General features: G+C 40.2%; 1 protein-coding gene and 1 long non-coding RNA gene across 2 annotated transcripts; one reads left to right on the forward strand and one right to left on the reverse strand.

The window, feature by feature from the left end:
* Positions 1-73,452: 73,452 nt before the first annotated feature.
* Positions 73,453-114,272, forward strand: Znf507 (zinc finger protein 507). The gene is given in 12 exon segments (XM_047527149.1): positions 73,453-73,595; positions 75,024-75,117; positions 80,540-81,222; positions 81,224-81,785; positions 81,788-82,674; positions 84,091-84,208; positions 87,855-87,969; positions 112,703-112,776; positions 112,779-112,836; positions 112,950-113,137; positions 113,140-113,220; positions 113,223-114,272. Coding segments are annotated over 10 exon segments (2,856 nt in total). The 5' UTR covers positions 73,453-73,595; positions 75,024-75,117; positions 80,540-80,541; the 3' UTR covers positions 113,315-114,272.
* On the reverse strand, positions 81,797-121,213 carry LOC124966040 (uncharacterized). The gene is made up of 3 exons (XR_007105315.1): positions 120,986-121,213; positions 101,985-102,123; positions 81,797-81,914 (listed from the first exon to the last, which is right to left on the reverse strand). It is a non-coding gene; the product is annotated as an uncharacterized LOC124966040 (long non-coding RNA).
* Between the last annotated feature and the right edge of the window lie 683 nt (positions 121,214-121,896).

A 121,896-nucleotide genomic window follows, 5' to 3' on the forward strand; every position in this document is an offset into this window, starting at 1 on the left:
TGGGAAATTCTGTCCCAGGCATCCTCCAGAGGAAGGGTCCTGCAGGAAGTCTGGGCCCTGAGCAACATCCAGCCTTCTTGTCCCCACCCAACTCTACCCCAGGCCCAGCATGGTCCTCTGCAGAGACCACCATGCATATTAGATCAAGGATCAGAGTCAGATGAGGCCTACCCTCCTCCCCATCTTCACAATAGAAGGCTCTCAGCAGGAGTCAAAACCCCTGCCCTCTGCCAGCTGCCCCAGCACTCAGATACCTGGGCCTGGAGGAACAGCCAAGATACAGGGCACCTGCCATCCTCCCGACTCATCTGCCACGCACCACACCTTCCAGTTGTCCAGCCTCACCTGGCTGATCAGGTTCACCCTATGTGTATCCTTGTGAATACATTTGCCCCCTCCCCCATAATCTTGTGAATACCACCATTTTATTATTAGAGCATGATAGTTATACATAGGAGTTGGGTTCATTTTTGGCAAAATCATACACACATGGAATTTGGTTTACTCCATTCCAGTCCCCATCCCCCCACTTTCCCTTCCCACCTACCTTCACCAATTCTCCTTCCTCTACTCATCTTATTTTTGCTCATTTATTTCTTTAATATTTTTAGTTGTCAATGGACTTTTTTATTTTATTTATCTATTTATACACAGTGCTGAGACTCAAACCCAGTTCTTCCCACATGCAAGGCAAGCACTCTACCACTGAGCTACAACCCCAGCCCTCATTTACTTATTTTGATTGGTACTTTCTACATATACATAAGGGTGGAATTTCCTGTGGTATATTTATATATGCACATGGAGTGTGTCTTCATTTTCTTCCCTTTCCTGACCTTCCTTCCCTCTCAATCTCCTTCTTCTACTCCTCTGATCTTCTCTATATCTTTATGCTAACCAATGCCCCTACTTTTTCCCCTTAATTTGCTCTAACTTTTGCATATGACAGAAAACATTCAACCCTTGATTTTCTGAGCCTGACTTTTTCCACTTAGCATGGTGTTCTCTATTTCCATCCATTTCCTAGCAAATGCCATTATCACATTTCCCTTTATAGTTGATTAAAACTCCACTTTCTTAACCCACTCATTTATTGAGATTGATGGGCATCTGGGCTGGTTCCATAATTTGACTATTGTGAATTGTGCTGCTATAAACGTTGATGAGGATCATAGCATGTAGATTTTGGTTCTTTGGGATAAATACCAAGGAATGGGATAACTGGGGCACATGGAAAATTGGTAGCCCAGAAGAATAAAGTCTCCACCCTGATGTCACCCAGGTTGTGAGTGGCACCACAGAATGAAAATCACATCCTCTGTCTTTGGTGCTGCTTTGTGGTCATGCCCTGCCATCATCTCCTTTGGTCACATTGGAGTTTCTCAAACTAAGACCCACAGCTATATTCTCAGGGATCCATAACACCTTTCAGTAATTTTTAATGTTTAGAGTGTTTTTTCACATCATGAAAATCCGCCTGAAAGAGCCAGGTGTGGTGGTGCAAGTCTGTAATCCCAGCTACTTAGGAGGCTGGTCAGGAGAACGGCTTGAGCCCAGGAGTTGGAAGCCAGCCCAGGCATCATGGCAAGACTCTGTCTGTCTCAAATAAAAAATTATTTAGAAAGATATAATGAACACAAAAAAATCTTGTACCACCTGGGTGATTTTCATCACATGATTTCCATACCAACTTTGTTTTTCCCATTATGGGGGAGTCAAAGAACACTCTTCTGACCACTGGGGACTAAGGTGGTCAGAATTGATGTACAACTTACTTACTGGGCCAGAGAGAAAGCCAAATGGACCTGAAAAATTCTGTTCATGAGTTGCTCCATCCTCAGCATGGAGAAAGGTAGGGAAGTACCCTAAAGACTGATCTAAGATCTATAACACATCCATGCTTTTCTCCAATTTTTTCCCCAACTGAACTTTCCATAAATGTAGAATCCACCCAGGAGGACAATTGGAACCTTCTCTCTCTGGTGTCTCTCCCTTATATAATCCCCTCCATTTCTTTTCATCTGCATGCTCTCCCTCCTGCTTCCATTCCTTCGGCTGAAGGATCAAGGTCACATCATTCAACACTATATTGAGATTTTTAGACACCTCAAACTCTTCAGACTATATAAACAATTTTTTTCTTGCTAATCTTGACAGCTCTTAGACTATAACTTCATGTGTTGGTATACCAATAAATTATCTTCTCTTTATTGGTTCTTTAGCAAGGAATGAGAGAGGTTAAAGGTCGGGGAGGAATGAAAGAAGACTATCCTGTCACCAATGACAGTTCCAAGAGAAGAAAAATGGTGGAAGAATTGACTCAGCCCTACCCTACCCGAACATATGTAATCTCACCAATCTGGAAAGGACCTGGGACATAATTGTCAGTTCCAGATTCATGTTGTGTATCGTAGCTTAGTTTCAGTAAAACAGCATCATCCTTTCCATTAAATGAATGTTGCTATTTTAAATTGTATTGGTTTTATAATTTTGTTTGTGTTTAATTTGCAAATGTGACTTGGTTTTATAGTTGTGTAAAAGCTATAAAAAGGAGTTTAAATCTACTTTTGTAAGATCTGCAGTCAGGAATATTACTATCTTCTCTATATAAAGATTAAATGAAATAATGCAGGAATATATGCTTAACACAGGACCAGGCACTTGGGAAGGACTCAGTAAACATTTTTGAATTTAGATGTCATTTTATACTAATATATGACAACAAAAATAATTCAAGTTATCATTGAAGGTCTGTAATTTTTTCTTAAGTTATCTTTTAAAATTTTTTAATCTTTATTTGTGGACAGACACAATACCTTTACTTTATTTATTTATATGTGGTGCTGAGGATTGAACCTAGTGCCTCAGATATGCTAGGCAAGCTCTCTACTACTGAGCAACAACCCCAGCCCCCAATACCTTTATTTTATCTATTTATCTTTTTATGTGGTGCTGAGGATCCAACCCAGGGTCTCACACATGCCAGGCAAGTGCTCTACCACTAAGCCACAAATCCCAGCCCCTTAATAAGTTATCTTAATCAAGCTTCTGGAATATTGGGCAGAGGCACTGGATCATGAGGGGTCCCAGTGAGGGAACAAGTCCATGACTATCTCCAACAGAGAAGCAACCATTAACTCATGCACACCCATTACACTTTGAAAGGAGGAGGAAACTCTAAGAAGGTAGAAAGAGAAGAAAAAGGAAGAAAGAGCAAGGGAAGAGCATTAAGATCAGAGAAGAAGATTCTCTACTTCTCCCCATTGCGCAGGCATGAATGAAACCCCATTTGTAAGAACCAGACAAAACTCCTCCCTCAAAAGTAGACCTACAGCTGAAATTCTCATCTTAGTGATATTATTAGAGCACATGGCATGGAGCATCGTGGGAGGATAGAGGGATTCTCATCTCCAAGCCAGAAACTCTACCTCTACTCCCCTCACCCACATGCCTGATCATCCTCCCAGACTCTCAACACAAGCAGAGAACAGGTGAGTAGACTTGGAGCTGATGTGAAAATCTCCCCAAGAGGACAACATTGGTGGATTAAAGTTACCACTTCTCTTCCTGGTTAATAAGACAAATGGCAGCTTGGAGGGCTATTACCCTGGAAGGTGGAATCTGCTGGGTAGAGCACCAATACCTCAGAGAGCAGGATCTTCAGGATGAAGGGCCAGTGACCTGGAGGGTAGACTCTGGCTCCATGAAGAGCTCAACATGTTCAGCCACGGACTTCCCCTGCATCTGCTTTGAAAGAAGGGAGGAAGGAAGGAGGAGTGGAAATATGGAGGAAGCATAAAGGAAAGAAAGGTGGCAGACTCCGAAGGGTGTCTAAGCTCTCTCCACTTTCCCCTGGCTCTCCCTCCTGCATCTCCTTCTGCCAGGGGAATCTTTGGATTCAGGGTGAAGGTTGAAAGTCTCTTCTCTTACTCTCTATTTTTTTCTAAATTTTTTGTTTACGTCCCCCAAAAATTCATATGTTGAAATCATAAACCCCCAACCCTCATAATGTGACTGGATACAGGGTCTTTAAAGACATTATTAAGTTAAAATGAGGTCATTGGGGTGAACCCTAATCCAATATGACTGGAGTCCTTAAAATAAGAGATTAGGTACACAGAGGTAAGACCACATGAAGAAACAGGGAGTAGATCATCATTTATACCCCGAGGAGGGAGACCTTAGAAGAGACCACCTTCATCTCAGTCTTCCAACCCCCAGAACTGTGAGAAAATTAATTTCTGTTGTTTAAGTTCCCTGACTATGGTATTTGGTTATGGTAACTCTAGTAAACCAACACATCCTTGAACTCCAAAAATCAAAAACTAATTTGCATTTCTCTGCGTTCACCTATGCCATCCCCTCTCTACCCAGGGAGTACTGGCCTGGTTGATGTGAGAAAGGTAATATTTTGGTTTGAATACAGGTGTCTCCCCAAAGATTCTGTGTTAATGCAGGAGGTAAAATGATTAGATTATGAGATTCATAACCTAGTGGTGAATCAATCCATCTGATGAATTAATCATTTGAATAAATTACTAGGTGGTAACTGTGGCAGGTGGGGTGTCTGGAGGAAGTGGGTCACTGGGGGCATATCTTGGGGCTTATATATTTTGTCCCTGCTCTTCATGCTCTCTCTACTTCCTTTCTGTCACGAGCTGAGCAGCTTTCCACCACCACGCCCTTCTGCCATGATGTTCTGCCTCACCTCAGGCCTACAGCAATGGATCCAGCCAACCATGGACTGAACCTCTGAAACCATGAACCCAAATAAACTTTCCCTCCTTGAAGTTTTTCTGGTCAAGTATTCTGGTCATAGTGATGGAAAACCCATTAATGCAGGTGGGGAAACTATGAACATGAGATCTGCAGCCTATCTTCCAGACACTGTTCCCTGCCGCAGGTTAAGCCACCAGACCCCTGTGCTGAGCCATGTCTTGCCCTCTTGGGCATCCCCTTCAGTGCCAGGGTCAGTAGTAGGCACGTGGGTCAATCCCCACACACCTGCACCAGGTTAGGTGCATGTGGCATCTTCTCACCGTGGTTGTGCCTCCTGGGCTGGGCCATGAGTGGGTGTGAACTTGGGCAGGGTGGTCAGCCCAGGCTCCAGAGCCCATAGAGCACCGTATCACATCCCTACTACTGCCCATTCATTTGGGGCACCTGCTTCCACATCTGCCACTCCACTGCTGTGCCCAGCCCTTTGCAGGGCTCAGCTCAGTTTTACAAGGGGACAAATGGACCATTTCATTTCCCAAAATAGCTTTCCAGGAGCACTCCCAATCCAGGGCCATAAAGGAAGGTTTAGAACCAAGAACTTTTAGAGGGGTTTTTTATCTCCGTGTGTGTCTATTGGGTTTTATACCTCTTCAGGGCATCCGTCGACTGTGGGCAGAGTGAAGAAAGGCCTTTCATTAAATGCAGGAAAAAAGGAACAGCCAGAAATGAGTTGGACTTTTCGCCTTCTGGTTTTAAGGCAATAGTTACGGAGTTTTAAAACTGTTCCTAGTGTAAAACAGATTAACGGACTGAAGGACAGCGCCCTCTGGTGGCTGATGGTGTTCTGAGTTCTAGCCGAGGTCCAGTCAGAGACCTGAAGCCTCAGGACCCTGTCCAAGGCCTTCTGAGGGACACAAGAGGCAGGGACGATGCCCTGCTGTGCAGGTCACGTCCAGGTACCTATATGCATGTGTGGGCATGCAAACCACACAGATGTATGTGTGCACATTGCGCACGCACGCACGCACACGTGCATGGGCGTGCCTGCAGTCAGCCTGAGGAGCAGGTCACCCACAGGAACCCAAGAAGCACAAAATCCTCCCTTTCCAAGCATGGTGGCCGATTCCACCAGTGGCCCCTTGCTTGCTCTTAAACTTCACTCTCATCCTTTCCTCCTAGTGACCAGGTGCCTCCTTCACAAAAGATGCTCCGTGGGGGACGGGGTCGCTCCTGGCACACTCAGGGCACAAATCCACTGAGCACATCCAAGGACAAAACCCTCCTGACCCACGGGATGCCAGCATTCCCTGAGGCGGGCCCTGATGCTACTGGGCACATGTGGCTTGCTGCATCTCAGAGAAAAGGGCTACCCAGAGCCAATTCACACCTCCTTCCCCACAGCACAGCCAGCCGTGCCCACAGCTCAGCATGGAGACAGGCACTGGACTCAGTGTGCCTCTGGACCTGCCTCAGAATGTCCCCCCCTGTTGCCACCTGCAAAGTGAAGCCAAACTGTGGGATCCAAGGCCCCAGATACAGAAGTAAGGCAGGACTTTAAAAGAGGCAGAGCCAGGCCCAGGGGTTCTGCCTCATTGGCATGTCACACAGCCACACCTGTGAGAACAAGGTAGAGCGCGTACTGGGAACCCAGGCTTGAGCCTCAGACTCCGGCTCCTGTGTTAACTGGCATACTGAATCCAGGCCTTGGTTTCCTCATCTGTACAATGGGAGACACACTCAGAGACCCAGGCGTCACGGGCCTGTCATAAGAGAAGACAGCACACTGTATAGAGCCTTCTGAGCACCATGCCTGGTTTCTGATAGGATTGTAAACCTAAAACATTGTCATTTATTTTATTTTATTTATTTTTATTTATTTGTTTATTTATTGGTACAAGGAATTGAACCCAGGGTTGCTTTACCACTAAGCTACATCCCCAGCTCTTTTTAGTTTTTATTTTGAGACAGGGTCTTGCTAAGATGCTTAGGGCCTCACTAAGTTGCTAAGGCTGGCTTTGAACTTGCGATCCTCCTGCCTCAACCTCCTGAGTCACTGGGATGTGCCACCAGACCCAGGAAACCAGTTGTCTTTTCTACCATCCTGTCCATTCCTTACTGACACTACATAATCTACTGAATGTAAACAATAGCTCAGTGGCCCAAACAGGGCCCAAACTTCTCAAAGAGCCAAATAATCTACATTTTCTCACCAACTTGTGGGAAGAGAGGACAAAAGCTCTGGCCTAAGATGGCCTCTACATCCCACAACCACAGGATTCAGGCAGCATCAGACCCTGGACCTGTTGGTCTTACCATGTTCTTTCTCTTATTCCAAGGACCCTGCTGTTGGGCTTCACTGCCAGCTAATGGTGAAGGTCAAGACAGCCAGCATTAAACTCAAGGAATAGTTCCACAGGGACCAGGAAGGACATTGGTGTCCCCAAGTCTATTTCCATCTCGAGATGCAAAAATTCTGTAGCAACACCCATGAAGACAGGTCCCTGCCAGAACAACACCCACATCCACTGTTCCCCAAACCCCACATCCAGAGCACCAGCAAACACAGGTTGTAACTTTAAAAGTATGAAAATCAGGAAACGGAACATTGCTAATTCCCACGGCAGCATTAACTCATTCACTTGCACATATGGGGTATTTGGATCCCAGTAGGTCTTCTATATATATAACTTATTATACAGTAGGTGCAACTTGGGAGAATTAATGTTGCTATAGGAACATTCAGATCAAGGCTGGCTTCCAGAGTGAAGAGAGAAAAAATAAGTTTTCCTCCTCAGTGTACTTCTCTGTTTTGAGTTTCAAAGAGGAAGAAGCAATGTAATCGAGTCAAATGAGGCAAGGAGGGGCTTTCCCTGGTGGCTTGAGGAAGGTGAGGATTCCTGGAAGCTGCTCCCTGGGAAGAGAAGAGCCTGAGCCAGATGCCCAAGATTGCCTGTACCTCCCCCACCCCCAGGACTCAAGTGGCATCAGACCTCGGGCCTGGCCAGGAGCAAGGCTCCAGGTGCCAAAGCCGGAGCCCTGCCTCAGGTCAATCCCACCCCCAGGACGAGCTGAAAGCACCCTGAACTCTGGAATATGACGTGACCACGTCCCCAACCCCACACTCCAGGTTTGATTCCTGCAACAGTCCATCCTTCTCAGAGATAAGAGAAAGGCCCAGGGAAACCAAGGGTGAGTTAGTGGTCTGCACTGGTTCATGGTTAGACACACTCCAGAGACCCACCTCTGGCTGAAGAACCAGTCCAGGAAACGGGTTGCAAGTTTGCTTCGACCCTGGTGTGCACAACAGGAGCAGCGGTCTTGTCAGGAGCAGTAACCTGTTCCATTTGTCAAGCCCCCACCTAAACCAAACTCTGCTAAGAATCTGAGCATTTGGCTCACCCATTCATTTTTCCCAAGAAATAAATCTGGGTGTGTATTGAATCCCCCAGATACTCTGAAATGCAAAAGCTAACTGACTTTGGAGAAGGCAGGGGCCCTATATCTCCCACCACCCTACTCCCTTCCTTGGCACATCTGGGGATCTTAACAGGCCACAGATGATGAGAGGGTCACAGCACAAACATTCTACCCATGGCAAAGGCATCCATCCCCACGGCACTCAAGACACACACCCCCGGTAGACCAAGTCCCCCAGGCAGCTGAGTCGGCTCCTCCTGGAGAGGTGGTCTTAAAATTTGGCATTGTACCAGGCATGCAGAGATGCCTCGGAACAGATCGGCTGAAGGATGTTGGATGTTAAGCCCAAAAAAACAGCAAAGCAAAGCATATAAGAGAAAAGAAGAAAGATGAGCATCTCTAAACACCATTTTCCAACTCAACATTCAACAGGCACCTAGTGTGTGCCAGGTGCTATATGAGGCCCAAGGGATGTGTAGATAAATTAGACCCCTACCCTCAAGATGTTCACAGTCCACCCAGAGGAGGAGGAGGGAGAGGCCACAGGAATAATTCACCAAGGACCGTGTCTTACTCTGGTCTCCCCAGGAACCAACCCTAGGTAGATCCAGAACGAATGTCTACAAATCCCATGGAAGGAACATCGGGAGGGCAGAGTGGCAGGGGTCTGCCCAAGGAGAAGCAGGAAGTATCAGCAGGATCACAGAGTGGGGGATATTAATTCTGCACAAGGAGACATCCTCCACACACCCACCCAGCTGATGAAACGAGGCTCTCCAAGACCAGCTGATGACTAAAGTCTCCCTGGCCATTAGGTATGTCAGACACGTTCCAAACACTGCCACAGAGAAAGGGGCCGCCACTACCCAGAGCTGCTGTTTTGCATTTCATTTGAAGCTATGTCTACTTTTAAAAACATATATAATAGTAAAGTGGAATATCTAAACGCTTCCCGGGCCACTCTGCCTGGTGCTGCGTGCCCAACATCCTAACCACTCGGAGGGCTGAGTCCTGGAGCCGGGAGGCCGGCAAGGAGGCCATTAGCATTCTTCCCCTTCCCGCCTCTCAGATCTCCCACACGGTTAAAATAAAGGTGGATTTACAGCATCCTTGAGCCAACAATTTGCCAAATTTCACATGACAGACCAGCAAGGGAGAAGACGAGTCTAATAAACTCACAGATATTGGTTATTCTCAGACGAGGGCAGGCAGGTGGTTAGGGGTTATCTGTTTGTTTAATCATCAAAAGCCCAATGGGCCTCCCGGGCATGGCCCAGGGAGACTCTCTTTTAGAGCTTCCAGGCCCCTCTGAGCAGCCGACACGTTATCTCTTTGCTCTGTGGCAGAAATTTTTCTCTTTGTTCCTTTCTCTCACTTTAACTCAAGTGTGGTGTTTTTAATTCTGTCTGTGGCATGATTTTGAAATTAAGCAGTTTGTGCACAGACAGCTGGTGTTACAACTGGCCTATTCCCTTCCGCCCCCACAAAGAGCCAACTCGGTGGTGCCCAGCCTGCGAGGCACTCACTCACGTTCCCAACACCCACTTTCCTCCACCCTGACATGCTTTGGAGAGGAGGGTGCTACCAAAGCATGTCTGGGTGCTGTGCAGCCGATATGGAAAGAGCCCCGGGAACACCCTGCGATGGGACAGGAAAGACCCACTAAACATGATCTTCCATTTTCCAATGCACTTTTCTGGAACCCAGGGCAGACACAGCTTCACATCACTCTAAGACGGGCCCCAGACTCCAGCTAAGTGCTGGCATCGCTGTGGTGCCTGTGTGTCCCATGATACTACAAATGAGAATTCTGAGCACCTGGTGTGCTTGGAAAGTCCTATTTCTCTTATTCTTTTCTCTTGTCCTTTTATGTCCCCACACCCCAAAGATTGCTACTAGCCTGACAATCCCAGAGTGGGATTTTCCAAAGAATGGGTATTTCCAGAATTTTGCTCAGTCCAAGGTGTGAAGAAATAGTTCCTAGACACAGAAGCAAGGTTGGAAAGGCAACCCCACAAAAATTTGCTTTATGCTACATGAAAAGAACCACGTGCACTTTTGGGTCACATCCACGCCCATTTGCCAGCTGCAACCAGTCACCCTCTCCCACTCCCCACACCCCCACCTCATGCTATCATCAAACTCCTGTATGCAGCTTTAGTGAGTAACAAAATTGCCCCCATCCCTGACACCTGTCCCCCTACACTTCTGGACCCTGGCAGTCCTTCATATTATCTAACTTATCATATCTGGTGGTTCCACATAGTTGCTTTTTTCCTTGAGGCATTGTGTCTCTCTACTTTAGACCATTTTTTAAACTAAGCACATTTTACATATTCTAGATGTAAAGTTTTGGAAACAATATTTTTTAAGGAAAGCATATTCTAGACCTCAATCTGCAAATAAATCAGCCACTAATCTAGGTATCTAACTTCTTTATTCACATGAATGAAGAGTTGAGATTTTTATATAACAAAAGTATGGCATTATTCACTGCAAAGTTCAATGAATTGTTCATGAGGCCCTTCATCCAACATAATTTTTGTTGACTCCTGTTAATCTCAGGATAACGCTTTGACTCCCAGCAAAACCTCCAGGGCATTCCTGCTGACTCCTGTCAGCCCCGTCTGTCCATGTCCTCCATGTCGCCCCCAACCCTGGCTTTCCCACTCCTCAATCATGCCAAGTTCGTTTCCCTCCTTGGGTAGCCTTTGTACCCATTCCTCTTTCTCTTTTGGGCCAACTCTTCTTCATTCTTCTCATTCAGCATAAATGATGCTCCAGGTAAGCAGGTCTTTTCAGACCAGTTTGGATCTTATATATCTGCCAAAGGACCAGATTAAAGGTTTGGTCCCCAGGTTGGTGCTATTGAGGAAGGGTGGAACCTTTAAGAGGTGGGGCCTAGTGGGAGGAAGTTAGCTCATAGGGAGAATGTTCTCGAAAGGGATATTGAGAACCCATCCTCTTCCTCTCTCTCCTTCTCATCCCAGCAGCAGGTAAATGGCTTTGCAGTATTGCTTCTACCATGTGGTGCTTCACCACGGGCTCATAAGCAACAGGGCCAACCAGTTATGGACTGAAACCTCCAAATCTATGAGCCAAAATATCCCTTTTTTCTTTATAAGCTGATTATGTATTTGCTACAGTAACAGAAAGTTGACTAACACAGACTCTTACACCCTCAAAAAACCTATGGTCTTTACCTTGAAAGCATTTTTCACCAGTTTTGTAATTACTTGTGAAATTATATTTTTACTACTTGTGAAACTCCTCAGGAGCAAGAACTGCACATTTTTCTCACCATGTTCTCTCCCACCTTAACCAGCTCTTTGGCACTCAGTATTTCCTCAAGAAATTTTTAATGGAGTTTTGGTTCTCATTATTAAGTCATGCACACAATTAGGCTTAAAAGTCAAGTGCAGGAAATTGACAAATTGGACCCCATCAAAAAGAAAATTTTTTGCTCTGCAGAAACCCTATGAAGATTAAAAACAAAGGCAAGCTATGAATTAGGAGAAAATAGTTGCAAACCACATAGCTAACAAAAGGCTAATATCTAGAATATATTTTAGAATTCTCAAACTCAACAGTTAAAAGAAAACAAACCAATTTCTTAAAAGGCATTAAAAAAATCCAGATTCCTCATGAACAAGGATATACAAATGACAAATAATTGCATTAAAAGTAAAGTAGACGTGCAATAGGCTTTGAAAAATCCACACCTTTATATCCAAACGTTCTACTTCCACTGATTTCTCTGAAGGAAATAGAAATGTGCAAAAAGATTTCAGGAACCAGAAAGTCAACTGCAGCATTATTTACTTAAAATATTGAGCCCTCTGAATCTCCAACTGGAAGACATTGGGTGAGTAAATTGTGTTTCATCCAAAAATACCTAGAAGGTAAACTCCTCAGGGCAAGGATTTTTGTTTGGGCACCAGTGAATCCCAGATGCCAAGAAGAAGCTTCAATAAATATTATCAGATTGATTCAAACTGAATGATCCAACACTGGTCACCACGGAAAATTGTGACATGGAACATGCTCACAGTTCAGTAGGTGGTGGGGGGAAAGGAACAGATTGTAAAACTATACATATATTATAACCTGTTTTTTTTTTTAAAGAAGAAACAGTTGCCTATTAAGGACTTAAACAAATAAACCAAGACATTAGCAACAGCTATCTCTAGGAAATGGAATCTTAGGGGATTTCATTTCCTTCTTCATTTCCTGTGTGTGTGTCTGTGTGTGTGTCTGTGTGTATGTGTTCTATGTATTTCAAATTTTATATATACATAAAACATTTATTCCTTTTTCAAACAGAAAATAAGACAGCAGTGTTTTTGAATTGACATGTAATAATTGTTCATATGTATGGGAGCCAATGTGATATCTCAACGCATGTATATGTTATGTAATAAGATAATTAGCACATCTATCACTTCAAACATTTATCATAACTTTGGTTTTTGTTTGAGAGGGTTCTTTATTTATTTCTTAAATTGAACCACAAGAATTATAACAAACTGATATTTTTTTAAATAGCTTGGAATCCAAGCAGAGTTATACTGATTTCTGAAGCATAAAAGGATTTCCAGGGAGAGGCACGCAGCACTCTGGCCACCAGCCCCTCGCAGCAATTGGGCAGAGTCCTGAGCTTCAGTCCTTCCCACAGCACCTTCAGGGTCTTTCGCATAAACCCACACCACTTGGACTGTTGTTTACTCGATATTTTTCTTTAAGTTGAGTCTTTTGATTTAAAGAAATTTATTTAGAAGGAATCTTTATCACAACTATAAAGGGAAATCAGTATCACTTGTCATAAATAAAATGAAACTATACAGTAAATTCCATTTTCTTAAAGTGGCATTATTTAGCTCTAGCTGAATTTGGTTGCCTGCAGAAAGTTCTGAATCTGAGGCTTATTTTAATAAAAAGAGGTTGGCAAATGCAAAGAGACAGCTGTTAAAGACCTCTCTGCACCAAATAAGCCTTTCCACTGACATAATCAGAAGGTTTGAGAGTGGTCTGAAAGAGGAATGACATTTGACTTAATGTCACTTATTGCCACGTCCCAGGAAGGCTCACCCAGGAGCATTTCTTGGATCACCAGTGGGATGCATCCTAAAGCTCTGGACATCCAGGATAAGCATAAATGAAGCCCAGGTGTGGGACTATCCAGTGGTGTGCAGTGGGAGGTCAGAGGCTGAGAAGGGACCCTGACCTTCATCAAGCTCTGATCACTCGACGGGTCACTACCGTCAGACCTTGGAGAGTGTCTTCTCCTGCCTCAGGGAAGAGTCAGGAGTCAGGGAAGTGGGAGAGCACTCATCATTCTCTAGCCCAGAAAAAGTGTGAGACGTACAGTCCTGGAATGCTGGACAGGAAGATCTGGGGTGAATGATTTGCAATCGTGTTTGCTAGTTACAGAACTAGGAAAAATGATCCTCTTCTGCCTAGAGCATTATCAGGCAAATGGCACCAGCTCCATTAGCACTGGAAGCATCCATATGAAATTATGGAACTTGTGATAGCTTTGTCTGGGAAAGTGTTCATTTCTGATCGGAAGTTCTATTACACATGAATTTAATTCTAAACAGTGTTACCAACAGACCCAAATGATTTACATTTTAAGCAATCTTCTTTCATTATCTCATACCTTGTTGAGTAGCAAAAAATGGATTTTTATGGGCTTCAATGATGAAAAATGATTAATGCCCCTAAATGGGAGTCTTTCCCTACTCCAGTCACTCAGGCATGGGGTCCCATCTCTCAGTCCTGCTTCAGTGGACACACGTGAGAGCTGACATCAAAGAAAGGGCATGCAGAAAGAACATTCCAAATTTTTTCTTAAGTTGGACCTAACCAGGGTAAATGTCCCAGTTAGGGCATTGAACACTATTTGGTAACTGATGTTCTCTTTCATTCGGGAAGAGGAGGAGATGGGGGAAATGTGGGGTGGGAGAGGGGAGAAAAAGAGAGCAGTTATCCAACTTTGATATAATAATACCAAAGACTATTACAAAAACTTGAAAATGTGTAAGAGAAACAACTTGCTTTTAACCTTCTAGGATGGGGTAGGAGGTAGGGGAGGGGACAGAGACATTGATCCCCAAACAGAAGCAAATCTGGGATTTTGTACCTTCATGGTCCTTTAAGGAGCCATCTCAGAGATGGCCTAGGTGAGGCAAGCTACACCTCTCATTTGCTTTATTTTGGCTCATTCTTTCCAGAGGGTCAGCCAGTCCAGAAATACCAAGAAGACAAGGCTATCAAATGGACTGTCGGGAGCATTTTTTTCTGGAAACCTGCCCACACAGAAGAATCAGAGGAGATAATCCTCCAGAGGCAGGTGATCCTCCAGTTTCCAATCTTTAGTCCTTCTCCACCTATGGTCAACAGAGGGCACCTCTGTTTGAGAACGATGTCTTGAATGAGCCCTTTCCATTGAATGGCTAGGTCAGAGCTGGGCCTGGGGCATCCCTGCAGACAGAGGCAACTTAAGCCTCTACTCAAATAGTAGCACAAGTTCCCGACCCCAAAATTAAAGGAGGAAACAAAATAAAATGCAAGTAACACAAGAGCTCAGATATGAAAATTTGAGAAAAGACACAAAGAGTTCCAGAGAGATCATCTTTGCATTATCAGGTTTCCTGCCGTCCTTTAGGACCTTGTGGCTGGGGAGGCCTTGGAGGCACCACCTAGAAATAACCATCAGTAAGTCCAGGAACCAAACAGCAAATTGAGCTACAGAAAGGGAACTGCCCACCACCCAGGGAAGGGGGGTCATGTCCTTGAAGCAGGGCCCAGGGTTATCCTGAGGCCCCTTAGAATGCTTCCCCCTCCCCCTCTGGCTCATGGTATCTTTAGAATCAAGGCTACAAACTGCATGAATAGCGAGTAATTCAATTAACTCTATAGTCTGTGATGAAAAAAGGGCCATTTTGCTAGCTCTAGTGGAGCACTAGTTTAACCCTGGTGCTCAGGAAATTCCCAGGCCAGACAGCATATTAAACCAGCTCTTCAACTTAAGAACAATTACTGTCATTTATCAGCCTGAATAGCAATAATGCACAAATCGACAGCTTTCAGGAGGCAAAAAGCTAGCTAGGTGTAATGATATGCAAAGCCACAGCACTCCACATTTTGAACTGTCTTCACCCCATCAATACATCTCCCACTACCTACAATTTATCAATACAAATGTGGTGCCCAATGAAGGCAAGACCAAGAAGATAAATATGAACAGAGTGAGGGGAAAAAAGGCTCAGGAATGTTTGAATTTTAAAATGATGAAGTACAGATCACATTCTTAAAGCATTTTACATGCAATGACCCGATCACATCAAGTTCTCTTCGGAAAGAGGAAACCGAATAAGGGGATTTTTCTACCCCAAGGTTGCAGGCAGACACAGCCATGATTTCTTTTCCTCTTCCCCGACCACACCTTTAGTAAGAGTGTGTCATCGTTAAGGGCTTTAATAAAAGCAATAATGATCATGCTAATCATAGTGAGGGATTTGCATAGAGCCTTTTTCCTAATTACTTTCCCATCGATCATTTCATTTTAATTTCATCATTTCTACAAGAGGTAAGAAGACAAATAGTATTATACCCATTCTGAATGAAGGAGAAACTGAGGCATGCTGTGCTTGAGATACCCTCCACACCTGTGGGGCACTGGAAGAATAAATGCTAGACTCCAAGTCCAGAATCCCACTACGCCCCTCCAAAGTCACAAAACAAAGCTGCCGGAAGTGCTCAAGATGGAAACAAGAGGGGCAAGGGTGCAGGTGGGATTAGGAGAGGTGCAGCAGGGGTGAGGCAGGGACAGACAGAACTTCACACTTCAAAACTAAAGGGACAGAATTTTGAGTCTGCAGCACACATTGATGGCACCACTACTGTGTGCCAAATGCTGGCAGAGGTGAAGACAAGGTTAGCCCAGACCCAGGAGTGGTTCACGGTCCTTATTCCTCTGCCCTCCCCATCACACACTGACAGGTTGCTGAGCAGCAGCACTTGGCCTGATAGAATAAATTTACTTTGTGTGGAGGGAAGCCAGGGAGGGTGGTATCCAAGGTAGAAAACATCCCTGCAAAGACAGCAGGGATGGGGTCTCATGGGAGCTCTTGATACAAGTCAGGCAAACAAGGACCTCACTGCCTAGGGGAGTTCTGGGGATTGTTTACCACTGGAGTCATTTTTATTCTTCACCTTCCAACTATTTCGACAGACCTATTCAAGTCCTCCCCGGGAGCTTCGTCTCGGGTGCTCATCATCTCAGCCCCAGAATTCTGCAATGGCCTCTGCGTCTGGCCAAAACCAGCAGACTACAAAGTCAAGCCCTCCCCGGAAGTCATATTTTACCCAAGTTTAAAGACAAAATAGTGATTGGTCTCAAATTGAAGGGATACATCTTTTTGTCCATTTGTTTGAAAGATTAAGGTTTTTTTTTCCTTCCATTCTTCTTCTCTTTATATTTTTAAAGTAATTCCTATCTAATTTCAAAAATCACACACAAAAATAAAATGATCACCTCTTACACAAGCCCTGAGATAATCATTTGGTGAAATGACATTCTGTCTTAATTTTTAAATGGGTGGAGGAAAGCCCTGAACAGATTCTCATTTTCTGACATCAAATAAGAATGTGGGTGCATTTCCCTCCACTTATGAGAAATTACACCTTGCTCTTACTATTAAATTAGAATATCCTATCCTCTTCTCTGAAATTGGCTGCTTTACAATAAATACAGAAATCAAAGAGGCATGGAATCCAGACGCCAATTGGCAGACTACGCTACGAAATAAGCACCGGGACACAGGCGTGCGGAAGTGTTACAACCTGTTCCAATCTGCTCCCTGTTCTCCCCCATAACAAAAGAGGAAGAGAGTCCAAACCCTCCTACACATGCGCGCCTGCGTGTACACACACACACACACACACACACACACACACACAGAGCAAAGTTTCGGAGGTTTAAATAGAGCTAAAGCTGCTAAGAGCCTCCCAACTGATCAGGACACCGGTTTCTCACTCTTACCGCTGAGCCGCAATATTTGCCACATCTTGCCAACGGAAGATGGTGTGAACTTGCCACACGACTGCTGAGAAGTTTGGAAAAGCTTGGGGGGATGCCAGTATTGTTATCGTTGTCGTCACCATCATTAACATCAAGTCAAAGAAATTTTCCAAGCACTTGAGCTATTAGGATTTTTCTCAACAGCCACAGGAGGATGGACTTTAGAATTAACTCCATCATTCATTTAATGGAAAAGATCTGGAGATACAAGTGAGGCAGAGAATAGGTAGGTATAGCAATTAGGGCACTTTGGGTTGCAAACAACAGAAAATCCAATTTAAAAAGACTTAAAGCAAAAGAGGATGTATTGAGTCACAGAAGTGAAAGGTTCAAAGGGTCAGTTGGATTTGGGCAGGAATAAATTAGAAACCTCCCACTCCTAATCACCCACTCGGTTTTCCCGAACACCTCCCACAGAAACCAAGTCCAAACCAAAGTTCAGAACTGAGGCTGATTGGCCCAGATTGCATCGACTTGAGTCCTGTGCATAAGCCTGAATCGATCGCTGCAGTCAGAGGCATGGAGTACATTGATTGGCTGAGACTGGGTCACATGCCCCTCTCTGAAACCTGAGCACCAAGGCTTTATCAAAGAATGTGGACGGAGACAGGTGAAGTCTGAACTCCACCCAGGCAAACTTGGAACAGCAGATTTCAGAAGGTAAAATGCAACAAGAATCCACTAAAGAACATTCCAAGACCCACTCTTGAGTTGAACCAAATGTCTTCTATTCCATTGCTCAGAGTTCACTCATAGTTTATGTAGAGAATACAGTCACTTCCTGTGTTGAAGGTCTTGTGCCTTTCCACTCTAGACTTCATATCACCCTTGCCTCATCAGAATCTGATGGATTCACAAAAAGATTCCCCAAGATGAGTTTTTCATCTACTAGTATCCAGAATTTTAATAGCTGCCACCCTTGAGTTATAAAGCACAGACCAGAAGATAAGCACTCCCTAGCCATTAGAGTAATGAGATGAACTGTAGGGCCACATCACAGGTACTTTATATAATTTTTAAACTTTTAATTAAGATCACAAAGCAGATTAGGTAATTGCTTTCTATAAGACTTAGAGCTACACCAACATTTCTTAAGAGAACACTCTTTTATGGTGTTCTTTCTTGATTTCATTAAACACTATTATTCAGTTAAAATATACATATGGGCAAATATGCAAGACATAACTGTATATACCTCAATTCATTACCCCAAAGTAAATACATTCAAGAACTACTATTAAGGTCAAGAAATAGAACATTTCATTAACTCCTTTTATATCCCCTACCAATGGGTACCTTCACCCTTCCCCCAAAAGGTAACTACTGTCCTGACTCCTAACGATGTAGTTCAATCTTTCCTATTTGAGAGACATTTTATATAAATGGAGTTATATAGTATGTACTGTGTGCCTGGATTCCTTCTTTCAAATGTCACCCAGGTTGTTACGTGCAGTACAGTTCATTCATTTTTCCTGCTGTTTGATAATCCCTTATGTGAATATTCTGCAATCTATGTATCCAATCTGTTCATGATGATCACTTGGATTATTAAGAACATTCTGGTACATATGCAGACATTCTATCTAGTTTATATATGTCAGAGGGGAATTGTTAGGTACCACGTCAATTTTAGTGGAAAAAGGCAAACAGTCTTCCAAAAGGATACACCCATTTATAGTCCCAGCAGCAATAACACCTTCCTGAATAATGCTGACCACTAGTTAATACTGCCTTGATCAGTTCTGTTTCATAGTGACTCAACTAAAGGAGATCACACATAGCCAGAAGTCGGTTTAAATCCTGGCTTCAACATGTACTGTGTTTCTTTGAAGAATTTCACTTAGCCTCAGATCCCTAACCTGTGAAGGGCCCATAACCAGAAGGTTCTTCTAAGAATTGGAATTGAAATTGAATTTTACATACAAGAACTACATACCCATGTTAGATTAGAAAAAAAAAAAAAAAAAAGTGGGTCCCTTTGGCCAAAATTACCATCATTTAATAGTGTTAAGATGGAATTCTTCCAGCAGCATTAGAAGTACAAACAATAACAAGTTAGAAAGAGCTGGGCTGTTATATCACTTTTGTAATCACTTAATTTTCTTGATCCTCATTTTTTTCATCTGTGAAATGCATATAGTAAAACTCCCCAGAGAGACTGTGAGGATAAAAAGACATAATGCTTCAAACAAGGGGAGAGTGAGAGACAGAGTGTGTGTGTTAAGTGTCCATTCCAACTCCAAGAAGGCAAGTGTCCAGACACTGATGGCCATCATTAGTAAAGATCTAAGACATCTGCCATGAATTTGCTTCATTGATATTCTACTTTTATAATGAAGTTTGGTTATATGCAAAATTATCAATTAAGTAAAATTTGACTTTTATGCCTCAAGATCACTCTTTTTGGTTTTCTACCTATTCCAATCCTTTGGGGGTTGGGTATACCCAGAATCTCTGTTATTCATTCCATTAAGAAAAGTTGTGACCAGGTGCGGTGGCACAAGCCTGTAATCCCAGTGGCTCAGGAGGCTGAGGCAGGAGGATCATGAGTTCAAAGCCAGCCTCAACAAAAGCAAGGCACTAAACAACTCAGTGAGATCCTGTCTAAATAAAATACAAAATAGGGTGGAGTGTGCGGCTTAGTGGTTGAGTGCCCCTACATTCAATCCCCAGCACCCAAAAACAGAAAAGTTTGCTAATAGAAAATATTAAGCAGGAAATGTTAAGTGTCAGCGTTTGATGTGACAGTTCCAGAACATCAGAGCTAGAAGGGACCTGAGGGAATACAACTCATCCAATTCACTTTACAGGTAGAGAAACCGAGGTCAGAAATCTAAAGTGCCACTGCTGGTTAGTGGCACAGCCAGGGCTGAGGCTCAGCTCTCTTAATTTCCAGGCCCAGGTTTATTCTTAGTAGCTTAGTATAAATGTTAATCTGCAACTCCAATTGTAGGTAGAAGAGTTGGTTCTTTATTAAAGGCCTTTCAAGTATCTGAGAAAGAGTTAAATCACATCTAATCTACCCATAAATTAAGTCCTGCAAAAAATTTAAAGCACAGACATAGACAGAAAACATCAGCATTTACATTTTAAATAACATCTTCTCTTTTGAAAATCAGAGAACTTCTGCTTCCAGCCATGACAGAATAACTGATATGAGACTTGCCCTCCTGCCAAAAACAACTATAAAACTAGACTAATATATGAGGCAACTGTTTTCAGACTTGAAACAACAGAGAGAGTACAGGACTGTAATTTTGAGAAGAGGAATACACATGAGGTAAAATCCATTATTTCCCTGATTTTCTGCCTGGGGCACCCTTCTGCACAAGAACGGAGAGTCCAGTTGGGAATGGTGATACACACCTGTAATCCCAGTCACTTGAAAGGCTGAGGTAGGAGGATCACAAGTTCAAGGCCAGCCTCAGCAATTTAGCAAGGCCCTAAGCAACTTAGCAAGACCTCTCAAAATTAAAAAAAAAAAAAAAGAAGAAGGAGGAGGAGGAGGAGGAGGAGGAGGAGGACTGGGGATGTAGCTCAGTGGTAAAGCACTTCTGGGTTCAATCCCAAGTATCTAAGTAAATAAATAAGAAAGAATAGAGAGTCCATATGGAGCTGGAGTTAGAGTAAACTAAAAAGGTAGAGATTCGAATCAGAAACATCACCAAGAGAGATCCTAGAAATCTAGTTGAGGACTCAGCATGGGACCTTGGTTGAGGGCCAGGATGTACATGCTTGTACACAATGAGATTCCAGGTAGCCTAGCAGATGTCTTTTGCTATGGAATTGTGAATGGTATGGTAAAATCAGAGGTTAGGTACTGATGGGAAACAGTGACATTTTGGCAAAGCCAAGGTAGAAAACATTCACTGAGTAACCCAAGGCTCCAGGTGAGATCTAAAAAAAAGCCATGTGTTTGGGTTTTTTAAAAAAATTAATCCACAGTGAAGACAACACCACAAAAGCTAAGATCAAAATTAAAATAGGTCATAGCACCATAATAGGACAGAAAGAATCCACCAATAAAGTTACATTAAAACTCTCTAAAGAAAATGATGTAATCTGGAATCCCCACAGTTTTTCATTCATGTTCTCCACTATATTCTCAGAAAGTACTGGACATGAAAAGAAGCATCAAAATATGATCCTTAATAATTTTTTAAAAGCATTTAGTAGAAACTAATCCCAAGACTATGCTTATATACCGTGGTTGGAAGCCCCAACCAGAACCTAGCACATGCTAGGTAGTCGCTCTACCACTGAGCTATATCCCCAACCCTAATACTTCACTTGCCTCAACAATTGACAGAAGAACTCAACAGGAAATGAATAAATATAGAAAATACTTAAGACCATTATCAATGAATTTGCCTTAATTGATATTTTTAAAACACGTACCCAACCACTATACAAGGCACTGTGTTTTCAAATGCAACTGGAATATTCATCAAGATAAATCATATTTTTGCATCAATTTCAAGTCTCAGTAAATTCAAAATATGAGTATGCATTTTGACCACCATTTTTAAAAATCTACAAATATGTAGAAAATCACAATACATTTCTAAATAACCCATGAGTCAAAGAAGGAATTGTAAAGGAAATTGCAAAATATTGGAATTGAATGATTGTGTAAGCAAACTATATCCAACTTTATGGAATGCTGCTAGCTTAATAATTAGGAGGGAATTTATAGCTTTTAATGGGCATGTTAAACAGAAGTAAATTTTGAGAGTAAATTTTGATGATCAAAGTTTGCATCTCAAGAAACAAGAAAAAGTAATTCAAGTTTAACCCAAAGTAAATTTTAGGAAGGCAGTTATAAGAGGAAATGTCAATGAAATCAAAAATAGAAGAGTATTAATAAAATAAATATTGCCTTTTAAAAAATTTTAACAAAGTGATGCATTCCTAGAAAAAACTAAGAAAGTAAACAAATTATCAATATCAGAAATGATGGGGTTGAGTAGCTCAGTGGTAGGCTTGCCTAGCAAGTGTTCTATCCCCAGCACCACCAAAACGTGAAGTAGAAGGAGAAAGAAAGAAAAATGAAGGAATGGAGGACGGTGGGGAGGGAGGGAAGGCAGGAGATCATTACAGATTCTACAGACACTCAGAAAGAAAGAGAGGAAGGAAGGAAGGGAAGGAGGGAGGGAGGAAGGAAGGAAGAAAGAAAGGGGCATCACTACAAATTCTATAGACACTAACAACACCATATCATGAACAATTTTATTACCATGATATTTGACAACTTATATGAAGTGGATGAATTCTTTGAAGGTTTCAATTTATCAATATTGATTTAAAAAAAAACACAATCTGTAAAAGTTGACTAAAGAAGCTGAATATATAATCTAAAATGAACTTGAGACCCAAATGGATTCTATTGGTAAATTCTATCTGATAATTAATAGAAAGACAATCTGTGTCTTACATAAACTCTCTCAGAAATTACAGGTGACAGAATATTACTCAACAAGCTTCATAAGGCCAGGAGAACACTGATCTGATTTTTAAACTGAAAACTTATAACTAAATAAAATTGCAAACTAATATTCCTTATAAACATAGGCATAAAAATTGCTCACAAAATATTGTCAAATAAAATCCAGTAATATGTAAAAAGAATAATACATTATGCCAAAAAGAACTTTTTACAAAATGCAGGGTAATTCAACAGTTTTAAATAAATCAATGTAATGCACTACATAAAAAGAAAATCAAAATGTATACAAAAATAAAACAATTTATCAAGATTAAATGCCTTTTTTTAGGAAAAGAACTAGAAATCAAAGTTCATCACTTTGTTAATGTTTTTTAAAAGACAATCTTGATTTTATTAATACTCTCAACTATTTGTCCATTTTAAATTTCATTGACATTTCCTCTTTATTACTGCCTTCCTTAAATTACACTGGATTAAATTTGAAAACAAGAAATCCTCTCAATATGTTTATTCGACATTGTCCTGGAGATCCTAATTAATGCAATAAAGAAGGTGAAAAAAAAAAAACTTAAGTAGAAAAAAAGAAGTAAAATTGTAATTATTTATAGATAAGATATGGTAGCTTAATAGAAAACCCTATGGAAGTTACAGAGAAATTGCTAAAACATCAGTAAATTTAGCAAGATTTCAAGACAAGCCAGTATACAAAAAATAAATATTTCTAGATATACTAGCAGCAACAATTAAATAAAATTTTTAAACAATGTCATTTACATGAAAAATATAAAATATTCAGAAATACATGAACAAAGTATGTACAAAATATTTTAAATGAAAACATTGATAAGAGAAATTAAAGAAGACCTAAGTAAATGCAAAGGTGTACCATTTTCATGAATCAGAAGACTCAATATGGATTGATTTCTAACAGTGGAAGACTCAATATTATGTACTCAATACTGACCTATAGTTTCAATTCAATCCCAATCAAAATCCATAGGCATTTTTGAGCACTTGGTAAATAAATTCTAAACTGTTTATGGACATGAAAATAATTTATAGTGACCAAAACAACAATGGAAAGGAAGAGCAACTTTAGAAGACTTGTGTTGTTTAATTAATTACTAAGCACAGCAACCAAGATCATGTAGTGTTAGCATTTGACTAACAATGACTAATTAGCAATGACTAATAGATAAATGGGACAAAATAGAGCACCAAAATAGATTCACACACATTGATTTTCAACCATAGCACCAAGGCAACTCAGTGACAAAAAATAAGACCCTTTTCAACAAATAGTGCTGAAAGAATGGAATAAACAAAAGGGGATAAATGAACCTCCAACTACTACCTCAAACTATATACAAAAAGTCAACCTGAGAAAGAATGTAGACCTAAACATAAAAGATAATACCTTAATGTTCTGGAAGAAAACATGTAATACCTTCATTACCTGTGGAAGGTAAAGGTTTTCTAGGAAAAATACAAAAGAAATTGAGCATGGTGGCATAAGTACTACTTGGGAGATTGAGGCAGGGAGATCACTTGAGCCCAGGAATTTGAGACCAGCCTGGGCAACATAGTGAGATCCAGTATCAAGAAAAAGAATAAGGATAGAAAAAGCATTTGCATTAACAGAAAAATGACTGACAGCCTGGACTTCCTCCAAGTAAAAAATTTGTATTCATCAAAAATCACTGTTAAGAAAATGAAAAGACAAGCCACAGACTGGGAGAAAATATTCACAATTCATATATCTGTCAAAGTACTTGTATCCAAAATAGATAACTCATTGAAATCAATAACGAAATGTTGAGCAATCCAATGAAAAAAATGAAGAATAGCCAAATAAGGGAGGCACATGACCTGTAAGCCCAGTGACTCCGGAAGCAGAGGTAGAAGGATCACAAGTTTGAGGCCAGCCTCAACCACTTAGAGAGGCCCTGTCTCAAAATTAAAATGGGAGGGGGATATAGTTCAGTGGTAAAGCACCCCTTGGATTCAATCCCCAGCACAAAGGAAAAGGAGGAGAAAATGAAGAGGAGAAGGAGGAGGAGGAGGAGGAGGAGGAGGAGGAGGAGGAGGAGGAGGAGAAGAAGAAGGAAGAAAAGACTGAGACATATTTTTCAAAAAAGGCGTATGAATGGCCAATAAACACATAAAAGGTGCTCAATGTTGCTGATGGGGTTGCAAATTGGTGCAGTCACTCCAGAAAGCAGTATGGAGATTCCTCAGAAAACTTGGAATGGAACCACCATTTGACCCAGCCAAAGGACTTAAAATCAGCATACTACAGTGACACCGTCACATCAATGTTTATAGCAGCCCAATTCACAATACCTAGATTGTGGAACCAACCAAGATGCCCTTCAATAAATGAATGTATAAAGAAACTGTGGTATGGATGCACGATGGAATAATACTCAGTCGTAAAGAATAATAAAATTATGGCATTTGTAGGTAAATGATTGGAATTGGAAAATATCATGCTAAGTGAAATAAGCCAATCCTAAAAAAAAAACAAAGGCCGAATGATTTCTCTGATAAGTGGATGATGATACATAATGAGAGGGGGCAAAAATGGAGGAAGGATGGATTTCATAGAGGAAAATGAAGGATAGGGAGGGGATGGGGGAAGGAAAGACAATAGAATGAGACAATCATTGCCCTGTGTATGTGTATGATTACACAAACAGTGTGACTCTACTTCATGTACAACCAGAGAAATGAAAGTTGTGCCCCATTTGTGTACAATGAATCAAGATAATAATAATAAAAATTTTAATAAAAGGTACTCAATGTCATTAATCATCTGGAGAATACAAATTACAATCGCCATGAGACACTACTCCATAACCACTAGAATGGCCAACCATAAAAAGACTGAGAACACTAAACCTTGGCCAGAATGTGAAATAACTGGAACTCTCATACATTGCCAGTAAGTGTGTAGGGGGGGGACAGTATAACCAATTCAGAAAACCAGCAGTTCCTTAGAAATATAAACCTACGGGGGGCTGGAGTTGGGGCTCAGTGGTAGAGCACTTGCCTGGCATGTGTGAGGCACTGGGTTCGATTCTCAGCACCACATATAAATCAATGAATAAAATAAAGATCCATTGACAACTAAAAGAATATTTTAAAAATTATAAAAAAAAAGAAATGTAAACCTACATTTACTTACACAGCCCAGCAATTCCACCAGTAGATTTCGCCCAAGAGAAATAAAAATGTACATTCACAGAAAACTTGTCCACCACTGCTCACAGCGGCTTTATTCAAAATATCTACAAAACTCGATTTAACCTCAAAGGCAAGAAGAATGGCTAAACAAACCATGATGTATTCGTGCGGTGGAATACTACTCGGTTGATACACACAAGTGTGCTGATGAATCTCAAAAACCCGTTGAATGAAAGATGCCAGACACCAAAGAGTTCATGCTGTATGATGACATTTACCCTAAGTCCAAGACAAAGCAAACTCTTCTGTCATGACAGACATCAAATCAGGAGTCGAGGGCTGTGAGTTGGGGACACTCACTGGAATGGGGCATAGGGAACTTTCCAGGGTGATTCTGCACATCTTAATTGTGGTGTTGTTTCTAAGCTTAGACTCTTGTCAAAATTCATGGAATAGTGCACCTAAGCTATAGATATATGTACAGTTCTCTCTATACACACATATATATTATTCAGCTGTATACAAATTTTACCTTGATTTTTTAAAACATCAATACACGTGAGAATCTTGCTAACATGAGACACGAGAACCTATTTTCTCACCAGTGTTTCCTGAAGTCCCTCCAGAGTGTTCCACGTAAGCAGTCCCTTTGGTTTTCCTGCAGCCCTGCTAACCGGGGTTATGACTTGCACAGTCTCCTGGGCTTCTCAAGCATCCCTGCCCTTCCGGCCTTGCTGTTCTCTCCCTCCCACCATGCCCTGGACCTGGCCTCTGGCGCTCTGAAGTTGATGACTATTTATCTGAGATGATGGGCTCCTCTCGGGTAACTCCCAACTCCTCAGTAGAAGGTTCCAGAACAGGGTTTCTGTAGGAGTGCTGGCAAAATGTCTAATCAGGTTTCTTTCTTGTTGGCCCCCAGTGCTTTATTGTCAGACAGGTCTTGCTGTTTGTGTTGTTTTTCTGGAAAACTACTCTTTCAGCTTTTCCTTAAATACTCTTTCCTGCCCAGGACAAGCAGGGTCTAGAGTAGGACGGGAACCGAGCAGGAGACAACCTGCTATTCTCAGGAGCACATCTCCCCCAAGGTCTTCAGAGCTGAGCATGATCCTGCTCTCAACCTTCCAAGGCCTGCCTCTGCCATGACCCCCATGCCCTGCCCCATCTTCTGAGAAGACAGGCGATCCCAGCCCCTCTCCTCCTGTGCTCCACAGGGTTGTCCAGGGAGAGCTGATGCTCTTGCCCTTCCCGTGGGCCCCACAGTGAACTTCTCTACTCATGCCTAAAAAACAATCTGACACTACCTCTTATTACTCTCCAGTTTTTAGTAAAGATTTTTAAGCTTTTGGTAAAGTTTGTTAAGTAAATTCATGTTAGTGAGACTTCAGGAAACGAGGGGAAGACTGGAGTCACCTCATTTCCTGTCTACTTTGCCCCATGTATGGACTCCAGACCACCTTTCAGGTTCCTAACCCTCCTAATATGCACAAACAAATTTTACTGAAGCCTGAGGGTAACAGGAGAGAATAGAAGGCAGAAGAGGAAAAAAGTGACATTGTACACTAGGCCTGATTTCTTCAGCCAGGAATCACTTTCCCCAGGAATCACTTAACTCCCAGCCTGATGCACACTATTAGAACCCTCTGTAATTCTTTCTCCCTTGTCTCAGGTCCTGTCCAAGCGATCTGAACTTAATCAAAACAAATTTTTAAAGAACTCAGCTAATGACACTGTAATTTCAGTGAGAGAAGACCCTGCAGAGGCTGCCCAGGTCTGTACTTCTCACTAACATCCAAGGCTTGGGGGCTCGGGGTCACCTCCAGGATAAATCTCCCCCTCTGAGTTGCAATCACACGCTACTAGGAATTCTGAATGTAGCCACTGAGTTTCCTCTCTGCTTTCCTAACTTCTTACTTTCAACCCTCAGTGAGGTGAGAAAACCTGGGACCTCTCAAATCCACCCCGACCTCCCCCGCACCTGCCAGAGCTTGCACACCCTCTTGACTTACAAGTCTTCTCTTGGAGACTCTTGTGGTGCTACGAATATCTGCAGAACACTCTGCTTAAAGTCAGCCTTGAACTCCCAGAGTCCCTTACAGCAACTCTTCCCTTATTCTTTATGTTGCTGTGGCTTTTCTCTTTTCACCTCACAATCTGTTTAAGATGATCACAGAACCAAAGTAAATGATTTGCACCAGGATTAGGGTTCAGAGACTTAGTGTGGGTTCTGGAACTATGGCCAGTAGTTGGGCTTTCACTTACAAGGTGGGTAACCTTGGGCAAGTTACTTAAAATTACCTTGAAGCTGCTCAAGCGGATTATTTCTGTCTCATCTGCCTCATCTATAAAATGAAGGTAACAACAGAATCTACCTTGCATATAGTTGTGAGGATTAAGTGAGCTAATATAAGAGAAGGGCTAAGAATAGCACCTGGGACCCAGGAAGTGCTATTTAAAAGTTTGTTAAATAAATTAAAGACCTGACACTTGCTGTCTTCAGAGACTTCAAAAGGCGGATGCTACCCAGAGGGAGAAAATTGGTTGAAGAAGCCAAAACTCATAGATATTCTTTTAAATACACCACTCATGTGAACATGTGTAATTCAGCTAAGAGGAAAAATCACACACATATCTATACAGGTTGCTTTTAGCTTGGTCAACATGAGCAGAATCTTCAATGTGGCAACATAAAGTAACACCAAAGACAAGGTTGGAAGAAGGTAAATGATGAAATTGAGGTCAAGCAGTCTTAAGTTGGGGGCACTGTCTTGACTCCGCTACCCCTCACACTAAGACATACATTTGGAGACATCCATGAAAGGGTCAGGGCCTGGAAGCCACCTCCGTGGCCAGAGCAGAGAGACTGCAGGGGCTGGCTTGCGAGCTGCAGCTTCCCATCAGGGAAGGGCAAAGCAGGGGAGGAACCTTCCTCAGTGTCCTCTTATGAGGCAGCAGGGACTAGACTATCCATCACAGAATCATAATGCTTAAGTGGCATGCAGTCGTAAAGCCAGCAGTGAGGCAGGTACGCTCCGCTGCCAGCCAATTCACCCTTCCTCTCTTTCTCTCCATTTCCCCCAACCCCTCCCAACTTAATAGTGGAAGCAGAAGGGCCCTTCAGGTCAGTCACTGGCAGGAGGGACCTCGAGAGGATGGACTCTGCCCTGCCTGGCAAGGCTATAAGGCCCAGGATAAAGCAGCATTCTTCTTCCTTCATTCAATAAACATTTATCAAGTACTTACCATGCGCCCAGCCCTGCCTTAGCATTAGATATATCAGAGGATCAAACCAAGAAAAATCCATCACAACCATGGTAATGCCAACTTTCCAGTGAATGAAGCCAGATCACAGCAATAAACATAATAAATAAGTATATTATACAGGCTGCTAAAAGGAGCTCTGTGCTTTGGAAAACACGGACCAGAGGAAGAGGTGTGGGATCATTGGGTGGGGGACAGAGTGGGCTGCAGAATTTAAGAGGGTATCAGTGGGACCGGGAAGGAACAGGATGAGGAGAGCAAGGGCTCAAGGTGATCAGGTCCCAAGATTTCAGGAGGTACTCAGTCTCAGGCCCATGTAAGTACACGGTCAACACCTGAGACAACTCCCCGCTTAAGAAATTCAAGTTCCTCTTTAAATTTTAAAAGGTTTTAGTCAAAACAACCTTTAAACAGAACAAAGTCGAAGGATTCACACTTCCAGATTTGAAAACTTATAATAAACTATGTTATCAAAACAGTGTGGTCCTAACATAAGCACAGAGACCAATAGAATGGAAGAGAGAGCCCAGAAATAAACCTTCGTGTATGTGGTCAAATGATTTTCAACAGGGTGCCAAGGCCATCCAAAGGGGGGAAAGACCATCTTCAACAATGGCGCTGGAAAAAAATTGGATATCCACATGCAAAAGAATGAAGTCAGAACACTTACCTTATACTGCATATAAAAAATAACTCAGAGAGAATCAAAGACCTGAAACTATAAATCTCTTAGAAAAGGGAAAAGTTTCATCGCATTGGGTTTAGTGATGACTTCCTGAATAAAATACCAAACCACAGACAATATAGGAAAAAACTGATAAATTGGGCTGCATTAAACTTTCTTCCATGTTTTTATTGGTGCATTATAATTATATATAACAGTGGGATTTGTTGTTACATATTCATACATGTACTGCATTAAATTTTAAACTTCTGTGCATCCAAAGTCATAATCAACAGAATGAAAGGTAAACTATGCAGTGGGAGAAAATATGGGCAAAACATAAGCCTGTTAAGGGGTCAATATCTAGAACATTTTTAAAAACTCCAACTCAACAACAACAAAACAAAAAATAGATGAAGGACTTGAACAGACCCTTCACCAAGTAAGATATTAAAATGACCAAGAAACACACAAAAAGGGGTTCCATGTCACTGATCACTAGGGAAATGCAAATCAAAACCACAGTGAGATATGACTTCTCACCCATTAGGACACACTATAGGTGGGAATGTAAAATGGCACAGCCAGGAGGGAAAACAGGATAGAGGTTCCTGTTAAAAACAGAATTACAGCCAGGTGTGGTGGTGCACACTTGTAATCCCAGGGGCTTGAGGCTGAGGCAGGAAGATCGCAAGTTCAAAGCCAGCCTCAGCAACTTAGCATAGGCCCTAAGGAACTTAGTGAGACCCTGTTCAAAATAAAATATAAAAAGGACTTGGGATGTGGCTCAGTGGTTATGAACCCCTGGGTTCAATTCCTAGGACAAAAAATACTTCCATTTATTTATAATTATGATATGATAGAGTCATTCCATTTCTCAGGGTCTCAAAGAAATATTTGTACACCCAGAGGTTCATAGCAGCTTTATTACCATAGCCAAAAGTGGAAAGCAACTGAAGTCAAATCTTATTCCTTCAGGCAGGCCTTAATTTATTAAGTGCCTGATTACCTAGTCACGTTTTGGACATCCATTGACAGAAGAATGGATAAATAAAATGTGGTATATCCATGAAATGAAATATTATTCCACCTGAAAAAAAGGAAAGAAATTCTAACACATGCCATATCATGGATGAACATTTGGGACTTCATGCTAAATGAAATAAGCCTGTCACCAAAAAAAAAAAAAAAATGCTTATATGAGATTTTCAGAGTAGTTAAATTCATATAGGAAGAAAGTAGGGGGAAAAAAAGAAAGTAGACTAACAGTTGCCAGGGGCTACAGGGAGAGGGAAATGCTGAATTATTATTTAATGGGTACAGAGTTTCAGTTTTGTTAGATGGAAAGTTCTGGAGAGGAGGGTGGTGACAGTTGAATATTGCATAACCTAATACTGAAGTATATATAGTTTAAAAGGATTAAGATGGTAAATTCATGTTATATGTATTTAATTAAAATCTAGAACAATAATGATAATTGTTTTAGTCAACTTTTTCAGTGGTGTGACCAAAAGACCCAAAAAGAACAATTTTAGAGGAGGAAAAGTTCGTTTGGCACCCATGGTTTCAGAGGTCCCCATGACAGCAGGTTTCTATTACTCTGGACCTGAGGTGAGGCAGAGCATCCTGGCAGAAGAGTGTGGTGGAGGACAGCAGCTCAAGACAGAGCACCAGGAAGCAGAGCGAGGTGGGGGGGGGCGGGGAGAGATACCAGGTATATACCTCAAAGGCATGCCCCAGTGACCCACCTCCTCCAGCATACACTGCATGCCTACAGTCACCACCCAGTTAACCCCTATCAGGCGAGGGATGCACTGATTAGGTTAAGGTTCTCATAACCCCATCATTTCACCTCTGAACTTTCTTTCATCCTCTCACACATAAGCTTTTGGGGGACACCTCATAGCTAAACCATAACAATAATAATGGCCATGGGGAAGAGGAAGGTGAGGTTTCAGTAAGTATTTGAAGGAGAAAAGGAAGTTGCCAAGTAGACGTCAGCGTGAAGAGCAGGCCAAGCAGAGAGTCGTGAAAAGGCCGAGCTCCTGGAGTGAGTTGGTGTGGTAGAACCACAACCTCCCCAGAGACTCTGCACCATGCTCGTGACCTTGCACTTACCTGCTGATGTCTTCAACCTGAGTTCCTCAGGACAGTCTTCAATTCATTGTCTCCTTGTTGAAGCTCTTGCTTAGCATGTCAGGTTTTTAGATTAAGCATGGTACAAAGTGTGTCTAGGTAACACGTGCTTTCAGCTGACCTCATGGACCACAAGCCCCAATATGCGGGCTCCTCGTCCTCATTTTCCCAGGAGCCAAGAGTCAGTGCTGGCCCCAGTCTGAGGCACCCGCAGCTGTTCACCAGCAAGCAATGTGCTTGAGATGAGAGCACAAGAAGTTGGAGAGAGAATGGCATTTCATGCTCCACAAAGGAATAAGGTCCTTGAGATATAAGCCCCAGAGGCTTAATGGACTATGTTGATTCACCAGCTTGGGTGATAAATAAGCTCCATCATTCCCTAGTCTGCCGATAATGAGGTCTCAGACAAATCAGTGATCAAACTTTAAAAGATGGTCTGTGAACTGCTAATCTCACAGAAGAACAATGGCACAAAAGTTTACTGTAGCCATATGAAGGGAATTTTTATGAACCTTTTAAATCTGCTGATATACTTTGGGAGCGAGCGCATCAGTGGTGCATTTAAAAGTCTATGTGGAAGTAAACATTTTACTGCATGTTTGGGAAGAAGGGAAAAGTTAGCCAAGATTCATATTTTTCTAGGGCAAATGAGGTCATGCACTGGTTTGCGGCTGGTTTTCCCTCCCCCGAGGGTCTTGTAAAGATTCGTGAGGGCCCCAAACACTGTTGCTTTGCAACTCCTGGAGATTTATGGGATTTGGGTTAAATGCAATAGTAAGCATTCTCTCCAAGACAACAGCTGGCGTCTAGGAGGCAACAGCTGGAAAATGGTATCTTAGCTGCCCGAGGCAAGACAGCAGTGCCCACACATGCCCTCCCACAGCCTGAGGACTGAGGACCCAGGAATGCAGGCAGATGCATCCAGGACTAGGCTGGGCCTTAATGTATGACCTGGGTCTAGGAGGAGAGCAGAGGAAGACCCCGCTTCCTACTCCTGATCCTCAGGTCTGAATGCTACTTCCAGTAGGGGCCCTAATGGTTTACCAGAGCCACTCTGTGCTGTGATGTGGTGTCAACAGGGAGGGAGCTCTCCTTCAAGTGGACACTTGCCATTTTGGCAGCTTAACATTCATTTCTAATTCTTCTAGTCCCCAGTTTTCTGTAATGGATAGCTACCCCCTTAAAAAGCCTGCCCCTTGTCTAGGCTTGCCAATCCAGCTTCTTAACCTGGGTCGCAGAGTCTCGAGGAAAGTGGTCCAAGGGCAGAGCCCTTCATTCCAGCACCAGGTCCTGGTCTTGCAGAAGCAACCAGATGTCTACCACTGTCTACAGGACTACCCAGATGGCTCAGGTCACACTTCTTCCTCTCCTTTCCCCGAATTCTGTTCTCCAGCCTTCCCCCTCCTCTCTTGAACCATCTGGAAGCCTTCCAGTAAATTCCTGACATGCTGGAATTAGTTTCGGTTGCCTATCAGCAAAGAAACCTGGTGGGTACAGATGGACATAGCCCCAGAGCATGTTAGCAAAAAGCACCAAAAGTGTTTGCACCCTACATCTCTAGGCAAATGCTCACTTTGCATTCAGAGGCCCTCTCTTAGTAAGACCAGTGTACCCCTCTAGGAGTTCAAAGAAAGTCCTAAAAAGGAGCTATGAATTTATTATTCCAACGACCAGAAATAGGCCTTAGAATTCAAGGTCTTCATAGAGGTGGGAGACAGACCCCACACTCTCAGATTTCTCAGATTAGAAGGGTCAGGAACCAGCATAAGCCACACGCACAATTCAGAATCCTGACTTTACTCTTAATTGTGGTTAAATACACACAATGTACAATTTACTATTTCCACCATTGTTAAGCCTGCAATTCAGTGGTATTAAGTACATTCACGTTGTGCTCAGTCAACACTGCCATCAATCTCCAGAACTCTTTTTGACTTTCCATCTGAAACTCTGCAACCCTGAACAACAGCTCCCCACTCCCCACTACCTTCTGCAATCCCCAGCAACTGCCATTCTACTTTCTGTCTCTGTGAGTTTCACTTCTCTAGGAACCTCATATAAATGGATTCATATTGTATTTGTCCTTTGGCGAGTGACTTATTTCACTTAGCATAATATCCTCAAGGTTCATCCATGTGGTACCATGTGTCAAAATTTCCTTCCTTTTTAAGGCTGAATAATATGTCAATGTATGGATATGCTATTATTTTACTTATCCACTCATCTGTCAATGGACACGTGGGTTGTTTCCATCTTTAGACTACTACAATCATCCTGCTATGAACATAGGTGTACAAAGATCTATTAGCCAGGGGGGTTATTTTGGTTTGGGTTCTGGCTGAATTTACTTTTAAAAACATATAAATTGGGCTGTATAGTTTTGCCTTTTATATATATGATCTATCCAAATAATGTCTTTCAGGCTGGAATTGTGGCTCAGTGGTAGAGCGCTTGCCTAGCATGTGTGAGGCACTGGGTTCAATTCTCAGCAACACATAAAATTAAATAAGGGTCATCAACAACTACTAAAAAATAATAATAATAATGTCTTTCTAAGCACTTGTTATGACCAGGGCAGTGTGCTAGGCTCAAGGGACACAAAGATGGATACACTGGGTCCCTTCCTCAGCACCCACCAGGAAGAAAAGTGACTCCAGAACAGGAGGTTGGGAATGATGCCAATGTCCCTACCAAAAATTCCTAGACACAAGTGCCAATAACCCCTCTAGGAACACTAAGGAGGGCAAGACCAGTGGGGACCATGAAGGGTGCCAGGAGATAGAACAGATGCAGGAACCACCCTTGCTGGGCCCACCTGTCTTAAGGGAATAACCTGTTTGTTGTCCTATTAGATAAGGTTCAAGATGGGCCTTTCAAAGTCTCCTCACCTGGGATGCCGTGCACCCACATGGGTAAGAATTCACATGAATTCTCAAAGTCAGCAGCAAGTTTCCCAATGGATATGATCTTGGGTAAGTTTCCTATCTGGGATAAATTATCTGAGTCCCTATCACCTCATTTGAAAACACAAAGAGTTGTGAGAATCAAATGGGATCATGCATCTGAATATTTAGCTTAGTACCTGGCCACAGAAACAGACCCACTAGCTCTGTTTGAGCAGAAATTCTGTTTTGCTCATCTCTGTATCTCTAGGGCCTAGCATAGTGCCTGACACTAAATAAGTATATAGGAACTATTTGTCAAGTTCTCTAACCTTCAAATTTTAATCTATTAAGAAAAATAAGACAGGCACAGATAATGTGCAGGATAGTGTATGCTATCTCTAAACCCAAAGTCACCCTTCTGTGTGTGCCCCTCTAGTGCTTGGGCTCGAGGCCTACAAACTGTATTTTCCACATTATTTTGCTGACTTCAACCAGGTTGCACTACTATGAAGTCCTGGAATAGAAGGCCTGAGGAAAGGAAAAGTCATTTCTCCCAGTTTCTCCAGGAGCAGCAGCAAAAGCAGCAGAGGAGAGGGACCAGCAGGTGAGAAGACAACAGTCAATTCACAATGGTGGGAGCAGCAGACCAGAAAATGCAGGCTCAGCTTCCTGCACAGGCAGCTTGTTCTTAATAGCAATAGTCTCAGTGGCACCAAACCATGGATGCTGGCTAACCCCTCTTTCCGTATTGTTCCTCAGGCCCTGGGGTGGTAGCCACTTCCAGTAGCTGTTAATCACTGGGTAACCTTATTATACTCATTCTCCTCCCTCCTACTCTCCCAACACCTTTGCAACCAATTGCCTCTATTAAATTCTCTATTTTGAAACACCTGGGAGTGTTTTATTTTCTTGGACTCTAACTGACAAAGTTAACATTCTTAAAGCAAGTATCTAAGGAGATCAGAGCGGGCCTCTCGAGATATGAAGCCACCTCTTCATCTCTGCACAGCAAAGGCTGTTCTGAAAAAAGCTCCATGGTCTTCCCAGCCGCACTAGAGACACAGATGCTTCATATAGTTGTGCTGGTTGTTCACTGCATAGAAGTGCCCTGGTCGGTTCACACGTGCAGCTGGGCCCTGCCCTCCAAACCCTGTACCCACATTGCTGTACTCAGCCAGTGGATGCCTTTTCCTAAGGCAGTTCATAACCCTGATGAGATGCCTCCAAGCCCATGCCTTGGGTGGAAACCTCATTCTCAAAAAGTTCAAAGACCCTAATCTCCTCCCAAGTTGCCCCCAGGGCTGTTTTCTAGGCGGACTCTCAGACATTGCAGTCAGAATGATGGGTATTTCCACGCAGGTGGAGGCCAGGCTATACCCAAACAGATTCAAGACCCAGCAGAGCTTCTGAGGCCTTACATTGCACAAAACATCCTACCGCCTCCACCCATTTTGTGTGGAAGAGCTGGGGATCTGACTTATTCCTGCTCTCATTAAACTCCTGGGTCTTGGGACCCCAACAGCCATGAATCTTTCCCCATGACTTCTTTTATCACACAAAGAATCCAGAAGGCTACTCACAGCCCTTCTCTGATCCTTAGCACCCTGGGCCTAGGCCTAGTTGCCACCAATCTTTCATAGGCACATGTTTTAACATGACATTTTTTGAAGGGTTTCTGGGACCTCCAACTAAATGCAATAAAACGAAGCGAGCCATCCATCTCTGGGCTCCCTGTGCCTTGCAGAGCTCAATTCTCCTTTCCCTATGCTAAAAAGAAGCCATGCCACCCCCTGAGTTCACTTAAATCAAGGCATCCATATTCCTGCAGGAGAGTGCACGTATGCTTGAAACCCTTAAACAACCCCTCGCCATATGTGTCGATTTAAATGGAAACCAAACGAGGAAGGATTCTGACGACAGTCTGTCACCGACTGGAGCGCTGCTTCCTCCAGTTAATTTATGTCTTCCGTAATCAAGGGGATGCTTTTTAAAAGGCTCCACCTGTGATGGTACTTTTTCGCGCACCCCCCCCCATCCGTTCACATTCAGAGGTCCCCAGCCCATGCATTAATAGTCATTTTAAGACCTCACACTCTTGGTAGCACTTTATCTTCCTAGCTCTTTACCTGTATTAATTAATTAGTGCTATAAATACAACCAGCACATGACTATTCTGGACCTAATCAGTCACTGACGCGACTCAGGACCTGGAGGGAAATAAGGAAAATTAAATCTTTCAAAAGTTGGGCCTAGACAAGGTAATGTAGTCAATTCTGTCCTGAAGGTCAATGGGGAGTGACCGATGTAGGCTCCTCCGACCAGAGAGAAAAGAGGTTTCCCGAATAGCACTCTAGCAACCCCAGTGGAGGTGATTCTGATCTATTATAAGTAAGCCGTGGATTCTGTTTTCTCGCTGATTGAGTGTACTGGGTTTTACTGGAGGTCTACTGAAAACCTCATCCTGGGTTATAGGATAAATGTTAGGAGATGGCATTCCCAAGCCTTTCCTGCTACACTGTTATGGCAGAGTTAAGCAGAACGCAGATATTGCCAGAAAGTCAGAAACCCTAACTCAAAAAAATCATGCAAAGGAAATCAGGGGACTTTGTTGGTGCAAAATATTAAAGATTCATTAAGTCATTCAAAAAAATATTTATTAGGGCTGGAGGTGCATCTCAGTGATAGAGCACATGCATAGCATGCCCAAGGTCCCAGCTTCAATCCCCACACCCTCAAAAATTTTAGGAAAAAAAAATTAGAAATAAAATTTAGAAATAAAGATATATATGAAAATTATCCAGGATTCCATGTCACTAAAATCCAAGATGTGGGCTAGGGGAGCATCCAACATAAGGATATTCTAAACTGCTCAATTCACCTAGTTGTTGGCTTGTCTAGAAAGTAGGCTGGAAGAAGAAAGTTCTGTTGATTCAATCAAAGGTCTCCAGGATTGTTCTTAGTGCTGATCCAGAACTCCCTCTGTTTAGTTTGGACCTTAACTCTTGAGTTTCTAGGTCCAAATTGCTTCTGATTCTGCGTTGGACCCTAGTGCAACCCCTGCAAGCTGGATTTTGTTCTATCTGCAGGCCTCTGCCCTGGGTCTGGCCTTTTCCTGGGTCAAAAGGCAAACAGAACCAAACAGAGTGAGATGAGGAAAGGGCATACAGAATCCCTAGAGCCAACCCAGGAACATCATTTCTCTAAGCTTGGTTTTTCTTAATTTCTCACCTACAGCCAAATAAAGAACACATCCCACCCAGTCTTTGCGTGAGTCAGGAACTGCGGGCTGTAATTTAGATCTGTGAATGGAGGAATTGCTGTGGTCACCTCTAATTTGCTTTTGTCCTTTGCCCACCTTGCTGATTACATCTAGCAATGCTGTTAGACACATGAGGCTCTGGGCGAGGCACTGGAGATTGGGGACGCAAAAGTCTTAGACACCAGCTTGACAAGGAGGAAAGGCTGTCAGGCACTCTGGCGAGGAACTCAGGCCTTGTGAGGGATGCATGAATAGACAACAGTGCCAAGTCCACAGGCAGCTCTGGATGCACAGGGTAGGAGGGCTGGATTCTGTCGCTGAAGGCATGTTAGAAGGAGCCCCTTCTAACACCTACTGCCACCTACTAGCCACTTTTTTCCCCAACTTTATTGAGGTATGATTGACAAATTTTAAAATTGCATATATTTAAGGTATGCACAGTGAGGGAGAATGAGAGTATCTCAGGACAAAGGAAGTTTGTGGGCAAGGACAGGAATGTGCAGGGCATGTTGAGGAGCAATATCTTTCAGAAGCTCACCATCCTGAAAACCCTCTGGGACCTCCACACTTCACAGACTTCGTTTCCTCCTTCAGCGTCTTTCCACACTTGGTCAATCATCTTCTGATAGCAGTAGAAACAGGAACAGTTTCCCCCTTACATCCAACCTGCAGGGAAATGATCTCCCTGGGTCTCCTGTACCATCCCATCCCTTCTTCAGGGGGTGATACCACTCTTCTCAGAGGCAGCCCCTCTGGGCACGAAGGGGTGTGATTTCGTTTTTCTTCTTGGTGTAACAAACCACCCCCAGATATTTTCCTTCCACTCCTCATGAAAGAGTCCAAAAGGTCCAAAGACAGATGCTTCACCCACCCACGTAAAAAGGAAGAAGTCCTGCAATTGAACAGTCATCCTGAGTGGCTGCAGATTGAAAATTATGAAACCGAAGAGGGAAAACACCAATGCCCAGTTTCTATTTTCACACAAACACATCAATAAACTCTGAGGTTAGAGGGGGGTCCTAGACACCACACAGGAACCCAGAGGAGACTTATCCTGAGGCTGTCCAGGGACAGATGCTACAATATGCCTGTGAACACTTCATTAAATATTATCTTTTGGAGGAGACACAATTTCGTTGCTGTCCAGCCAATACCATCTCTACTTTTAGGAAAGTGGCTCTCCTAGTAGGGATCTTTAGAAACACCAAGTAGCTGCTCTGTGCCAGGCACACAGAAATCCTGTCACCTACTAGCCATTTTTTTCCCAACTTTGAGGTACGATTGACAAATTTAAAAATTGCATATATTTAAGGTATGCAATAAATGACTTGATATGCATATACAAAGTGGCATAGTATTTGCAAATATCCTATGCACATCCTCTTGTATACTTTAAACCATCTCTCATAATACCTAATACATAGTAAATAGTTGCTATACTGTATTGTTTAGAGAATGACAAGAAAATTTCTATACATGTTCAGTACAGATACATTTTTTTTTCTATCCATAGTTGGTTGAATCCAAGGACATGGAAACTGCAATGACAGGGGGCTGATTGTATATTGTAAAATGATTATCACAACCAAGTTAATTAACATATCTGTTACCCTACCTATTATAGTTACCCCCGCACACATGTGTGGTGAGAACACCTAAAATCTTAGCAAATTTCAAATCTATGAGACATTATTACTGACTAGGATCGCAATGCCATACATTAGATTTCTAGAACTTAACTCCTCCTGCATAAACTGAAACTTTGGCCAACCTCTCTCTGTTAATCCCACCACCCAGCATCTAATAACACTAATCTCCTCTCTCTGTTTCTATGTGATTAATGTAAGTGAGGTCATGCAGCATTTGTCTTTCTGTGTCTTGTTTATTTCATTTAGCATAATGTCCTCTAGATTCATCCATACTGCAGCAAATGGAAGGAACTCCTTTTTTTAAGGCTGAATAATATTCCAGTGTGTGTGTGTGTCAGGAGAGATTTCAGTTTCTTTTTCCTTTTGACCTGTTGAGGGGCATGTCAGTAGTTTCCATATCTTGGCTAATGTGTATACTGCTGCAATGAATTTGAGGGTGCAGATATCTCTATGAAGTGGCCCTTTCATTGCCTTTGAGTATATATGTAGAAGAGAAATTGCTGAGGGATGTGATTGTTGTATTTTTAATTTCTTTTGGAAAGTTCATGCTGTTCTCTATAATGGCTGTACTAAACCTACATTCCACTGACAATGTACAAAGATTTCCCTTTCTGCACACTCTTACCGACATTTGTTATCTCTTGTCTTTTTGATAATAGCCTTCCTAACAGACCTGAGGAGATAACTCGTTTGTACTTTTGATTTGCATTTCCCTGGTGATTAGTGATGTTGAGCACCTTTTCAAATAACTAGTAGCCATTTTTTATTCTTCTTTAGAGAAATGTCTACTCAGGTCCTTTGCCCATTTTTCAATCAGGTTATGTGCTTTTCTACTGTTGAGTGAGTTCTTTATGTATTTTGGATATTAACTCCTTATCAGATATCGGGTTTGCCAATATTTTCTCCCAAATGCATAGGCTACCTTTTCATGTTGTCATTTCCTTTACTGTGCAGAACAGTTTGATACAGTCCCAATTATTTTGTCATATCCTAAAAAAATATTGTGAAGATTGATGTCTCAGAGATTTTCCCCTATGTTTTCTTCAGGAGTTTTAAGGTTTCAGGTCTTATGTTTAAGTTTTTCACACATTTTTTTTTTACTTTTGCTCATGATATAAAGCAAGAGTCCATTGTCATTCTTTTGCATGCAGATATCCAGTTTTCCTATACCATTTATTGAAGAGACTATCCTATTGTTTATTCTTGTCACCTTTGCCAAAGATTAATTCGACAATACATTTGTGCTTTTATTTCTGGACTCTCTTCCATTTGCTTATGTACCTGTTTTATGCCACTATCATGCTGTTTTGATTACTACAGGTTTTTTATATAATATGAAATCAGAATGTGTGATTCTTCCAACTCATCTTTCTCAAGATTGCTTTAGCTATCTGGAGTCTTTTGCTATTCCTACAAATTTTAGGATTGCCTCTCTACTTCTATAAAAAAGTGCCATTTGAATTTTTAAAGGAATAAAACTGTATATCCTTTGAATAGTATGAAGGCTTTAGCAATATTAATTCTTCCAATCCATGAACATAAGCTAACTTTCCATTTTTTGGTCTCTTCAATTTATTTCATCAGTGCTTTATAATTTTCAAGATATAGACCTTGGCCTCAATTGTTAAATTTATTTCCAAGTATTTTATTCACCATGATGGTACTGAAAATAGGATTGTTCTCCTAATTTATTTTTTAGATAATTTGTTGATAGTGCATAGAAATACAACTGATATTTGTATGTTGATATTTTTTATCCTTCAACTGCACTGAATTTATTAGTTCTAATATTTTTTGGTGGAATCCTTAGGCTTGTCTATTTAAAAAAATCATATAGTCTGAAAACAGAGCTAATTTTACTTCTCCCTTTCTGATTTGTTTATCTTTTATATCTTTTCATTACCTGATTTCTCTATCCAGGACTTCCAATACTGTGTGGAATAGAAGTGGCTACAGTAATCATCTTTGTCTTGTACCTTATCTTAGAGGAAAAGTTTCATTTTTTAAAATTTTATTTGTTCTAATTAGTTGTACATGACAGTAGAATGCATTTATACATTTTGATAGATCATACATAAATGGAGTGTAATCTCATTTTTCCGATTATACATATTACAGGGTCACATGGGTCATGCAGTCATACATGTACATGAGGTAATAATGTGTGGTTCACTCTACTATCATTCCTTCCCCCATACTCTTCCCCTCCCTTCACTCTCCTCTACCTAAAATAAAGTAACTCTGTTCTTCCCTATTCCCTCCCTTATTGTGAGTTAGCATCCACATATCAGAGAAAACAGTCAGTCTTTGGTTTTTGGGTCTGGCTTATTTCACTTAGCATGATGTTCTCCAATTCCATCCATTTACTAGTAAATGCCAGAATTTCATTCTTCTTTAAGGCTGAGTAAAATTCCATTGTGTATATGTACCACATTTTCTTTATCCATCTCTTGACAGGCATCTAGGTTGGTTCCATAGTTTAGCTATTGTGAATTGAGCTGCTATAAAAATTGATGTAGCTATGTTGTTCAATATGATATGAGCTGTGCGTTTGTCACATATGACCTTTATTGCATTGAGGGACATTCCTTCTATATCTAATTTGTTGAGTTTTATCATGAAACAATGTTGAATTTTATCAACTACTTCTTCTCATCTATTAAGATGACTATGTGGTTTTATCCTTCATTCTGTGAAAGCGGTGTATCACTATTTATTTGCATATATTGAGTCATTCTTAGATGACAGGGATAAATCCCATTATTTTAGTGTGCTGTTGAATTCAGTTTGCTAGTATTTTGTGGAGAATTTTGGCATCTATGTTTATCATGGATATTGGCCAGCAATTTTTTTTTCTTATAGTGGCCTTGTCTGGCTTTGATATCATTGTCTGGCTTTGATATCTGGGTAATGCTGGTCTTATAAATGACTTTGGGAAAAGTGTTCCCTCTGCTTCAATTTTTTCTAAAACTTTTGAGAATGATTGATATAACTTTTCTTTAAATGTTTGGTAGAGTATCACCAGTGAAACCATGTGGTCCTGAGCTTTCCCTTGTTGGAAGACACTTGATGACCGATTCAATTTCTTTATTCATTGTAGGTCAGTTCAGATTATCTATTTCTTCTCAGTCTTGGTACATTGTATGTCTTAGGAAATTATTTACTTCTAGATTATCCAATTTTTTACATATAATTGTTCACAGTAGTCTCTCATGATCCTTTTTATTTCTCTGCTATAAGTTCTAATGTCTCATCTTTCATTTCTGCTTTTGAGTCCTCTCTCCTTTTTCACAGTCTAGGTAAAGATTGTCTATTTCATTTACCTTTTCAAAAAATAGTTCTCAGTTACATTGATCTTTTCTAGTCACTATTTCATTTATTTCTGCTCTGATTTTTATTGCTTCTTTCTTCTGACTTATTTGGGGCTTCTGTTTGTTCTTCTTTTGTCTAGTTCCTTGAGATGAAAAGTTAGGTCGTTTGAGATCTTTTGTTCTTAATGTATGTCTATATAAATTTACTATATCCCATAAGTTTTGATATATTTAGTTTCCACTTTTGTCTGTCTCAAATGATTTTTAATTTCCCTTTGGATTTCTTCTTTTTCCTATTGGTTGTTGCTATGGTCTGAATGTCCGTGACCCCCTTGAAATCCTAACTCTTAAATCCCAACATCTTAACACTTTAGATGATGCTATGAGGAGACAAGACCTTTGGGAGGTGATTAGGTCATGAGGGCAGAGTCCACATGATTAGGATGAACGTCCTTATAAGAATACATAGCAAGCTATCCCTTCCTCCATGAGGTTACAGTGAGAAGACATCAGTCTATGAAGAAAAGAAGGCCCTCACCAGACACCATAATGGTCAGTGCCTTGGTCTTGAACTTCTCAGCCTCCAGAACTGTGAGAAATGTGTTTTTTGTTGATGAGCTACCCAGTTTATGCTATTTTGCTCTAAAAGCCTGAATGGTCTTAGTTGTCAGGAATGTGCTGTTTTCTTTCCACATATTTGCCCTTTTTCCAGTTTTCCTTAGGTTATTGATTTCTAGTTTCATACCATTGCTGCCAGAAAAGCTTCTTGATATGATTTCAATTTTTTGCACATATTACGATGTGTTTCATGGCCTAATTAATCCTGGAATCCTGCTTGAGAAGAATGCATATTCGGTTACTGCTCAATGGACTGTCTGTATTTTTCTGTGAGACCCATTTGATCTTAAGTATGGTTTAAATCCAATTGTTTTTATTGATGTTCTACCTGGATAATCTATCAATTGTTGAAAATGGGGTACTAAAGTACCTACTAATATCATGTTAATGTCTATTCTCCCTTCCAATTTGTTAATATCTGCTTTTATATATTTAGGTGCTCCAACATTGGGTGCATACATATGTACAATTGTTATATCCTTTTGATAAATTGATTCCTTAATTATTATATAATAATTTTCTTTGTCTCTTGTGACAGTTTTGACTTAAATTCTATTTGATCTGATACAAGCATAGGCACCCCTGTTCCCTTTTGGTTATCCATTTCCTAGAATATCTTTTTTCTCCATCCTTCAACTTCAGTCTATGTGTGTTCTTTAAGCTGAGGTGACTTTCTTGTAGGCAAGGTATATCAGGTATTGATTTTCTTTGTTGCATGTTCAAAATACATTCAGCCACTCAATGTGTTTTGATTGTCAAATTTGATCCATTTACACTTAAACCAGTTACTGATAAATAAGGACTTACTATTGCCATTTGTTTTATGATTTTGAAGTTCTTCTGTTCCTTTCCTCCTTGCTTTTTAATTCTTTTCAGTTTGATGATTTTCCACGGTCAGAGGCTCCAATTCCTTTCTCTTCACCTTCTGTAAATCTACTATAGGTGTCTGCTTTGCAATTGTCAAGGGGCTTGCATAAAACATCTTACATTACAACCATCTATTTTAAGCGGGTAACAACTTATCTCTGATCACATACAAATAGTCCATGCTTTTACTTCTTCTCCCACCACATTTGATGCTTTTGATGGTACAATTTATTTATTTTTGTATTATGTATCCATTAACAAATTATTATTAAAAATAAGTTATTTTTAATACTCCTTACTTTTAACCTATAAACTCAAGTTAAAATTAATTTTCATACCACTATTACAATAGTAGAATATTCTGAATTGGGCTATATACTTACTTTACCATTGAGTTTCATTCTTTTATATATTATAACTGGATATCACATATTTCCCAATATTTGGGAAGTTTTCAATCATTACATCTTCAGATGTTTTCATTCCTTTCCTCTTCTCTGAAAGTCCTAGGATGTGTACACTATTTCTCTTTGTGATGTTTCAGAAATCCTGTGATATTTTCTCATTCCTTTTTATTCTTGCTCTCTCTCTCTCTCTCTCTCTCTCTCTTTCTCTTTTTCTCCCCTAACTGGATAATTTCAAACTACCCGTCTTCCAGTTCACAGATTCTTTCCTCTGCTTGATCAAGTCTGCAGTCAAAACTCTTTATTGCATTTTTCATTTCATTCATTGTTTTATTCAGCTTCAGAACTTCTATGTGGCTCTTTTTTATGATTTCTGTCTCAGTTGAACTTTTTGTTTCGTTCATGCATTCTTTCTTGATATCATTGAGTTGTCACTCTGAAATCTCTTGAAGCTAGCTGAGCTTCCTTAAAGTAATTATTTTAAATATTTTATCAAGCAATTTTCATACTTCTTTACTTCTTTGAGATCAATTACTGGAAAATAGTGGTGTTCCTTTGGAGTTTTATTTTTTCCTTGTCAAAGCTCCTTGAAGTCTTGCATTACTATCTTCACCTTTGAAGAAATAGTCATTTCCTCCAGTCTTCATTGATTAACTTTAGGAGAGAAAGACTTTTACTTATCATCCTGGCTTGGGATCCTGAGGTCCTCTCAGACCACTTTTTGGAAGGGTCTTTTCTACTCCTCTTGTTCCATTTTAGGGGGAAATTTGTAAGTGTTGCATGCCCTCTCTTAATTCTACAAAATCAGAACGGGTGACAAGAACCTCCCTGTTGTTTTCCCTAGGGTGGTATCCTGACATGATCAAGTCTGTGTGCCCTTTCCCAATACTGCAAAGTTAAACTGGCTGATGATGCATGCTTTCTAGCCATCTGAAAAGGTTCACACTCACTATCCAGAGCATACATAGGGGACTGGCCATGAGGGAGGAAAGGTGAGGTGCATGGATCATTGAGGTAACCGTGAATCAGCTGGGGGTGTCCCAAAGATGAGGCATCCCAAGGCTCTTATGGGAATGTCTCCTGATGAAGTCCAAAAACCAGTTAGTAGGATTGCAGTGTTTATTGAGTTCTGAAGCCTGGTTCCTTTGAGTCCTCATCTCTCTTCCGTGTTTCCAGCCTCTCCCAGCTACTCAACTTTGCAGATACCCTCAGTATTCTAGGAAGAGGAGGGCCTCTTGAGTTGCACCACACACAGCTGTAGAAGCCAGGCACCCTTACTTTCCCTCATAGGAGGAACGGCAGGCTGAAGGATTCTCTACTGGCATTCAGCTATGACACATCAAGGAAGGAGGATGTGAGTAAAATAAAAACTGTTTTTACCCTCTACAATGAGTCTATTCTCAGACTTTAGGATTCTATTCTATGCTGGAACTTCATTGGACTCCCTAATGCCCACAGAGTTACTCTGAACCAAGGGTATCAAAATCAGTGCGCTGTGGGGAGATGATGATAGAAAGGTGTTGTTCTGCCATCTTGCTGACATCACTCTCCTCCATTTCCTTTTCTGTCTTAACTTTTCTATGCCCTCCAAGGTGACTCTGAAGGTCACTACCCATGCCATCAGTGCCTTCTCTGAACTTTCCACAATGGAGGGGTTTCCTTAGGTTCACCAACAGAATAACATTGTAACCCAGCCCCTGAATGAACAAATGAATGAACTATCACATGAGATCCTTTTGTTTCCCTAGGATAGTGTTTGTGCTCTCAGAACAGGAGACCTCCATGAATAATAGAAATACAAGATTTAAGCCCAGGATCCAGGACCTCTTCAGTAGCTTGCAGATCTTCCAGTTTGAGAAAGCTAATTATTCACACCCACTCTCCCATGAAACAGCAACAAAAAGAAGTGTTGCTGCTCAAAAAGAAGTGAGCAACTCATCTCCGAAGATGTGTAATACGCAGAAGCATGGAAATCATCTGTGTAGAACCAGGGATATTCCAGTCTTGTGCTACTACCATATGGTCCATGTACCACCTGCATCTACCTCACCTGGGACCTATTAGAACTGCAGAATCTTGTTAGAAGTGTTCCACCCCAGAGCTACTGAATTATAATCTGTACTTTATCAAGATCCCTAAATAATTTATGCCCAACATTAAAGTTTGAAAAGTGTTGATTTCCAATCCAGTCACATATAGAATCACCTGGGCAATTTTAGCTTTTAAATACTAATTCCCAGGCCCCTTACACAGTCAAGTGAATCAGAACCTCTGCCAGTAAGGCCCAGATATCTGTATTTTAAATGTTCTCAAAGATTCTAATGCAGTATGAGTGAGAACTTCCCTTGAAGTTTCCTGTACTTCATACCCAGCTAGATTTGAGAAATTTTCCTTCTTTTCCTTATTGATGTTTTTCCCATAGTTAATTGTGTTAGTCAGCTTTTCAGAACTGTGACAAAATTCCTGGGGAAATCAACTTAAAGGAGGAAAGGTTCATTTCAGCTCACCATCAATGGTCACTTGGCTCTGTTGCTTTGAGCCTAAGGCAAGAAACATCATGGTGGGGAGTGCCTCATGGAGAAAAGATGCTCAACCCATGAAGACAGAGGGAGAGAGAAAGAAGCCAGAGACAAGACAAAGCCTTCAAGGGCACTCTCCCAAGGACCTACTTCCTCAAACTAGACCTTATCTCCTGTTACAGTGTCAAGTGTCCCCAAAAAAATCATGTGTGAGACAATGCAAGAAAATTTAGAGGTTATATGATCAGATTATGAGACCTTAATCTAATCAGCACATTAATCCTCTGATATGGATTAATGATTGGTAACCATAGGTAGGTAGGATGTGGCTGGAGAGAATGAATCCCTGGGGGTGTGCCTTTGGGTATGTATTTTGTGAACTGAGAGCTTAGTCTTTTTTTGCTTCCTGAAGCCAAATCCTGAGCTGCTTTCCTCTGCCGCACACTTCCACCAAGATGTTCTGCCTCACCTCAGACCCCAAGGAATGGAGTTGTCTGTCTACGGACTGAGACCTCTGAAACCATGAGTCGTCCCACATAAACTTTTCCTCCTTAAAATTATCCTTGTCATGTTTTTGGTGATAGTGGCAAAAAAACTGACTAAAACATCTCCTACGTTTTCACCACCAGCCCCTTAAATTATGAAACTATCAGTGAATTAATTCATTAATGAGGTTAAGAACCCTCAGGATACAATCACCTTCCAAAGACCTACCTCTGAATACTCCTGCATTGGGAACCAAACATTCAACATCTAAGCTTTTGGGATAGCTCAGATTCAAACCATAACAGAAATGCATGAACATCACTTTTAAAAGTCAAAGAATATAAACTAATGTACACTGAAAAGTAAATTTCCCTCATCCCTAACCTTCAATACCCCAAAATCCCTCTCCAAAGGCAAGAAATGTTAACAGTTTTTATATCTTTCCAGAGCTTTTGCGTGCATGGTCAAACATATCCATGGATATACACCATTCCTCTTTGTATTTGCCTATACGTGCTATTCTGCATCTTGCTATTTTCACTTAACAGTATATCTTGGACATTGTTCCATTGCAGCAAACATAATTCTGTCTCATTCTTTTTGACAACTATATACTCTTTTTCTATTGTACAAATGTAACATAATTTATGAACCAGTTCCCAACTGATGAACATTTAGGTTGTTTCCAATTTTCTGCTCCTACAAACTATCCACAATAGATGACACATAAAATAGCAGACACTGCAGTCATTCTCTCCCTCTTTTCCTAGTTTTTTTTTTTTTCATAGTACTTATTACCAACTCCAGGTGACTGTATTGTTATCATGCAGACCAGGATATTTCTAAGAACAGAAGGGGGCACTAACGATTATACGAAGACATAAACGTGACTACATCAGGCAACTGGGATCCGTGGCCATCCTGCCTGATTTATTATGTATTCCTTGTGTGTTTATCATCTACCTCCCTACCATGTAATCTCCTGGAGGGTAAGAATTACTCTGTTTTGTTCACTGCTGTTTCTCCAGTGCCCTGAATGATAACTGGAATATGCCAGAAGCTCATTAAATATTTGATGAATGAATAACTGAATTAAAATGAGTATATCTGAATATCATCATTGGCACATCATAAGAATATCTTTAGGATAAATTCCTAGAAGTCAAAGGGCATCAAAGGATATATACGTGTTATAATTTGATAGATATGGCTGTATTGTATTCCTTGGAATGCAGACTGATTAACATTCCCACCAGCAAGGAGAGTGGGACTTCTGCTCCCTTGATCTTCATCCCCTGTGTGTGTGCATGTGTGTACAAATATGCAAGTGTGCACAAACATCCATATTCAATAAGTTCCACACAGAGACCGGCTGCCACAGCACTACCCAGACCAAGCATTGATGCTTATGACTTCCAGAGGCGCACATTTTGGTACTGGGGTAGGTGAGGAAAGAACCTCCCCATATCCACTGATGAGGATGTTTGGTGCATCCTTTCTTCTCCCAGTACTCCTTGCAGGCAGGATCAACATTTGCAAATTACCTTCCAGGTCCCTGACTATCGGACACAGCATGGTAGCACCTAGTGCAGGCCTGGCTCAATAAATGTTTAATTAATTAATCAATCAAGCCAAATCAAAGATTAGGTTGATTATCTAGATTTTTTTTTTATCTATACAGCACTAGGCAACTTGTTAATTGCTTTTTCTCTTCTTTTAAAGTTTGGTACTGAAATGATAATATGTTTTGGATTTATGTAGATAGAGCCTCAGAGGTCAAAAATCTGATAAGTATGAAATATTCCCAGGGTGTCCTTCCAGAGCAGATTGCTGCAGAAGCAATAGTCATTATCCTAGAAGTCAATGCCTTAATGTTACCATAATGCTGAGGTATAAAATACTCTGGCTTATGATGAGATAACTGAAATCCCCAAATATGGGTCTGCAAAAAATATAAAGTCAAACTCAGAGAAACTCCATCAGCACTATTTTCCCTGCTGTGGATGTCCATACTTAGGCTGATAGGACAAAGGAATGTGTTATTGTACCTCTCCCGGTGGGATTTCACTGGAATCTAGGCATGCCATCGCTGTGTAAGAAAATATTATTTTGGGTAAAATGTAAGAAAGTGAAAACCTGATAATCAAATAATCACAGTGAGGAGAATGCTATGATTCCTGTGCTTAAAAAACTTCCCGGGGATAGTGGCGATTTCTAGGAAACCCCATCCAATAGCCTCACAGAGCGCCATGTTGGTTTTATAAGTCTCTTCACATAGTCTCTTAGAAGTCATGAATTATCTGCCTTAGTTTCATTAACAGATCACAATATCCTGAGATTTTTGTGCTGTTTATTTTTAGCTACAGGTACTAGACTTGGCCTTTCTGGATAATAATCTGGTTGCAATTGTTCTCTTGGTGGATTTGGGATAATAATGGCATCCCTGGTCCCTTCTCTGAGCAATCCACAAGCAGGACCCCAGAGTAGATACATCCAGAACTGCCTCAGTTCTGAAACTAGCAGAAGCTCCACCCACACAGGCCCCGTACCTCAGGAAGGTGCAGTACAGAGAGCAGGAAACCCTAGCAGGTTCAATCCAATTGGAAATTTCCAGTAACTTCCAGAAGCTGAAATAAAAAAAAATCACAAAAGCATTTTCCCCTTACTTTCTAAAGATTTGTCTTTGATTTTTAAAAAGCTCTTTTGGGTTGAGTTAGAGCACTCACTCACACATTCGTCTGGGAGGCAGCGATCTGGCAGCAGCCCATGCCTCAAGACTGCCAGGAGGACTCCAGCAACTCGATGAGGCCTCAAATTCCTCGCAGTCTGAGCCTGAGCACAGAGACGCGTGATCCCGACCATAAGCGCTGCCTTCACAGGCTGTCGGGGAGTGTGAACCCGGGACAGCAGAGCTGGCTGCCAGCCGCGCACTAGCCACTTCCTCCTCTACCCGCAGCGATGCAAACACTCGGAAAGATCAATGCTGTTGCTTCAGAATCTCCCTCTTTCCAACATTGTCAACACACGTTCAGCCACACATAGTGTATATATAAGTCCACAAATACACATGCCAACACACACATTTATCAAATGTCGATCTTCATGGTCAGCTTGATACCTTTCAGTGGTGCAACACCCCCCGAAGGAGTGGCCAACTCGGGCCTGGCTGAGGACTGCCTCCCACTGGCTCTCGAGGGATCTGACATCTAATCAAGGATGCCTTGGAGACTGTAATCTGGGGATCTTGGAACCATACAGGGACATTTGTGCCTTCTTCAAGCCTGGACATGCCTCCAGGACCTGAAAAATACACCATTTATCAGAAAGCACAGAAGTAGTGTCCCAGAGGGGCAGAAACTTGAAGCATGGACCCAGGGCTGGCATGGCTTCTCCCGTGAGACCTGCATTTTCACCCATGATTCATCTTCCACCAAGTGTCGTGGTATGACCTCTCAACAGATGGCAGTTCTGGAACAACTAGGTTCCAAATCACCTGGAACTGTTTTTAAAAGAAGAGATGACACTGTCTTTTCCAGGGGCTCTAATCAAAGCCACCCAAGTGTTATGGAAAGAACATGACTTTGGCAATAGGTAGACTTGGGTTCAACTCTAGATCCACCATAAAGAGTTGAGTGCCCTTGAACAGTTTTCAGAACTATCATTTCTTAATCTTTAAAGGGAGAGCAACAGCATTCACTTCCTCAGTTTGTTGTGAGGCTTAAGGATAATGTGTTTTAACAGCACCCCATAGAAGTGTGACTCGTGGGGACAGAGAAGGAGTTCAAGTTAACCCTTTGAGAGGAAAAAAAAAGTCTCTCTGTGGTCTTTCTTCCAAGAGTAGGGCAGCCCTGCCCAGGATCCTTGGAAGCAGAGATCAAACCGATGTGCCTCTGCAAAAGATCAGAGCTTTGAAATTGACCACAGAAAAGGACAGTGAGTTGGGGACACTTGGAGTGAAGCTAAGGGATAGAGTGGTATGTGAACAGGAAGCAGAGAAGGCATGGATTGGGAAGAACAAGAGGAAAACCCTGTGCTGACCGTGCCCTTCCCACACTCCCAGCTAGAAGAGAGAGATGGGTGACTACCTTGACGGAGGCCCCTGAGGCACCCAGAAACCTCACAAGGCAGCATCCTCATCAGCAGATCTCCAGGTCTCTAATCTTCATGTCCACCTTGTGAACCTTCAGCAGCAGATTCCTCTACACACACACACACACACACACACACACGCACACACCAATCCACTAGGAAGGTGAGGACTGGCCCCGTGCAGGTCCCCAGCTAGCTCCCCTGAAATAACTCCCTATAGTATCTAAGGCTACAGTCAAACCCATAGGGACTCCTGGAGACCTAGTAAGGTCAAGAAGGAGAGCTTCATCCATGCAAAGAGATGAACCAAGAGGACTTGGCACCCCCAGTTGGAGTGTCCACATCCCATCACATAGGCAGTTGAGAATGTCGCCTATGCAATCACTGCTCTGGTCCAGGAGATCAGATTTGAACACACAAGAGGGAAGCAGTCAGGCAGATTCCCAAAGAAGAAAAGCAGAGGTTGAAAAAGGTCCCTGGGAAGTCAATTTAGGGAATCTACATAATGTGATCGGAATGGGGCAAGAGGGAGAAATTTCATTCCAGACTTCTTCCTGGAGAAAAACTATGTCTGTTTAGAGGAAATGCTTCTATTAGCTGCATGGGGCATGGGGTACAGGAGCACGTTCAAGTAATAAAAATAGCAAAGAAACTTCCCTCTAAAGAGCATCCTTTAACTGGAGGGTGCTCTGTTTCATGTGTTTGGCTTTGTGAGTTTGAGGGTAGGACTAAGGAGGCACTGAAAGTTTGGCATGGAGAAAACTTGGATCCTGACATGATGAAGAGCTAGGTGGCTGACTGGGCAGCTTCTAGAAGACACTGGGAATGACCAAAGGGGCCATCGGTAGCCAGCAATTTCTACTGAGGATGCTATGAGGTCTTCAAGCTAGAACCCTAAAAGGAAATTCTTTTCTGTACTCACCCATCTGACACCCATGCGTGGGTTTTCCATACCACACAATTTTCCCTGCAGACACCAACTGGGTATCCAATGATTTGACTACTTTCTAACACTAACCATGCTTTACTTACTATTAATGACTTATTATAAGAGGTACCAATAAGCAGCCAGTTGACAAAGTACATAGGATGAAGTCTGGAAGGGCCAGGAGTCCTGCAGGAGCCTCTGTCCCCATGGAGTTGGGTTGTGCCACCCTCTGGCATGTGGATGTGTTCTCCAGCCCAACATCTCATCAAATCTCATTGTTGAAGAGTTTCTAGAGCTTAGTCTCCAGTTCCCCTCATCTTCCACAGGTCATTGCATGCAGCTGAAAGTTCCAGAACTCCAATCACTTCCTTCATCTAGTGACCAGCATTCTAAGGCTATCTAGGAACCCCACCTAAGTCACCTCCTTAGCATAAACTCAGGTATGACTGGTTATGAATAACATAGGATGCTCCTCTCATTATGGAGGTTCAAAGGGTTTTTAAAGCCAGGAACTGGGGACTAAGACTGAATATATTTTTATTATATCACATACCCTCTCTAATATCCCAGTGATTATTAATGGTTCCACGGTAAGGACTTTAGAAGGTACCAGAGCAATGTCTAGGTTGACATGCGAGCAAAACATATATAGCATGCCTATATATATGCCAGGGAAGGAAGGCAGAGATGACATGTGCACTGGAGAAAGAACACAAAGTAGCAGACAGAGGCTTGGATGCAGACCCACTCTGCAGCTAATGATTTTTGCAACTCTGGAAAAATTCCTTCCCCTGGCTGGGTGTTATTACTTAACCCTAAAGTAGACTCGTGTCCTAAGAGTCTAGGACTCCAGTTGTAGTGCAGCACTCTCCACCCTACAGCAAGAAGTGGTGGTGGTAATTAGCAGAGCATTTGTGCATTTATATGGAGGGTGCTTGCTGCCCGAATATAATGAATTTTCTCACAAATTACATTGTGCAAAGTACAGCTCAGATTGAACTTTAAGATCCCTTCAAATGCACTATTGATTTTCATTATTTTAGTTTTCTCCATCCCTGAGTTCCTTGCAACAATCCCCCAATTCGATTTTACCCAGCAGAACAATCTCTGCCTTCTCCTTCTGCTAATCAGTTCACTAAACCTCAGAACTTGGAAGTCTATGGCAGCAGACTGGTTTGGCTAGAAAATATTCTTCCAAAAGGATGATTGTTTCTGACCTTCTGAAGTTAGTAGGAGTTTCTCTGGTGTCCTTCAATGGCAATGTGGATAACCAGTCATGCATTCTTCTTATACAATAAAGCAAGCAACTTTTGTAATGAAAAAAATATTCTTCCAATGCAAAAATTCTCTGTGTTCCTACTGTGGCTACCCATTAGAGAACACTAAGCAGCCCTTCTGCATGGGGACTCTTCCAGTGCCCAGTGCCCACCTATTTTGCCCTTCTCATCTTGTTTTCTTGCAGTGCTGAGCCATACAACTTCCAAGCAGAACCAGTTCCCCAAAAGGGTAAGTTGGATTAAGCCATTTCCTACCCTTTTCAGATAAGAAATAAAATTTTGGCGGTGAAATGATATTTACACTCATGCCAACATTTGCTTCTAACCTCTGCTTGGCATTTGTTTTCCTGGAGAACTAGGTTAAAAACCACCATATGCAAACAAAAGCTAAAATATTTCTCATGTTATAGAATCAAGTGCTAACTATCGCTTATATTTCTTAAGAACTGGCTCCTAAGCTACTAAAAAACAACAACAACAACAAACTGGTTGGGGATCCAGACTTGAAACTTAACCCAGTGGCCCTTGAAGCTAACTTAGCATGGAACAGAGTATCCTTGATAAAAATTTGAGTGTGTTCGGTGGAGGTAAGCGGCATAAAGCAAACTGAGGGTGCAAAGGAGGGATGAGATTTTAGAAGAGGAGAATATTGAGGAAGAGAAACTGCAAACAGATTAGTGAAGATCGATTGGCTGCCTAGCAGCAAATATCACTTGTGCACTTCCTGTAAAGGAATCACACGACTATTTCCAAGCGTATTTGATTGCTGTATGGATGGTCTCTAGTACGACACAGTTTCTAGCCAATTGGATTTCACGTTCCTCTGTGCCAGCTTGGAGATGCTTCACATTAAACTCTTCAGTCTGTTAACCTCCTGGGTGGGCAATCAGAATCCCTCATGGCATTTCACCTTTTTCTTAAAATAAAGAGAAGAAGGTGATGTTGGTGGTGGTGACGATGGTGACGGTGACAGTGGTGGTAAGAGTGGAGGTGGTGATGCTGAATAAGAGAATGAGTCCAATCAGACTGCCATCTTGAAAATTGAGTTCATCAATTTGAAAGGACCCCAGATAATGGACCTTTTATAAATCTTTTTTGAATCATTCCAAAAATGGGATTTAATCCTTTACCCTCTCTCTCTCTCTCTACTTTCTGCTCTTTTGAGGAAGACCAAGCCTCTCCATATTTGTTCTTTTAGGGTTAAGATAACTTAGAGCCCTGAAATGAGCAAGACACTTGGGAAGTTTGGTCCTGGGCAAACTGAGCCTGGGGGAAGAGGGACTAAGAATTTAGAAACAATGGAATCAGACTCTGTTAATCTCAATGGTAAATATAGAAATATTCCTGTGTCCAACATCAGCAGGAAAATTTTTACTCCTTAGGGGCAGAAAAAGAACCCTCCCAGCAGAAGCAATTTGCCCATGGCCTCTCTCGTTGGTCCAGATAAACTTAAAACATTGGGTAGAGCCAAGAATGGAATCCTTGAGCATGCTCACTGCAGCTCCAATACAGCCTATCATCTACCTTGAAAAATATACAGTCACCCTCCCCATGTTGTTCCCACCTCTTTCCAGAAAAGGAGAGGCACACATTAACTTTGACACTAGGAAGGATTCGATATTGTGTAGCGCTGCTCCTTCCACAATGGGACACTTGCTGGCTAGAATGGCTCATTTTCAAACCTCCTTCCCACAAGGTCAAGGCAAGGCACACAGGGATCCATCTCTGTGAATAGTGAATTCTGGTTTACTGAGTTTCAGCTGTAACTTCTACTTTAATAAGAGCTGCAGAGAGCTCATCAGTACCAACGGGCTGCTGAAACAAGGGAATGAAGTCCATATTCCACCAACATATAAAACTTAAATGACAATAATAAAGGGTCGGGGTGGCAATGATAACAAATGCCTTTGACTTACAATGAAACCGAAAGGCCTCTGAGCTTAGAGAAGTCAAGAACAAATGTGTTTGTAGGTGTTGTGTGCAGAAATGTACACGAGTACATGCGTGCCTTTCAAAGCACCAGAAGCCAAACTGTCCATTGGTTTTCTGATGAGTCGCATGGCCCTTTCAAATCCCAAAAACAGAAAGATGACCATAAGCAGATGAATACTGTCAGGAAATTGAGGTAGTGAACACAGGGAGGCCTTGAACACTTAATGTGACTCAGTATTGGCAACTGATTCCAGTGGAGCATCTGCTCCCAGTACGGTTATGGCAATCTTTCAGGCACTGTAGACCCTTAGACCAAGCCCAGAAGTTGCACAGCTCATTGGTTTTACACCGACATGTGCTGATTGAAAAGTGATACCCTGGAGAACTATGAATTGTTTCATGTATTTTGTCATCTAACTCTTTTAAGATTTCAGGCAAATGCAATCAGTTTCCAAAGGAGGATGTTTCCCCTATGCTTTTCTCAAAGAACCCAGTATTAGCAAGTCACTTGGGTCTAATTTTTTGTTTAGTGATGCCTCTATGAGATAGTTCCATAACTCAGAAAATGAATTTTATCAAGGCCAAGCGTGGCTTCGTGAAAGTTAACAGACAAATAAGAGCTGCTTAAAAGTCCAACACAGTCAGAGAACTGGGTCGTGGCCAGACTCCAAGCTTCAAGAAGGTGACACAGTCAGTACACCAAGGAGAAGCCAGAAGGCAGGTCAATTCTGAAATATATAAATACATGCTGTTGTTGGTACGATTCAAAGAGCCTGTCTTGTTAGACCATTTTACACAGATATTTCCAAACATATTCAATCAGCTCCCTCAAATTGACACTGTCACCAAAATTAAATCAATGCTTTGTGAGAGAGGAATAAGTATTTTATCTAATAATCAATTTATTTGAGATTGCAATGCTGGTTGCTATTAGCAAAGGCACTTCTCAATTATTTACATTTAACTCTACATTACTTTGATCTTTGTATCCGTTGCATTCAGAGAAAATGTGAGCTTCTAATTTAATTTTGTTTTGGATTTCCCATGACAGATCTATTTATGCCAATTGTCCAGGAAAAGAAGACCATCAGTAATAATGAGAGTTATGGAAAACACTTATCAAGCACTTTTAACAGACTCTGGGCTTGAGCCATTGCTGAGCAAGTATAAGACACAGATTGGTGTCCCCTTTTATGGATGATGAACTGGGACTGAGATATTGTCTTATTCCTGAGATTTGATCCAGGTAGTCTGACTCTAGAACCCTGCTCCCAACCACTGAATGGTTTCACTTCTCCGTGGCATAAATAATTACCAAGGGAAATTTTTGTAAGATTGCTTCCCACTCTTGAGTCAGCAAATAACTCAAAACCATGGAAGTTAGTTCTAGAATGGGCCTAACAGGTGGTCCCATCCCTGAATAAGGTTGAAGTCACTTTCGTTTACTGTTCTCTGTGCTTTCTTTGTTTTCTTTCTATCTAAGATATTTTCCCCCTTCACTACAAGCATTGTATAAGAGAAGGAGCAATAGTCAATTACATCTTTTGGACAAAGGGTTTTTTTGTTTGTTTGTTGTTTTGGGGGGGGGTGTTGTTTTGTTTTGTTTTGTTTTGTTTTGTTTGCAGAACTGGGGATGGAACCCAGGGCCTCATACATGCTGGCAGGCACTTTACCACTGAGCTATATTCCCAGCCCCAGGCAAGGGGTATTTTCTGCATAAGAATAAAAAAGTATGTTTTATGCATTTATGATTATGTCAAAATGAACCCCACTATTATATACAACCATAATGCACTAATAAAACATGTTTTAAAAAAGAATAAAAGAGGAGAGGAACATGAGGATATGGTTATGGTATGAGACAAAGAATGTCTGTGTAAAATTCTCAGCTTGTCATCTGTGAACTTTGTGTTCCTAAGTAAGGATAAATTCTCTGTACCTCAGTTTCTTCATCTGTATTATGGGGATGCAATATGGGGTCAGGGAGAGGATTATAAGAAGCAATACCTGGAAAGTTCTCACCAAGTGCCTGGTACAGAGAAAATGCTCAGTTCTCAGTTCTTTGAGTCCTGATCACGCACCAGGGCCCCTCCACCACCCACCCTGCATAATGCCTGCTATGGGGCTTTGTTTCTACATCTTCTTTCCCCACCCTAAAGTCAATCTCTCACAGGTCTGGGTTCTGCCTCTTTCATCTCAGGAGCTTCAGCCCCAACACAGTTCCTAACCCATAGTTGGCATTCCTGAACATCTGCTGATTGAGTGAATGATTGCATACATCACTCAAGATTATGGATCAAGAGTAGTTCTATATAAAGATTATATCAAGGCTGCAGACTTCCATCCCAGATCACTATGCATGAGGTAATTGAAGCTAAAAGAGGCCAAGTCTTTAACAGAGGCTACAGAACTGTATAGCACCAGAGTCGGAAGAGGTATCCAAGCCACTGACTTCCAGTCCGGTGTCTGCACATCACAGCAGATGCCTAAAGTTTGCTTTTTCTTAAAATATTTTGTCAAAGACCAAGAGTGAGAACCAGAATGTCATTAATACTATCAAACTAGGACACATTCAGAATCTTTTTTTTCCAACTTCCCATAACTTAAATGTCAGCAATCCATCACTTAAAATAAAAAATATCTTGCAAAAATACAAACCTAAACAATTTTAGTGTCTTGCATCTTAAGTAATTACACAGTAATACCGTGATAATCTAATAGCAATTGACAAGATAAAAATGCATAGTAATCATGTATTATACCTGATATAAGCAATATTACATTACCTAATACTCTGCCTTTTACACAACTATTTCATTACTTGGAAGCTCCCTGGTAATGAATATGCTATTAAGCAGGGTTTTTTTAATTTGCATGTTTCTCTTATAGTGATTCTTCAATAAATTTTTCTGACTTCCTTCATAAATAAGTTTCATTATTCCTCATTATTAAAAAAAAACACATTCTCCTTTCCTGAAAGGATGTCATATATTAGATGACCTTCCTATATGAAATCATAAATGAAAAAGGGCCAGACAATAAGAAAATAAGTAATCAGACAATAGGGTACTAAATACGGTTGGGCAGACATAAGGCATTATGGTATAGTTAAAAGTCTGCAAAAAGAATATTTTACAACATGAAAACCAGAAGGGAATTTAGTTTTGCCTACAGCATGAGACAAGTTCTAGCTTTTGCACAATTTATCACTGATTTCTTCATTTTGTTGTTTTAAATATGCATTCAAGACATACTGGATAACTAGTAAAAATTGTATACAATTCAAATGACATTTCAGATAAGTTTTATTGACTTAATGCTCTGATAATAAAATTATAACAATCAGTATTATTCTGATTTATTGCAATTTTTACTTTCACTTCGTAATGGACTTGGTGCATCACAGAATTGAACGTAATGTTGCTGCCACCTCAAGGTCACTCACTGGAAATGAGATGGCTCACTTCAGTCTAATGCACTAAAGCAAGTAAATAACTGAGGGCTTTATGGATGAAAATACCACTTTGTGGTCACGTCACAGTAAATCTAAACTTTTATTTGCAATGAAACAATGGGTTTTATATGCAATTTCCAATGAAAATATTCTCTGGTAATACTGGGTAAGGATGGTATGGCATTGTGAGTATTAGGTCTGCAAGAAAAGAGCCTTTATTATCACGGTCCAGGGGAAGAAATGTCAATTCATCAAACTGAAGAACCATCTGTGCATAACTAGAATATTGGCATGGCATAATCCAGATACAGTGGTTCCTTAATTTTTTTTTTTAAATGTCCTTCAGTTTATTTTCCTTTCACAAAACTTACCTGGCTCTTTTCCTCTCCCTCTTACAATCTCTTCCAGTTGGTGACCTCCATGAACCTGACCCTCTTCCATCTGGATTTATCAAAATTACCCTTAATGTGAACAAACAGTTCCCAGGAAATACCAATGAGCCGAATCACTCAAGGAGATCGATGTTTTGCCTAACAGATTGTCAAAGATCAACTTTTCATAACACTGGTTTGGCAAGGTAGAACTGTAAATTAGAAAAGAGGGAAATGTGTCGATATTTTTCAAATTTTAAAATGCATATAGCTTCTGACCAGCAATCTCATTTCTAAAAACTTATTTTTCAGGCATATCCACACATGGGCACAAAGATGTGTGTGCATGGAAATTAATTACAGCAAAAGATTGGAAACAATCTAAACGTCCATCAACAGAAGACTTGTAAATTATGGCGAATCCATGAAATGGAATACTGTGCAGTCTCTGAAATCAACAAGGCAGCTCTATACGTACCAATATGGCACAATTTCCTCGATCATATGGTTATGTGGGGGAAAAAAAAAGCAATGTGCAAAACAGTGTGTATAGTATGCTTAGTGTATATGTATTTGCATAGAATCTAATTGGAAAAAAATACAATAAACCATCAGCAATGGCTCCTTTGCAGAGGAACTGGGGGCCGATACCATGGATGGGGAGACCTAATTTTCACTGTATGACTTTTTTTTCTTAATTTCTATACTGTACAAATGTATGAACTGCTTGAAATGTATAACTAAAGAACATTTGGAAAAAACTGCTTTGGTTTGTAATGCAGAAAGTCAGTAACTATAAGAAAACACAAAAGAGGACTGGAGGCAGGGAAGGAAGAGAAAGACGCAGGGAGGGAAGAGAGAGATGCCAGGAGGGAGGTAGAGGCCAGGCTGCCCCTGGGGGGATTGCTGGAGGCCCTGCCTCCCTCTTGAGGGTTCCTCTGCTCTCATCCCGCCGGAACCCACATTTCTTCCCTGGTCTTCTCATTTCCCCTATTCTCTGACTTTCCATTCATTCTTCTCTCCATTTCTAGCCATTCTCCTCCTAGTTGTCAATTCTCACTTCAATTTCTCTGATCCCTTGTGTTCTGCCTGCCTCTAAGTCCCCTGCAGGAGGAGGCCCAGAGCCAGCCCTCCGGTTCCTGGTGCCAGTATGTGGCCGGGCTTGCCAGGTACGTGCGCGCTGTGTGCACCCCGGATGTACAGAGTGTGAAGAAGCAGCATTGCGGTTAACAGCCCCATCTGCCATCCGCCCTCTACTAGAACTCAGAGGATTCGTCAGAGAGTTGTCTGTGTTGTGCTTCTTTTTTAAGCCCAAATACCACAACGATGAACAATTTATCTGCCCATGGAACAGCACTGGACAGCATGCAGAAGAAATGGGGTTTAGAAATCTGGAGATGTGCCTTGAATTGGGAAGAAGGCAATCGGGTGGGAAGTCCACCTGAAGTCTCTCAGAAATGGAACAAGGGGCAGGCGGAAGAAATTGGATATCTGTGTTGAATATCGCCCAGAGGAGCGTCAAACATGGAGGAGGATCCCCGGAGTGGTGGGACACCCTGTAATCCCAGCAGCTCGGAGGCCAAGGCAGGAGGATCACAGGCTGGAAGCCAGCCTCAGCAACTTAGCAAGGCTCTAAGTAACCTAAGGACCCTTTCTCAAAATAAAAAATAAGAAAAGAGCGTGGCAGGGGGCGGGGATGTGTCTCAGTGTTTAAGCACCGTTGAATTCAATCCCTGATACCAAAAAAAAAAAAAAAAAAAAAAAAAAAAATGGAAGAGGAGAGAGAGGCTAAGAAAGGAAGTGAATACCTCCAACTTCTCAGCTTAATGTATTTGTTGGATTTAATTTGCCTTTCCCTGTTTTCTCTTTTATTAAAACAAATCTCTTGCTATTTTTATAGCTCTTTTCAATGACACATCCTTAAAGGTGAAGCCCAAATTCTATTCAACGATGCTCAATAACTCAAATTCCATCAAACATCCTTCAAAATACTTTTATAAGTCACCGATGTGCAGTCTTCTAAAAACATACACATTTCCCCTCTCCAAACCCTCCCATAGACTAGTTGGTTTTCTCTTGATATTATTTTGAAATGCTACAGTATTCCACCAAGTCAGGGAGTTTTACAAACTTTGTCCACTTTGAAAATAGACACATCATTTTCATTATACATGGAGGTTATTGAAAAAGTTAAAAGTAAACCAATGACGCGTTTATTTGGTCTTAAAAGATGCCTTGGCAGTTTCTGGGATGTGGAAATCTTTCCCCACTTTTCTTGCAGAGACTCTCTAAGGGGAGGTGAAACTGCTAAGCCCTGCCACACCCTGTTAGAGACATTTCCAGAAAAGAAGGTTGTCCAGAAACTGGGCCTGGTATTGCCGCAGTCAGGCCTCCTCTCGGGGTGTGGGACCCCAGCCGCACCACCTCACTGTTGGTCCATCTCTGGGAGACTCATTGCTCTAAAATCCTATGACATTAGTTCTGAGATAAACAATGAAATAACAGGAAAGCAAACATGGAGGACAATGAAGAGAAGAGTTCGGAAAGCTTAAATCAAGCCTGGGTCCCAGTCAGAGACAAGAAACGGTCACCCCATTTTTCTTTTTTTCTTTTTTTTCTTTTTTTTTTTTTAGGTATCTTACAGAGATAGGAATTAAGAGAGACCTGCCTCCAGGTTCCTTCTTCCACCTTCTGTGTTAATCACCTGCAATCATCTCCAACACATAAATAGACACATTGAAAAATACCCCCACCTCATCAGGTGATTGAGTTGGAATTCTGGAAATCTGAGAGCCCCCGAGGACATCAAGAGATGAGGAGGAAAGGGAACAGGTGTGGTCCCTAAATTACGACTGGAGCTGCAGGCTGAAGCCAACAACAAGCAGGGTGACTGCAGAATGATGGCCCACAGGACAGCCAAAAGGTGGCCTCTTAAGACAGAAGGTTCCTGGAGGTAGTACTTTTGGTCCAGGGAAGGAATTCTCCAGAAAGGAAGAATTGAAGAAAACAACTTTTCGATGAGACATTGTCTTCCTCTGCCTAGACTCAGAGACGAGGCCTGCCATGATTAACACCAGTAGTGGCCAATCTGAGGTGAGTTCCCCCGCTGACTACAATCCAGCAGGCTATAGAGGTGGGTGGGACTGAATTACTACAACCATGGATGTTACTGGGTTTTCAGAGATTTTTATTCCACATTTAAGAGATTTACAGGAAATCTCCAGGCAGTTAAGTTGAGGGGCTGAGCTTGTCTTTCAGCTGGCTGGAAGCCAATCATGTGGAGGGTAGCTTTAATTCCTGGGATATGGAGTCATATAGTCAGGAAGCAGCCCTGACCCCAGTAAGGTCGGTGTCATGGCCAACTACCCTGGGCTCAATTTAGAGACATAACTATGGCAACGACTGTGCCCAATCGGTTATTAGAGGAGATTTATTGACGGATATGCTTGAATAGCAGAGCCATTAATTGCAATTACCAGACAGGACACTTTGTTCATCTCGGGGAACTGAATGCCAAAATGCCCTAACAACTTTAAAATCCCATTTGCTCTTGGGCTCTCTGCTGGCCTCACTGCACCTGCTTCAGCTTCCCAGTCCTGGGAGGGAGAGGAGAAGGGGCTGAGATGGACATGGCACCAGCTGGAGAAAATGGCAAGGACTGGGCGCTGGGGCACAGCTATAGGAACCCCATACAGCTCCCATAAGATCCCTCACAAAGGCAAGGGAGACACAAACGGTCCCAGTCCCACTGCCTTTTCCCTGCGTCCCATCAACAGAGTAGCAAAACACCTCCTGTCTTTGCTCTACCAAGTCACACTGGTCATTTTCTCCAAGACACTCTGGGTCCCCACGTGGCCTTCCTGTGTCACAGGCTCTGTTCACTTGATGGGCCCACAAACCTGGAAAAAGCATCCCTGAATTTCATCCTCCTGGTTTTTCTCAGGGCAGATTCCCCTGATCTCCCCCTTTCTTTAAAACAGAAATTCCTATCCCTTCCCTGCGCCCTCTAGTCCCTCCCTCCACTCTCATTTCTTCTTAGCAGAGGAAATGTGCTGTGTATTGGTCAGTCTGCTTACCTGCTCATTTCTCTCTCCCTCACTAAAGTCTAAGGCCCACAAGAGCAGATTTGGCCCGTCCTTTCTCCCACTGTATTCTTAGTGCCCCATATAGCGTCCAGCATACAGTGAATATTCAAGACATGTTTGTTGAATGAATGAGTGACTTAATCTATGCTGACAGGGACCATATCTACCAAACTAAATCATAACTGTCCCCAAAGCAAAGATTCTTCCGATGCTTGCTTTTGTCATCAGTACCGCACACACCTTCTGTGCTTTAAGACTTAAATGGGCAAATGAGAAAGACTGTGAATTGCAAACCTTTCTGGGCCTCAGAATGAGTAAAAGGACATTTCCCACCACTTTTCAAGGCATAGTAATACATAACACTTCCATTAGACTTTCTATAGGGGCACTGAACGTGCACTCTCCGGGGTATTCATTCCTAAAACTGACAGGATACCCTGTGAGGTGGGGGATGTTATTCTTTGTAAGTAAGAAGTGAGCATTTGGGATTGCACAACCAGAAGTGACAGTGACAGAGCCAGACACAGAACCAGACAGTCTAGACCTGGAATCTGTGCCTCTGTGCTACGCTATTTCTCTTCACTTTGAAAACTAGGAAAACTATAAACGTAGAGAAATACCCCAAAGAGAGAGTACTTTGAGCATTACACTCCCTTGAGTTTACTTTTTATCTTTTAAAGTAGATGCAAATTACAAATCTCTGATCCAGATTAAAATGTCACTTGAGCAGGGTACATGGTGCAGAACAGTAATCCCAGTTACTCAGGAGGCTGAGGCAGGAAGATCACAAGTTTGAGGTCAGCCTGGGCAATATAGCAAGATCCTGTCTCCAAAAAAATATATCATTTCAGTGTTGATAGGCAGGAGTACTTTTGATTAATGACCTGAATCAAGTAACTGGAATTTTTCATACACAACACTAATGCCCACTTGTATTAAGTATTAGTTAAAGGAAGAATTTCCTCAGTGGGTCATACAGCCCACATAAATATAGCCCATATTGTCTCCCATTGGTTCTGTATTTTACACAATTAAATGGAGCGATTTGGCCAGGCATGGTGGTATATGCCTGTAATTCTAATGATTCAGGAAGCTGAGACAGGAGGATCTCAAGTTCCAGACCAGTCTTTGCAACTTAGCAAGGCTCTAAGCAACTTAGTGAGACCCTGTCTCAAAATAAAACCAAAAAGGACTGGGGATATAGCTCAATGGTAAAGCGCCCTTGAGTTAAATCTCTAGAAACAAACAAACAATCAAAATGGAGTGATTTGGCATTGGGTTTATTAACCTGAAGCGCTACAAGAATCTCAGTCACTTATAGTGTCATTCATTCATTCATTACTGTTTGTTTATTGATTGGCATCTATTAGCGCCAGACACTATGGTGGCAAAATGTAGTGAATGAACTCCCAAAAGTCACCATTGCAGAGCAGGAAGGAGGTTGACCTTGACCCAGTAAGAACACAAATAAACTACAAAGGTCAAGGTGTTAGAAGGAGGTAAAAGGATTTAACCTGGCCACAGAGGTCATGGAAGGCTATCCTGAGAAAATAGTTAAGGCCTGAAGAAAGATAAAGAAATTACCATGTGAAGTGGACTGGGAAGAGGTGGCATTTGGTGCAGTTGCAAAACCAAAATACACTTTAGGGAAGATGGGCAGGTGTGATGGAGATGAGGCTGGAGCAGCAGCCCCGAACATCAGGATGATCTTGAAGGATGGATAAGGGCCTAGAAGTCATTGGAAGACTTTGAGGCTCCTTCAGAAAGGGAAAGCTTCAAGGACTATAGCAGATAAGTGCTCACCAAAAGGTCCATGTATTAAAGGCTTGGTCACCCGCCTATCGTGCTCTGGGGAAGTAGTGGAACCTTTACAAGGTGGGCTCTGGTGGAAGATAGGTCATTGGGGTGTGGCCTTGATGGTAATATTGAGACATTAGTCTCCTACTGTCTCTTTCTGCTTCTTGGCTACCATGGAGTGAACAGGCCACCTCCAGCACACCCTGTGTCACCACAGGCACAAAGCAACAGGGCTGAGCAACCATGGAAACACTAAGTCCAGATGCACCTTTCCTCTTTTCCAAGCTGATCTCATATGTGCCTGACAATAACAGAAAGCATAAATCAAAGGGGTCTAACACAACTACTTAGCTGGTGAAATTGGCAGCCTTGTATATTTCAGTTCTGTGCACTCTCCTTGCCTCAGCAGGAAACTGAAAAAACACACTGAAGAGAGAGAAAGGAAGGTCAACAGCAGGGGCTGAAATGAAAAGGATTTCCCAGCCATCTTCAGATAATCAGAAATTTAAATGACAAGGGTATGCATCCTGCACGTGGTACACTCAGGTCAGGCTTCACTACCCTCAGCGAACTCTGCACGGTTCTGCAAATGGCCTGGAAACAAACCTCTGAGTTTGATAGCGCTGAGGGTCAACTCACAGCCACCCATGGAGATGGGTTCTATTTTGCATTGCCTTTACTAAAACAGAGAAAAAACACTATAAGGTAGCTATTATTCTTGTGCTGACACCAACATTATTATGCATCGGTATAGCAGGGTACTAATTTTAATCTGAACAAAAATCACAGAATTTTCATGCTGAGAGGAACCTTAAACATCATCTGAATATTTGTGCATTTTTGCAGTATGTTCATAGATGCTTTCATGAATAGTTTATTTCTTGTTAATATGCATGTTGGGAAAGCCCTAAATAAACTGTGTGTTTTTCATGGGCTACACCCACATGCATTATCTTTCAAGTCCTCATTATTACCACCTAAACCCCAGCAGGACACACACACACACACACACACACACACACATAACTGTACCCAGATGGTGCTCAATCAATACTATTAGCTGATTGACTTATAGACCGATAGACCAACAGCTGCCTCTGAGTCTGATGGTCAAAACCATAAAACTGAGAGATTGATTTCGTGAAATTTGCTTAAAACATAGGTAAAGATGAAGTGCAGTGCCAAAATTTAGTCCACTGAATACTCAAAAGAATTGTGGAGAATAAAAACCAGAAGGAGCTAGAACCTGATACCCAGCCCCTCTCCATGCCAGCAAGGCAGACCTGCCAACCAGGGACCAAACGGACGAGGGTCAAATGGGAAAGTCAAGAAGGATGTCACATGGCTGGCTGAAAGGTCAGAAGAGAATGAGTGTATTCAGCAAACCACAGGGTGTTGCCATGTTAGAAGGAAAGTAAAAGATGACAGCCGAAGCCGCTTCCAGCTTTTTCCTTCCTTTGATCCATCAGAGTTGCCCTGGCCACCCACCAGGTTCACATGGTCCAAACAGACATTCTGGAATGCATCAGCCTGTTAGCACTCTTACTTCTCAAAACGCGGAGGATGTATATCTAAGATTAAACCTGTAGAAACCAACCCCTAGATGTCATTGTTGCTGCTGAAATATCAAATCTCGAGCCTCCGAATTTTTAAATCTGAAGAGATAGCAGTGTTAATCTGAATAAGCCATTTAAATAATGCAAATTCAATTCACTTTCAGTGTTTCAAAGCCAAGTCCAAAGTCTTCTGGACTTCTTAACCAAAATGTAACTAAATCTTAGGGTGTTAGCATACATTCAGTTGCCAAGAAAATCCGCATTTAAGAAAAATAGGCTGAAAACCCACGTCGTCATATGTGACATTACTAACAAGCTCACATCAAACTCCACGACTCCTAAGCTGATTATAGAGTAGCTCCGTGATGCTGTCCCTCTCCTCCTCTTCTGTGTGTCCTCTGACTTCTGTGCTGCCTCTGTCATTGGTGCACTGGTGTCTGGAGCCTTGCAAATGACAACCTCAGTCAAGGGCGTGCTGAATGAGTCAAGTGCTTACTGGCCCTTGACTTCACACCTTATTTCCAGTTAGCCATCAAATGCTCCATATTCATTGTTCAGTGTCCCTTGTCTCCATCTTTTCCTTCCATTCCATATTGCACCTGTCTCAATCTTTGCAAATATAATAGTGTTGTTTATTAATCACGCCGTATACTGAGTCAGGTTACCTCAGTGCCTCACGTACATGTTATCCTTCAAACTTTCAACAGCCCTATGAGTATTGCTGTCCCCACTTTACAGATGAAGTGAGGCATAGAGAGGTTAAGTAACTTATCCTAGGTCACACAGCTAGTGGGTGCTAATAGATTTTGAAGCTCAGAGAGAAAACCAGTCAGCAGGCTGGATTCTTGGGTCCTCTCTCAGGCCTACTCCAGGTTCCTAACTGGTTGTCATTTTTTTATTCTCTTTCCCAAACCCCCAGGCCTCCATGTGATACCCTATCTTTCCAAAAGACTGCTTTTGAGTAGGTTTCCCAATTAAATACATACCTGGGAGCTTGTCTGCTAAATGAAACCAGCCTTTCATCCACTCACTACGTATTTACTGAATGAAGCTACATTCTAGGCCCTGTTCTAGACCAACGGGGAATATCAGTGAATGATATTGACAAGCTCCCTGGGCCTACTGGGACCTGGGTCCCACCAGGGTAGAAATGCTAATGCAGTGATTGCATTGGTAATGAACGAGAGTGGAGCTAAGTGCACCAAGATGTGTGAAATAACGCAAGTAGAGCCCCTAGCACAGGGCCCTCCACCAGCACGTCCCTCCGTGGAGCTCACTGCCTGTCTCTGCCTGGTCCAGCCCCAGCTCCAACATGCCCTTCCGGCTGTAGCTCTCTCTGCTCCCCACTCCAAACCCAGAAGGGTCTTCACTATCCAGACAGGTGCCCTGTGTCCACTCTCACTTCACACCTCCATTCTTATTGGTCCCTTTTCTCCCAAGCTGACCCGTTCTTGAGCTTTTCTCAGGCTTCTTCCCACCATTGGCTGACCATCGGTGTCTCCCTGCACGTGATCCAAAGGTGTGAGAAGAAAGAAACGGGCAGGTACAAGTGGCATAGATTACACAGGAGCCTGGACACCTGCTCATAAAGCTTCCTTGCACCCTGCAACCCTACTCATACCTGACACTCAAATGCCACTCCCAGCAGGGCCCCCCACCTTGTAGCTTGATGGGGCTTATAATGAGGTCCAAAAGGGCTTGCATTGCAGGAGGGACTTTCTGTGCGTACTACACGCATCTCACTTGCTTTTTCTCTTTCTCATTTGTGTCTCTTTCTCGGTAAAAGAAGCATCCCCAGAGGTCAAGTACTGTACCATGTGCCCTGTGCTGGGTCTTCCATAGTATATAAGAGGCTCAAAGCTGGAAGACCACAGAAGGTCCTCTACCTCCCAAGACTACTTGCTCTCTCTTCTTATCTATCCATTTCCTAATGCCTTTAAAAGCAAGAAGTGGTACTCTTGGCCAAATGACAATGATTCGAGCGGCTCCTCCTCGTCTATCACCTCAAGATGAGATGTCAAAATAACAAATGACATATTTTTAAGCTACATGGTTACCCCTTAGGTAGGCTCTCTGGGTTTGATTAGCAGTTACTTCTGCTCTTAGTGTCTTTCTTCATCATCTTCTTCTTTTCATTTTCTTCCTTGGACCTTCTCATCAATAAAGGTGGCTGCTTTAAGGAAACTGCTTCTTCTCCAGGGAGAAGTTAACAGTATCCTATTACAATCAGATTGTCTTGTTCAGAAGCAGGGGGTATTACCTGTCAACAGGGTTTGGGACATAGCAAATAGCTACCACCCATCCCAACTGAGCTACTACATGGATCTTGGGCAAATAAAGTGGCAAAAGAAGAGAGCCCTTTGGAAGCCTCCGGATCTCATTTTCATTCCCCTTGCAGAGAAGAGACTGGTTTTATTGACAAAGACGACTGAAAATTGCCTGCGCGTTCCAATAACCAGTCTGCGTTGAAGCAGAGAGACAGTCTGGCGGAGGCAAGCTCCCTGCTTCATCGCGCAGCTCTGCTGAGCCACGCTTGCTGCAGCACAAGTCTGTGGCATATGCAGACTAGACTGAAAGGAGCCTCCTGTCGTCCCCAAAAGCAGCCTTCTCCACCTCCACTCCCAGCCTGCTGCTGCATTTCCTGGATCTCAACCATAAATCAACATGCATTCAGGGAATCTTTGCCAGAAACCAAACTCAGACTGATTCAGGGACCCCCGGGTCAAGCCTGGGTTAGCTGGGCAAGGCCAATGTCCCACTTCCCACTGGAGTGCTTTGCGGTTTGACTGCACGTTCCAGATAGGCCACTAGATGTCACCACCATTGATTCTTGTCCTTATGCCCAGGTCCTGAATGTAAGACAGCCCCAAGGCTAGAACTTCAGACTGAATTTCACTGTGACCTTGATTGCTGGGCTTCGGTACTTGATATGACTAACCAAGCTCTTTTGTGGGCCTTTTCTAAACCATTTAGCATCTCAGACCCAAAAGAGCACAGCTGAAATTTACACAAGACCCATCCATATCTGCTAAAGCAAACCCCAATTCTTGCAATCAAGTTTTCTACTCTTTCTCCTTTTATTCCTTGTCATACATGGTTGCTGTGTTGCTCTATATTCTTCTATTTGGGCCTTCAATAAGAAATAAATTCGTATGTATGCCTCGTAGCACCGGGGATTTTAGATGTCAATAGGCTGCTGAAATAACGTAGGTCTGTGGCTTTTAGCAGAGAATGAATGACAGACGGATAATTTATGATGATTCTTGAGACCTGAACTGTAATTATGAAGTATTTCTAGGTGTATATTCAGGATGCAAAGAGTATAGAATCCAGAGTTAGTGTTAATTTATCTCTGACAGCTGTATATATAATAATATGTCATGTCTTTTAATCTTACATTCCTCTGACTTATATCAAGCAATCTTTTCATTCATTAATAAAATTAGGTCTTGCTATTATAAATAATGAAGTCCCATTTTGAACCCAAAGAATTCCTATAATTAAACTCTGTACTTCCATATACAAGACATTTGAATTTAAAAAAAAAAGGATAAATGGAACTTCTTGTTTTACAAGCAAGGTGAAAACATCAGAAAGATGGAACCCACCTGCTCACAGTCCCCACGGAGCTAAATAGCAAAGTCTGGAATAATTTTTCAGTTTATCTTCTCAGCTCACACTACTATGTCCTTTTCCCTTTTAGCAGCCCACCTGTCTCCTCTCACCCTTCCTCCATCTTTCCTTTTTTTTTTTTTTTTAAGCAGTGTATTTTTTAAAGGTCATGATAAAAATTACTGCTAAAAGAAATACAGGCTACATGTCTCATCCAATTTTCTGTGCTATGCCAAAGACTTACATGATTAATCTCTTCAAAAGAAATCTAATCTAATCTTCTTACACGGAAGACAAGGTGTCCTTCATAAGTTTCAGGGCTGGAAACAGGTAACTCTCCCTCAAGTTTCAACTGGTTTAGTGTCCCATTCAGTTTATGGCCAGTTATCACCTTGCAACTTACTTAACATCCTGTCCTTAGTGTTCCCAAAATTTAAACAGTGCTCTGTTTTAAGTTGTAAAGCACTATGTATTATCAGACTCCCTGGCTACTTTAGGAGATACAGACCCATGATACTTGTAGAAGAAGTGAAACCTTTAACCTTATCAACTAATTAATGGCCCCAAAGTAGAATAATGAGGTGTGTGGAGACAGGGATTCAGTTATCTGGGTCATCTCTCATCTGGAAACAGAATCAGATTCCACCGAATAGGTGCTAGATAACTGAGTAAGCAAGTTTCCTATCTATAACACTAAATCTTACTATGATTGGTTAATTAAATCATGATAAATAACATTCTGTGGCAGGTGGAAGGTGCTGGGAAGAGTTTAGATGATTTGTCCACAAGTTCAGTTGAACTACACCTGAATTTCTCTTCATTGCTCTTACTTAAAAATGTTTACTGTGATTTTCTGAAGAGTTCTTTTACAGGAAAAAAAAATATGGAGGCTTTTTGAAGTTGTCTACGTTTTTCTATCAGCTTCTGCTTCTTATACCTTGTCTCCTAATTCTTCTATTAACATTCCTTTCTGCCTGTAATGTTTTATTCCCATGGCTCTGCCTCTTCCAGTTCCAGAATGCCAGCAATAGCTATGCCGTGCTGCAGTAACAAATAGCTCCAAAACCTCAGTGACTTGCTTACCCAAGCAAGTCACTATCTATCATTGATCAGCTGGGAGTTCAGCTCACCACCATCACTCTAAGATATAGACTGACAGAGTGACTTTGGCAATTATCAAACCAGAGAGAAATTAATTAAAAGTTCCAGTATGGGGGTGACACCCCTCACTTCCACAAGCAATTCATTAGCCCATACGAGTCACGAGTCATATCTTCAAACACAAGAGAACCAGAAAGTTCATCTAACCATGTGCTGGAAGAGAAACAATGGAAAATAACTGGTGAATACCAGAAATAACCCCCGGAACCTCAGATAAAGATTTATTTACTTTCTTTCACTTGTGGGTTTCCCAACACTCAAATTCAGGTGTATTTGTAGCCTGAGATTCAGTAAGTTGAATTATTGACCTAGTTAACAACGAATATAAATTTTATTGTGTATTTGGGGTCTTCCCCCTATGTACTCACTTGACAGCCCATCCTGCTTGTAAAAGCCTCTAAATATATCTGGAAGTATCCAAAAGACATCTCACCTAACAAGTCCAGTCCATTGCTATGAGCAGAATCTTCAGTTTTACTTCCTTTCCTTTGTGGCCCACCTGCTGAATCTAGACTCAAGGATTCAGCCTGTGTAACTCCTTATATACCAAAGCTGCCTAGTTTCTTGGTGAAGTTGGGTGGAATACTTCACTCCCATTATGTCTCCATGTTAGCAGGGGAACCAAAACAGGGCTGCTTATACCATGGTATTTCATGAAACAGATCAAATGACAAATACTATCAAACCCTCAGAGGGCTGAGATTGTGTTACTGAGTCAGAATTAATCAATTCCGATCCTACAACCCTTGAAAATTCTCTGAAGCAAATAGATTTCCCAGGGTCAGCCTTGTCCCTTAGCAGGCACACCTGAATTAAAGCCATGGACCCAGTCAGGACCTCTATAGTTTAGCTCCATCAAGAAGTATAGCTCCATCAGAAGAAGTAACACAAATTCACAGACACAAGAATGAAAAGAATGTCAATGGCCACTGTTGAATGCCAATTACGGGGAAAGTAGACTGATAAAGTTAGCACATAGTAGATCTAGGCGTCGTGGGAAGGCTCCAAAGTAAATAACGCGACGACTTTTAGACCTAGAGGGCTCTGACAGGGCAAGGAAGGGGACGTGAGAACCGGACAACGCCAGCGGAACCCGCCGCGGAGCCGGAGACAGCAGCAAGCCAGTCCTACACCTACTTCGCTCCCCTCCAGCCTCGGCAGCCCCCGCGGCCCGGATGGCAGAGGGCGGGGCCTGATCGTTGCCCCGCCCCTTCGCCCGCCACTCGGGTCACCTGACCTGCCCGCGGCTCACGTGATCTGGCCCTAGCGCCGCCATCTTGGAGCTCCGGATGAGGCGGGGGAAAGAGGGGGAAAAGAGGGAAAAGAGCCGGGAGAGAGGTGGGCGAGGACGCGAGCGAGGGCACGGCAGGGTCCTGGCCGGCCAAAAGAGGCTCGCGGAAGCAGCAGCCGCCGCCCAACCGCAGGTACGGCGCCCCGGGGCCGCCCCTCCGCTCGCTGTTAGCGCCGCCGCCGGCCATGTGCATTCTTCCCTCAGGCCTCCACCGGCGTCCGCTTCCTCCTCAGCCGGCTGACACCTTCCCGGTGCTTGCCACATGGCCCAAGTTCCAGGTCCCCTTTCTGTCCTCCGAGCCGTTCACAGCAAGGCCTGCGGAGACCCGGCCTTGCCCTGCAACTGGGGGTGGGGGAACCTGCCGCTTCCTGCATACTGTCTCCAGCTTGGCGCCCCCAGGCAGGCCTGTCTGAGGCGTTGCTCCCTTCCCCCGTGCAAATGTGATGTCGCTTAAGTCAGTCAGGATGGAGCTAACAACTGTTCTTGCCGCATCTCTTGATTACTTTTCTCAACCCCAATCGCCTCAGCCCCTGTATGGTGCAATAAGAGCTAGTACAGAAAGCAGCACTTCAGGCCTTTCGTACTTAACATCGTTCATTTCAATGGAATGATCTCTCCAGAGATCATTGGGGAAAGTGTCCACCTTTTAAGACCTGGGGGCATTCGGAGTGTATGGTTTGTGTGGAAGACCTGGATGATTAATTAGGCAGTCAACCCACCCAACCCGAAGGCTGCCTTTTTTTTAGTTCCTGCAGTGGACTGTAAATTCGCTATCAGACTACATTGCTCTTATCAGGCAATTACTGGATTTATCACCTCCTTGAGTTTGTACTTTCTTAAGTACTCCATTCTGACTCAGTGAATGGATTGTGTCATAGATTAAAGGAGAAAGTCTGGCCCTTCATTTCTTTACCACAGTAAGTGGTTGAAAATTAACTTCAGAGGAGGCCTGAAACGTGTTTTCTTCCCGAGCAGTGAACTATTTTATTGAACTATAAGCAATAAGTTAGTCGTTTTCTAGATGAAACCAATAATCATTCTTTGACCTTTAGGTTCATACTAACTAGCATAAGAAACAATAGCCAAGAAATGTAGGACCAGGGGAGGAAATTACATTAGAAGACATATATAGGTCAAGCCATTGTGTCATATTTTTTCATACTGCCATTCTGCCCACTGTGCTTGTACAATTTATGTAATCATCTCTTAGAACTGTATTTTGGTTAAGGTTAAAATAGCAATATGAATTGTATTACTCCATACTGATGTCAGTAAGACAAACAGTGTGTTGAGTCCATTTCATACAGTCTGAGGTAAAAGGAAATATACAGTCAATTAGGAGAAGTTTCCAGAACTATTTTTTTCTAACTTCTGAAAAATCCTCACATGTACTTGTTGAATTATGTTAATTTGCACCACATAATTAGATTGCATGAACATTCTTCTAAATTTCTTTTTGACATTGAGTATTGGAAAATTTTTCACTGCCCAAATTAAATCATTACTTTGTTTCACCAAAAAAGAAATGTTTGATACTGTATACTTTCATTCTTGGCCACAGCTGGATTTTGAAGATTGATCCAAGGGACTGTATTAATTTCAGAAATTGATTTGAAAGACACTGACTCTACCACTTAACAGCCATGTAACCTTGGGTAAGTCACTTAAACCTCATTGAGTTTCCATATTTATAAAATTGTATAACACTACTTAGCCTATCCCAAAAAATTATGAGGAGCAAATACGTTAACATGTTTGCAGCCTACCTGTAAAGGGCTGTTACTCTTCAGTATGTTCTCACTGAGAATTGAGAGGAAACTTATTGTGTTAGGAAAAGCATGGATTTAGAATAAGATTGTCCTGCCTGAGTTCTAGACCTACCTTTCTTTCTTTCCTTTTTTTCCCCCCTTTGGAGGAGGGGGTGGCACCAGGGATTGAACCCAGAGGTACTTAACCACTAAGCCACATCCCCAGCCATTTTTTAAAATATATATATATATGTATATATATATATATTTTTTTTTTTTTTTTTTTTGAGAGGATCTAAGTTTCTGAGGCTGGCTTTGAACTTGTGATCCTCCTGCCTCAGCCTCATGTACCACCATGCTCAACTGTATTCCATTTCTTAAACAGTGTGCTGCTTTACATCTGTAAAGTTCTTTATCTGCCAAAAAAAGAGGCTGGTATGACCAGAAATTACATGAGTGTTACAGAAAATCTACATAGGCTCCCTAGACTTGCACCTCAAGGGCAAGGAGTTCCTCAATCGTTTCTTAATAGTCCCCTGCACTGTGCTTGGCACATTATAGGTACTCAACAAATCAGAGTAAATCTGAATATTGGTTAATGTTAGTTAGACCTTATGTCTTTAATTGCAGCTGCCAAATTAGAATATTCCCTCAGGCTGGCCGCCAGCTAAGAAATTCTAGACTATGAAATTCATGTATTCGTGATATTTATATTCAGTTTTTTTCGTAGTGGCAATTAATAATTAATTGTGCTAAGGAGATTTAAGTCATATAAATTATAGCTGACATAAGAAAGGTAAACCTATATAAAGCATAAGCAGTTTCCAGGTAACTCTTTAAAGCAGTTTATAATTGAAGGACCTCTGAGTCTATCCAGCTCCACCCTCTTGTTTTATATCTGGATGATCCAAAACCTACAGAGATAGTGACTTGCCTGAGGTCACACAGCTAACTAAGGGCACTATAGAGGAAGGACCCATGAATTTTTGTCCCGTTTGCTTTTGATTGGAGCAAAATAAATGTATTTTAAAATTATGAGACTCTGAAAAAAAAAAATGGGGGGAATTGGCCTTTATTTCTGTTGCACAATTTGTTTTCTAGTTGGAGAAGAACAAATTCTTAGTCTGAAAGAGAAGATTCTTTATGTGATATTGTACTGTTTTTATGTATACATAGAAAATTACAGCCTTTTCTCCAGGCCCATGAATTGTTCAACTTGATTTCACTTACAATAACCATACTACTATAACTAAAAGGATCTAATTAGATACACAAATATACCAAATAGCATATTATAGGAAATAACTTAGCTCAACTTTTCTTGGGTAAGGCATTAATTCTAAGCTTCTGAGAATTTACTATTGTCAAGGAAGATTTAAGAGACTCAGCAGAACAGGTTATAGAACTTTTCTGGTGTGGGATGCAATTTTGGTTTATTTGTAACAGTTTGATATATTTGATCTAATGTCATTTCTAATGATTTCATACAAGCAATGGATTTTGCTTATGCCTCTAGTATTCTGTCCTCAGAGTGAACCTTCCTATCCAAGCATTTTGATCTTTTTGCTAACCCCTAGATAGCATGCTTATTCTCACTTCTAAAAATATTATAATGTTATGGCTGCCTTTCTTGTCAATCTTACCCTTGTATCAGCAATATTCCAAGGAATAAAATGGCAAATTTAAATTAGATTAATGCAAGGAGGGTATATTTACAAGGATACTATTAATAAAAGTGTTGGAGTTATGTAGGCAGAGCACAGGAATAAAACAGTTATTGGGAGCCTAGCAACATCAGAAAGGAGAGGCCCCAGAACCAGAAGCAGTCTTATAGAACAGTCTGTCTGGAGAGAAGTGACTGTGTTGAGGAACATAGTCCAAGACAACTTAGAGGCAGGGAACTAGGACAGTGAATATTCTGTTCTCACTCTGCTATATCCCTGGGATCTGTAATGACTCTCTATTGACAGAATTCAACCAGAAACCAGAGGGCAGGTGAGCCTAATGATGTAATCCCTCCTGGGACAGAATGCAGATTGGAGAGGAGAATATAGAGTAAATGGATGACATATGGCACAGTGCCCATCCTTTGGGAGCCAGTGTACCTCTTACCTCTTCAAAAAGCCTTTTCTTACCTTCCTAGCCCAAGGGAGCTCCTCAGTCTCTGTTAGGATTTGGCTATTAACAGTTGCCCTCTGATAGTTTTACCCTATATATTATTACATTGTTCAAAAGCTGTTACTTAATTCTTTTAGCTTTTCAGCATTTGTCTTAGCCACTCAGTTCGATTTAAAACTATGAGTCCTATGAATGTCAAGTGGTTCCATTTTTCCTGTGACTTTGTGCTTTGCACATAACACTTTTTTTTTTCTTTTGGTAACTTTCTATTAATGAAAAATGTAGACATTCACCAAGTGGAAAGAATAGTATAATGAACTTCTGGGTACTCATCACACAACTTCATTCACAGATATTGTCGTTTTTACTTTATCCCCACCTTCCTCATCCCTACGCTGTCCAGGTAAATTTTTTAGATTGTGTTTACGTCCATCTCTTAAAGTCCAAGGATAGTATTCAAATGATCCTTGTTGTAGTCATTGTTGTCACTGGGACTGTATGTATACTTCTTACTTTCATCTTTTTTATTCCAATAAACTTTACTGTGTTTGATGTGCTCTATATGTAGATGGGTAGATAGTGATGTAAGTATAGAGAGCTATAGATGCAATTGTATGAATGGTCTAAGTAAAATTTTTTGTCAGAATTTGAAGAGTTGGCTTTAAGTTAACATCCCCTCTGTATATACTTTATTATGAGCTATTTAGCCTTTTTTAACAACTTTTGTCTTAATGAGTTTACTTGTGTATTGATTTTGCTTGTGGACCCAAAGTGGCTTCTCAGGTGTTTCCTGATGTATTTTATGTTGTCATATCTGTTTTATAGCTGCCATTACTGTACTTTTCCCCAAATGTATGCAGCATCTAAAATGAGATACTTACATAAATGTTCAGGGAAAATTGGAGCATCTGCTGCAAATTTCCATTAGCTCCTAATGCCTGAGCAGACATAGCTTTAAAAATGTGTTTTGATTCTTTTGTATTAGTCTTTTTCTTGAGATAAAATGAACTCCTCTTCATTTTCCTTTTGTTTTTTTCCCAAGGATCACACTGAAATATCCATGGGGAGCAATTTGCATTGCTCTGTCTCCCTCCTATTATGTCATTAAGTAGAAAAGAGATAACATGAGTCACCTTTGCAACCCTGTGGGTGTGCGAAGGCTATTGAGCAAACATTCACTCTTAACCTCCTGATTATCAGTCAGCCTACAAGAATGTTACATTTCAAGGGAGGAGACCTTTGGTCTACAGTGGGGAGCCACATCTTGTTCAAGATACTGAATGTTTGGGGATTCCTGTTATTAGATGTGTTATGTAACTAATTTGCATGAAACATTGAATTGATAGAAATAAAGCCCCAGTACCGCAAAAAAAAAAAAAAAAAAAAGCCTTAAATTAATGACCCAAAAAGTAAATCATTGGTCACATGAAGAGCCAAAATTCCCCTTGGCCTAAAAATGTGCAATTCTAAGGCAGTAAAGTGATTTAGGAAGTGACAAAGGGTTTTTCCCAATAAACTTGTTCCCCCATTTATCTCCTCTTTAGCAACTTAAGGTTGAGAGTAGAAATCTAAAAAGGCTTGTTCTTTCTACCTGAGAAAGATGAAAACAAACTAATTCTTTGAGAGTTGGTGTGGGGAGAAGAGTAGCTGAAAGTCCACTGGTCTTTGGGAACAGGGGTCACTGTCAGTATTGTAATCATGGTGGAATGTACTCCTTGCTGTGAGGTAGGTAAGAAGCAGACCCTGAGAAGAAAGCTGATTCATAGGACAGAGTATTAGCAAGGAGGGAAAAAGGAATACTTAAGAAGCCAAGAGTAAAATGTTTGCATTTTTGCCTGATGTGGACCTAGATATAGAAAGCTGGTGTGCCAGAAAGAGTAGAAAATAAGAGGAAAAGCTGTATTGCTGCCAAAGTTGATATGGGCAAACTAGCACTGAAGCTGGGTAGAGCACTGGTGGAGGTCTAGAGGGATGGGTTAGATATGATCCTGGCAAGGGGCTGAATGGCCTTTATATGTTGATTCAGCCCTGTGGGGAAGAAGAGCCATGATTCATTACCTAAAATAAGAACTGAGAGTCTGTACTAAAGTTTAAGAATAGCATGGTCTTTGGTCTATAGCTAGTGCCACTAAAAATTTTGCTGGCATTTATTGTGTGTTGTGAGTAAGATTCCAGAATGCACCTAAATGTGGAAAAACAAAACGTGTTGCTGGAAAAAAGCCTAAACTTAAAAATGTGATCCAAGTCAACAAATTAGTCTCACTTTAAGCCAAAGGAAATGTTTGAAATGAAAGTGCTGCCAGGAAATATAGTCTTGAATATATATTCAAGACTTAGGCAGAAAAATTTATGAGCATTTTATGTTTAGTGACTTCCAAGGACATAATGCATTATTAAGACCCTCAGATAACCCCTTCGAAGGACCGTTTATTTCTGGACCTTAAGCACAACTGGAATATCAACTTTTTCCTTCTCTGATGGCCCTTTCCCTTTCAGGAAAGAATATGCATGTGGGTATGAGTAATAGTTGGCCACTAATACAACCTCTAGAAAAAAACCACAGCATAGTTTGTGGTTTATCTTCAGGAAGATAAATCAAAGGAAGTAAAAGAAGGAACTAGGTTATTGCTTTTATTTAGTTTCATTTTCATAGTACTTCTCAAAATTCACTGTGTCCTTTATTGTCAGTGACATGATGATGTTTTCACAATTTCAAAGGTTTAGGAAGGAAAAAATTGTGATTTTTAGTGAAAAATCTATAGTTACATTTTGGTTTAAGAAATAGTTTCTCAGGAATTGTGTGACTTCACAGAGTGATGTTTCACAGTAACTTGAAGTTACTGAGAGTGGCTCTGTTTTTGTTTTTGACATTATGCATAAGGGGAGGAAATACTGATTGGGTCCAGATAGATGTTGAAGGCAAAGATAGTGAAGAAAGAAGGAAATAAAGATTGTTAAAGTAATTTCCAGAGGAAGAAGTGAAGGATGACAAGATCTCCATCATCAAACTTGATAGGAGGTTGCATTCCAAAGTGAATTCTAAGCACTTTAACTCTAGTTTGGGGACAGCCAGGTACATTGATGTGGAGCTCCCAGCTTAGAAAATATTTATATTACCTTAGACACTAAAATCGGCATGTATTTCCTGAATTACATACCTGTACTTATCCTGTAACCTGGTATTTCTTACTCTTGTATGTTATTCTTCCAGATATGGAAGAAGGCAGCAGTATTGCCATGTTGATGCCAGATACAGGGGAACAAGAAACTATACTGACGGCTGAAGGTGTCATCACTCCTTCATTAGAAATCGATGAACAAAGAAAAGCTAAAGCAGATCCATTAATCCATGTTATCCAGAAGTTAAGCAAGATAGTGGAGCATGAAAAGTCACAAAATGTCTTCTGATTGGGAAAAAAACGCCCACGTTCAAGTGCTACAGCACACTCTCTTGAAACCCAAGAACTTTGCGAGATTCCAGCAAAAGTAACCCAGTCACCTGCTGCTGATATTAGAAAAGCTGAGATGTCACAAGTAAATTTTACCCCTGACACTCTTGCCCAGAATGATGGGAAGGCTATGTCTTACCAGTGTAGCCTTTGTAAGTTTCTGTCATCCTCTTTTTCTGTGTTGAAAGATCATATCAAGCAGCATGGTCAGCAGAATGAAGTAATATTAATGTGCTCAGAGTGCCATATTACATCCAAAAGCCAAGAGGAACTTGAAGCTCATGTGGTAAATGACCACGAAAATGATGCCAATAGTCACATCCAATCCAAAGCCCAGCAGTGCATAAGCCCCTCCAACTCCTTATGTCCGAGAACCACTGAAAGAAATAATGAAACCATTCCTGACATCCCAGTAAATGTGGACAGTTCACAAACTCATACTGTCCCAAACCGCATCCGTGACTGAAATGGGTAGGAGGAAATGGTATGCATATGAACAGTATGGCATGTATCGATGCTTGTTTTGTAGTTATACTTGTGGCCAGCAGAGAATGTTGAAAACACATGCTTGGAAACATGCAGGGGAAGTTGATTGCTCCTATCCAATCTTCGAAAATGAAAATGAGCCTCTTGGCTTACTGGATTCTTCAGTGTCTGCTGCACCTGGTGGGGTTGATGCAGTAGTCATTGCTATTGGAGACAGTGAACTGAGTATCCACAATGGACCATCAGTACAAGTGCAGATTTGCAGCTCTGAACCATTGTCGTCATCATCTCCTTTAGAACACAGTGCAGAAGGGGGAGTAGACCTAAGTCAGTCAGTTACCCTTGACCCTAACGAGGAAGAAATGCTAGAGGTGATCTCTGATTCAGAGGAGAATCTGATTGCTGATAGCCTACTTTCGTCAGCACAGAAAATCATCAGCAGTAGCCCAAATAAAAAAGGGCATGTTAATGTGATAGTGGAGCGTTTACCAAGTGCCGAAGAAACACTTTCACAGAAACATTTCCTATGAATGCTGAAATTGAAGAAGGGAAAAACTTGAACCCAACAGAAGCCCAAACTGGATGTGGCGAAACTGATGACATTTATCATGCTGACAAATGTACTGTTGACATCGGGGGGTTGATCATAGGCTGGAGCAATCCAGAAAAGAAAGACAATGAGTTAATAAGTAAAGGCTTAGCTACTGATGAAAATGCCCCACCTGGCCGAAGAAGGACAAATTCTGAGTCCCTTAGACTACACTCATTAGCTGCAGAAGCCCTTGTCACTATGCCTATAAGAGCTGCAGAACTAACAAGAGCCAATCTTGGACACTATGGGGATATAAACCTCTTAAATCCAGATACTGGACAAAAGCAAGTAGATAATCCACTGGCGGCATATTCAAAAATGATGTCACCACTTAAAAACTCTTCAGATGGCTTAACTAGTTTTAACCAAAGCAACTCTACCTTGGTAGCACTTCCAGAGGGTAGACAGGAATTGTCAGACGGACAAGTAAAGACAGGCATCAGCATGTCCCTACTCACTGTAATTGAAAAATTGAGAGAAAGGACAGATCAAAATGCTTCAGATGATGACATTTTGAAAGAATTGCAGGACAATGCCCAGTGCCAACCCAACAGTGATACAAGTTTATTGGGAACCAATGTGATAGAATATATCCCTAATGCTGAACGGCCCTACCGTTGCCGCCTGTGTCACTATACAAGTGGTAACAAGGGTTACATCAAGCAGCATCTACGCGTTCATCGACAAAGACAGCCATATCAGTGTCCTATTTGTGAGCACATAGCTGACAACAGCAAAGATTTGGAGAGCCACATGATCAACCACTGTAAAACAAGAATATACCAGTGTAAACAGTGTGAAGAGTCCTTTCATTATAAGGTAAGCATTGGTTAGTGAACTCTTTCAGAGAATTTTAGAATTCCAGAGTGAGGAAGGAACTTTCTTGATTTGGTTCAGCCACCTCATTTTATAGAAAAGGACAATGAGTTCCAGAAAAGTTTGATAAATTTGCCCAGGAGATCCCAACTGATTAGTATTGAAGTTGGGACTGAAATCCAGACCTTCAGAGTTTCTGCTCCAGAATTCTTTCCCCAGCTTACTGCCTCCTTAGTAGTCTTTATACTTACTACTTTAGCATTTTAATGTGCATTATATTTTTAAAATGTTGATTTCATTTGCAGGGGAATGTAGAGTGTACAGTAGATTGACACCACATACACATTGACTTACTTAACTGTATCATCCTCACAAAAATGTCTTTTTCTTATCTTACCTGGCCCCCAAATTCAAGTCAGTCATTTTAGTTGCTATACAGTGAACAAGGATTTATATCATTGTAAAAGGGAAAGTGCTTTATATTAGACTTATTAAAAGAGCGTCCAGTAGAAATAAAGCCACATATACTGTGTTTAATGGGCAGTTTAAGGAACTTTCAAGGATTATTTATACTGTCTGATTTTCATCTTATTGTTGACCTTAAAGGCAGGCAGCTAGTATAAAATGCTCTTCGTTTTTTTTTGTAAAGGAAATATGCATTGTATCAATCCTTGGTTTAGAACTTCAATCTTGTAAGATGTGGTAAAAATATATCTTAACTGGCCAATTGGATGTAGACTTTTCCTGTCCTGTCAGATCACCCAGAGTTGGTGGTGGTGTTAAAAAAAAAAAAAAAAAAAAGGTAATCAAGAATAAAAACACCGAGAGTCCCTGCTACTGCTTGGATACCCTTATGAAATTCCAAGGAGGGTATCCAAATAGACTGTAAAGGCAAGTTCTGGGGGTTCTTTAGCTGCTATTGTACTCTTGATTTGTGGAGTAGAAATAGAAGAGGATATCATCAGATGAGCAGTTCTAATAGGTCCTCTTATGCATCTAGTTGATGTTTAAAGACAGAAATTAGCATGAAGTTCAGTGGTTACTGTTTGAATTTATTTTTGTGAAGTGTTGCATTTATCCTGACACTCTGCTCTTGCCAGCTCTGGGCCTTCCAGAGTGGTTCAGCCAGTGTGCATATTGCATGGTTATACACCTCTTAAGAAGAGATCACTTCCTTTCAGAGAATATGAAAAGAGGAACCGCTTTTGTGATGAGATTATGACTTCTTCGATGTATTCTTCCTGTAAATTGTGAAATGTGTCAATCAAATGTTCTTTTAGCAAATTTTATTATAAAATATTGATAATACGTTCTAAGTAGTAGGACATGAAAGCAGTTAACCCTTTCTTCCACAGCCTTCTAAAATTGGATGTGTATTTTTATTGAAAACCTACATATTAATTTCTCCCAATTTTTTAGAGTCAGCTGAGGAATCATGAGAGAGAACAGCACAGCCTTCCAGACACCTTGTCAGTAGCAGCTTCTAATGAGCCAAGAATTTCCAGTGATACAACTGATGGAAAATGTGTTCAGGAAGGTATCTGTGTATTTTTAAATACAGCTGCAATGACTAGTATATGTAGTTAAAATGCCCTTACTTGTCACATGGGTTATTTTCAGAACTAAAGCATATATTATCCTCTATTTTTATACTGTGGCTGTGAGTAATTATTACCTTTGCTCCTAAAAATTTTCAAGCACTAAATGCAGTAAATTAGTACTAGGTCCTAGGTAAGAAGAGCTAGATAGTAAAGACTCAATTTAAACTATGCAGGTAGATATTACAGTTAAAATTTACACTGTCCTACAAGAGCCAAGCTATAGCATAGACCTCAGAAGGTGACATATCAGCAAGCCAGAGAAACTGCAGCATAGAAAACAAGCCTCTCCCTCTCCCAGTACCAATTGACCTCCAGCAACATAGCTTGCAGATGGTAGGCCCCCTCCTCAAACTTAACTGAGCTTTCCTGCTGTGATCTTATTCTTCTCTAAGTATGACTTCCAGATTTCATCTGCATTATTTAAAAACACACACAAACATAAGATCCTTTTATGTACTAGTTAGGTACCAGTCAGCCAAGTTTCTGGTAATAGGAATATTAGAATCAAAAGATTAATTAGAGTTCCATGAAAAGGCGGATGCCACATCCGGAGAATTAGGGATAAAGTGTAATAAGCTGTACTTCCTTGCATCCGCTCACTTAAATTGATATTCTTTAAATGTCTCAAGTGTGGTACATAGTGTTTATGGGAAATAAAACATATTGGGGTGACTTTCCTTTTTAGATTTCCCAAGAATTAAAGTTCGAAACAACTGCAGAGTGAAATGTTTACCATAATGTTTCATTAAATTATCTCCCAGAAAACATAACTGATTCTACAATGTTTCTGAAAGAACTGATTTTGATACCACTGTAGCACCAAAATTCCCTTGTCAAACAGATGTCATTCCTGTAAAACTCTCCAAAACAAAAGGAGTTGATGACATGGCATCTGTTTCTGCAATAGATGGCTGAGTTAAAACAGTTTTGTTTCCTTTTTACAAAATAGCCCTAAATGCCTCCTTTATTTTAATTCATTATGTTTTCCATATCGCCTTTAAAGGAGACATTAAAACATTAGAAATGATTGGACCATAAATCCCTAATGAAGAATAAAGTACTACTCAGTAGCGCCACCTGCAGTTAAATACCAGTGTTGGAATATGTCTTCTGGCACCATCTAAAAAAGCAAAAATTTAAATCTGCCTGAATGGGTAAATAAATTAAAAGTCACAATTTTAATAAAAAAGATTAAAAATATCGTTTTAAAATTAAAATAACCATAACTTTACAGTATTAGCGTCTGTCCACCATATCTCATCTTGCAGCATCTTTTCTTTGTGGGTTATACTTCATCTAAGAGTTAAATGTATGAATTTTTAATTGTTTGCCATTCTTTCCTACGTCTACATGGCTCCTGGGCTATGTCATAGTAGTGTAAGACAGTGCAGATAGCCAATAGCTTCCTCCACCTGGATAGGTACTTTATTAATGCAGTATTAGATATTTTTAAATCTGGTTGACAGACAACAGAACAACTTTCAGCTGATGGTTTGTTAAAACTTCTTTAACCACTTAGTGAACTTAATTAACAAGAGGAGATGTATGTCTCCTTTGGTTCTCCTTTGGACTAGGACCAAAGCATTTTTTATTACCGCAGATACTTCTGGGCATGCTTTCAACACAGAGTTCCAGTGTGATTGTACTTCAGGCATTCCTTCATCCTAAAATCATGGCATGCCCATCTAGAGCAGTGCCAGCTGCTGGAAGTACAGTGATGGCATCTTTGCCCTTAAGGAACCCAGCGCAGTGAAGAAATCAAACTGGACTGATGGGTATATCCTCAAAATCCATCAGTGCTCTAAGAATCAAAGCAGCTTCACATGGTCTTTCTTGTTGAAATTCAGTTAAATTTTCCTTTCTTGGAAATCCATAATTTGCCAAGCCCTGGGGTTCTGTGCAAACAGGTAGATACTTACCCTCAGAGAATCCACAGCTCAATAATAGGGCAGACTACCCAGAGAAGTATGAATGTACATACTTTGGGAAGGAAGAATACAGGATTTGCTAAACCATGCTTGAGATTCTAGTATTTCCATTTTGTAGATGAGAAAATTGAGACCAGAAGAGGTAAAATAATTTATCCATAATCATACTGGTAGTAAGTGGCAGAGCAAGGACTAAGCCCAAGTTTTTGAACTTTAAATCCAATCTTTTTTTCATTGGAAACATTTGCTTGAAGTAGCACGGGCTCTCATTCTGTGCTATATTAAGTTTTTCCATCTGTCAGTTTTATTAGTTGTCATTGATCTGTAATATTTCTCACACAAACCATTATCCAATATTTCACACTTCATTTTTTCAAGTTTTTTTTAACTATATTGGAACAGCGCCATTTATAATCAAGTCCAAGTTTTAACCTACCAATTAAGAGCAATACTTAGATTATAATTATGATTAGTGCATGTATTAATGTTATAGATTTATACCAGGAAATTAGGACATTTTGTTCTGCCTGGCAGTAGTTATTAGCCAAAGAAAATTTCAATTTAGAAAGCTTAAATTTAACTTAAGGATTTTCTTTGTTAAAATTCAGTGCGGATTTTCTTTTGTACCACTAATTTTGCTCTTACACCCTGTTCCTTGTGTTTTTACCTATGCTTTCCTCCTGCCAAGGGAAACACAGCTCTTCCTGCTTTGCCTGATTCTTGAGCCTCAATGCTTGCTTTGTTCCTGAATAGAAAGCATTCTGAGTAGGAATAGCCTGTGGATTTATGCTGACAGAGAATAAATAAAGCATTGAATATCTTCAGAAACAGTTTCATTTGATCAAGTTATTCAACTTGTATTGTCACACTTAAATTACTCAGCCCTGTTGTTGCAGAGTGAGTTAGTAACATGACCTGTTTCCATTGGATCATGTTTCCTGCATTTCAGAGAGCTGCATATTCATAGCCTTTGTCCCTGTAAAGTGTCAGATTACTAGAGGTAATTATTCTACATTATAGAGCCCATCGTAATATGCAGTTGCTCTTCTTACATTGAATGGATAGCTGACAGCTGTAAACTGTAAACTCACAGGCTGAGAAAACTTTTAATATATCCCAGGCTGGCCCCAAACTTTGGTTCCTCCTGCCTCATCCTCCCAAGTAGCTGGGATTACAAACTCATGCCACCACACCCAGCCTAGGCTTTTTATATTGAGTTTGCTATATATGGTTTGTGGTTAAACTTTGTAATATTGGATTACAGGTGGTTTGCAAACCAGTGTTTCTTTAGGATACTGTATCCATTGCTGATTAGACTAACACCTTTCCAGTGAACAGTGGGTCTCTGATTAATATAACTACTGTGTAGCCAGCAGGGCAGCCGGAAGCAAGTTCATTATACTCTAGAACTTTTACAAGGTTTTGCAGAAACCAGCCTAGCCTTATCTATGTGTACAGATCAGATAATGATCAGTTTATGTCTGCTGATAGTCTAGGTACAGCAGAATCTATAAAACCACTTCAAACTTGTTAAACAGTAAGAAAGCCTTGATTAAAATGGTAGTACTCTGGTGTATAAATATTCATTTACAACAGAATGTAAATGCTGTCATTTGAATCTTATTAAAACCTAACTCTGAAATACCTTGTCTAGGGAGTAAGTCTTCAACCCAGAAACAGTATAGATGTGATGTGTGCGATTATACAAGTACAACATATGTTGGTGTCAGAAACCACAGACGAATTCATAACTCTGACAAGCCGTACAGGTAAGTGTGATGATCCTAGAATTTTAATGTTTGTATTAAATATTGTATTGTAAATAAATAAAATAGAAATAATTAATCCTTAATATTTAAAGCAGTAAATTCCCTACAAAAGTCTAATTAAGCTATCCTATACATTAAGGTCATTAATTTAATTTTTTACTTGATTTTTCACAAAAGCCAATTACAACATGTAGTGAGAGAATATGTAAGCATTCTCATTCAGGATTCTCATTGCTTAAATAAACTTTGCTTCTGAGAATAAATTGCTGTTTGCATATAATAAAGGTGCAGATGTGGGCTGGAGATGTAGCTCAGTGGTTGAGTGCTTACCTAGCAAGTGCAAGGCCCTGGGTTCAATACTCAGTACTGCAAAATAAATATGTGAATGTGCAGATGTTTTACAGGGTTTCTCCATCTGTCCACGCCGTTTGTTCTATTTGGAGCCACAGTAGTACATAAGGTTCCCACATCAGAACTTAGCCGAACTCTGTGACTGATAGTTTGATGCTGTGGGCATGAATTCTTTTAAGCTTTATCAAAACATTTTTTCAGGTTTCAATTCTTTTCCTAGGTTTTATAGGTATGACAAAAGGGTGGAAAAGTTGCTCTATTAATGTAAATAAAACCTGACAGACTCTCCCATAAATAGTCATTATTGGGCCTATGGCAAGGAGTTCTCTCTATATATGGTGGGGGTTTTTTTGTTGCTTTTTGATTTTTTTGTGTTTTTTTGTTTTGGTACTGGGGTGCTCTGCCACTGAGGGCCCTTTAATTTTATTTTTTTATTTTTTGTTACCAGGGATTGAACCCAGAATCCCAGGGGCACTCAACCACTGAGCCACATCCCCAATTCTTTTTATTTTTTATTTTAAGATGGGTTTTTCTAAGTTGCTGAAGCTGACTTTGAACTTGTGCTCCTCCTGAGCCAGCTTCTTGAGCTGCTGGGATTACAGGCATTCACGACCATGCCTGGCCTTTTATTTTTTATTTTGAGACAAGATCTCACCAAGTTGCAGAGGCTGGCCTTGAACTTGAAATCCTTCTGTCTCAGCCTCCCAAGTCTCTGGGATCTTAGGCATGTGCCATAGCATGCTGCTATGTATGGTTTCAAATATTTAGTATGTGTTTAATATTCTAACTAGCATACTTGTAACAGTATATCTGTTTGCAGTCTTGTAGCTCTATAGAAGGTGTTTGGCCTTGACCTTAGCATCTCTATTATCATTTGAAATATTTCCAAATTACAATTCCTAAGAAAGATTTTTCCAGAGCATAATGAAGGCCATTATCAATAGTCACTCAGTGTCATAAGTTCTATGTAAGGTATGCTAAGTGGGATTGAACATAAATGATTTATACTGGGGAATGTTAGAACATCATGTAAACTGGAGATACTGGAGTTTTCTGATATAAGGAGAAAGCTTTGCCTGAATATTTTGTGTCTTTATTTTCAAATGTAATGATGTGCATGTCAAATTCACATGAGTTGGGCAGTAATATTCTCTGGGACTAGAATTAGACTGTTCATTTATTCACTCAGAGACATTGAACAAACAGTTTGTTCCAGGAACTCTTAGACTGTATTCATAAGAGAAGAGGCATCATCTTTGTTGTCATGGCGCTTATAGACAAACATTTCTCTCAAGTACAGATTGAGCAAATACAGGTTAATCCAAAAGTCCATGGGTTGGGACTATAGCTTAGTGGAAGAGCACATGCCTAGCACCACACACACAAAACATCCAACACTTTTTGAGTGCTAATGTGATGCCACAAGTAGAAAATTCCACACCTGACCACATAACAATGAGTTACAGCCAAAATACAGGTGCACAAGAAGAGTATTGGGTAAAATTACCTTCAGACTATAAACATGAATTTCATGTTTAGACCTGGGTCTCATCTCCAAAATACCTCATTATCCATATGCAATTATTCTAAAACCTAAAGGACACAAATCTGAAAGACTTCTAGTCACAGCATTTTGAGTAAGGAACACTAACCTATATATAATGATAAATTTATAAAAAGACTAATACTGATTTCTGATTCTGTAGAGCATTTTGTGTTGACCTGAGTTGATGAGTCTTACAGGATTCATTTTGGTAGCCTTTGGTGTCTTAGGGATGTTTTCTTATGTTCTTAAAATATCGTGGGCTCATGGAATTGGATGTAGTAGTCCTTAGATCTTCCTACCAATGGACAACATCCTATGAGAATCTTTTTTTTTGGGTACTGGGGATTGAACTCAGGGGCACTGGACCACTGAGCTACATCCTTAACCCTGTTTTGTATTTATTTAGTGATAGGGACTCACTGAGTTGTTTAGTGCCTCGCTGTTGCTGAGGCTGGCTTTGAACTCATGATTTTCCTGCCTTAACCTCCTGAGCTGCTGAGATTACAGGTGTGCCATTGTGCCCAGCTAAGAGAATCTTCAAGTAGTATCATTATCTCTGACTTTGTAACTCTCCTTTTAACCTTTTTTAAATTCTTTCAATATGTATCCTCCTTTTCCTAATGGGATTTGTAGTCTGTAGAGCATTATGGATTAACATGTTCTATTCTAGTATGTTTCTAGGACTTTCTCTTCACTTTCATGTAGTTTGCAATGAGCTGGGCCTTCTCGATGTATGGATCACAGTAGTTTTTCCTATCTTAATTCCTACCTACTTCATTCAGTTGTGTTGCCTGGTTCTCTTGTGATCAGAGTCCATACTCTGTGCATTTCTGGTTACCCACATTTTATTAAGAAACATGCTCATAAGAAGCAGTGTTGAATCTCTTACAGAGCAAAATGCCTTATTGCACAACTCATCGTCTTACTGGGCACAAAAGCTTCTTCACATATTTATATGTGCCTGTTGTGTAGTAGAATTCTGCAGTGGCGACCCCTGTTTCTTCCTCCTGCCTTGCTTTTATGTTGTCTTTCTAGTCCTTCACTCAACCTATTTGCATGATCTGGTAATACAGCTTTATATGTAAGAGTCCTGGCTGTGGAGACAGAGTCTCCTGGGATTTACCTTAGCAAGCTCACATAGGGGATCTGTGACTTGAGCAAACTGTTTCCCCTCTCTTTGCTTGGTTTTGTCATTTATAAAATGAGGATAATTACGGTGGTGAGGAATCTATGAAATGCCATGTAAAGTACTAGCACATAATAAGCAGCCAGGAAAGGGTAGTTGTCTAATAGTAACTGGACCAGGTTTTGTCCTCATCCCTTTGCAGTGATTCATTGTTTAACCAAAAAAAAAGAAAAAGAAAAAAAGAAAGAAATGCTGACTTCTGACTTCTCTCATCATTTGGGAAACAAAGAATCCTGTTCCTGGGTAGTCAGGCATAGCTTATTTACAAGAGAAACACTGTGCCCAGGTGGAAATACTGTCACTGCTGAGGTCCCTGTGCTGTCTGACTACTTCAGAGACAGTCCAGTGTCATAGGGAGCACTGATGCTTAAAAGACCCAGACCTGAACCACAATCTTCCTGTGCCCTCCTGGTGACCTTGGGACTGTTACTTCAGTCTTACACCCCACATGAACTGGAGATAATACTGCCTATCTCCTAAGGCTTTGCAAGGGTTGAATGAGATTATATTTGTGATGCTTCAGCATGTTTCCTGGTTGTTGATGGGGACTGGTTCTTCCTACTCATGAAGTCATGAGGTCATCTCAACCATTCTGTGTAAGGACAGGGAAAGATTAAAATGACACCATCCTATCCCAGTTCCTGCAAGACTCAGCTAACTTTGTGCTTATTCTATGTTAACCACACACAATTGTAGTTATACTTGATGTAACAGTGGCCCCCGAAGTTTTACTGACAGGTTCCATTCAGAATTTTCAAACAGTAGATTGTTTGGGGTTTAATATTGCAATACTGGAATCCCCTGCCCCCATGTTCATCCCCTCATACCACCTTTGTGGAGAATAAAGATGGGAGAACACAATCTTTTTTCCTGTGGTTACCAGGTTACCTTCTAACCATGTGCAATTTAACCAATTTTCTTTAGCAACACAGTTGTTGCTAAACTCAATTGTTGCTAACACAATTCCAAAACACTGTTTGGGGTATAACTTGACTTAGAGGGAAGTATGTGGATGGGCTTTGATAATCATTCAGCACACTGCCTAGCACATAATAGGTACTCAGTAAACACTGGCTGATAAATGCCTCAGGTTTTCTTGTATAAAATGGCTCTGCTTCTAGACACGTATTCTGTAACTTATTATTTTTTATCTATTTTTTTAAGCTTATGTTCCTTTTATTTTATTTTTTTTATTGTAAACAAAGGGGATAGATGTTTCTCTGTTCATACATGGAGTAAAGGCATACCATTTGTGTAATCATAAATTTACATAGGGTAATATTGTTTGATTTATTCTGTTATTTTTTCCCATCCCCCCACCCCTCCCACCCTCTTCTCACTCTATACAGTCCTTCCTCCATTCTTGGCCCCCTCCCTAACCCTAACTCTAACCCTAACACTAACCCCTCCCACCCCCCATTATGTGTCATCATCCGCTTATCAGCGAGATCATTCGTCCTTTGGTTTTTTTGAGATTGACTTATCTCACTTAGCATGATATTCTCCAATTTCATCCATTTGCCTGCAAATGCCATAATTTTATCATTCTTTATGGCTGAGTAATATTCCCTTGTATATATGTACCACAGTTTCTTTATCCATTCATCAATTGAAGGGCATCTAGGTTGGTTCCACAGTCTGGCTACTGTGAATTGAGCAGCTATGAACATTGATGTGACTGTATCTCTGTAGTATGCCGATTTTAAGTCCTTTGGGTATAGGCCGAGGAGTGGGATAGCTGGGTTAAATGGTGGTTCCATTCCAAGTTTTCTGAGGAATCTCCACACTGCTTTCCAGAGTGGCTGCACTAATTTGCAGCACCACCAGCAATATAAGTGTACCTTTCTCCCCACATCCTCGCCAACATCTGTTGTTGCTTGTATTCTTGATAATCGCCATTCTGATTAGGGTGAGATGGAATCTTAGGGTGGTTTTGATTTGCATTTCTCTTATTACTAGAGATGTTGAACATTTTTCCATATGTTTGTTGATTGCTTGTAGATCATCTTCTGTGAAGTGTCTATTCATTTCCTTAGCCCATTTGTCGATTGGGTTATTTGCATTCTTGGGTAGAGTTTTTTGAGTTCTTTATAGATTCTGGAAATTAGTGCTCTATCTGAAGTATGATTGGCAAAGATTTTCTCCTACTCTGTAGGCTCTTTCTTCACATTGCTGATAGTTTCCTTTGCTGAAAGAAAACTTTTTAGTTTGAATCTATCCCAGTTATTGATTCTTGCTTTTATTTCTTGTGCTATCGGAGTCCTGTTGAGGAAGTATGGTCTTAAACCGACATGTGAAGATCTGGACCTACTTTTTCTTCTATAATCTGCAGGGTCTCTGGTCTGATTCCGAGGTCCCTTAATCCATTTTGAGTTTAGTTTCGTGCACGGTGAGAGAGATGGGTTTAGTTTCATTCTGTTGCGTATGGATTTCCAGTTTTCCCAGCACCATTTGTTGAAGAGGCTATCTTTTCTCCATTGCATATTTTGGCACCTTTGTCTAGTATGAGAAAATTGTATTTATTTGGGTTTGTGTCCGTGTCCTCTATTCTGTACCATTGATCTACCTTTCTGTTTTGGTACCAATACCATGCCGTTTTTTGTTACTATTGCTTTGTAGTATAGTTGAAGATCTGGTATTGTGATACCCCCTGCTTCACGCTTTCTGCTAAGGATTGCTTTAGCTATTCTGGGTTTCTTATTCTTCCAGATGAATTTCATAATTGCTTGTTCTATTTCTGTAAGGTACGTCAATGGGATTTTAATTGGAATTGCATTGAATCTGTATAGCACTTTTGGTAGTATGGCCATTTTGACAATATTAATTCTTCCTATCCAAGAACATGGGAGATCTTTCCATCTTCTAAGGTTTTCTTTAATTCTTTCTTTAGTGTTCTGTAGTTCTCATTGTAGAGGTCTTTCACCTCTTTTGTGAGATTGATTCCCAAGTATTTTATTTTTTCGAGGCTATTTGTGAATGGGGTAGCTTTCCTAACTTCTCTTTCTGAAGATTCATCACTTATGTATAAAAATGCATTGGGTTATGAGCATTGATCTTGAAACCCTGCTAGCTTACTGAATTCACTTATGAGTTCTAAAAGTTTTCTGGTGGAATTTCCTGGTTCCTCTAAGTATATAATCATATCATCAGCAAATAGGGATAGTTTGAGTTCTTCTTTTCCTATTTGTATCCCTTTAATTTCTTTGATCTGTCTAATTGCTCTGGCTAGAGTTTCAAGGACGATATTGAAAGAAGTGGTGAAAGAGGGCATCCCTGCCTTGTTCCAGATTTTAGGGGGAATGCTTTCAGTTTTTCACCATTTAGAATGATATTAGCCATGGGCTTAGCATAGATGGCCTTTACAATGTTAAGGAATGTTCCCACTATCCCTATTTTTTCTAGTGTTTTGAGCACGAAGGGGTGCTGTATTTTATCAAATGCTTTTTCTGCATCTATTGAAATAATCATGTGATTCTTGACTTTAAGTCTATTGATATGGTGAATTACATTTATTGATTTCCTGATGTTGAACCAACCTTGCATCCTTGGGATGAAACTCTCTTGATCATGGTGCACTGTCTTTTTAATATGTTTTTGTATGCGATTTGCTAAAATTTTGTTGAGAATTTTTGCGTCGATGTTCATTAAGGATATTGGTCTGAAATTTTCTTTCCTCGATGTGTCTCTGTCTGGTTTAGGAATCAGGGTAATATTGGCTTCATAGAATGAGTTTGGGAGGGTTCCCTCCTCTTCTGTTTCATGGAATACTTTGAGAAGTATTGGAATGAGCTCTTCTTTAAAGGTTTTGTAGAACTCAACTGAGAACCCATCTGGTCCTAGACTTTTCTTTGTTGGTAGGCTTTTGATGACTTCTTCTATTTCATTACTTGAAATTGGTCTATTTAAATTGTGTATGTCCTCCTCGTTCAGTTTAGGCAATTCATATGTCTCTAGAAACCTGTTGATGTCTTCGAAATTTTCTATTTTGTTGGAGTATAGATTTTCAAAATAGCTTCTAATTATGTTTTGTATTTCAATCGTGTCTGTTGTGATATTTCCTTGTTCATTCCGAATTTTAGTGATTTGGGTTTTCTCTCGTCTTCTCTTTGTTAGTGTGGCTAAAGGTTTATCAATTTTGTTTATTTTTTCAAAGAACCAACTATTTAGTTTGTCAATTTTTTGTATTGTTTCTTTTGTTTCAATTTCATTGATTTCAGCTCTGAGTTTAACTATTTCCTGTCTTCTACTATTTTTGGTGTTGGTCTGTTCTTCTTTTTCTGGGACTTTGAGCTGTAGTGTTAGGTCGTTTATTTGTTGAGTTTTACATCTTTTATTGAATTCGCTCCATGAAATAAATCTTCCTCTAAGTACTGCTTTCATAGTGTCCCAGAGATTTTGATATGATGTTTCTTTGTTCTCATTTACCTCTAAGAATTTTTAATTTCCTTCCTAATATCTTCTGTTATCCATTAATCATATAATAGCATATTGTTTAATCTCCAAGTGTTGGAGTAGTTTCTGTTTTTTACTCTTTCATTTATTTCTAATTTCAATCCATTATGATCTGATAGAATACAAGGTAGTGTCTCTATCTTTTTGAATTTGCTAATATTAGCTTTGTGGCATAATATATGTTCTGTTTTAGAGAAGGATCCATGTGCTGCTGAGAAGAAAGTGTATTCGCTCTTGGTTGGATGGTATATTCTATAAATGTCTGTTAAGTCTAAATTATTGATTTTTGTTATTGAGATCTATGGTTTCTTTGTTCAATTTTTGTTTGGAAGATCTGTCCAGTGGTGAGAGAGGTGTGTTAAAATCACCTAGTATTATTGTGTTATGGTCTATTTGGTTTCTGAAATCAAGAAGGATTTGTTTGACATACATGCATGAACCACTGTTTGGGGCATAGATGTTTATGATTGTTATGTCTTGCTGATTTATGCTTCCCTTAAGCAGTATGAAATGTCCTTCTTTATCCCGTCTGACTAACTTTGGCTTGAAGTCCACATTATCTGAAATGAGGATGATACCCCAACTTTTTTGCTGAGTCCATGTGCATGGTATGTTTTTCCCCATCCTTTCACTTTTAGTCTATGGGTATCTCTTTCTATGAGGTGAGTCTCTTGCAGGCAACATATTGTTGGATCTTTCTTTTTAATCCCATCTGCCAGTCTATGTCTTTTGATGATGCGTTCAGGCCATTAACATTTAGGGTTATCATTGAGATATGATTTGTATTCCTGGTCATTTGGTTCATTTTTTAATTTTATTATTTTTTTTGACACGACTTGGTTCCTCCTTTATTTAACAATTCCTTTAGGATAATTCCTCCCTTTGCTGATTTGCTTCTTTGTTTTTCATCTCTTCCTCATGGAATATTTTGCTGAGAATGTTCTGTAATGCTGGCTTTCTTTTTGTAAATTCTTTTAGCTTTTCTTTATCATGGAAGGATTTTATTTCATCGTCAAATTTGAAGGTAAGTTTTGCTGGGTATAAGATTCTTGGTTGGCATCCATTTTCTTTCATGGCTTGAAAAATGTTGTTCCAAGCCCTTCTAGCTTTTAGGGTCTGGATTGAAAAATCTGCTGATATTCGTATTGTCCCCCTGAATGTAATTTGGTTCTTTTCTCTCACAGTCTTTAAAATTCTGTCTTTATTTTGTATGTTAGGTATTTTCATTATTATGTGCCTTGGTGTGGGTCTGTTGTAATTTTGTGTATTTGGAGTCCTATAAGCCTCTTGGACTTGATTTTCCATTTCATTCTTCAGATTTGGGAAATTTCTGATATTATTTCATTGAATAGATTGTTCATTCCTTTGGTTTGTTTCTCTAAGCCTTCCTCAATCCCAATAATTCTCAAATTTGACCTTTTCATGATATCCCATAGTTCTTGGAGATTCTGTTCATGATTTCTTACCATCTTCTCTGTTTGTTCAACTTGTTTTCAAGGTTAAATATTTTGTCTTCAATATCTGCGGTTCTGTCTTCTAGGTGTTCTATCCTATTGGTTATGCTTTCTATGGAGTTCTTAATTTGGTTTATTGTTTCCTTCATTTCAAGGACTTCTGTTTGGTTTTTTTTTCAATATCTCTAACTCTTTATTGAAATGATCTTTTGCTTCCTGTATTGCTCTTTTAACTGTCGATTGGAGCGATCATTCAATGCCTGCATTTGCTCTTTCATCTCATCGTTTGCTTCCCTGATCATTTTAATTATGTACATTCTGAACTCCCTTTCTGTCATTTCTTCTGCCATGCTGTCATTGGATTTTATTGTTGTAACATCTAGATTTGTTTGGGGCATTTTCTTCCCTTGTTTTCTCATATTGTTCAGGAAACAGTGGACTGCTAAGATATTGCAGATTTCCTCTATTGACTTACAATATCCCTGAAGATTTCTAATATATCCCCTCTTAGCCTTCAGTAGCCTGAAGTCTTGAAGGAAGTTGATAATGCGGTACTGCACAAGGAAGCTGCCTCTCTAGGGGTGGTGGCCTTCAGGTGGGGTATATTCCCTGCTAGTGGGCAGAGGTGCCTCCACTTGTTGACCACTGGTCATCCAAAGGGGAACTAGGCTGCAGGCTGAGGCAAGGCCTGTTTGGGCCTGTGTCTCTGGTTTTACCATCCTTGTGGGAAAACTTCACCCAGCAGGAAAGAGTCACCCGGTGAGGAGATCTCGCTGGTCAGTTCCCCTCCTAGAGGTTCCCCTCAATCCACAACTACCGCCTGGGCTGGGTTGTCTTCCTCTGCAAAGTTCCCAGGGGCCCGGACCTACCTCCTGGGTCTGGAAGCCTCACCCTTCGCAGATGAGTCTCCTTAGGCTGCCTCTCCTCAGAGAATCTACCCGCAGTCCTGGAACCTTCGCTCTGCCCCTCATCTTGTCTCTGTGCGGCTTTCCACCAAGAAGCCGCCTAGGTCCTGGGACCCTGCTCTGCACCTATTCACCTGGCTATGCAGCCCCTCCTCTGAGCTGCCACCTGGAGCCCTGGTACAGTCACTCCGAGTCCAAGTGACCCGCCTGCGCTCCTCCTCCTCCTCCGGGCCGCCCCCCGGGTGTTCAGGAGGGGTCGCTCTGAGTCCAAGCGACCTGCCGCACACCTCCTCCTCCGGGCAGCCGCCCGGAGCTCTGGTGTGGCCACTCGGAGACCAAGCAACCCGCTGCGCTCCTCCTCCTCCTCCGGGCAGCGCCCCCCTGCCCCCCAGTGTTCAGGAGTGGTCGCTCTGAGTCCAAACAACTCACTGCTCGCCTCCTCCTCTGGGCCGCTGCCCATAGCCCTGGTGCATCACTCTGAGTCCAAGCAGCACACCGCACTTCTCCTCCTCTTCCAAGCAGCCCCCCTGTGTTCAGGAGCGGTCGCTCTGAGTCCAAACAGCTCGCCGCACAGCTCCTCCTCTGGGTAGCCGCCCGTAGCCCTGATGCAGCTGCTCCGAGTTAAAGCGACCCGCCACGCTCCTCCTCTTCCTCTGGGCAGACCCCCAGTGTTCAGGAGCAGTTGCTCTGAATCCAAGCAGCTCGCTGTGCACCTCCTCCTCTGGGCAGCCGCCGGAGCCCCAGTGGGTTGCTCCGAGTCCAAGCGTTGTGCTGGGCGGCCTCCTCTACAATGCTCCCAGTTGTCCCGTAACTTATTATTGAAAATAAATATTTGGTGGTATTACTATGCCTTTTAAATAAAAGAGTTGTCCAAATACACACACACATAGTATGTCAGATTATTTTGGTTTTTTGTTTTGTTTTGTTTTGGTACCATGAATTGAACCTAGATGTGCTTTACCACTGAGCCATAGCCCAGCCCTTGTTGTTTTTTATTTTGAGATAGGGTCTCACTAAATTACTTAAGGTCTCCCTGTGTAGCTGAGGCTGGCCTCAAACTTGTGATTCTACTTCCTCAGCCTCCCAGGTTGCTGGGATTATAGGCATGTACCACCACATCCAGCTCAAATTATTTCAATGCCTGGTCCAATTTTGATACACAGTCCAAAAATATCCAAATGTTAGTTTGTTCATATTAGGAACCTAACATGGCCCAAATACCAAATTTGCTTGCTAAGTCTCTTAACTATGTGTCTGTCTCTGTGTACATCTCTCTCTCCCTCCCTCCCTCTCCCTCCTCCTCTCTGTTTAAAAGCATAGAAAGTAAATTTGAATGTAATAAGACAAACCCTGTTGCAAGACTTCTATTGAAATCTTTATGCATATGTTCAAATCATATGAGTTGCCCCACACTTGTAAAACACCTAACTCCTTTCTTCCACCTCCACCCCTCACAGCAACTGTTTCTAATTTGATGACCTAGAGACCCATCAAGTAAAGGCCCAGGCCAGGGAAATAGGATTATTTTAACCAGCATCCTGGAGTTTGGGAACTGAAGTAACTGACTTATTAGCAATAGAGAAAGATGGTAGAAAAATTCAGCCCCAAGTTTTTTAGCCAAGTTCTAAGAAACCTTGTGGTTTAGGCCAGAAGCTCATGAGTGAGACAATTCAAGAAGCTTAGAGATGAAATGATTGGGTTGTGAGAGCTTATTCCTATCAGTAAATTAATCCCCTTATGGGGATTAACTGAGTGGTGACTGAATATAGAATGCGGCTAGGGGGTTGGTCCTTGGGGAGTGCCTTTGGGGTATATATTTTCTATCCTGCAAGGGGAGTCTTTCTGTGCTTCTTGGTGACCATGTCCTGGCTGACCTGCTTTCCTCTGCCATACTATTCTGCCATTATGTTCTACCTTACTTCAAGTCCCAAGGAATGGAGCCCACTCTCTATGGACTGAGACTTCTGAAACCGTTAGCCCCAAAATAAACTTTTCCTCCTCTAATTGTTCTTGTCAGGTCTTTGGGCACAGCAGTGAAAAAGCTGATTAAAACAAACCTTGACTTTCTACATTGGTTTCTTTTAGATGTCAAAATATAGTTTTCCTGCATCAGAAAGAGATCATTTTTATACAGATGGTTGGAATATTGATTGATTGATATGGAAATTCTGTTGATTCTGGCATTCCAAAGCTTTGATCCAGCAGTGGCCTTATTGAGAGGCTACCAGGACTGCTGAGCTAAGCTGCCAGGGTGTTCTCTTGTTTCCTCATGTCACATATATGGCTTTGCCTTGATAGACTTGAATAATTGAAGTACCAAACAGTTCTATCAGGAACATTTGGCAGCCCCACCAAAGGATCAAAATAAAATTGTGACAGGCAATATCATGGTGCCCATGCTGCTGCTGTGCTTTCAATGATTTTGTTTTAGTTTGGGTTTCCCCACATACAGTACACAGGGTGGGTTAGGAAGGAGTAAGTTATCTAAATGGAAATTCGGGTATTGCTAATCTGTTGGACGTAGTAGGTAGAAGTGGTCTATTAGACATAGCTCTATTTTAAAACATGTTTTCTGTCATTTCTCCTTTCTTTGGGTACTACATGTATTTTGTTCAGTGGAATAGAACCAGCTCTTCTTCCCTTTCCAACTCAGTAAAACTCATGATCATGAAATTTGCATCTTCGTGAAAGAAGGTAGGCAGTAAGGAGAATTTCAGGAAACAAGTCTGGTGAAATATATAAAGCAGATGATGCTATAATAATGGTTTTTATTTCTCTCTTTCTCTCTCTCTCTCTCTCTCTCTCTCTCTCTCTCTCTCTCTCTCTCTCTTTCTCTCTCTTGGCTAATAAAATTTGGGTCTCTCCCTGGACTTACATAGGAAGAGTGGGGAGGGAGTGGAAAATGAGAAAATTCAGCTAAAGGAATCATATTCTTCCAAAAAAAGGGAGTAGCGCACATCTGTAATCCTAGTACCTCAGCAGGTTGAGGCAGAAGGATCGAGAGTTCAAAGCCAATATCAGCTATTTAGTGAGACCTTAAGCAATTTAGTGGAGACCCTGTCTCTAAATAAAATATAAAAAGGACTAGGAATGTGGCTCAGTGGTTGAGTGCCCCTGGGTTCAATCCCCAGTACCAAAAAGAAAATAAGGGGGTCTGGGTATCAAGTTGGGTGTGGTAGTGCACACCTGTAATCCTAGCAACTTGAGAGGCTAAAACAGGAGGATCGGAAGTCCCAGGTTGCAAGGCCCTCAACAACTTAGTGAGACCCTGTCTCAAAATTTAAAAAATTAAAAGGACTGGGGGATGTGGCTCAGTGTTTAAGTACCCCCCTGGGTTCAAAAAAATAAATAATAAATTTAAAAGGGTGTATAAATGTATTTAGGTGCCATCTTATATAACTTTGCAGTTAAGATTCTCCTGTAATATCCTTTCTCCTTTAATCAATTGAAAATCACTTTAGTCTTCAGTGTTATCAGATGATTCCCAATTTCCCACCATACTTAGATTAGATCCTGACATGAATATTCACCATTGTTAGCATTTCTTCAGAACAGCCTCTTTTTTTGTAATTTATTTTTTAAAAATTTTTCTTTAATCATAGATGAACACAATACCTTTATTTTACTTATTTTTATGTGGTGCCAAGGTTCAAACCCAGTGCCTCACACATGCTAGGCAAGTGCTCTACACTGACTGAGCCACAACCCCAGCCCCCAGAATAGCCTCTTAAGGAAGGTATTCATGAAATTACGGCTTATTTGTTAAGCACACTCTTCTTACTTTATCCCTTTATTCTCTTTAAAAAGATTTTAAGAACTTCTTCATTTAAAGGATATTGATTAGCCACATCAGCAATATTTACCCATGTCAATATTTACCCATTTCTGATAATGAATTTTAGCTATTCTTAAAATCTTTTAAGAAAGCATACTTGTTCTTCACAGACTTCTAAAAGTAACTTAAGCATTTGCTCCTAAAATGTGTGCTTCAGTGCTAACATAAATATCCATTATTAATTAAATGTATTTATTTCATCATGCCTGGTTTCTCCCTGACATAGTAAATGCTGACAAATAAAAGGCTTTAAAAAGTCTGTCCAGCAGTCCAGGAATGTTCTTACCTCTAGGAAGGAAAGAGGAAGCAGTCTGGGTGGGGCACATAGAGAGTCTTGAAAGTACATTGATGTTCCGTATCTTAACTCTGAGGGTGCACTTCTTTGTTTTCCTTTCAAGGATTTTATTGTAGAAATGGACTTTATCCTAAAGAATAATCAGCAATAATTTTAGTTTGATGTACAAGGTATTTGTTATAGCATTATTTATAATGCTAAAAAGTTTTTTAAATTCTAGCAATATAATGTTAGTAGAATGGTTAATTATGATGCTCTTATAGGATGGAACATATACTCCCATTGAAAATGCATAATTTTAATGAGAAAATAGAGCATTACCAAAAATAGGATTGGAAATCTACAGTGTAATCCCACTTTTGCATCAGATCTACATTTGTACATTTAAAAAAATGAGGGAATTATAAAAAGTAGTATTTTAGAATTTTTCTTTGTCCTTGCCTGTATATCTCATTTGTGTATAGGGGATATAGGTCACATCGTCAGAAAAGGTTTTAAATAAACACAGCATTTGCTGACCAGTTGAGTAGGACAAGAATGGCACGGCAATTTAAACCAATAAGCAGGAGCTCCCAGTTCAGACAGCGCCGAAGACGAGGTAACCTGAAGCACTCCCAAGAAGATGACCAAAATGCTGGATGAATATTAAAAACCATTTCACTTTCTGTCAGGGAAATTGAGACACTGCAGAAGTGAAAATTAAAGGAAAAGCAGGTTCTCTGTAAGACAAATAAGCTCTGCCTATTAACTTGGTTGAATCTCAAAAATATTGAGCTAAGCAGGTCATCAAAGAGTACATAAAATAGAATTCTCTTACACTCAAAGACATGAAAACAAACAGTAGTTCAGGGATACAGAGAGGTAAAACAGGAGACAAGCAAATCATAAAATTCAAATTAAAGTCAATACCTTTTTGGGGGAAGGTTTAGGAGATCTTAGGGAAAATACGTGAGCTCCTAGGGCGGTGGTAATGTTCCCCTTTAGCAGGTGTTGTGTATAGTATTATTTATTGTTTTTGAACTGCATATGCACCTTAAATCTCTCTTTTATATAATGCGTTTCACAATAGAACATTTTTTTCAGTTGTATATTCAAATTAAATCAAATTCTATAGGAGAAGTGATGGTAAAGAAGTGGAGTTAAGTATGTTGATTTGTAGGTAATTCACTCTCTTGTTATTTTGCATGAGTGATAAATGCATGCAGATATGAACTTTAAGAATAAACTTGTCTAGTCTCTTAAAATTTGTATTGGAATGTTGAGCTTCTGGATTAATTTAGGAAGAATTAACAACTTTACCAATTATGGGCTTTTTGGTTTCTTCAAGTCATGTATGCTGTACCTAAGTAGTGTTTTAAAGCTTTCTTCGAGTATATTATCTTGTAAATTACTTGTTTTGTCTGAGTATATTTACATACATATATATATATATATATGTATGTATTTATACAGATAGTTTATACAATAGTGTGGGACCATAAATATGACTGAGCAAGTTGAAACCATGCAAAGCTATTCTGATAATTAATAGGGAACATTATAATTGTTCTATGACCCTTTTCTTACTGTTAATTATAAATATATAGAGAAATAAAAATAATAAAATGTTTTTTTAATGCACTATACCTTAGTCCAATCAGGCTGCTGTAACAAATTCCTTAGGCCCAGTAATTTATAAATGAAAATTTATTACTTATGTTCTGAAGTTGGGGATTCCAGTGTCAGGGGATCAGCACATTTGGTGTCTGGTTCAGGATTGTGCTCTTTCAAAGATGGTGCCTTATTGAATCCTCACATGGAGGAAGAAGCTGAAAAAACTCCCTCGGGCCTCTTTTATAAGGGCACTAATCCCATTCACAAGGGTTCCACTCTCATAACCTAGTCACCTCCCAAATGCCCCATCACATAATATCATGACCTTGAAGAGTTAGGTTTCAACATATGAATTTTGGGAGCCACATAGGTTCAGTCCATAGCATGCTGTAATTTAAAATTTACCAAACCTGGCGTGGTAGTGCACATATGTAATCCTGGCAACTCGGGAGGCTTAGGCAGGAGGATCGGCCTCGGCCCTAAGCATCTTAGCAAGACCCTGTCTCAAAATTAAGAAATTAAAAGGCCTGGGAATGTAGCCAGTAGTTAAGCACCCATGGGTTCAATTCCTGGTATCAAAAAAAAAAACTTAAACAAGAATAGTTTGAACAGGGCTTGTATTCCTCTCATTATATCCTTGAAACAGGAAATGAGCATCTTTTCTATGGCAAATTGTCAGTTGTCCCTTGTAAGTATGGATCAACTTTAAAAATTTTTCCTTTGCTCTTTTCAGTATCATAAAATTTCTCCAAGAGCTTCTTCCATGTGGAATATCTTGCCAGCATCACTTCTGTCTGGCAACCACATTCTTTTATGCCATGAAGGTTACCTTCTGTTATATCCTCTAGCCGTTAGGTCCAGGGTTTCTTCCATGACCACAGTGTCAATCTTCCTATTGGTCAAATATTTGTTCTATAACTCCTTTGGCATTTCGAATTTTGCTTCCAGCCTTTTCTTTTAGGTTTTTGCTACACTTCCATTTTTTCCACCAATTCCACTTTTGATTATCCATTTTTTTTAAAAGTGTCTTGTGGGAGACAAGGACACAACACAAACTGAATACTTTGCTGACCGTGAGTGAACAGACTGGAAGCATAGTGACTGATTGCCAGTCATAGTGACTGATTGGGGACAGACTTTGGAAGGGATGAATTACTCACTGACAATGCTACAGTTGTATTGAAGTCCTGAAGTGAAAGCTACCAGTGAAGTTGCTACTCTGCATTAGTTAGCATATCTGTATCAGTTAGTAACTGAAATTTGAACCATCTGGTGGGGGACTGGTGGCATTAAACCATAGTAACTGAAAGTCATGCCTATCAGTGACTGATACACACATACATACTATTTAGCTTGATCTTACGTATTTTTTTTCTTTTGCTAATATAAATTGGGTCTTTTCTTTCCTCCTAGAATTTTAATATTGTTTTCATATAGGGAATTGTTGGTTTGTATGAAATGTTAGCTTTATGTCCTTGTGAATTATTATTGATAAGCTTTTAGTTTTCTGTTGGATTAGCCAGGTATACAGTTACTGTCCACAAATAGTTTCTCTCACTTTCCTCTATGTTTTTACCTCTTATTTCTTTCTGTTATCTAGTTGTACTGGCTAGTACCTCCACAGCACCAAACAAATAGTGGGGATAGTAAAGACTTTTTTTTGTTTTGGGGGGGGTTTGTTGTTCCAGAGTCACTGGAATTACAGGCTTGTGCCACCGTGCCCAGCTCTCTTTTTTTTTTGGTTCTTCAACTTAATAGAAATGCTTCAGTATTTCCTCATTAAGTTTCATACTAGTTTTAAGGTTAATGTAGGTATTTTTCATCATTTGAGAAATTACTCATCTCTTTTTGTAGAGTTTTATTACACATGGACATATTGGCTGTATGTGGTAGGCATGCTTGTAATCCAGTGACCTGAAGGAGGCTGAAGCAGGAGGGTTGCAAGTTTGAGGTCAGCCTCAGCAATTTAGTGAGACCTTGTCTTAAAATTAAAAATAAAAATGGCTGGGGATGTAGCTCACGGGTAAAGCACCCCCTTGGTTCAATCCCCAGTATTGAAAAAAAAAATTTTTTTAAGAATGCATATTATTGGATTTAGGTATTATCCACCTACAGGGTGGATATGGGTATACATAACTATACCCATGAAGTAGATTTGTTTAAAAAAAAAAAGAAGAAGAAGAAGAAGTAGAAAAAACATTTTAAATAGAACCTTGAATATAATGAAGTCTCTTGAATATAATGAAGTTTTCAACCAGGGGTGATTTTGCCCCTCCTGCTCCCAGAGGACATTTTGCAGTGTTTGGTGTACAAATTAGTTAGGGACTGTTCTCAGTGACTCTCAAAAGGCTTAATTTTCTTAATTTTTAAATTTTTCTATGCCTAAATTTCTTGGGCAAAGATGATTGTCAGTTTTTTACAGTCATATTTTTTGCTTGCAATAGGGACTTGTCAGATAGAATTCTGTCAATTCCATTCAATGATTGGATGCAAGGCATCCATTAAATATTTTATTATGGAAAGTTTAAGTCATACTGGGGAATGAAATATTAACAAAGCAATAGGCTTGCATGATCCGAATTTTATAAAAATCTATGTATTTTAAGAGATTGGAAAATATGTTAAAAGATAATATTGGTTTTTATCTGTTGTTAAAATTGTATGACTTTTCTTTTCTCTGGGTTTTTTCCTGAATATCTGATTTTTCTACACTAAATTTTTGAAATAAGAAAAAAAATGTCATTTACGAAGTGAGAGCAGTTCACTGGCCCCCAAATCTTGATTTCTAATATTATTCACTAGTAAAAGGAACTAAAGAAATAATAATCCTGTTCATCTTGTAGCGCCAGCCCGTAACACAGTACCGAACCAACAGAATAACAGGGAAGTATCAACAGGACAAAGGGACCAATGGAAAGAGCCCCCAGTGATCAAGTCTGGAATGATGTGAGCAATGTATCGAATTGTCCCACAGTATAAGTAATTATTCATGTGTCCATACTGATAGAAATAATGATTGAACAAATAAATAAGTGGGTGAGAAGAGACAACTTTCCAGTGCAGGAGGATTCCAGATAATCTATTTCAACACTCAGAGAGGTGCCTGATGCTCCCGCTCCTGAAGTATGGGCTACCCACGGTGACTTCCTTCCAAAGTATATGGTGTGGAAAGAGGGAAGAGTCACTTAGCTGTGGAGAAACCTGACGTTGGCCACGTGATTGAGGTCAGCACCGACAGCGATAAATCACATTGATAGTAGATAGTAGTAGAGCCAGTGGATCTTCACCACCGTGGTGCTTCTCCCAAGAACCCATAACCCCAGGCTCACTATGAGGAAAACATCAGACAGCCCCAGATGAGGGACAGTCTACAAAATGACCAATGTTACTCACATCTATCTCCTCATCCTTATTTTTTAAAAGTTTGGGTAACATTGGAGATGTTCTATAAGGTGAATTTTTAGTATTTCTTTTCTGACCCAGTTTTCTCGAAGTATGAAAATCTGGTTGTATAAGTCTGACTTTTCACTCCAGAGATCCTTTGCTGTGCTCAGAATTCTGTGGGCAGCAGTCTATATGAGGAGAGAAGAATCGTAAGGACCAAGATTTCATGTCTTTTTCCCTTTTGTATAACATAACGTAAAGGTATTCATATTATAAGTTGCCATATTCAGCGTGTGTAGAGGCATTGTACTTGTGGAGATACTAGGTGGAAATACATGGCATCTCTTGCCCACTGTCACCTGGGTGCCAGCCAGGTGCAGGGCAATCACTGTTTTCAAGGGACTGCTCCAGAGACACTTGAGTGGGAGATTGTGAGCACATTATAGTACACACTACAGTGTGACAGTAAAACACAATATTCAGTGACTTCAGAATGTAAGGGATGCTATGCTGGCACTTTTATAGGACATATTAGTAAAAATGGATTAATTGAGATTTGTTAAAATAGAATGCATCTCAGATATAAATTTGCAAAATTGTGTGTAGCCAATAATGTGCTGACTTTGTTTTGTTATCCTAGCTATAAATCTTTTTGGGGGTAGAGGGCACCAGGGCATTGAACTTAGGGACACTAGACCACTAAGCCACATCCCCAGCCCTATTTGTATTTTATTTAGAGACAGGTTCTCACTGAATTGCTTAGTGTCTCACTATTGCTGAGGCTGACTTTGAACTCATGATCCTCCTGCCTCAGTCTCCTAGCCACTGGGATTACAGGTGTGCACCACACACCCAGCTAGCTATAGAATCTTAAAGAAGAAGAATACAAACTATAAAGTCTTAGAACATTTCAAACATTTTATCATATTTTGAAGAAGTAAAACATTGTAGATAAAACTAAAACCTCATTGGGCACGGTAGCCTGTAATCCCAGCAGCTTGGCAGGCTGAGTCAGGAGGATCGAGAGCTAAAAGCAGCCTCAACAACTTAGCAAGGCTTTTAAGCAACTCCGTGAGACACTATCTCTAAATAAAATATATTAAAGGCTGGGGATGTGGTTCAGTGGTTGAGTGCCCCTGGGTTCAATCCCCAGTACCACAAAAAAAAAAAAAAAAACCCTCATTTTCTTTCTTCTTCACCCCTTCTCTCCTGGTAACCCATTGTCCTGATGTTGAAATGTATTATTTCCAGACATTTTTAAATAACGTGCGTGTGCATACAGCATATGTGTATATACATATACCTGTAGGTTGTATATACAGTATATTTTTAAACAATATATTTAAATTGTACGCCAAACAAATTTTTTGTTTTTCCTTTTCACTGATAATTATTGGCATTGGTTCATGGTGAAAAGTATAAGTGTAGTTCTTTTGATTTTAACGACTTTCTCATGGTGCATTATATGAAGAAAAACCAATTGGTTTCTGTGGCCTTGTGCAGGAATGTGATTGTGGATTATGTCCCTTTTGCCCCCTCTATTCATGGCTACAGTGATCATTCTTGTATGTGTATCCTTGTGAAAAGGTACAAGAATGTCTCTAGGGTAGAAAACTACATGAAACTGAGGATTTGTGGGGTTACGGTATGTGCTTCTTTAGTCTTGATCAATTATGCATTTCCACATCTGTGAAGAATCTTAAACTTAAACTCATCTTTGCCAGTCCCTCACTAATAGGAAATTGCATCTTTGTTTTTTTGTTGTTTCGTTTTGTTTTGTTTTGTTTTTGTTTGACACTGGGTATTGAACCCCGGGCGCTTAACCACAGAGCTATATTCCCAGCCTTTTTATTTTTAAATTTTGAGACAGTCTTGCTAAGTTGGCTAGGCTATCCTCACATTTGCAGTCCTTCTGGCTTAGACTCCCAAATTGGAATTTCAGGCTTCTGCCACTGTACCCAACTGAAAAAAAATTGGGGGGCAGGGGAGGTCTATCAACAATTAACCACGGCTGGCCTTCAATCCAATCCTGAGAACATGTTAACGAAGAAATATTGCTGCATTCTATCATAAAGTTAAATTAGAAGTGAATTAGAAAAGAGTATAGTCCTTGCCCATATTTAATGGCTTTATTTTACTCTTATACCTTTAGATTTATTGACCATGTCTCTTATTGGTGTAGGGAAGAGATCAAATGAGTTACCTGATTTGATTTTCTAATTACATGTAATATAAATATGTTCAAAAAACTACATTTGTGGTTTCCTAAAAAGATAAACAGTTTTATAATACAGTCTTGCAGTCAAGCCCTTGGGTATTACCCACATGATGAAAACTTATATCCACACAAAACCTGCACATGAATGTTTATAGCAGCTTTATTCATAATTGCAAAAAAACTGGAAGCAACTGAGATGTCCTTTAGTGGGTAGATGAATAAGCAAACTGTGGTACAGCCAGACAATAACTGTTACTTATCAATAAACAAGAACTTCCGAGCCCCTAAAAGATGTGGAAGAACATTAACTGCATATTGCCATGATTCCAATTATGTAACATTGTGGAAAAGACAGAACTGTGGAGACAATAAAAAGATCAGTGGTTGCCAGTAATTCAGGGGCAGGAAGGACAAATGAATAGCTGTAGAACCTGGGGATTTTTAGGACAATAGAACTAATTTGACACTGTCATAGTGTCAGAACAGAATTTTACAGTATAAACTGTGAACCCTACTGTAAACTATGAATTAGACCTAATAATGAATTAGGCCTAATAATAATTCGTCATCAGTTGTAACAGATATGCCACACTAATAATGCAAGATATTAAGACAGTTATGTTTTATTATGTAATCTAAAGTGTTAAGACTTTTCATGACTACTTCTATTTTCTTTGGATCTGCTAAGTTCATGTCACAAATCATTTGATTCCTTTTGGCTTTCTTAATTAAGAAATAGGGTGGTACAGTAGAATGAATCAGACATTATATCCCTATGTACATACTAAGTATATGACCAGTGGGAGTCTACATCATGAATAGCCAGAAAAATGAGAAATTATACTCCATTATATGTGATGTATCAAAAGTGCATTCTGCTGTCATGTGTAACTAATTAAATTAAAAGATTAAAAGAATAAAACAGCTGAGTTTGTGGCTCAGCAGTAGAGCACTCATCTAGCAACGTGTGAGGCACTGGATTCAATCCTTGGCACCATGTAAAATAAATAAATAAAGGTTTACAACTAAAAAAATAAACTTTATTTTAATCTATTTTTATCATAAACAAATGGGATACATGTTGTTTCTGTTTGTACATGGAGTAACAGCATACCATTTGCATATTCATACATTTACATAGAGTAATGATGTTTGATTCATTCCATTTATTTTTTCCTTCCCCCCACCTCTCCCACTCTCTTTTCCCTCTATACAGTCCCTCCTTCCTCCATTCTTATCCCCTCCCACCCCCCATTATGTGTCATCATCTGCTTATCAGTGAGATCATTTGTCTTTTGGATTTTTGAGATTGGCTTATCTCACTTAACATGATATTCTCCAATTTCATCTATTTGCCTGTAAATGCCATAATTTTATCATTCCTTATGGCTGAGTAATATTCCATTGTATATATATACCACAGTTTCTTTATCCATTCATCAATTGAAGGGCATCTAGGTTGGTTTCAGTCTGGCTACTGTGCATGAGCAGCTATGAACATTGATGTGGCTATGTCTCTGTAGTATGACGATTTAAGTCCTTTGGGTATAGGCCAAGGAGTGGGATAGCTGGGTCAAATGGTGGGTCCATTCCAAGTTTTCTAAGGAATCTCCACACTGCTTTCCAGAGTGGCTGCACTAATTTGCAGCCCCACCAGCAATGTATGAGTGTACCTTTCTCCCCACATCCTCTCCAACATCTATTGTTGCTTGTATTCTTGATAATCGCCATTCTAATTGGGGTGAAATGGAATCTTAGTGTAGTTTTGATTTGCATTTTCTCTATTACTAAAGATGGTGAACATTTTTTTCATATGTTTGTTGATTGCTTGTAGATCTTCTGTGAAGTATCTATTCATTTTCTTAGCCCATTTGTTGATTGGGTTATTTGTATTCTTCTTGTAGTTTTTGAGTTCTTTATATATTCTGGAAATTAGTGCTCTATCTGAAGTATGATTGGCAAAGATATCCTCCCACTCTTTAGGCTCTCTCTTCGCATTACTGATAGTTTCCTTTGCTGAGAGAAAGCTATTTAGTTTGAATCTATCCCAGTTATTGATTCTTGCTTTTATTTCTTGTGCTATGGGAGTCCTGTTAAGGAAGTCTGATCCTAAGCCAACAAGGTGAAGATTTGGACCTATTTTTTCTTCTATAAGATGCAGGGTCTCTGGTCTGATTTCAAGGTCCTTGATCCATTGTGAGTTGAGTTTTGTGCAGGGTGAGAGATAGGCGTTTAGTTTCATTCTGTTGCGTATGGATTTCCAGTTTTCCCAGCACCATTTGTTGAAGAGGCTATCTTCTCTCCATTGCATATTTTTGGTCCCTTTGTCTAGTATGAGAAACTTGTATTTATTTGGGTTTGTATCTGTGTCCTCTATTCTGTACCATTGATCTACCTTTCTATTTCGGTACCAATACCATGCCGTTTTTGTTACTATTGCTTTGTAGTATAGTTGAAGTTTCTGGTATTGCGATACTCCCGTTTCATTCTTCCTGCTAAGGATTGCTTTAGCTATTCTGGGTTTCTTATTCTTCCAGATGAATTTCATGATTGCTTGCTCTATTTCTGTAAGGTACGTCATTGGGATTTTAATTGGAATTGCATTGAATCTGTATAGCACTTTTGGTAGTATGGCCATTTTGACAATATTTATTCTCCTATCCAAGAACCTGGGAGATCTTTCCATCTTCTAAGGTCTTCCTTAATTTCTTTCTTCAATGTTTTGTAAATAAAAACTTTTAAGAAAAGAATAAAACACTCTACAAATGCCAGTGCTTACTTCCCTTGTGTCCATAAAAGGTCAAATCTTGCTTTCTAAACTAGTCATGGTCAGAAAAAAATAAAACCTAAATTTGAAAAAAAGAAGAAGAAAAGAAAAGAAAAGAAAAAGAAATAGGAAGAAATAGGATGGTATAGCCCAGGCACAATGGTGAATGCCCAAAATCACAGCAGCTGGGGAGGCTGAGGCAGAAGGATCTCAAGTTTGAGGACAGCCTAGCTGACTTAGCAAGGTCTGTCTCAAGATTAAAAAAAAAAAAAAAAAAAAAAAAAAAAAAAAACAGTGTTCAAAAAGGATTGGGAATATAACTCAGTGGTAAAGTGTCTCTGGGTTCAATCCCCTGTATCACTCCCCCCGCAAAAAAAATACAAAGTAGTAAAAGAGTGATATAAAATGTTAAGTTTATATTTTCTTTATGTATATGGTTAAATAATTTAGGGTCAAGATTTCAAGTGTTACCGTTAGAAATCTTTTCAAAATCATATAATTCCTAAATAATCCAGGATTTTTGTCTTGATTCTTGTACGTTCTCTATAATATAAATGTCTCTTTCTTTGATTGACTCTAGGATATCATTCTTAGACCTCTCTGAGAACCCAGTGTCATCTTTGATTCAGTGAATATGACTATATCCAGTAAAACTTCAGAAGGAATGTAATCATTGTTATAGGATCATTCTAAATTTTAAGTAATGTCATGGGATGTGCTCTGATTTTCCTTATACCTGTCTTTCAGATGTTCTCTCTGTGGGTACGTTTGCAGCCATCCTCCATCTTTGAAATCTCACATGTGGAAGCATGCAAGTGACCAAAATACAACTATGAACAAGTAAACAAGGCCATTAATGATGCAATTTCACAAAGTGGCAGGTATTCAATTCTACCCCCTCCCTTTATTACTGTATGCAAATTAAGGTTAGAATTAAAACTAAGTCCTGCAGTATAGATAGCCCACTCAAGGTTTGGTGTGTTTTGTTTTTAAGAGTTCTGGGGAATCCTCTGGAAAAAACTGTATTAAACAGCAGTGAAGAGAGAGCCGATCCTGTCATTGGAAGTTCAGAAAGTTTGGTGTCATCCTCGGAGCTGATTTCCCAGGCACCCAGTGAAGTCATAGATCCTAATGAGAATGAGAAACTGAGCCCTACAAGTAATACCTCATATAGTTTAGAAAAAACTCCAGTCTGGCCCCTCCTGGAATGGAGTATTGCGTTTTGCTCTTCTGTTGTTGCATTTGTGGTTTTGAATCAACCAGCAAAGAAATCTCTTGGATCATATGAAAGAACATGAGGGTGAAATTGTAAACATCATCCTAAATAAGGACCACAGCACAGCTCTAAACTCAAATTAGCTGGAATAGTTACTGTAGTTTCACCTTTGTGCTGTCAGATAACTAACCTACTAGACACAGAAAACCTAGTTGGTGTGAGAGGAAATGACAAGTGTGACTTTGGAACCAAACTTGTAATAAAATGAATTCCAAATGGATAAACAATAATATTTAAATATCTTGAGTGAGGGGAAGTGGGTTGAGGAGGAGCAAAGATGTAATCTGTATTAATCCTCTGTCACCCCTTCTTAGTGTTGAGTGTATTTATTATTAAAAGCTTATTATAGTTTAGAAATGCAAGCAAAAGTTAAGAAAGGGCTTTTTCAGGAACTCTTCTAAAACTTGTTATAAAAGTGTCACAGTCTTAGGCAAACTTAATTTTCTTCAAGTTCTCTTTTGACATGCCAGCCCTAGAATCAACAGGTCTCTTGTGAGAAGGGCAGACAATTTCTAGAGGGGGTTTTTCAGAGTCTATAAGGAAGCAGATACAAGACTTTGAAGTGATCCACTTAAATCTTTCCCTGGATTGATAGGAATTTATCATATACTTAATCTGGGATATGTTCCTTATTCCCGAAAATAGAAGAAAAGAGACCTCTAAGCCAAATCTGAATTATAAGTAAGCATTTAAGAAGTAAATTGTCTTAAATTTACAGTGAGTTTTTGGTAGACAAAGGAGGAATGGGTGCATTCCCACCAGACTCAAATCAGATCTCAAGTTCACAGAAACAGTGACTAGTTAATTGCAGTACACATCTCACAGGTTCTTTTCAGAGTATCTGAAAGAACACACACACTTCTCCATAGTTTCATAAACTTTCTGATCCTGTCTGCTAGATGAGGATTATTGCTTGTTATATGAATGAGTCTCTTAAAGCAGCAACAGAATATGAAAAATTGCATCAGGCCTTAGCAACAGTTTGAACACTAAGATAAAAGTCACTTGGAAGATGGGGGAAGAATACGGAGGACTCTTAAAATTAGTACTGCTGTTGAGAATTTCCTTTCTGAAGTTATTAATTTAGTTATATTTTTAGCAGAAGAGGAATAACCAGATGTGACCAAAATATAGTAAAATTCACGTTGTTTGTAAAAGTTTTAATTAGCAAACAGCATTTGGCAATTCTATAGGAGTTTTTTTTAAGAATTGTTTGTTAGAACGTGATGTGGAAAACCAAGTAAATGTGCTTTCTCAGTAAAACTTGCCATCAAATACATGTAAGCTTCTCATTAATTACACATTTTGTATTATAATTGTTTCAGTGGGTGAAGAAAACAGGGTGTTTGTTTTTGTAGTTCTGATCACTTATTTATATATTATTTTGTAACTTCTGCCTATAGTCAGAAGGCAGGTGCACCATGCAGTGCACCATCTTCATGGTGCTATTTCTGACTATCTGAACATTCTGAATATCCATTTCTGTCATCTAGTGTTGAGGCTGTGACTCTGATAAACTAGAACAACAAAAGCAAGAGTTTTGTGACTGGAATACTCTTATCGGCAATGTTTTAAGAAAATTTTGTTCCCAAAGTCCAGGTATAAATAAAATGAATTAATAGTTTCAAGGTAGCATTAGGAACTATGTAAGTGGAGCCAGCCATCTTGAAACACTGTCTAATTTGATATTATTTTTCTCATTTCAATGATGATATTTAAACAAATAGTTGGCTATAACTTTGCAGCTCTTTGATTTAGGTAGCTTTAATTTATTTGTGAAAGTGAATTCATATGAAAAGACAAAATGAATTTATATATACTAAATTATATTTCCCAAATCCACTATATGTGGATTTAAATAAATGCATTTTCTCCTATTTTCAGAATTGAAACATTTATATTTAATTTTGAATTCAAATAAAACCCTTTAAAGATTTCCATTTCATCACTGTTATTGTTGCCACTCTGGGTACATTAGTTTTTCATTTCTAATGACCAAGACTCAATGTTTCTTTATAAATATCTGTTACTCTGAAAAGTAACAATCTTAGAAGAATTTTCCTTGGCTTTACTTTTCTATAATCTTTTGGAAAATACTAATAACCAAAAAAAAAAAAAAAAAAAATCCCCAAAATTTCAAGTGTTACTTTTTAAATTGTCTTTCTTAATTTTCTTAAACCACTTCCATTTGAAATCATGAACTTAAAACTTCCCTACCCCTTGGGGAAAAATTAACCTAGAAGTTCAACCCCCTTAAACTTTCACCTGATTCTGGCTTTAAATTATCCATACAAAACTTTCTCCAGGCCTATAGTAGAAAATATGTACCAAGGATATTTTTAAATCTTCCCATTATTATTTTGGGCAAACCTTAGATCTGTTTCTGCCAAGAACAATTGAGTTTTCTAAAAGGAATAATGAAGATTAAATATGCAATTATAATTGTAGAAAAGTTATTAAAATAAGCAATAGGGAATCCCTCTATAGGAATAATTATTTATTTGCTACTAGACCTTTTGTCATGTAGAGCTCATACTTTTTGTTTTCTGCTCTGAACACTTAGTTACAGTTCTAAGAATTGAAAGTGCAAATAGTTCTTAAAAGAAACTCACTGAATTCAGCAAAAGTGAGAAGCAGGAGATGATGCATTCTGGTCATTATAAATAACACTTTTCAGGGCTCTGTTTTCTCCCTTTCTTTAACAATCCAGACTGTGGTTGGTGTCCAGTACTGTGCTTATGTTCCTCTTGATCTGTAGACTAAGTTCCATGGCAAGGCAGTGCATGTGTGACACTGACTGAAGCCTTTGTTTCAGATCTTTCTTCTTCTTCAGGGTAGTCGTTGGTGGCTTCATAATGACTTTCTGTTTCGTTCCTCACAAAGCAAATGGTGGGCATCTATGTTTACATTGTACTTCCTGTAGCGTACTTGGCTTGGCAAAGACAAGCAGGCTTCTCTATAAGACTTATATTTTTAGTTTTCATAGACACTTATTTAATCTTTTTTTATTGTACAGCAAGGTGCTCTAAGTAATATTCTATAAAATATATTTAATAGAAATTTGAGTTTGATATTCATGGACATGAATACATGTATTTTTTTAAGAAATAAGTATTGTGTAACACTATGGCATTGCTTCTATAGCCAAAGTATAAAAGTTTCTGGAACACTGACATGTAAAGACTACAGTTAATTCTGACACTGTATCTTATTAAAATAGGATGATTTGCATTTTGTAAAATTATCCTGCACATTGAGCTGCATGCCTTAAAGCCGAAACTCTAGGATTGTGTTCATGGTAGAACAGTTTATCTGTTCAGAACAGTGAAGCAAGGTCTATAGCGCTTCTTTAACTACTTTGGAAATATTGTACAATGTTAGAATAATTTATTTTGCTTTACAGGAGTTTGTCATGTATTGACTTTAATATTGTATTTTGGTAATAAATTTTTTGTTAAAAACATTTGCCTCTAAGTTTTATTAACCACACATGTTGTCTATTCTTTATCTTAGAAATGTTGACTTGATTAGATAGTTGTATTTAAATAATTAAAAACTTCCCAAGAGTAAGGCTTATGATTACTCTCTAGTAACTTTTTAACTATTGCTAATTAGTATTAAACTGCTACACAAAAATAATTGAAAAAGCATTTGGCTTTTAAAATCATTTTTAAACGATTGTTGTTTTCTCCCTTTAACAATCCAGAATGCGGTCGGTGTCCAGTACTGTGCTTATCCTCCTAAGTGTGGAGCTTTCCCCCTTGCTAAGTAGTCCTTAATTTTGTCTTTCAAATCACACACTTATGTTTTCAATTCTAATATGGTCAAAGTGCTAAAGACTAATTGTACTTGGGATAATTTGAATTCTTTACCAAAGGCCAAAGATTACAATAATGAGTTCTCACCTGTCATCGTTCCATGGTCACATGTCAAATATCTTTTAACACCTCATTTGTTGCTTTGGTAAGTGAAGCTAACATCATCTGACTGCATGATTAGTTTAGCTATCAGTTTGGGCCACCTCAGCCTGAAGTGACTGATGCCGCATATTTCTTCCTAATAGCTTTAAATTCCTTGTCCTGTGCTCCCCCGGAGCAACACAATCATATCCCCTATCTTTCAAAATATAAATCCCAACATTGCACCACCAAACTCTAAATTAGTTGTAGAATTCCTGTTATGGAAAGTCCAGAACATATGGTCCAATTTGGTAGCCATGCCCACATGTGACTATTGATCACTTGAAATATGACTAAAACGCTCCAATAGTTGCAAAAGAAATGTATCCAAAACGTTTTTAAAATATTGATTATGTTAAAATGAAATTTTGAATATATTGGGTTAAATAAAAATTAACTTCACCTATTTTTATTTTTTAAATGTAGCTACTAGAAAATTTTAAGTTACATATGTGACTCATATTTCTCTTGGATAGCACTAGTATAGAAGAGCAATTGGCAAACTCTGGCCCTTACTTCAAATTTAGCCTGCCACCTGTTTTTGTAAATAAATATTTTCTTGGAACACAGTGACACCCACTTTTTTACATGTCATCTGTGGCAGTTTTCAAGGAACAATGTCAACCCTATTTGTGAGTGGCAAAGACCGTGTGACCCACCAAGTCCAAATTAAACTGCTAGGATTTGCATCTAGAACATCGCCCAAAAGTTCGTGTGTTGAAAGCTTGGTCCCCAATGCAGCAATGTCCAGAGGTGGGGCTTTTAGAAAGTGGATGATGAGAATCCTGACCTCATCAGTGGATTAATCCATTTGGTGAATTAATAACTTCAATGGATTACTGAGAGGTGACAGAAACTAGGCAGTGGGGCATGGCTGGAGGAAGCAGTTCATTTGGGGTATGTCACTGGAGACCATATCTTTAGCTCTTTTCTCTCTGCTTCCCAGCTGCCTGGAGCCCAGCAGCTTTCCTCTGCCACACCTTTCTGCCATGATGTTCTTCCTCACCTCAGGCCCAGAGCAGTGGAGCCAGCCAACCATAGACTGAAACCATGAACCAAAATAAACCTTTCCTTGTTCAAGTTGTTTGTGTCGGGTATTTTGTTAACGGATGGAAAGCCAACACAAAGAAAGCTTTTTTATAGCAGTATTTTAGAACTGTATTGTTTCTTCTTCTGTCATTTTTATCATCTACCCCTTCTTCCTCAACTTGAATTTTATGACTTTAACCATTTCACTATTTCATCATCTCTAATATTTAAACCCAAACACAAATTTGGTTTAAAGTAATAACATGCATCATTAAATAGAAATTAATGCCACCATGGAAAGTACCGTTTCCTTCCTGACAACCTTGCCATCTCCATGTTAGCCCTCACTGTTTCACACTCAGAAAAGTTGGGCACTGCAGCAGGTGGTGTCTGGTCACCATGTGTAACCATGGGGCAAGGTGACCACAGTAACCAATCCACTCAACTGGGGTGCCTGTTGACCTGAATAATCCAGGACATAAAGAAGAGTCTAAAGATAACACTCTTTATATTGAATAGCATGTCTGACTCTAAAGCCAAATTCATGGATGGAGAGGGGGTTGTAGCTGGCTTTGATGTAGAGCTGTTGATTAAACTGGCAGAGCTACGAAAAAGTCACAGTACTCTCCTACATAGATTTCTTCCAGATCAATCAGCAAAGATGTAAAATGAGAACATATTTGGCCCTGTAAATTCTTAGAGAAGTCTCTGTTCTTAATTAGTGCCATATGATAATCTTACTTAGGTAATGTGTTTTGGTGTATATCTCAGAATCCAAATGCTTAAACCACTTCCAGAATCCTGTATATGCAGAGGAACTCAGTTTGCCTGTTTTAAGGAACTGTAGACCTCATTTTATGTCAGTGGCATAATATGGAGGTATGTTAAGAAATCTGTATCTAGTTTTATCATTTGAACCATTGTTTGTAAAATTATGCCAGCTTTATTCTTTTTATGAACTTACTGGTATTTTTTCCAGTAATGGGTAAACACTATTTAAATTGTTTGCCTTACAAAAGAGTATAGATCTCCCTTTAATTTAAAAAGCTTAATTTGCTGGGTGTGGTGGTATATGCCTATAATCCCAACGCCTGGGAGACTGAGTTAGGAGGATCAGGAGCTCAAAACCAGCCTCAACAAATTAGCAAGACCCTAAGCAACTTGAGGAGACCCTATCTCCAAATAAAATACAAAAAAGAGCTGGGGATGTGGCTCAGTGGCTAAATGCCCCAGGGTTCAATCCCCAGTACCAAAAAAAAAAAGCTTAATTTTAGGCATCTAACATAAATTCTTATTGCCATATATTGAAATTGTCAGATGTTGGCATTTTTGTGTTCCAAACTTTACCAAATTTATACCAGTTGTGTTCCTGGATCCACATAATAAAGGCTTCCATTCTTTAACAGATTGCAAAGTTGAACATAAGACAGGTACTTTATGGCAATACTGAGGTACATGGGGGCCTTTATTTCAAAAGAACTCTACATATTGTGTAGATGGGATTTATTTGCACAAATCAGAAAAGGATCCAGGCATGGTGGTACAAACCTGTAATACCAGTGACTTGAGAGGCTGAGATAGGAGGATCAGAAGTTTGCATTAGCCTGGGTGAGACTTAGTGAGACCCTGTGTCAAAGTTAAAGGTCTCGGGGTGTAGCTCAGTGGTAGAGCACACCTGTATTCAATATCCAGTATCATGAAAACAAAAATCAGAAAATGATGACTCCTTGCCCACGAACTCAGCCCCAACCATTTCATCTTTCTGATTTCTCAGCTTTGTCCTTTGTAACAGGCAAAATAAAAAGTATTTATAATGATCCATGTCATTTTCACTGGTATCAGTAATAACATGGTTTTTAAAACTAGTAATAAAGCTGATGTGTAACTCAGTGGTAGAGTACATACCTAATATGCATGAGGCCCTGAGTTCCATCCCCTGTACCAAAAATAAAATTAGTAAGAAAGTATGTCATCTTAAATGTGTAAACTATGGAGACCTGAAAAGATCCTCAATAAAATAAAACATGTTATTCTCTCTTCAGGTCTTTTATTGGCATCTACTATCATTATTTAAAAACATTATCACCACAGTGCAATTCTCCAAATTTGGGGTGTTTTTTTTTTTCTACTTGTCATTTTATTATTTTAGTATCAGTATTTCAGAAATAATGGGGCTACATTTCACTGAAATAGGCACATCAATCCACATCTTGCTCTTTTTGTTTACATCTGCAGTCCTATTTAAATTCAGTATATCCAACCACAAAAGGTGTTAGAAAATTCTATTTCAGGCTTATGAGAACAAGTACAGCAGAATGTGATTCCAATCTTAAGCTGTATTTATTTCTGCTCCTCTACAGCTAACATTCTACAAAGAGTTATAGTGAAATAATTAAACAATTGTAGGAAGCCAGTGGTTGCAAAGTTATCTGCACTTTCTAGACCCTTCGCTGTAGGAAGTGAGGACATGGTGAGGTAATGCTCTACAATGATGATCTGATACTGGAGTCCATGCAGAGTACCACCATGTAGGTGAAAACAACAACATCTGTGCCCACCTGGAACAACTGTTGAACCTGCAAATGCTGATAAAGCAGCCAGTGTAGCCTCCAAGAGTTTTGTTTGTTTTCTTTGTAATTGCAGAGCAGGGAAGCATGCATCTTCCTCATGGGAAAGCAGTCACCATGTCCTATCTGAAGCAAGGGGAAGACAAACCTGCCGTCCAGCCCTCCGAGAGCTGACAGAATAGGTGTATTGTTAGCTCACCTGGTTTGGAGTATTCTTGGAGAAGGTGTTGAAATGGCTGTCCCAGATCATGTGGGCTGTCACACAGGAGTCAGTCTTAGCCATCTCACAAGGACTCTGGTGCAGAGCAGTCCTAACTCGGAAGTAGACCTGCAGGCCAGTCCAGGTGCCAGCCCCTTCAGGCTGGGTGCTGTCCTGCAGACCTGGGGTGTAGTGCTCCTGGTTTTACCACGTTGCCTTGTTATCAAGGAGGAGACTGACACAAGTGACAAAAATAAAAGCAAATCAGCATTTTTAGCCATAATCCATGGATGTCACCCTTAAAAGACTAAATGGAGTAAAAGCTTAGTGGCCATATTTTCAGCCAAGTTGTATCTTCAAAAAAAAAAAAATGTATGGAAATGAGACAAAGGGCAGGATATACAATTAAACTAAAATCCTTAAAACAGTTAACATTTATGTCCTGCAAACAGAAATGCTAGTATCCTTGTGTAGCTGCATCCTTGCCTGGTATTAAATAACCCTAAGGGTTTTTGAAATTCAAGGAAACACCAAATCTTGCCTACACAGTAATTTGCATTTACAAGTAGCACCTTTCGGCTAATTTACTCAAACACTTAAAGGTCTAATTGAGTTTCTAAATGTCCCTGAGAGAGTTCTGATAAAACCCTACCAGTGGAATTCAATTTCCAGTGAGAAAAAAAAAAAAAAAAATGAGGTCTAGGGCTGAGGGTTTAGCTCAGTCATAGAACACAAGCTGGAGACCCTGGGTTTGATCCCTAGGTGGAGAAAAAAGAAAAAGAGAAATTTTTTTCCAAGAAGTAGTGGGAGAAAAAACTTAACTAGGGAATCAGATAAAAATATTTATTTTGGTTTTGGACCCTTTACTGATACTATTAAATGAATTATTCTGGTTCTGCTTCTCAGTCCTA

Source organism: Sciurus carolinensis, chromosome 16 (genome assembly GCF_902686445.1).
Source record: "Sciurus carolinensis chromosome 16, mSciCar1.2, whole genome shotgun sequence".
Lineage (NCBI taxonomy): Eukaryota > Metazoa > Chordata > Mammalia > Rodentia > Sciuridae > Sciurus > Sciurus carolinensis.